General features: G+C 43.4%; 3 protein-coding genes and 1 pseudogene across 8 annotated transcripts; 1 reads left to right on the top strand and 3 right to left on the bottom strand.

The window, feature by feature from the left end:
• Positions 1-6,730: 6,730 nt before the first annotated feature.
• LOC118835578 lies at positions 6,731-7,997 on the top strand (annotated as a pseudogene).
• Positions 7,998-31,582: 23,585 nt separating this feature from the next.
• LOC118839940 (zinc finger protein OZF-like) lies at positions 31,583-60,067 on the bottom strand. 4 transcript variants are annotated; one of them, XM_036747449.1, is made up of 5 exons: positions 60,052-60,067; positions 45,156-45,311; positions 42,559-42,685; positions 41,369-41,464; positions 31,583-33,169 (listed from the first exon to the last, which is right to left on the bottom strand). In XM_036747449.1, exons 2-5 carry the CDS (start codon positions 45,186-45,188, stop codon positions 31,656-31,658), a joined length of 1,770 nt encoding a protein of 589 aa, XP_036603344.1. In that variant the 5' UTR covers positions 45,189-45,311; positions 60,052-60,067; the 3' UTR covers positions 31,583-31,655. The 4 variants fall into 4 exon arrangements, with proteins under 4 accessions (XP_036603344.1, XP_036603342.1, XP_036603345.1 ...); XM_036747447.1 differs by lacking the exon at positions 60,052-60,067 and adding an exon at positions 47,245-47,341; XM_036747450.1 differs by lacking the exons at positions 42,559-42,685; positions 60,052-60,067 and adding an exon at positions 47,245-47,341.
• A 2,707-nt stretch (positions 60,068-62,774) lies between these two features.
• Positions 62,775-93,850, bottom strand: LOC118839956 (zinc finger protein 260-like). Of its 3 annotated transcripts, none has more exons than XM_036747471.1 (5): positions 93,826-93,850; positions 77,433-77,588; positions 74,408-74,534; positions 73,217-73,312; positions 62,775-65,200 (listed from the first exon to the last, which is right to left on the bottom strand). In XM_036747471.1, the coding sequence occupies exons 2-5, from the start codon at positions 77,463-77,465 to the stop codon at positions 63,147-63,149; spliced, it is 2,310 nt and encodes a 769-aa protein (XP_036603366.1). In that variant the 5' UTR covers positions 77,466-77,588; positions 93,826-93,850; the 3' UTR covers positions 62,775-63,146. The 3 variants fall into 3 exon arrangements, with proteins under 3 accessions (XP_036603366.1, XP_036603364.1, XP_036603365.1); XM_036747469.1 differs by lacking the exon at positions 93,826-93,850 and adding an exon at positions 79,524-79,862; XM_036747470.1 differs by lacking the exon at positions 93,826-93,850 and adding an exon at positions 79,524-79,862 and having other exon boundaries at positions 77,433-77,668.
• Positions 93,851-97,274: 3,424 nt separating this feature from the next.
• LOC118839957 (zinc finger protein 2 homolog) lies at positions 97,275-112,969 on the bottom strand. The gene is made up of 3 exons (XM_036747472.1): positions 112,771-112,969; positions 111,581-111,676; positions 97,275-100,049 (listed from the first exon to the last, which is right to left on the bottom strand). The coding sequence occupies exons 1-3, from the start codon at positions 112,802-112,804 to the stop codon at positions 97,744-97,746; spliced, it is 2,436 nt and encodes an 811-aa protein (XP_036603367.1). The 5' UTR covers positions 112,805-112,969; the 3' UTR covers positions 97,275-97,743.
• Positions 112,970-144,179: the final 31,210 nt, after the last annotated feature.

Genomic DNA, 144,179 nt, shown 5'->3' on the forward strand with positions numbered 1-144,179 from the left:
AAGACTTATCCGAACTGATGCTGAGTGAAGGGAGCAGAACCTGGAGGCCATTGTTCATAGTGACAGCCACACTGTGTGAGGACCAACTTTGACAGACTTAGCTCTTCTCAGCAATGTGAGGATCTTAGACAACTCCAAAAGACTCATGAGAGAAACTCCTGTGCACATCCAGAGAAAGAACTTCGGAGTCTGAATGCAGATGGAAGCAGACTATTTGCTGTCTTTTTATTTTCTTTCTTGTGGTTCCTCCCATTGCTTCGGATTATTCTTTACAACATGACTAATGGGGAAATATGTTTAATCAGAATGTGTGTGTATAGCCTATAATCAGATTGCATGCCATATTTGGGAGGGGAAGTGAATGTTGAAAACTAAAAATAAATAAATAAATTTTACAAAACTTTATCCCCAGCAGATATTGTCCTGTATCTCTCTTCCCCATTTCCTTGATACTCCCTTCTCTTTAGGTTTTGGTGACACTCTCTCTCCTTGGGTTCTCCTCCTAGCATGTCCCAGACTAACCTCACTATGTTTCCCCCAACCCTCCATCTTCCTACTTTCCTAACACTATTGAGGTCACCCTCCCCATTGTCCAGGCTCATAAAGGGGATGTCATCCATTGCTCACCATCTCTCATGCTCTTACTATCACCCTCCCTGCATCTTCAATCTTTTGGAAAGTCCTGTTGATTCCACCTTGGTAATACAACTTACATACATCCTCCCTTCTCTCCCAACATTGCCACCTTCTAGGGTCAGGCCCCAATTAACCTCATACCTACAGTGTTGAAAAAGCCTGCTCTTTTGTCCCACTGTTTCCAATCTCTCCCTAGACTAGTCAATGCTCTACCCAGCTGTCAAATTCACCTTCCTAAAGCTCACATCTGACCACATCACTGCCTCCTCAATAAACTGCAGTGGCTCCCTAGCACCAGGATGACATATGAATTCCACTGTTGGGCTGTTAGAGGTCTTCTTCATCTGCTCCTCTCCTTGCCTTTCCAGTCTTGTTTCAGCTCACCCCTACTCCCCATACATATAATCCAGTAGCAAAAGGCCTCCTTTCTATGCCTTGAACAGGACAAACCATCTCCAGTCTCCATCGGTTCCCTGGCTGCCTCTCATGCCTGGAATGCTTTCCCTGCTTTCTCTGAAGCCCCAGCTCAAGCCTACCCTCCACAATAAGGCTTTTCCAACCTTCCTTAATATAAGTGCCTTCATGTGTTGGTAACCAAAAATGGGCTCCTATGATCCTCTTTGAAATTATAAACTCTGCCCTCCTAATACATTTGGCGACGAGGATGGGATCGCTAGGTGTAAGATCTCTATTTAGAAGGAGAAGAACTTTAGAGGAAGAGATGAATATCCCAGGGTGGGAGGATCCATTTTATTCCTCCCTAGCAAAAGAATTGGCTAAAAAAGCTGGACCCTGTGAAAACTGGGAACCAAGGCTACAGAGAGGAGATCCTAGGGACTTGGAAAAGTGTTTACAAGAGGTTGGGATTCAGTCAGGGGCATCACTATCTAGGCAAAGCTACCAGCTAGTATATGAAAGATTGAGATTAAGTGAAAGAGATGGGGGCACTCCTACCCCACGGCAAGAAGGGGAATCTCAGATAGCAGGAGAACAAACTGACTCAAATGAGAACTTTTCTATTAATGTGGCTAGGAGCAACAGGAGACCAAATAAGCCCAGAGTGCATTCCAACCCAGCCCAGACTGAGCCTGACTGCCTGCTTTGTCCTTGCCATGGTGGCAGGGGAAGCAAGGTGGGGGGGAAATGAGACAACGTTAGGGGCTGAGGCACAAAACACTACTAGGGTTCAGGACGTCCCTCACACAGAGAATGGGAGATGGTTAAATGATCAGACAAGGGCTCGACCCATACAAAGGAGGAAGACAGAAACCCGAGGTGAAGATTCAGTTACAAGGGAAATTCAGGAAGATTTCTCACCGCAAGAGGTCACAGATATTTTGAGTAGATTCAGCCGAAGAATAGGAGAACCATTAATATCTTGGATGGTAAGACTCAGTGATCAAGGGGCCAGTGGAATATCAGTAGATAGGACAGACTGTATGAGATTCATAGGTATCAGCCATGATTCTCTAGTTCAACAAGCTTTTAGGGAACATCAACAGCAAGGAGATGGTGATAGCAGGACTACTCTGTTGGTGTTAGCCGCTGTGGGATGCAATAAGAGATATGCTACTGATTCTATGTGGCCCACTGAGCACAGACCCTGGTATTCACTTAGAAATCGTATCATGAGACTAAAGGAGGAGGTAATGAAGACTGCTATCATGATAGGAACTGCAGACAAATATTACAATGATCCAATGGGACTGCCTCATAGGAATTTAATAATTAGGACAGCTCCCCCTGCTTATAAACAACTAATTTTGAATTTGTTACTTGGGGAAGTAGGGAGCCGCCTTACAACAGTGATAAATAAGATTTTACAGTTACATGACTTAGGTGACTGGGGAAGGGATAGATCTCCTCCAGAGAGAAGGGTGAATAACCAGCAAACTTGGCGCCAAAGGAGAGTAACAAGGAAAGAAATGTTTACTGCTCTATTAAGAGCAGGGGTAGGTTTTGAAATGATAGATGGCATTCCAACCAATGAATTGCACAGAATGTACCAAGATAAAGGACTCGATAACAGAAGAAATAAGGAAATAAGAACTGCTCCTGCAAACCCACAAACCACTCAGAGGGAAGGTGACATTGTGTGATTAACGGATGAAAACTTGTACATCTGGGGAAAGGCTGGGAGGACAATCCTAGTCTCTACCTAGGATGGGATCCTCTTAGTTTAGTTTTCCCATTGTGTTTCCTTGTACATCTGGGGAAAGGCTGAGAGGACAATCTTAGTCTCTATCTAGGGTGGGATCCTCTTGGCTTCCTCATTATGTTCCTTTTTAAAAGAAACATTTCCCACCTGAGTTTGGCTCTGATGTTGGATCTTTGCATAACTGAAATCTCAGCCAAACTTGAGATGATTTTATTTGAAGGATAATACCCCATACTTGCCTACTCTTTTTGTTCTTTGTTTTGGCTAACGTTGTTGCTAGTTCTGTTTCCTTTAGGCTTAAGCACCCTGCACTTTCTGGTGACTGCCTAAGCACATAGCATTGTTGGAATTCCTGCCAGCTTGTTAAAGAACTGACCTCTGGAATGGGACTTTTGGGGGCAGGGACACCTCTACATCCAATTTCAGCAAGAAGAAGCTATGGAAAATGAGACCTTCACCACTTACCCCAAGATTTTGAGCCCCAATCATTCGAAGGGGTGGGAATGATGAGTGTTCTATGTACTTATTTTGTGTTATCCTTGCTATGTTGTTTTATTGTTATGATATTATTGATCCTATGTAATGGATACAAGGATCTAGGGGTGGACATTTGAATTATTAATAATTATTTTGGGGATGATTGATTGAAGAGATTATCTTGCTGGGACCTAGGGGTGGATCACATTTGAATCGTAAACCAATATTTAGGAATGTCACCAAATGATATGTTTTGCTTTATTATGAATATGTTTTAGTTTCCTTTGTAATTGGATCACGATGGATGTTCTAGGATACATGGCTGATTAGATTATGTATCTTAGAACAATGGGTGGAGTGTGTTGGTAACCAAAAATGGGCTCCTTAGCACTTAGTCAACAAGTGCCCTTGACTAGTTTGGCTTTTTCCCCTGAACTGAATTCTGTTTGTATGTTGAATTGGAGTAAGCTTGTCAGCCCCTTCACCTTGCTTCCCTTGCTTAAGCTGATCGAAAGAACCTGTGCTTTCCCCAGCGTACCTTACACCCCCAAAGAAGCTGGATGGTTAAAAACAGCTTCCATTCGAGCCAGAGGCTGCTACAGCTACAGCCACAGCCACAGCCACAGCCGAAGCTGAAGCTGAAGCAGGAGCTGCCGGTAGCACAGCTGACCTACGGGAGGAAGCTGAACAAGGACTTGAGGCCAGTGGGTAATCTTTTTACCATAAAGGGGGAAGCATGATTTTGCTTTACACCATCATGCTTCTCTGTAGCCTCCTGGTTACTCTTGTGCGATGTACTTATTGGGCCTGGAAGCTTTTGATCAATATATCAAAATGAAGATGCTGGTTCATGGGTTGGTTACTGTGGAGCCTAAATATATGCTTTGATTCTTCTGCCTCCTACTTTGAGAATTACTTATACCCAGCAGTTCCGAACCTTTCAGACATATATATGATCCTCTTTGAAATTGTAGACTCTGCCCTCCTAATACACTTCACTACCTTGACCAGCTCCAAATTAACCTGTATATAGCATGTTTTACATGGCTCTGTCAATGTTGTCCTCTTCACTAGCCTGTGAGCTCCTTGAGAGCAGGGGATGTCCCTAGCCATTCTTTGAATCCCTATCACTTAACATGAGGCCTGGCACATAGTAGGCACTTAATAAATGCTTGTTGACTTGAAGAGTGTCTAGGAAACAGCCAGCATCAGACAGACTAGAGCTCCATGACCCAAAGTTCCAAACAATGGAACTTATGGGATGATTGTTTTATCACTGGAACAGTAGTGAAAGGCCATGGTGTCCAACCCCTTCATTTCACAGATGAGGAAACTGAGGTTCAGTGACTTTCCTAGGATCTTACAGTTAAAAGGTGTCTGAAAAAGAATGGCAAGCCAGGTCTTCCCACCCCCAAGTCTAGCACTTCCTTCACTATGACATGTATGACATCCTCCTGCTACCCCTTGTGATAACAGCCCTCACAGACCTGCTCTCCCCTCACTCACCTGGACAGGAGGTTCTAGGGTCTCTCCCCAGCATCCATGGTGCTTCCTTTTGTCCAAAATGGGAGATCAAACCTTCTCTGGGAGCTGGAAGTCCTGGGCATGGAATAATGAAAGGAGGAGGATGGAGAGACACTGGTAAGTTAGCTCTCTCTAGGGAAAGGGGATACGAAAGGAGGGTCACAGCAGGATTCCCAGGACACAGCAAGAACCCCTCCCATTATATTTAGTGTTGGGAGCCATGGTGGGGGAGAGTAAGGAGATCATGTGGAAGCTAATTTGGAAGCAGAAAATTCTGTTTTCTTCACTTCCTTCATAGAAGGACGGGCTGAACCCACCGATTCCATTATCTAGAAATTAAGAGGCAGCTGTCATTGCAGTGCAGAAAGACATTGTCCTGGATTCAGGAAGCTCTAAGTTCAAATCTGGTCTCAAACAGTTATTAGCTCAGTGCCCCAGGCCAGTCACTTAACCTCTGCTTGCCTCAGTTTCTTCAACCATAAAATGGGGATAATAATATCATCTTACTCACAGACTTGTTTTGAGGATCAAATTAAATAACATTTTTGGCACAATGCTGGCACATAGTAGGTATACATAAATGCTTATATTCCCTTCCCTTCTTTTCCCACCATTTGTCCTGGAATTCTGAGGAAATAGGAAGGAAACCCAAGGGCATGCTTTGTATACCGGGCATCTGAGAGTAATACCAGGAGCTGTGAGGTTCAAATTTATGCTTGTGAACAAGAAGAACCTTCCAAAGACCAGACCCAACCCAAAGGGAAAGAGGCTGCTGTAGGAGGTAGGGCATGCCTAAATGCAAGGAAAAGCTGCGTGAGCAGTTTTCAGAGATTTGACAGATCAAATTCATGTTCAGAGAGAGGTTAGACTGCGATTAATCCGAGATTCTTCAAAATTGGTTTGATCTTTGACCTCAGGCTCCATAAAACCAGTAAGGGACAGCTTCAGGGGCAACAAAATACACCCCCAGCTCCCATGTACATAATGCAAAGACCTTTTATAAGAAAAGAAGGCAACAAGAGGACTCTCTCAGACACAAGATATCTGCATTTTGGCCTTTCCAATCATTGTTAAATGTCCAAATCCTGAACACTAGAGAGACAACGAAGGCACTTCCTTTGATGGCCACTTCATAGCTCCAGGGGAAGTGTCCTTACCCAGGGACAGCAGGTTCTGGGCATTCTCCACCATGACCTCCTTGTACAGCTCTTTCTGAGAAGGGTCCAAGAGGCCCCACTCCTCTGGGGTGAAGTCCACAGCCACATCCTGGAATGTCACCAACTCCTAAACCATCAAAAGTCATAGGACTTAGAGCTGAAAGAGATGCCAAAATTCACCTAGTCCAACACTCATCAATTTACTTGAGGAAACTGAAGCGCAGAGAAGAGATCTGTCACATCCTTGATGAGTGTCAGAGCTAACACTTAGAACCCTAGTCATGAAAAGTCCGGTGGAATATGGAGAACATCTTTTCATATTTGCAGTTGGAATAAAGTTGAAAAATAGGCTACTAAAAACTGCTTCTCCCTATGGAATCAGAGAAGTCATGTGATCTATCAGAGATACATGAGGATCTCTGGAGAAGAAAGAGAGAAGGTGAAGTCAAAATTGTCCCTCATCAGAATAGGCATAAATGATAAATCATAAAGAAAATTCCATCAATTTCAAACTGCGGAACAAACTGAAAGCCATCTTATCCCACTCTTTCCCCTCCCCTCTCCCGCAAACCCTCCCTCCCCTGTCTGAGGTAGGGGACCTCGCTGGCCCAGCAACCCAGATCCTGTTCTGGACCCTGTTTTGGCCCCTTGGGCTGAGGATAAGTGTAGGCCTGGCCCTGGGGCAGTGGTAGAGGCAGCAGTGCTGAGGTTCTATTCTTGTTTTCAGTGGAGAGCAATTGCACAGATTCATGATGAAAACTAGCCCTTCCTGTCCATGATGCCCCCAGGTGAAGGGGCAAAGGGGGAGCCCAAAGGGACTCCTGCCCAACAGGAGTTTAGCCAAATGCAGCTCTCCAAGGAGGTGGTGGATCCTGGTCTTCAGAAATTTCCAACAGGTATAAGAATCACCAACCATCCCACCATGCCAAACACCCAAGAGGTGGCAGTTCCCACCAACACAGATATCCAGAGCATCATTGTAACCCTGACTGACAAAGGGAAAGAGAGTAGTAGCATGGGACCACCCAATTTATGCCTATCAGCAGCAGAAGGGCCCCTGCCCATCCTCCTGCATTCCAGTCCCCAAACCAAGGAGATGAAGTGGCCAAGAGGGCAGAAGTGATAGCAGAGAACATGGCACCAAAACCTGCAACTGGAGATGTGACCCTCCCACACCACTGGGAACCCATTCTAGTCCAGGATGGGAGCTGGAAGTGAGGCAGCAGGATGCCTTCTGGATGAGAGCCTGACCAATATTCAGTGTTCAGAAAGATGAGTTCTCATGGACTGCGTTTCTGCAGCATCAAGCAAGAGAAAGAAAAGGAGAATCGATGTCTGGAGCAAAGTCATATCAGGATGGAAGAACCTCTGGCTTCATTAACCTCCTGGCAGGATTCTGTATCAGAGAAGCCACCTTATTCCTACATGGCTATGATCCAGTCTGCCATCAACAGCAGTGAGCAGAAACTCATGACCTTGAAGGACAGCGATACATGGATTGAGGATCACATTCCCTATTTGAGTACATTGCCAAACCAGGCTGGGAGCCTTTGGAGCCAGGGTCTCCCCCATTGTCTGAGTGCTTGGAATCATGATACAAGCAGCCCACCCCTGACCTCCACATTAACCTGGGCTTCAAAGCTGAGCTCCCCTTGACTGTAAGGCAGAAGATGAAGCTGCTACTCCCAAGGGTCAGCTCATATCTAGTACCCATCCAGTTCCCAGTGAAATGGTCTGTGGTGCTACAACCTCCAGGGAAGGTGCCATTAACCCTGGCTGCCTCTCTCCTGAGCTCAGAACTTGTCCATCATAGCTAATGAGTACCCATTGCCCCCAAGGTGCTGCTAGCTGATGAGGGACTATCCCCCTTTTCCACTTCTGGATCACTGAAAGAAGAACAAGCCCTCACTGGGGAAGGGCTATCTCCTTTGTTTCAGGCTCTATCTGTCAAAGAAGATCTCCAGCCCATGGAAGAGATATCCCAGGTCACTGGAAGAGTGGCCCTCTCCCTTTCTGGTGGTCAAGGAGAAGATACCACACCCTGAGCAGGACCCTTCCCTTCTCTCTGCCTCCAGACCCAAGAAGACTCAGGTCTTCAACAGGCCTCAAGTCCCCACCATGGGTGTCTCTGACATGCTCAAGATTAAGTGGAGGGAAAGCAGGAAGATGACCTGACCCAGAAGTTAACAGCCCCTTATCCGACCTTGCTAATAAGAGCCAGATCCCTGGACCCTCCAGACGAAACACAGATCCCCTCTTCCTCCTAGAGGCATCAGAGCCCACCTCCCAGCTCAGCCACTCTCAAGATGAAGGAGCTCCCTTTAAAACACCACTCAATGATATGTGAAGCAAGCTATGCATTTCCTCCACGCCAGCAAAGCTCTTCTCCCTATGACCCCAGACCCATGGAGGCTCACACCCCCAACAAGGAGACAAGGCTCGATTTCAGCCCAGTGTGTGCTCCCCAGGGATCTTTCTCCCTGCTGCCAGATTCCATAGGGCAGCTGGATCTCAGCACTCCCCCACTGAAGAATGCTTCTGTCTTTGAGTCACCCCAGGAGCTTCTTAATCCAGAGTCACTCGACCTGGTCTCTGACCCTTTCAACAGCTCTCCTACCTCAGATCTTGAAGCCCCTGAGCCTGGCCCCCCTCAGATTCATATCTCCAGCTTTTCTACCAAATGTTCACTGACTGAAGGCCTGGTTCTAGACACAATGAACAACAGACTCAGCAAGATCCTGCTGGACATCAGTTTTCCTGACTTAGAGGAGGATCCCCTGGGCCCTGACAATATTAGTTGGTCTCAGTTTATCCCTGAGTTATGGTAGAGCCAGCATTCCCCACTAGTCCACTAGTTCAGGTTTGACAAATGGCTGGGTATCTAAGGGTTAGACCACTTCACACACACTGTACCAGGGCAGCAGGGCTGCCAGTAATTGGTGAACCTGTCTGCTTCTCTCAGCTCTGTTTCTCCCAATTAGGTCAAGGCAGCCAGTCACGTTCTAGCTGTCTCCTGATCCGGCTGACTACAAGCTGGACTCCTGAGGGCTGGTCACTGTCTATCCTGGGGCTTCCCCTAAGAAAATCTGGCCTCTTTACCTCCATGCCCAGCCTGGCCTCCTCACCAGGTGCTAATGGGTGGGACCAGCAGCACAAAGGCTCAAAACCAGAGGAGGCACTCCCAGCCTTATTTAGGCCTAGAAGCTTCTTCATCTGTCCTCTCCTCCCCTCTCAGTGGCCCTTCCAGGGATCAGTATGGTGGGGGTTGCCAATGGGTGGGGAGGGTGATGCAGGGGTTTTGTTCATTTCCATGGCTTGCTTTTGGTCTTCTCTTGGAGACAAGAGCTTTAGCTTCATGCCTCAAGGATTTTTCTGGGTCAGGAATGCAGTTCTCCATGTTTCTTAACCCACCATGCATTCAGAATAGAAGATCTGTGCTCCCTACACTAGACGCCTCCAATAACTTTCCTGCTGAGGATTGGGGGTTCTTAGTGGAACAAAGGAGAGCCCAACACTGATGCAGATTCTCATTTTCATGGGGTCAGTTCCCCAAATCTGAATCAGGGGAGATGTCAGGCTACTAGACTATTTCTTCTAGGATTCCAGATTGGGTGGGCAGCCCTCAGAAGGGAGAATTTGGCCAGAGGATGGGTGGGATGGGGGGTGATCATGAGGTCACCCTTACTTAAGCTGGATCCCCTCTATTTGCACTTCAGCTTTATAACCAACCCCACCCCTCCACAAGCCAAAGTTTCATCATTTATATCAGGCCAGAGCTTTGGGCACACCCAGTTATAACTACCTACTCAATAAAGGCCAGGGGGCAGATGTTGGGTTTTGTGAAGAAGAAAAAAATCCCATATAGAGTTGGTGAAATGCTAGAAGGCATTTGGATCATTGGGGCAGGGGGCAGGGAGGGAGGAGACAGGTGGTGGGATGGGAGTTTCCTGTGACCATTGAAAAGAGCATAAAGAAAAAGAAAAGATGGAGTCTTCTTCCTGGGTGGCTGAAATCGTCTTATCCAGATGAAAAAAAAAACTATTCTTTTTTTTAAAAATTTTTTTATTTTTAGTTTGCAACACACAGTTCTACATAATTTTGATTTCCAAATTTTCTCCCCACCCTTCCCCCTCCCCTCCCCAAGAGGGCATGGAATGTCATATAACTACCATGTATCCATGTATAACTTCGCATTGAATTAGTTTATACACTAGTCAAGTTGTGGAGAAGAATTATGACCAATGGAATGAATCATGAGAAAGAAGAGTTAGAACCAAAACCCCCCCAAAAAAAAACAAAAGAGAAGAAAAAAGGCAAGCATGAAGTGTGCCTCAATATGCATTCGAACTTCATAGTTCTTTCTCTGGACGTAGATAGCATTCTCCATCGTGAGTCCTTTGGAGTTGTGCCTGCACCTTGTGTTGCTGAGAAGAACGAAGTCTGTCAGGGTGGTCCTCACGGAATCCATATATCTCTGGTTGTGTATAATGTTCTTCTGGCTCTGCTCCGCTCACTCACCATTATGTCGTGTAGGTTTTTCCATGTTGTTACGAAGTCCGTATCATCCCCATTTCTTATGGCACAATAGTATTCCATTAACTTCATATACCACAGCTTGTTCAGCCATTCCCCAATTGATGGGCAACCCTTTGATTTCCAGTTCTTGGCTACCACAAAAAGAGCTGCTATAAATATCTTTGTACATATGGGACCCTTTTGCTCTTGTGTGATTTCTTTGGGATACAACCCTAGAAGTGGTATTGCTGGGTCAAAGGGTATGAACATTCCTGTGGCCCTTTGGGCGTAGTTCCAAATTACTCTCCATAATGGCTGGATCATCTCACAACTCCACCAGCAATGTAACAATGTTCCAATTTTCCCACATCCTCTCCAGCATTTATCATCCTCCTGCTTTGTTATTTTAGCCAATCTTACAGGAGAGATGTGGTATCTAAGAGTTGTTTTGATTTGCATTTCTCTAATCAGTAGTGATCCAGAGCATTTTTTCATATGCCTATAGATAGCCTTAATTTCTTCTTCTGAAAACTGCCTGTTCATATCCTTTGACCATTTCTCAATTGGGGAATGGCTTGTATTCCTATATATTTGGCTCAGTTCCCTGTATATTTTAGAAATGAGGCCTTTATCAGAGATACTAGTTGCAAAGATTTTCTCCCAATTTTCTGCTTCCCTCCTAATTTTTGTTGCATTGGCTTTTTTTGTACAAAAACATTTCAATTTAACATAATCAAAATTATCCATTTTGCATTTTGTAATGCTCTCTATCTCTTGTTGGGTCATGTATTCTTTACTTTTCCATAAATCTGATAAGTAAACTATTCCTTGCTTTCCCAAATTACTTATAGTATCAGCTTTTACTCCTAAATCATGAACCCATTTTGACTTTATTTTGGCATATGGTGTAAGATATTGGTCTATGCCCAGTTTCTGCCCTACCATTTTCCAATTTTCCCAACAGTTTTTGTGAAATAGTGAATTATTAGCCCAGAAGCTGGCCTCTTTGGGTTTATCAAAGAGTAGATTGCTAAACTTGTTGATTTCTCCTTCTTGTGTACCTATCCTATTCCATTGATCCACACCCCTGTTTCTTAACCAGTACCAGGCAGTTTTGATGACTGCTGCTCTGTAGTACAGTTTAATATCTGGTATGGCTAGGCCACCTTCTCTAGTATTTCTTTTCATTAATACCCTAGATATTCTAGACCTCTTGTTCTTCCAGATGAATTTTGTTATTATTTTGTCCAGCTCAGTAAAATAATTTTTTGGTAGTTCGATTGGTATGGCACTGAATAGATAGATTAATTTAGGTAAAATTGTCATTTTTATTATATTAGCTCAACCTAACCATGAGCAACTGATATTTTTCCATTTATTTAGATCTGACTTTATTCACGTGAAAAGTGTGTCATAGTCATGTTCATATAGGCCCTGGGTTTGTCTTGGCAAATAGACTCCCAAATATTTTATAGTGTCTACAGTAACTTTGAATGGAATTTCTCTTTCTATCTCTTGCTGTTGGGCTTTGTTAGTAATGTATAGGAATGCTGAGGATTTATGTGGGTTTATTTTATATCCTGCAACTTTGCTAAAGTTGTTTATTATTTCAAGTAGTTTTTTACTTGATTCTCTAGGGTTCTCTAAATATATCATCTACAAAAAGTGATAATTTAGTTTCTTCTTTTCCTATTCTAATTCCTTCAATTTCTTTTTCTTTTCTTATTGCTACAGCTATTCTTAAGACATATTAATCAAAATCTACTAAACTGAGCAGTATGAGACCTTTTACAGTCAAGGGACAAAGAGCCATCACTTGTTATGTGGAGGGCTTGAGGTGGTTCCAGGTATGGTGTGTAATGGTCAAAACACCTTGTGCCTTTGCTTTATGGCTGCTTTCACTTATTAATGGCATATATCCATTCACTGTGATAATTTAGTTATAAAGAAATCAATAACCAAGAAGGGGAAAGGAGATTTCCTTCATTTATTATAAATGTAATATTTTATTAACCAAGGTTTTGATTTGAGCTAATTCATGAGAAATACATTGCCAGTTTCCTTATGAGAAATGAAGGGTAGGGGCTGGGGCCAAGATGGCCACATGAAAACAGTGCCTTACCAGAGCTCTCTCACAAGCTCTGTCAGATTCCCCTAAAAAAGTGAATATGAGCAGATTTGAGAGAGTTAGAAGCCGCTAGCAGTCTGAGGAGGGCAAATTTCCAAGCCAGGAGAGTCCAAAAGTTCGACAGGATGGATCTGTAGGCTGGGAGAGCATGCAGTGTGCGGAGCTGCATCAGACAGCACCAAAGCTGAAGCAGCTGCAGAAACCAACCAGCGACCCAGACTGGTAGAAAGCTGGGTGCCCCAAACTGGCAGAGATCCCCAGGCCTCCCAACACAGGACAGGAGTCAGTAGAAGCGACGAGAGGCAGCAGCGCAACACCACCGGCCATAAGACATCAACTCCTGAGGCTTGCAGCCCAAAGGTATGAAACACGTATTCTTGAACTTCCAGGACACATAATGTCCAGGTAAAGAGCTCTAATCCCTCCCCCCATGACCCAGAGAATTCCTCAGGAAAAAACGCTGGAATAGAGGAGACAGAAGTGGGGCTTCAGTAGCTGAGCAGTGGGAGTTCCTGAGTCCCAGAAGAGCAGAGCCAGCAGGGGTCAACACCAGAAGCACAGAAGTACCTTTGCACAGCCAGGGGAAGTGGCAGACACCAGCAGAGAAAACAAACAGCAGGGAACATTGCTGAAAAGCAACAGTGCTGGAGAGCAGCCCCAGGGGAAGAGGAGACTTCAGGCAGCCAGACCACTCCCCCACACCTCAGGAAACTGAAGGCTATAATACACAAAGCCAGCAACTAGACTCAAAATCCCCAGATCAAGAAACCTGAGACAGAGAGCCCTGAGCCCCAAAAGCAGAAATTCACTCTATAGCCAGGAAAAAGCTAACCAACATGAAAAAGAACACAAAAAAAACCAAGGACCATTGATTCTTTTTACAGAGGCAGGCATGATCAAAATACGAATTCGGAAGAGGATAGCATTGACACTATACCCACATGTGATACCCCAAAAGGGAATGTGAACTGGTCTCGATCCCAAAAAGCATTCCTGGAAGAGCAAAAGGAAGATTGTAAAACCCAAACTAGGGAGGTAAAAGAAAAAATGGAAAAAAAAAAACCACTGACAAAATCAAGTCATTAAAAAATAAGATTGGTGAAATGACTACTGAGATTCAGAATCTAAATAGAGAAAATGACACCGTGAGAGGTAAAATCAACCAAATGGAAAAGGAGACTCAAAAACAAAAGGAAGACAGCAACTCATTAAAAATTAGAATTGCGCAAGTGGAAGCTAATCACTCTATGAGGCATCAAGAAGTAGTCAAGCAAAATGTAAAGAGTGAAAAAATAGAAGAAAATGTGAAATACCTGATTGGAAAAACAACTGACCTGGAAAACACATCCAGGAGAGACAATTTAAGAATTATTGGTCTACCGGAAATCCACAATGAAAAAAAGAGACTTGACAGTATCTTCAAAGAAATTATCAAAGATAACTGCCCAGAGGTCCTAGAACCAACGGGTAAAATAGTCATTGAAAGAATCCACCGATCACCCCCTGAAAGAGATCCCAAATTGAAAACACCAAGAAATATTATAACCAAATTTCAGAATTACAATGTCAAGGAGAAAATACTGCAAGCAGCCAAAAAGAAACAATACAAATATTGTGGAACTACAGTTAGGATCATGCAGGATCTCTCAGCTTCTACATTAAATGACAGGAGAAATTGGAATATGACTTTCCGAAGGGAAAAGGATCTGGGACTACAACCAAGGATCAACTACCCAAAAAAATGAGCATAATTTTTCAGGCAAGGAGATGGACATTCAATGAAATAAGGGAATTCCAGACCTTCCTGATGAAAAGGCCAGAACACAAAGGAAAATTTGATCTTCAATTATGAAACTCAAGAGAGACATAAAAAGATACACAGGGGGAAAAAACCCCACAAACCTTATTAATCAATAAGAGCAAATTATTTACATCTTTATATAGGATTATATCATCTTAAGTATGATATATATATATATATACACACACATATATATACACATATATATATGTATATGTCAGTCTTGAGAATAGTACAGTTATTATGACAATTGAAAGGGATACACAGAGACTGTGGATGTTTGTATAAAATAACTGATATAAGGCTAAAAAACACAATTAAGAAGGAGGGTTCTGGGAGAAGAGGTAAGGAGGTAGTAGAAATGGGTAAATTACATCAAATGAAGAGGCACAAAAACACATTATAGTAGAGGGAAAGAAGAGAGGGAGAAGAGAAGTATTTGAGCTTTACTCTCCTCGGATCTGGTTCAAGAAGGGAGTAACATACCCTGATAAGTATAGAAATCTAACTTGTCCTACAGGCAGTAGGAGGGGAAAGGGGGATAAAAAGGGAGGGGGTGGTCAGAAGGGTGGGAAGAAGTAGCAAGTGGAAAATGGTAAGATAAGGGAGGGGAATCAAGAGGGAGGGTAAACTGAGGAAGGCGGCAGTCAAAAGCAAAACTTTGTTGAGGAGTGGAAGGGGAAAGGGAGAAATAAAAGCATAAACGGGGGGGGAATAGGATGGAAAAAAAGGCATAGAAAGTAATCATAACTGTGAATGTGAATGGGATGAACTCTCTCATAAAACGGAAGCAGATAGCAAAATGGATTAAAAACCATAATCCTACAATATGCTGTTTACAAGAAACACATTTGAAATAGGGGGATACACACAGGGTAAAGGTAAAAGGCTGGAGTAAAATATATTCTGCGTCAGCTAAAGTAAAAAAAGCAGGTGTAGCAATCCTAATCTCAGACAAAACAAAAGTAAAGATAGATTTAATTAAAAGAGATAAGGAAGGATACTACATCCTGCTAAAAGGCACCATAAACAATGGAGCCATATCATTGTTTAACATATATGCACCAAGTGGTATGGCACGCAAATTCTTAGAGGACAGGTTAAGGGAGTTACAGGATGAAATAGACAGCAAAACTATAATAATGGGAAACCTCAACTTCCCCTCTCTGAACTTGACAAATCTAACCTCAAAATAAATAAGAAAGAAGTTAAGGAGGTGAACAGAATTTTAGAAAAGGCAGATATGATAGACCTCTGGAGAAAACTGAGTGGGGATAAAAAGGAATATACTTTCTTCTCAGTGGTACATGCCACATACTCAAAAATTGACCATGTACTAGGGCGTAAAAACCTCACAGTCTAGTGCAGAAAGGCAGAAGTAGTCAAAGCATACTTTTCAGATCATGATGCAATAAGAATTACTTGTAACAAAGAACCATGGAAAAATAAGCTAAAAATTAATTGGAAACTAAATAATCTAACTCTAAAGAATGAGTGGGCCAAAGAACAAATCAGAGATACAATTAATAACTCTATTCAAGAGAATAACAATAGTGAGACAACATAACAAAACTTATGGGATGCAGCAAAAGCAGTTCTTAGGGGAAGTTTTATATCTTTAAATGCCTACATGAATAAAATAGAGAAAAAGATCAATGAATGGGGCATGCAACTGAAAAAGCTACAAAAAGAACAAATTGAAAATCCCCAATTAAATACCAAATTAGAAATACTGAAAATCAAAAGAGAGATTAATAAGAAACCAAGAAAACTACTGAATTAATAAATAAAACAAAGAGCTGGATTTATGAAAAAACCAATAAAATTGATAAATCTTTGGTCAATTTGATTAAAATAAAGGAAAGAAGAAAATCAAATTACCAGTACCAAAAAAGAAAAGGGTGAATTCACCTCTAATGAAGAGGAAATCAAAATGATAATTAGGAATTATTTTGCCCAATTCTATGCCCATAAATTTGACAACCTTAGGGATATGGATTAGTATCTACAAAAATATAAATTGCCCAGGTTAACGGAAGAGGAAATAAAATTTCTAAATAACCCCATCTCAGAAAAAGAAACTGAGCAAGCCATCAATGAACTCCCTAGGAAAAAATCTCCAGGGCCAGATGGTTTTACATGTGAATTCTATCAAACATTTAAAGAACAATGAATTCCTATACTTTATAGACTATTTGGGAAAATAGATGAAGAAGGAGTCCTACCAAATTCTTTTTATGACACAAATATGGTACTAATACCCAAACCAGGTAGAGTCAAAACAGAGAAAGAAAATTATAGACCAATTTCCCTAATGAATATTGATGCAAAAATTTTAAATAAAATATTAGCAAAAAGATTGTAGCAACTTATCAGGAGAATAATACACTATGACCAGGTAGGATTTATTCCAGGAATGCAAGGCTGGTTCAATATTAGGAAAACTATCAGCATAATTGATCATATCAACAACAAAACTAGCAGAAACCATATGATCATCTCAATAGATGCAGAAAAAGCCTTTGACAAAATACAATACCCATTCCTATTAAAAACACTAGAAAGCATAGGAATAAATGGAGCCTTCCTTAAAATTATAAATAGCATCTACCTAAAACCATCAACAAGCATTATTTGTAATGGGGATAACCTAGATGCATTCCCAACAAGATCAGGGGTACAACAAAGATGTCCATTATCACTCCTACTATTCAATTTGGTACTAGAAATGTTAGCTGTAGCAATAAGAGAAGAAAAAGAAATTGAAGGAATTAGAATAGGCAAAGAAGAAACTAAATTATCACTTTTTGCAGATGATATAATGATTTACTTAGCAAATCCTAGAGAATCAAGTAAAAAACTACTTGAAATAATAAACAACTTTAGCAAAGTTGCAGGATATAAAATGAACCCACATAAATCCTTGGCATTCCTATACATTACTAACAAAGCCCAACAGCAAGAGACAGAAAGAGAAATTCCATTCAAAGTTACCGTAGGCACTATAAAATATTTGGGAGTCTATCTGCCAAGACAAACTCAGGGCCTATATGAATATAATTATGAGACACTTTTCACGCGAATAAAGTCAGATCTAAATAAATGGAAAAATATCAGTTCCTCATGGTTAGGTTGAGCTAATATAATAAAAAATGACAATTTTACCTAAGTTAATCTATCTATTCAGTGCCATACCAATCGAACTACCAAAAAATTATTTTACTGAGCTGAATAAATTAATATCAAAATTCATCTGGAAGAACAAGAGGCCTAGAATATCTAGGGTATTAATAAAAAAATGCTAGGGAAGGTGGCCTAGTCATACCAGATATTAAACTGTACTATAGAGCAGCAGTCATCAAAAGTACCTGGTACTGGCTAAGAAACATAGTTGTGGATCAGTGGAATAGGATAGGAACACAAGATGGAGAAGTCAATGACTATAGAAATCTACTCTTTGATAAACTCAAAGAGGCCAGCTTCTGTGCTAATAATTCACTATTTCACAAAAACTGCTGGGAAAAATTGGAAAATGGTATGGCAGAAACTGGGCATAGACCAATATCTTACACCATATATCAAAATAAAGTCAAAATGGGTTCATGATTTAGGAATAAAGGCTGATACTATAAGCAATTTGGGAGAGCAAGGAATATTTTACTTGTCAGATTTATGGGAAATGGAAGATTTCATGACCCAACAAGAGACAGAGAACATTACAAAATGCAAAATGGATAATTTTGATTATGTTAAATTGAAATGTTTTTTATAAAAAAAAAAAGCCAATGCAACAAAGATTAGGAGGGAAGCAGAAAATTGGGAGAAAATCTTTACAACCAATGTCTCTGATAAAGGCCTCATCTCTAAAATATACAGGGAACTGAGCCAAATATATAGGAACACAAGTCATTCCCCAATTGAGACATGGTCAAAGGATATGAACAGGCAGTTTTCAGAGGAAGAAATTAAAGTATTTATAGGCATATGAAAAAATGCTCAAAATCACAACTGATTAGACAAATGCAAATCAAAACAATTCTTAGGTATCACATCTCTCCTGTCAGATTGGCTAAAATGACAAAACAGGAAAATGATAAATGCTGGAAAGGATGTGGGAAAATTGGAACATTGTTACATTGCTGGTGGAGTTGTGAACAGATCCAGCCATTCTGGAGAGCAATTTGGAACTATGCCCAAAGGGCTATAAAAATGTTCATACCCTTTGACTCAGTAATACCACTTCTAGGGTTGTATCCCAAAGAGATCACACAAGTGGGAAAAGGACCCATACATACAAAAATATTTATAGTGCCTCTTTTTATAGTAGCAAAGAACTGGAAATCAAGGGGATGCCCTCTATTGGGGAATGAATGAACAAGTTGTGGTATATGAAGGTAATGGAATACTATTGTGCTATAAGAAATGTGGATGATATGGACTTCATAATAACATGGAAAAACCTACATGATATAATGCTGAGTGAGTAGGGCAGAACCAGGAGAACATTATACATTATATACAACCACTAATATATGGATTTGGTGATGACTAACCCTGATAGACTTTGCTCTTCTCAGCAATCCAAGATGCAAAGACAACTCCAAAGGACTCACAATGGAGAATGCTACCCAGAGAAAGAACTATGGAGTCTGAACGCTGATTGAGGCACACTTTATGCTCGCCTTTTTTGCCCTTTGTTTTTTGTTTCTCTTTTGTTTTTGTTTTTGGGTTTTTGTTTTTGTTTTTGTTTTAGGTTCTGTTTCTTCTTTCTCATGACTCATTCCATTGGTCATAATTCTTCTTTACAACTTGACTAGTGTGTAAATAAGGTCAATGCGAAGTTACATGTAGAAGATATGTTGGATTCCATGCCGTCTTGGGGAAGGGTGGGGGAGGGGTGGCAGAATATCTGGAACTCAAAATTATGTAGAACCAAGTGTTGTAAACTAAAAATAAAAAATCTCCAAAAAACCCAAAAACAAAAAAAGAAATGGAGGGTATTAATAGATCCCTAAAACTCTGGAATTTGGGAGAACAAGAGTCAAGAGAATGGACTGCAGCAGACTGATGAACAACACACAGGACAGCTTGGCCAGATCTGAAAATACGTTGATATATGGGATAGCTCATCCTTTTTTCCAACCTCTTCAATGTAGAACACGTGTTTGGCCAATGTGCTAGGAATCTCATACTCTTCCGTCTTGTTTTCTTCCACTTCCATTATGCAGTGACCTGACTCACCTTTAGAGAGTTTCTATTACTTTGGCTCATTCTATATCATGCAGATAAAATTCTTTTTACCTTTTCGTCATTTTGATATGTTCTTTAAAACAACAGATTTATGCTTTATTTGGAATCCATATTTCAGTTTTAACTTCCTCTACTTCCATTATTTATCAGCTGAACAATTATGGAATTTACAGGCCTTTTACTACTTTTTGAGATTCCCAAGAATTTACATACGTCTCCTTTTCACTAGAGTCTATTCAGTCCCTACACTTCAGTTCACAGCATTCACTCATGGTGTGGGTTCTCACTGGAGGATTGCAGGCTTCTGTTGATTGATAATTGGGTATCTAACTCACTCCCAGCACAAACTTCCAAGATTCTTTTCCTTCTATTCCCAACTCCTTCCTTCTCCATTCTCCCACACACATCCTTTAACACTGTGGGGTGGGACCATGAACTTTCACTTAAGGAGAGAGCCCAGCTGACTCATCTCATTTCTGACATGGCTGCACCACTTTGGGACTTAATCTGACTGGCTTCTTCACAGGGCCCCAGTGTCTAGGACCTTCTATCATCCCCTAGACTTTTCAGCTTCATTATGTATGCTGTCTTCCTCCACTAGATTATAAGCTCTTTGAGGGCAGGGACTGTTTTTCATTTGTGATATTTCATTTCCCTGGACTCAGCAATGGGCATGGCACATAGTAGGTGTTCAATAAATAGTGATTGACTATTGACCACCCAACCACTCCCATTTCAGACCTCCCTCCTTACTGCCCTTTCCCAACCAAAGTCATTCAAGCTGAGCTAGCTCTGCTCCCAGCCTCCTTTCAGACATCTCCAACATGATGTCCAGCAGACTAAACTCACCATGTCCACAAGAGAACTGCTTACCTTCCCTCTCACTGTCAAAGGCAACATCATGCTCCACCAACCTATGCCTCACTCTCAACCGCAGTTTTAGAACAAAAGAATAAAGGAGAAATAGAAAAAATCCACTGATCACCATCTGAAACAGATCTTAGGATGAAAACATAGAGGAATGTCATAGTCAAGTTCCAAAGACTGCAGGTTAAGGAGAAAACACTAGAAGCAGTAAGAAAAAAAAAATTTAAATACTATGGAGCTATAATCAGGATCACACAAGACCTAAACTATAGGTCTTAGAACATAATACTTCAAAGACCAAAACAATGGGGTTGTGATCAAAAATAACTTATTCAGCAAAGTTAAGTATAATCCTGACAAAAACAAATATATACTAAATGAAGTGAAACGCTTTCAGGTATTTCTAACAAAAAGGCCAGAATTCAATGGAAGATGAGACATACAAAATTCAGGACAAACTTACAGTAAATATAAAGGACTTAATAAGGTCAAACTATTTTATTCATATATATGAAAAAAATGTCAGTACTCTTAAGACTGTTATAAGTATTTGGGTAGTTTAAAGAAAGGCTTGGCCTGAGCTGAGTATGACTGCTTGATTCTAAAAAAATAAAACTGGGTAGGAATGCATAAAAAGGAGCAATCATGTCATACAAATGAGGCAAGAAAGGAAGAACTGTTATAGAAGAAGCAAGTGGGAATGAAAGCTGGTAGGGCTAGAACCTTACTCTTATTGAAACTGGGTTAAAAAGGGGACCATATACATATCTACAAGGGTGTAGAAGTCTTCTTAATTTATAAATAAATAAGAGGGCAAAAGGACAGTACACAAGGGAGGGACAGTGAAAGATAAGGGGAGAAGACAAAGAAAGGCCTCTTAGAGGAGTGGGTAGATTGAAGGAAGTCAAGGTAGTGGTGAAAAGTAAGTTAGATGCATGAGGTGGGAGAGGGCAAGTAGGGCAGGAAGGATAAATAGTGAGGGGAAATAGGATGGAGAGAAATATAAAACTAATCATTATAACATTGTGAATGGGATATATTCACGCATAAAAGGGAAAGCAGAATGGATTAAAATTCAGAATCTGACAATTTATTGTAAGTAAGGAACCATTAAAAATAAGAGATACATATAGTTAAAATAAAGGGGTAGGACACAATTTATGATGCTTCAGCTGAGGTTAAAAAAAAGCAGAGGTAGAAATCATAACCCCAGACAAAGTTAAAGCTAAATTGATTTAATTAAAAGAGATAAACAGGGTAACTATGCTATGTGTCGCCAATATTATTCAATATTGTTTCAGAAATGTTAGCCACACTAATAGGAGAAGAAAAAGAAATCGAAGGAATCAGAATGGGAAGTGAGGTCATAAACGATCTCTTTTTGCAAATGATATCATGCTGTATTTGAAAAATTCTAAAGATTCAACTAAAAAGTTAGATGAAACAATTAATAATTTTAGGAAAGCAGTAGGATATAAAATAAATCCATATAAATCATCAGCATTTTTATATATCACCAAAAAATCCTACAAGAAGAGATAGTAAGACATATTCCATTTAAAATAACTGTAGATACTATATATAAAATACCTGAGAGTCTGCCTGCTAAATCAGACCCAGGAACTTCATGAACATAATTATAAAATACATTTTTAAAAAAAACACTCTTTATACAAATAAAATCAGATTTAAATAATTGAAGAAATAGTAATTTTCAGAATAGATTAAACAGAGAATAACATACACACGTAAAAGGATATAAAAGTCTCCTAAAGTTATAAAGAAATGAGAGGATAAGGGGATGGGTTGAGGAAGGCACTTTCAGAAGGGTGTATGGATTAAGAATCAGGAGTGGAGGGAGAATTTAAGGAAGGGACTTTTAGAGGATTGGGTAAATTAAGGTCTGAGTAGGGGGAAAAGGATAAGGGAGGGACTCTTAGAGGAAGAGCTCAATTAAGGAATAGGGCAAGTTAATGGTTAGAAGTAAATCACACCTGTCTGGAGGAATAGGATGAACAGGGCAGGATGGATAACTGGTAAGGAAAAATAGCATAGAGGGAAATGAGATTAATGAAAAGGCCAAGAGACAGAGTTTCTGGGTACTTAATAATCAGTTTATTAATTAGGCTAGCTGATAATAAATTGATAGTCAGTGGTCTCTCTGGCATTCAGCTGAGCCTAATAGCACCCCTCTCTGACAATTAAGGGAAGTTAATTGTTTGAGATGACCCATCTGCATCCTGCAATCTTTGCTAAGGGAATCAAAACTAGCACACTTGCTGTCTCCTTGGAAGAGAATCTTCCCTAATGGCACAAGGACAGGCAAGGATAGACAACATATCTTTTGGGGATGCTACCAAGTTAATTTGTGAGGCTTGAACATAATAAGCAGATATTTTGAAAGTATTGAAGGGGCTACTGGTATGAGCATTAACAACCTTTCTTTCAATTATACTTTTAAACTAACTTAGAGGGAAAGCGAAATTCCTGAGCTCAACTCAAGGACAGAGCAAGGAGGCTTCAGGCAGATGCAGACTCAATTTTACAATCAATTATATTGTAGAATTGATACAGTAGAAACTGAAGTAATATTGACTTTCATCTTCCCAGTACTATCCAGACCCAACCCTGCTTAGCTTCTGGGATCAGTTGAAACTGAGTACCTTTAGGGTGACTATTTACTGGAAAGTGATCAATTTTGTCATCAGCAAATAGTACAACAAACCTGGTCAGAAAGAAGAAACTGGTAAGGAGTCTGGGAAAACAAATCACATGAGTGTCACATAGGGGGAGTGAAAGAAATGAAATTTTAAAAAGCATTTATTTTACTATTTCTTATACTCCGTGCCAAGCACTGTGTCAAGTTCTTGGGATACAAATAAAGAAAAGAAGCTCCTTGCTCTCCAGAAGGTCACATTGTATGGGACTAAACAACCTGTAAAAGTTTTGCTGCAAGTGGATGGAATGTTTAGCCATTCTGTGCGCTTGGGCTGAGGCATGGAAGACCAGTCTGGATGTTTGTACAACGAAGCCCATGCCTCCTTCCTTTTATAGCAAATCTCTCTAACTGTGACAGGTCAAACTATATTTTTGTTATTTAATGGATCGTGTTACTGCAATGCTCTAGCACCTCTGAATTTGGGATCCCAGGTAGGATAAGACCAGCCAGAGCCTCAGTGGCTCCAAAGCCAGAGCTCTCCCTCCAACTGGAGAGTTAGAGTCGGGACACATTTAAAAAACCAGCGGAACAAAACATAGAGGGGTAACATTACAAAGCCAAACATATTCAACAACTGAAGAACTCAGATAAATGCTACAGTAGCCAATGAGGAGTCATGGTTTCCACCCCCCTGATCGGGGGTAATGGGCTTCCCGCATACTCAGGTAGGCATTTCTGCACATAGACACCTGGGAAATTTATTTTGCTTGACTCTATATCTCTTACAAGGGTTTTGTGTTATTATTATTATTTTCATTTTCAGTTCAGAAAGAGAGAAAATAAATATGTTGTTAATTTAAAAAGAAAACTAAGTAAAAAAAACAAGCTCAAGCTAAACATGCTTTAAATCATAAATAATTAGAAAAATACAAAATAACAATTGTAAGGCTGTGCCTCACATGCATGGAAACTGGCAAAAATGAGAAGAAAAGAAAAGTATTAGAGGCTCCTTGTGAAAACAGGCCCATTGATTCACTGCTGGGGAAGCTGTGACACCCAAAGTCACTAAATTCTATATACAGTTTGACTCAGGGACAGTAATAATGGGCACATTCCCCTAAAGAAATCAAAGAAAGAGGAAAAGGACTCAGCTGTATGAAAACATCAACAACAGCTCCTTTTGTTATGGCCAAGTACTGGAAACTAAGGCATGAGGTCCTTCAATAGGGGAATGACTGAATTAATGTTGATAAATGAATGGAATGGAGCATTACTGTGCCAGAAACAACAGGCAATCACAGTGAAACATGGGAAGATATATGTGAACTGATGCAGAGTGAAGTGAGTAGAGCCAAGGGAGTAAGTGATAACAATACAGTGTAAAGACCAACAACCAGAAAGACATCACAACTCTGATTACTGTAATGGCCAACCATTCTCCCAGAGGACGTAGAAAGGTCTGTGCTGTCTGCCTTCCCCCAAAGAGGTGATGGATCCAAAGAAGTAGAATAAAAAGTGCATTTGGAGGCAGGAATGTGGGTTTTGTTTTTTTAATGTGTTTCCATGATGAAAATTTTATTTTTTTCAATTCATTTCTGAGGAGAATTACAGTGTGAGGAGGACTAGGAAGAGAATTGCCCCTCCTCCCCACAGGAAAAAAAAAAGATGAAATGGATGGATACACACACACACACACATTTTTACATACAACACGTATGTCCCCTCCTTGAACCTGGCCCGGCTGCTTCTTCTCGAGGGGTCTCCACCATCTGCACCTCCCTCTGACCAGGACAAGGTGAGTGGCTTCTGTCTCCCTGCCCCCCTCTTCAACCAGATCCCCCGAGTGACCCCTGATGAGGGTCTGTGGGCGTCAGGCTAGGGTACTGTTGTGTGCATACATACGCATATAAGCTTACATATATACACATGTGTATTATATATGTATTGTATGAAATATACATATACAAGCACACACATATACATATATACACACATATATGTATATATTCTGTGCGTGTGCATATACATATGTAGATATAAACACACACGGATTAGAAGAGAAGAGGAAGGCCAAAAGAATCACCTTTGGAATAGAGGGCAACTCTAAAAGTGCCACATTGTTGGGGGGTTTTAGTTCCCTAAAAATAAAAATCAAGCTATCCATAATACAAACTATTTCACGGGCAGTCCTTTCTGTTGCACTGTGTATATAAAGTGCTATTTTGTTTATGACTTTCCACATTTTAAAAAATGAAATCTCGATGGCTTTCTGTTTGTGATTTTTGCCAATTTTCAAGGCCTGGCCAGAAATGTCAAAATTCTTTTAATATCTCTTTCTCTATTGCCTCTTTGGAACGTGTTTTCACGTGTATTGGCAATGGCTCTCCATGCACATTGGTGTCAGTTCTCTCTAGGTCTTGGATATAAATGACTTTCATTGATCTCATCTGACAATCATTTGATAAATTCTCCACTCTATAATTTCTTTTCGTATTTGCTTTTCATTTATATTATTCAAACCTTTTAACTTGCACATAGTTAGAATTATCTATTAATAAAAAACCAACAACTTTGGATGAAGAATTCTCCCAGCCACAGTTGTGAAATATACCTAAATATGTTTTCTTCTGGCACTGAAATGATTGTGTAAAATCGGCAAACCTTGCCCCTGCACTTCCCACTTGCCTCCAAGTGAGAGGGAAAGGAAAATCAAAGCCCAGGTATAAACATGGATGACCAAGGACTACCTTTGTGAGTCCTTCATCGCTACTGGGAGGCGGGTCCTCTATTGGGTCATTCCTCCCATGGAGTCCACACCTGTCCCAGGGCTCCTCTGTTTCCCTAGTCCTTCAGAAGCGTTTCTCATTCCCTATCATCGCCACTGTAGAAGTTGTCCTGGTTCTGCTCACTTCCCTTTGCATCAGTTCAGAGGAATCTTCCCAGGACTCTCAGAACCACCCCCTGTCTCCTTCCACCAAACAGCACAATCGCGGTCCATCCTCGGTTCCACCATTTCCACACCACATGGCTCCTCTTCCTCTTCTCTTGGCTCTGAGGGTGGGGGAGGATAGGCCCCTGTTTTAACAACCCAACTAGCAGCTCCTGTGGGGGTGTAAGATCCCCCCACAGCCAGCACCCAGGAGGCTGCTGGCACGCCGGGAAAGCACAGGTTCTTTTTATCTGCTTAAACAAGGAAAGCACAGTGAAGGGATTGACCAGCTTACTTTAATCCAGCATTCAGTTAGCATACAGACAACATTCATTTAGTTCAGGAGAAAAACGCCAGCATTCAGTTAGCATTCAGTTAGTTCAGGGGAGCATACAGACAAGCATCAAGAGACAGGCCAAATACAGATTCATTCACTTACTTCAGCGGAAAAAGCCAGCACCCTGAGGTTCAGAACATTCATTTAGTTCGGGGGAAATGAACCAGCACCCCGAACTTCAAAACAAAATACAAACAAATTACAAATATCAACAGACAGGCCCAATACAATTCATAGTTACCAGCATCTGGGCTCAGCCCGAGAGCAAGGGCTGGACCAGAGTCACGCTGGCCACTGCTCCTGCACCAACCGGAAAAGGAAAGAGGAATATTCAAGCTGTCTTCTCCCCTCTTATAGAGTTTTTGACATCATCAAGCGCCGCCTGAATGACCAGGGCCGACTGGTTCTTGAGTTGGCCCCTTCCCCTAGGTTAGCACCCAATAGGTCATGGCTCTGGAGTCAACACCTCCCCTCAGCCAGCCCCATGACTCATCGCAGAGGAAGTTCTCTGTTTATAGGCATGGGTCTCTGGGCTTCCTGCCCCGGAAGAGGAGCAGCAAGCCCGGCACCCAGCCAGGCCCAATGAGATAAACTGAGCCACCCAAAGAAAACAAAGGCCATTCTGGCCACAGCCCCACGGAGCTAAGGCCAGCTTAAAGGTCATGGTCATAGGCCCCGGATGCCATGTTGTCCCCAAGGCCCTCAGACATGGATGTTTCTGCTTCTTGACCTTTCCTTTGGAGGAGGAGCCTGCCCCTAGGGGTCTGGAGCCGGGGCTGGGCTGAGGTGGGGGCTCTCTGGAATTGTTCCCCTGAATCATCTGGGAAACAGTTTCAGAAGGAGACATCCCCTCCCCCAACACCCCCATGGACAATCAGACCACTGTGGGGGGCATCCTGGGCACCCGGCTTCTCCCTCAGTCCCCAGGGCTGGACCAAGGCAGGCCTGTCTGCCCCCTGCCACAATGTGCAACCCCACATCATGCATCCCCTCCCCCCAACCTGGCACTACGTCAGCCACCTCAAAGCCAATGTTTCTGCAACCCCAAATTCTCTCCTCCAATCTCTCCAGCACCTGTGAGGGAGCCTTGATGTCCCCTCCTTGAATCTGGCCCGGCTGCATCTTCTCCAGGGGTCTCCACCGTCTGCACCTTCCTCTGACCAGGACAGTGTGAGGGGATTCTGTTCCCCTGCCCCCCTCTTCAACCAGATCCCCCCGACTGACCCCTGATGAAGGTCTGTGGGCATCAGGCTAGACTCTGGTCACCTCTGGAATTAGGAGCAGGCTGGGGGGTGGGAGAAGATGGAGAGGACGTTCCCTGGTCACTTACAGGAATCCTTAGTTCTCAAAACTGAGCCCACCTGCTTCCCCCAGGGGGTTTCCATCCTAGAGCCTTCCCCAGGGTGGTTGCTGTTTGCAAAGCAGCAAAGACCCGGAACTGCCTTCTCTGATTCTGAGGCCAGGACCCCTGGCTGCTCAATGCTCCTCTAAGGCAGCCAGCAGTTTGCAAAGGTGCATGAAGTGCCTACTGTGTGTATCGACAAAAATCCATGTAGTGCCTACTGGGTGCCTCCATAAAAGTGCATGAAGTTCCTACTGTGTGTTGGTACAGGGCTAGCTGGAGTGATGCCAAAAAGGCTAAAAGATTGCCTGAACCCAGGAGCTCCCATTCTAACAGGGATACCTCATAGAAATGGGGTTTGTGTGTGTATGCAAGTGTGTCTTGAGAGAGAGGGCTGGAGGTTATGGCAGGAGTGCATCAATAGCTGGCGTGACTGAGAAAGACCTGGAGGGGGACCTGAGTTGATTCCTACACGGAACTGAGAGGTGGCAGGGAGGGGGCAGAGCATTCTTGGGGCTCTCCCAGGTCACTAAAGGCTAATCACTGCAAATTCCTCATCCTTCTTTCTCTCTCTGCAGCCTATGACTGTCTATCCCCCTCCTCTCTCAGTTCTGCTCCCTGTCTGACCCATCCTTCTCCAGGTCCTGTGCCAGATCTTCATTCAGGTCACAGCCACTCACTCTGTGACCACGGATGCCTCACTCAGCTCTGCTCTGGATCCCCTTCTCCCTCTTCTTCAGTTGGGGATCTCCTCCCCTCCCACGGATCACTGATCACCTCTGTGCTGAGGATTCTCAGATCTCCTTATCCAGCTCTTCCCTCTCTGCTGACCTGCAGTCTCAATCTCTTGGGGGCCTCTTGGACATCACCAACTGGATGTCCTGCAGCCATCTTAAACTCAACATTTCCAAGATTGAATTCGTCATCCTTACCCCCTCCCCCAGCAACCCTCCCCTCTTCCAAATTTCCCTATTTCCACCCACACACCCCTGTCCCCCAGGCTCACAGTCCAGGTGTCCTGCTTGACTCCTCACTCACTTATCTTTGGCTGTTCCCCACACCCCCCCCAACATCCAAGCTGTTGTCCCAGCCTGTTGACACCACCTCAGCAGCTTCCCTCTAAAATCCCTTTCTCTCCTCTGACTCAGATCCCACTCTGGTACAGACCCTCATCACCTCACATCTGGACCATGGCTATAGCTGCTGAGAATGATTTCCTAAAACACAGATCTGACCAAGTCAACCCCTAATCAACAAACTACACTGGCCCCCTATTGTCTCCAGGAGCAAATACAAAATCTTCTGTTGGGCATCCAAAGCCCATTTTAGCCCCATCCACCTTTCCAGTCCTGTTACACTGCTTATACCACCCCATAATGTAGTTTTTGGTCCAGTGCTGCTAGGTTCCTGGTTGTTCCTCACACAACATCCTCCATTTCCCAACTCCAGGCATTCCCTTGGGCCATCCCCCCTGCCTGACTCTCCTCTTCATCCTCATACCTCCTGTTCTCCCTGGTCTCTTTCAAGTATCAGGTAAAATCCCACCTTCTCCAGGAAGCCTTTCCCTATTTCCCTTAATTCTAGGGCATTTCTTATGTGGGTTATCCTCAGATATACTAAGTGTTACATCAGAAATGAACAATAAAATCATTATATCCAAGAGAGAGAATGCCCTCAAAATTGGCAAAAATGATGGAAGAGGAAACTATTGATACTTGATTTTTTATTTTAAAATTCACAAACATGAAATAAAATGAGCCCATTCTATTAAATTTATTATAACATTTACTATTAAATATAATACATGCAATGTGCATGTCCCCACTGAGCACATTCATAGCTTTACTCCACTATGAATCATCTGATATAAAGAGATGATCTCTGAAGGTTTTCCCACATTGAATCAATATAGAACTTGTCCCAAGAATGAATCTTCTGATGTCTAATGAGCTCTCTACTCCATTTGAATCCCTTTCCTCATTCAGGACAGTGATGAGATTTCTACCTATTATTAATTCCTGATGGGAAATAAGAGATGACTGTTGTTGGAAGGCTTTACCACACTGGTTGCATTCATAAAGTTTCTCTCCAGTGTGAACTCTCTGGTGTACAACAAGATTATGGGTGTTTGTAAAATTCTTTAGACATGGATTACATTCATAAAGTTTCTCTTTAGTGTGGACTCTCTGATGTACAGCCAGTTTGTACTTGGTCCTGAAATTCTTTCCACATTGACTACATTCATAAGGTTTCTCTCTATTGTGGATTCTCTGATGTTTAGCAAGAATAGAGCTCTGTCTGAAATTTTCTTTTATACTTAAGATTTTTTATTTTTATTTTACAACACTCAGTTCCACCTAATTTTGAGTTCCAGATTCTCTCCCCCCTCCACCCCGAGATGGCATGGAATCTGATATATCTTTTACATATAACTTCGCATTTAACTTATTTACACAATAGTCAAGTTGTAAAGAAGAATTATGACCAACGGAGTGAATAATGAGGAATAAAAAACAGAACAAAACAAAAACAAAAGAGAAAAAAAAGGTGGGGGAGAATTGAGAGAATACAATGTGCCTCAGTCTGCATTCAGACTCCAAAGTTTTTTCTCTGGATGTAGATAGCTCTCTAAATCATGTGTCCTTCGGAGTTGTCTTTCAACCTTGTATTGCTGAGGAGAGCGAAGTCTGTCAGGGTTAGTCATCACCGAATCCATATATCTGTGGTTGTGTATGATTGTCTCCTGGTTCTGCTCCACTCGCTCAGCATTATATCGTGTAGGTTTTTCCAGGTTATTGTGAAGTCCATATCTTCCCCATTTCTTATAGTACAATAGTATTCCATTACCTTCATATACCACAACTTGTTCAGCCATTCCCCAATTGATGGGCATTCCCGGGATTTCCAATTCTTTGCTACTACAAAAAGAGCCGCTATAAATATTTTTGTACATATGGGTGCTTTTCCCACTTGTGTGTTCTCTTTGGGATACAATCCTAGAAGTGGTATTGCTGACAAAATACCACACCCATTCCTATTAAAAACACCAGAAAGCATAGGAATAAATGGAGCCTTCCTTAAAATTATAAATAGTATCTACCTAAAACCATCAACAAGCATTATTTGTAATGGGTACAAGCTAGATGCATTCCCAATAAGATCAGGGGTGAAACAAGGATGTCCATTATCACTCCTACTATTCAATTTGGTACTAGAAATGTTAGCTGTAGCAATAAGAGAAGAAAAAGAAATCGAAGGAATTAGAATAGGCAAAGAAGAAACTAAATTATCACTTTTTGCAAATGATATGATGATGTACTTAGAGAATCCTAGAGAATCAAGTAAAAAACTACTTGAAATAATAAATAACTTTAGCAAAGTTGCAGGATATAAAATAAACCCACATAAATCCTTGGCATTCCTATACATTACTAACAAAGCCCAACAGCAAGAGATAGAAAGAGAAATTCTATTCTAAGTTACTGTAGACACTATAAAATATTTGGGAATCCATCTGCGAAGACAAACTCAGGGCCTGTATGAACATAATTATGAAACACTTTTCACGCAAATAAAGTGAGATCTAAATAAATGGAAAAATATCAGTTGCTCATGGTTAGGTTGAGCTAATATAATAAAAATGACAATTTTACCTAAATTAATTTATTTATTCAGTGTCATGCCAATCAAACTATCAAAAAATTATTTTACAGAGCTGGATAAAATAATAACAAAATTCATCTGGCAGAACAAGAGGTCTAGAATGTCAAGGGAATTAATGAAAAGAAATACTAGGGAAGGTGATCTAGCCATACCAGATATTAAACTTCACTATAAAGCAGCAGTCATCAAAACTACTTGGTACTGGCTAAGAATTAGAGTCTGTCCGAAATTTTTTCACACTGATTACATTCATAAGATTTCTCTCCAATGTGGATTTTCTGATGTTTAGCAAGACAGGAGCTGAGTCTAAAGGCTTCTCCACACTGATTACATTCATAAGGTTTCCCTCCAGTGTGAACTCTCTGGTGCACAGTAAGATTCCAGGTTTTCGTAAAAGTCTTTCCACACTGATCACACTCATAAGATTTCTCTCCAGTGTGGATTCTCTGATGTTTAGCAAGATAGGAACTGAGTCTAAAGGCTTCTCCACACTGATTACATTCATAAGGTTTCCCTCCAGTGTGAACTCTCTGGTGCACAGCAAGATTCCAGGTTTTTGTAAAAGTCTTTCCACACTGATTACATTCATAAGGTTTCTCTCCAGTGTGAACTCTCTTATGTTTAGTAAGATGGCAGCTGAGTCTAAAAGCTTTTCCACACTGATTACATGCATAAGGTTTCTCTCCAGTGTGGATTCTCTGATGTGTAGCAAGACTGGAGCTCTGTCCAAAATTCTTTCCACACTGATTACATTCATAAGGTTTCTCTCCAGTGTGGACTCTCTTATGTTTAGCAAGATGGCAGCTGAGTCTAAAAGCTTTTCCACACTGATTGCATTCATAAGGTTTCTCTCCAGTGTGGATTCTCTGATGTGCTGGCAGACTGCATCTGTGTCTGAAAGCCTTTCCACATTTATCACATAGATAAGGCTTCTCTCCAGTGTGGATTTTCTGATGATCAGCAAGACTTGCCCTCTGTCTGAACCTCTTTCCACATTGCTTACATTCATAAGGTTTCTCTCCAGTGTGGACTCTCTTATGTTTAGTAAGATGGCGGCTGAGTCTAAAAGCTTTTCCACACTGATTACATTCATAAGGTTTTGCACCAATGTGTCTTCTCTGTTGTAAAATAAGGAATGAGTTTTCACTGAAAGTTTTATCACGTGTATGACACTCATGAGAATTCTCTCTAGTATGAATTCTCTGATGGGAAACAAGGGATGAGTGTCGGTTAAAGGCTTTACCACATTCAATACAACCATAATGTTGCTTTCCATTTTGAATTTTCTGGTGGTCAGTGAGCTTTGAATTATGACTCAAGGCCTTCTCACCCTCATTACAGATACCAAGCATTTCTCCTGTATGACTTTTCTGAGATCTAATTAGTTCTGAATTCAAGCTGAAGGTCTTCTCACATCCATAAGTTTGCACTTTAGGAAGCTTCTCATGAGACTCAACCACCTCTACTGGTTCAGTAAAGCTCTCCCTATATTTATGATCCTGTGAACAGCAGTTCCCTGAGGTCATTTTCTTACACTGAATTAGGGCTGAACATTGTCTGAAACTCTTTCCATCTTGATCAAATGCACAGTGACTCTTTTGTTTTTTCTCCATTGTGATATCAGAGCCCCAGACACCATTTTTCATGAATCTTTGCTGTCGTGATGCTTCTGAAGAAATGTTCAGGTTGGCCGTAGCCTTCCTCATGTCAAGCCTTGTCTCTCCATCTGAAGCAAACAAAGAAATATATATAGTGACACATACTCATATACACAAATACATCCTCTTCCCTCCATTGACACAAAGTAACTGATCTGTAATCTGTTTCCCTAGGGAAAAAGAAGTCCTCAGTCATTTGAAAGTGCCGTTAGTTCACATGCCCAGGATGATTTAATTGACAAAGAGCTTCACACACAATAATATTGGATACTCACAAGCCTGCCACACAGGCAGCACCAGCATGCTTATGACATTCCCAACTCAAGCCAAGAGTTCATGATGACAGAGTGGCCTGACCAACATCCCTGCAGCTGAGAACAAAACTCAAATCCTGTGACGGCGCATGCTCTGTTCACTGTTCTAGAAACTACTTTGTTATTGAATGTATACTTGTTTGCATTTATGACTGTGTGTACCAACCATGGTGTAAACAGCAGGGCCCAATGGAAGCAGAGCGGCTGGCATGTCTGTAATACCATTTTAGAGATATTGCTGCACAAATACAAGTTAATGAACAGTATGAGAAATGTTCTGGCAACACTTAATTTGTTGGAGTTCAGACATTTTTGAAATGCAAATTTGGTTGGATTTTCTAAAGCTTTAATTCTTGCCACATTCTGGAGTTAATTTCATTGTGCTTAATAAAAATGGTGATGACCCGTTTGCACTCAGCTGTTAGAAGAATGGTTCCTTTGGGAAGGCATCCCTAAGCTCCCTGATTGGAGGGAGTGGACCAGTATCTCACCCTGGAATAGAAGGCCACCATTACTAAGCACTAGACTAGGCAATGTTCCCCGATGCAGTCATTGCCACCCTAGTCTCCTGGCAAGTATTTTTCTTCTTAACGACTGTTATCCCTCTATGTGATTGCCCTTCAGTAGCTGTGTCAGCATAGTTTGGGGATTCCCAGAGGTTAAGATTCTGGTTCTCTACATTGATGGTAGGAGCCATACTTTTGGTGCAAAGATGCCTTTAAGTACAGAAGTCTTAGATCTTTGCCTGAGGCTCAGACAAGGTACACAGCTCCTAGGAGACAGTGGTAGGATTTGAATGCATGTCTTCTCCCAATCATGTCCAGTACTCTTCACACTCAGACAAGCAGCCTAAGTTTGGGGTGTGGAGCCCAGCCACGGGTACTGATGCTGCATATTCAGCAGTGGGAGCCTCCAGCTCTGCAGGACACTGTGGGGAGGAGCCAGGAAATCTCTGGGGATGGTTCCTGAGACTCCTGTCTTCTCTCCCTGGTGGCTGTTAACTGCGGGTCTCCATGGGAACACCACCAATCAGCAAAGATCCTCTACTTCTGGCGACCTCCCAGAAGTAAGAACCCCACATTCCCAAGAGGCATGTGACTCCACAACCGCCCAGCCTCTTTGCAGGACCCCCACTGCATTTCCAATCCTTTCTTCAGGTGCCACTTGTTGACTACAGTTTTTTATTAGGTGATGGCTCCTCCTGTTCTTCTTTACTGACCAGTTCTGAGGCATTATCACACTCATTCTCTATAAATTTCATATGCGAAACTAGCAATAGTTCTGTTGCTATGTAGCAATTTTCAATATTATATCCAACATGTTGCATTCTGATCCATAGATTTGCCATTACTAGAATCCATACCAAATATTCATAGTATTTCATTACCTATCATGTCCATAGGCACAGTTTAATTTCCGCGATGATCCCTTTCCCTTTTTCTATTCTCATGTCTAAGACCACCATGAATGCGAATTTTTCCTTTCATCTGTGGCATGCTAGATTCCATGCTGGCCTATCACTCTTTTAGGATAACCATTATCTATTTTTTAAAATTTATCTTTGCATGGTTCTGCTCCTCACTTTTTAAAAACCCCAAATCCTTGTAATAAATACAATTTTTAAAAAATCTAAACATTTGTTACCCAAAAGCAGTAACTCCTATAAAGGGCCCTGATTCTCTCATCCTTCTCTCAAGAAGTGGACAGCATGCTTTACTATTGGTCCTATTGAAGTCTTCGCTTTTTGGTGGCTGAAAACCCTGTGGGTCTTCATCATAATGGTCTATGGGGTTTGAGATAAATATTCTTTAATGGAACCTTGAAGAGGAAACAATTGCCCAGTTTTGTTATAAATATTCTAAGATAAAAATAGAAGACATTTTCCTCTTGGACAACAGGCATACATATGTTTAAGTATAATAGTTTTCTTTCTGCAGTGATTCCAAACTACAGTGATCAGGCATCCAGTGATTACACCAAACCCTGACCACTTCTAAGTGCAACATGTTCCTTCAGATTTTCAATCCAACAGCAAATTGTTTCCCAAGAGCCAGAAAGGTCTGAAATTCAAGTGCAAATTGATTCCCAGAGGATGGTCCCAGGCATGCACTTGTGGTCATCTGATTGCTGTCACTACACTACAGTAGCCATTTCCAGGTGACCTTGTAAGCAGATATCATCAGCAGGGTCACCACTAGATCAAGGTGTTACAAATACTTGCACAGATGGCAGGCTTTTTGGAAGCCATGACACCAACATGGACCATCACAACCGTTCTACAAAAACAGTCTTTATATTGGTCCTCACTACAGTCTTACGGCTATTTTCTGATTTGGATTTGTCCTGTACTTAAGTTAACACTCTTCCATCGAGCAGCTTTCCAAAGGAATTCGTTGGCACCATGGGTCAGTCATCTAGAAGAGTTTATGTGAGAGCAGAGCCAGTGTGCCAGTGGTAGAAAGAAGGCAGTTATATCTGAAGAGATTCTTTCCCTAGAAAAGTACCTTGTTTTCTTTTTTTACATATAAACATTGTTAGAAAAAAAACCAATCCATGCAATTGACCTTCAGGTACATTTAGCATTTAATACAATACTTATCATTGGCCAGTAGAAAAACAGCTTTCCTATAGCACCTCACAATCCATGGTGTTCATTTTGTTGACTGCATAGAGCCAAAAACCAGACATTCCCAACTCTCAGCAAGATAACTCATAAAATTCTCCTGCCATTTCCCACCTCATTCACGTCTGAAGGAACAATTTCACTGCATTCTGCTTATAAACCTAAATACAGCTGGTGGTACAATAGATAGAGGGTGGGGCCTGAAGGCAAGAAGACCCAAATTCCAGATCAGAAACTTACCAACAATGTGACCCTGGACAAGTCACAGTGTGGCCATTTGCCTCAGTTTCCTTATCTGTAAAATGGGGATGATAATACCACCTACTTCCTAGGATTCTCACAATGATCAAATCAAACAATACTTGTAAAGTCTGGGCACAGATGAGGCTCTACGTAATTGTTGGCTATTATTATTGTTTTCACTATCTTCTCCTCAGCTCTGCTCTCCTTTGTGAATTGCCAATGTCTCTGCTTGCATATATTTAAGTCCCTGCTGAATTTCATGTGTTTCCTCACCAAAATACCCTCTTTTCCCAGGATCAGCTAAGACTGAGGCTTGTGATCTGTTGCTTCTTCTCCAACCATCTCCATTTTCCATACTGGATTGTGAACTCCTAAGCAGGGATGCGGTTTTGCCTTTCTTTGTATCCCCACAGCTTGGCACAGTGCCTAGAACATAGCAGGAACTGAAGGAATTATAGGCCCAGGCCTATAAAAGGCCCTGACCTCCACCACAATCCCTGGAATCTAGTCTCTTCCCTTTGGTCACATGCAGGTTCTGGCCTAAGTCCTGCCTTCTTTCTCCTTCATTCACCTTTTAACCTACAAGGAGTTACTTTTGTCTATTTCCAACGTGGATGGGACCTGAGCAGACCAAATACTGGTGATCCCAAAGGTTGCTGGAGGATGTCCTGCTCTGGGACACCTGGGAATCTCTACCTCGATCTCCCTAGCAGTCACCTACATGGATCTGGCCAATGATTCTCCATTCCTGGAGATAAAGTTTCAACCATAAAGATCATGAAAGGAACTTAGGGGGATGATTCATGCCAGCCTCAACCTTGGATCACTTCTAGGTAAGACATTGGTCATTGGAACTACTCATGTGCTGCTGAATAAAAAGAGAGAAAACCATGAAACCAGGTTGCCTGGGTCCACTACAAATTTTGGTAACATCCTCTCAGCTGGGCCCTGACTGGGAAAAGGCAATGGAATCCTCTGACATCTCCCTGACTCCCATTCCCACTCACCATACCAGATCTTTTCATTCCTCTCAAACCATGGCTTGCTCCCACCAACCCTCTCAGCTGAGAACTTGGCTTCATATTTCACTGAAACAAATGGACACTGACCAAGAACTCTCCTTATCTCACATAAACCAGACGCCTTCTTTCCCTCCTTTATCCCTTTCTCTCACGAAGAGGGCCCCCTCCTGATTGGCAAGGCAAACATGCTCCAGTGATCCCATTCCATCCCATTGGCTCCTGCAGCATACTCCCTACTCTGCCATCTCCATTTTCTCACGAATTTTCAGTCTTTCCCTTTCTATTGGCTCCTTTCCTACTGACACAAATGAAACCATTTCTCCTCTGGCCTCAAAAAACCCTCACGTTATGCATCCATCAACACTAGATATCATCCTCATTCTCTTTTATTTCATGGTGTAACACCAAACAACACAGCACACTTGAGGGCTGCTGCTGTCAATATATACATATTAATTTAGAGCTGAACTATAAAATATAATGAACTCTCTATTTACTCAAAACAAAACCTTACTCAAGGAACTAAAGCATTCACAGTTGATAACAACATAACTTATCACCAGGGTGGCCATATGACCTTAAAGAGAAACAAAGTATATAACATAATATAGCATACCCCCCACCTTATCCTTATTTATACAATCAGGGGATTCCAGGCCAGGGTCTTCCCTAACAAAGGACATCCTCAGTGGCAGCAGAGAACACAGCACACTCCACCCCTAGGTGACAGTAGATCACAATCCCCTCAATTCAAAACAAAGTGTCCAAGTACAGTCCTCTTGGGGGTGTGTCCTTCTCCCCACACTGCTGTTGCAGGCTCCCACCTGCCACTGGCAGGTACACACATGCTTGAATAAGCCAAAGAGTTCAAGTCCCAACACACCTTCAGCCCCAGCTTAAAAGACCTGAGGGGTGGTTGAGCAGCAAAGCCAACAGGGTGCATCCGAAGGGGCCACAGCAGTTTCCCCATCCCACCATAGACAACTCCACCCCATGGTTGCCAACCCATCCCAGAGGGGTGTGGCAGAAAAGTAAGCTCAGTGCTCCTGTCCTGCTGCAAAGCCTGGAATCTGGACTCAGCCCTGAGTCCAGAGTTCCTGGGTTCCTCCTCATGCAGGTCCACGGCCAACCATGCCCAGCTCCTGCCTGGCTTCACAGGCAGGCAGCTCTCTGCTCCTGCTCCATGTCCCACCTTACAGGGGAAGGGACTGCTCGATTCCAAGCTCTCTCTGCTCCTCCCTGGGTCCAGGCACAGCAGGCTCCAGGGGCCCCTATCCCAGCTTCTGCCTCTGTCCCACACCATCCCAACTCTGGGGCAGTTAGCAATCCCCCAACCACAACTGGGGAAGAGCTGCTCCAGTCTGGGCTCTGGGCACAGCCAAATAATACAATAATTGGAAAACCACAGACAACTATCCCAGGATCAGTAAACCCCATACTTTCTTTAGTATTTGATTCTAGTCCAGCGTTCCAGTGCTCTCACAAGGGTTGGTATCAGAAGTCCCCTTGCTCCATCACAAGTCTCTCTCTATACATTATCATATTGAAAGACAGCACCAACATCTAGGTTCAATCCAAAGGGGAGCAGGGTTCTTGATATCAGCCAAACATGCCTCCATAAGTGAGCCACCCCACTAAACAAGCTTCCTTCCAAGTAAGCTTCCTCTCCAAAGGCAATATAAATCTCCCTTAATATACATATAATTTTACCTGATCAGCTCTATGTGACTCAGCATGGAATGTATCACAACTGTGAACTGGGCCAGTGTGCTGGTAAGCAAAATGGGCTCTTAGCACTCAGTTCAACCAAGTGCCCTTGAAGAGTCTGGCTTGTTTCCTTTCATTCATTCAGTGTATTTCATTGAGTCTTACTAGGTGCTAAGCCCCAGGCCCTAACCCCTATTAGGTGCTAAGCCTATGTGGGTGTGAAGCTCCCAGGGTCCTCAGGGGAGGTGCTCACTCCAGAGCCAATCATAACAGCTTAAGTTCTGGTCATTCAGATGACGTTTCTTTGATGAAGTCTGAAACGGTATAAGAAGCGAAGACAGAGCCATTTGTGCAGGGCTCTCAGTCTTGGTGGCTTGAGACGATGTGGAGACTCCGGGCCGCTGTAGCTAAGAGCCCTCCAGCTTGTAAACCCAAATGCTGGGACTTTGTTAAACTCTGGTAACTATGTATTTGGATTTGAATCAGACAAGGTCTGTCTGTTGATGTTCGTAATTTGGTTGTATTGGTTCTGAAGTTCAGGGTACTGGCTGTTTCCCCTGAACTAAGTGAGTGGTATTTGTATGCTGAATTAAAGTAAGCTTGTCAACCCCTTAAAGTTGCTTTCCTTAGTATAAAGCAGATTAAAAGAACCTGGGCTTTTGCAGTGTGCTGGCAGCGTTCCTGCTGTTGGACTTGTGTTGGTCTTTCACCCCCACAACAGCTGCTAGCCGGATTGTTAAAACAGCCAGAGTTCAAAGCAGCAAGACATCCCTGATGGAAATACCAGTGTACCTTCAGACCTGGGAACGTACCCATTCCAAGGAAAAAAAAGGAGCACATGTGGCTGTGCGGAGCTATTAATGTACAGGGAAGATCTTCTATTCCCTTAACCCTTCACATGGGTAAACACCTAGACATGGCCATCTACACGTGGGGTCTCCAACTCCTTTACTCTTACTTCCTAGAAAACTCTGCATTCTGGCTCTCAACTTCACTACTCAAGTGAAACACCGCCCTCCAAAGTGAACAGTGATCTCCTAATTGCTAAACCAAAGGCCTCTTTCCCATTCCTCATAATTCTTGACCTCTCAGCAACTTCTGGCATCATCACTCATCCCCTTTTCCCTGACACTCCCGTTCCTCTTGGTTTTGGTGACACTCTTCTCTTTGGGTTCGGGTCCCACCACATCGTCAACTAACCTCATTATCTTTCCACCAACCCCCCCATCTTCCTACTTTCTTAACACTATCCAGCTCACCCTATACATTGTCCAGACTCACAAAAGAGATGTCATCCACAGCTCACCATCTCTCATGCTCATACACTCACCCTCCTGCTATCTTCAATCTCTTGGAAAATCCTGTTGATTCCACCTTGGTAACATGTCTCACATACATCCCTCCTTCTCTCCCAACAGAGCCACCTTCTAGGATCAGACCCCAATTACCTAATACCTACAGTGTGGAAAAAGCCTGCTGTTTGGTCTCACTGTCTCGAGTCTCTCCCTAGACCAGTCTATGCTCTATCCAGATATCAAATTCGCCTTCTTAACCTCACATCCGACCACATCACTGTCTCTTGAAAGAACTGCAGTGGCTCCCTAGGACCAGGATGATATGTAAAATCCTCTATTGGGCTGTTAGGGGCCTTCTTAATCTCTCCTCCCCTCCCCTCCTTTTCCAGTCTTCTTTCATCTTACTCCAGTAGCAAAGGCCTCCTTTCTATGCCTCCTTGAACAGGACAAACCATCTCCAGTCGCCATGAGCTTTCCTTGCCTGTCTTTCATGCTTCGAATCTTCCCCCTCGCTTCTCTGAACCCTCATCCCAAACCCAGCCTCCACAATAATGCTTTTCCAACCCTCCTCAATCTAAGTGCCTTCCCTCCCTTGACCGGCTCCAAATTAACCTGCATACAGCATGTTTTACATGGCTCTGTCCATGGTGTCTTTCCCACTTGCCTGGGAGCTCCTTGAGAGCAGGGGATATCCCTTGCCTTTTTTTGAATCCTTGGAACTAAGTAGGAGGCCTGGCACAGAGTAGGCACTTAATAAATGCATGTTGATTTGAAAGTCTAGGAAAGAGCCTGTAGCAAACAGCCTAGGCCCTTTCTGGATAATGTCAAGACAGCTCCATGACCCAAAGTTCGAACAATGGATCCTATGGGATCATAGTTGTATCACAGATGGTGAAACTAAGGGTCAAAGGTTCAGTGACTTTCTCAGGATCTTACTGCTATAAAGTGTCTAAAAAAGCATGGCAAGCCAGGTCTTCCTGCCCCCAAGTCTAGCACTCCCTTCACTGTGACATGTAGCTACTCCTGATGACAGGCCTCAACAACCTGCTTTCCCCTCACTCACCTGGACAGGAGGTTCTGGGGTCTTCTTGCTCCACCATCCATGGTGCATCCCCTTGTCCAAAATGGGAGATGAATCCTTCTCTGGGAGCTGGAAGTCCTGGGCATGGGATAAGGAAGGGAGGAGAATGGAGAGACACTGGTACCTTTGCTCTCTAGGGAAAGGGGGCAGGAAGGGAGGGTCACAGGAGGTTCCCGGGACATCACAGGAACCTCTGCCATGATAGTGACTGGTGGGACCCATGGTGGGAGTGGGGAAGGAGACCAATTTGGAAGCAGGAAATTCAGTTTTCTCTACTTCCTTCATAGAAGGAGGGCTGAACCCACAGATTCCATTATCTAGAAATTAAGAGGCAGCTGGCAGTGCAGTGCAGAGAGGCTTTGTTCTGGATTCAAGAAGCTCTGAGTTCAAATTTGGTCTCCAACACTTATTAGCTCAGTGTCCCAGGCAGTCACTTAACCTCTGCTTGCCTCAGTTTCCTCAGCTCTGAAATGGGGATGATAATAGCATCTAAATCACAGGCTTCTTATGATGATCAAATTGAAATTATTTTTGGCACAATGCTGGCACATAGTAGGTATACATAAATGCTTATGTTTCCTTCCCTTCTCTTCCCATCACTTGTGCTCGATTTCTGAGGATTTAGGAAAGAAACCCAAGTACACCTTTGCAATACCAGGCATCTGATGGGAAGGCCAGGAGCTGTGAGGCCCAAATTTATGTCTGTCAACAAGAAGAAACTTCCAAAGACCAGACCCAACCCAAAGGGGAAGAGGTTGCTTTGGGAGGAAGGGGCTTCCCTTCACTGCCCCTCTCCAAGGAAAAGCTGCCTCAGTAGAGATTAGGCAGACCTAATCCATGTTCAGGGAGAGGTCAGCCTAGGTACAACCTCTCACTTCACTTCCAAGCCTGAGATTCTTCAACACTGGCTTGATCTTTGACCTCAGGCTGCCTAGAACCAGTAAGAACCAGTAACCTTCAAGGGCAAGAAGTAAACCCTCAGCTCCCTATTACACACTGCTAAGACCTTTTATGGGAAACCACGCAGCAGGAGGACCCTGTCTCTTGGACACAAGAGAGCTACATTTTGGCCTTTCAATCACTGAAAAATGCTCCAAACCCTGAACACTAGGGAGACCAGGAAGGCAGTTCCTTTGATGGTCAATTCATAGCTCCAGGGGAAGTGTCCTTACCCAGGGACAGCAGGTTCTGGGCATTCTCCACCATGACCTCCTTGTACAGCTCTTTCTGAGAAGGGTCCAACAGGCCCCACTCCTCTGGGGTGAAGTCCACAGCCACATCCTGGAATGTCACCAACTCCTAAACCATCAAAAGCCACAGGACTTAGAGCTGAGAGACACTTCAGAATTGATCTAGTCCAATTGCCTGAGTGCCTGAAGTAAGGTCTCATCCAGATGAAAGCAGAGAAACACCAATCACAATCTGGACTAAACTTAGCAGCATGAGACTGTTGCCAGCCAAGGGGAAAACAGCCATCAGTTGTTGTATGGAGGCTTGAGGTGGCTCTGGGTATGACGTGTCAGGGCCAAAGCATCTCCTGACTTTGCTGGATGGTTGATTTCATTTGTTAATGGCATATATTCATTCATTGTGGTACGCAGTGATCTGACTCACCTTCTATTACTTTTCCTCATTCTCTATCATGCAGATAAAATTCTCTTTACATTTTTTTTTATCATTATGCTATGTTCTTTAAAGCAACAGATTTATGCTTTATGTGGAATCTGTATTTCACTTTTAACTTCCTTTACTTCCATTATGTATCTGCTGAACAATTAGGGAATTTACAGACATTTCCCACTTTTGGAGATTCCTAAAAATTTCCTTTTCTCTAATCTCTTCAGTCCCTGCTCTTTCCTTCACATCATTTATTCAGAGTGTGGGCTCTCACTGGAGGATGGCAGGCTTTTGCTGATTGACAATTGGCTCCCTAACTGACTCCCAACAGAAACCTCCAAGCTTCTTTTCCTCCTCTTTCCAACTCCTTCCTTCTGCACCCTCCCACACTCATCCTTTACCACTGGGCCGGGTGGGGGGCGAGGGTGGGGGGGAGAAGCATGAACTCTCACTTAAGGAGAGAGCCCAACTGGCCCGTCTCATTTCTGATATGGGTGCACCACTTTGGATGCAATGAGACTGGCTTCCCCACAGGGTCCCAGTGTCTGGGACTTCTTTCATCCCTGAGACATTTCAGCTTCCTCTGGTATGTTGTCTTCCCTAACTAGATTCTAAACTCCTTGAGGGCAGGGACTGTCTTTCACTTCTTTTATTCTATTTCCCAGCCCTCAGTACTGGGCATAGCACACAGTAGGCATTTAATGAATGGTGAATGACTATGGTCCTCCCAGCTACTCCCATTTCAGCCCTCCCTCCTTACTGTCCTTTCCCAACCAAAGCCTTCCAAGCTGACCTAGCTCTGCTCGCACCTGCCTTTCACACCTGTGAAATGTACCTTGCAACATCTCTCAATGCACCCCCTTCTCCCTCTGTTACTGCAACCACCTGGGTACTGGCTATCATGGGATCACCTTTGGAATGCTGCTATGGCCTGCTGCTGGTCAGCTCATCTCAAGACTCTCCCCACTCCAATGCATCCCCCATTTGGTCAACAAAGGAATTTTCCTAAATCACAGGTCTGATCCTGTGACTCCTCTACCAATAATCTCCAATGGCTCCCTATCACCTCCAGGATCAAGTACAAAATCTCCTGCATTCAAAGCCCACCATGACCTAGACATCACCTGGTATTCCAGTCTTCTGAAAGCTTTAGTTCCTGCCACCTCCTCAGTGACCCAATGACACTGGCCTCCTTGCCACTCCAGAAGAAGACACTCCATTTATCAGGTCAGAGCATTTTCTCTGTCTGGCTGGAGTTAGGGAGAACTGAGTTCAGATGCTGCCTCAGACACATCGTCAGTATAGAGCCTTCCCTCTCAGGATGCCCCCCATCCACACTGCAGAGAGCTAGTTTGGACAAAGCTGCCGATATGTCTTCTCCCCAATTAGACTGGGAGCTCCATGAGGCCAGGGACTGGTTTTTCCTTCCTTTGTATCCACAGTAGTTTAGCACAGTGACCCTGGCCCTTCTAAATGCTTGTGCACTTCACCCAAGTACAGGTAAATGGGAAGGATTCAGACAGGCCTGGGAACATGTGTGTGACTGAGGCAAGAGGACATGAGCAGCACCAGGAGGACAATCTCTGCTCTGCTGACAGCACTGCCAAGGACCAGGGCTGGGGGAGCCTCCAGGGCTCTGCTCCAGGCCTGGCCAGGCAGGACTCAGGGTCAAGGGCTTTCCTGGATCTTCAGGGGCTATAAGGGAGAGATGGGTTAAAAGAAACAAAGAGGAAGGGGAGAAGGGGTGTGTGTGTGTGTGTGTGTGTGTGTGTGTGTGTGTGTGTGTATGTGAGGCCTACAAAAAGAGAGCAAAGATACTGTGTCAAAGCAGTAGAGACTAAAGAGTCAAGTGGACGTCCCTATGGTGACTCAGTTGTAATAAAGATGAGCTTAAAAGACAAACACAGGAAGGCAGCAATGTGGTGGTGGGGGGGGAAATCAATGTTCAAGATGCCAAAGGGCCAATGAATCAGATTAAAACACAGGAGAGAGCAGGGCAGGGTTGTTACTCCTGCATTCACCTTCATACCTACTTTGGTAAAGAAGCAATCCGTAGGTGAGGTATTACCAGCCTCACAGACAATCCTCTGGGTCTCTGGAAATGGCCTCTTTGGCTTGATGTTGGCCAAGTCTGAGGACAGAGTGCACTCACCTGGGCTGGGGGTCTGCAGCTCCCAGGCGCCATTCCCTCTGGCTCCAGGCTCCAAGCTTGGGTCAGGCCTTGGTCCTATGCAGGCTGAGCTGGGGAGGCTGAAGGATCCCAGGGGGGCAGAGGTCCTTCCTTCCTCTTCCTTGGTAAGCAGCTGGGCTACAGGGATTTACAGAAGGTGAGGTCCTGAGGTGTTACCATCACCTTGGTCCTGCCCTCTAGGCAGATACTCCCATCATCTGAGGGAGGGAGGAAGCAGGCAGGGTCAGGCTTGGAAATGAAGCTGGTCAGGACAGGAAGACTACTATCCTCTCCTCTCCCTCTTACTGATTCTCTTCTGCCCCCTCCTCCCACAGAGACCCAGGAGGCAGAAGTGGGGAGGAGACCAGCCAGAGCCTCAATGGCTCCTGAGCCAGAGTTCTCCCTCCAACTGGTCCTCTGTCCTCCCTGCCTCCCCTCTCTCCAACAAACACCCAACAGAATCTGAATTCTCTGCCATTACAACTGCCTGACAAGGAAAACCACTTTGTTAGAAATACACTTGACACTGAAATTCCGGTATCAATGGCAATTTATTATTATTGAGGAATTCAAAGGAATTAGTAAATGTTCCTGACCTAGAGCATACTCCGCCCTTCTTTAGAGTATAGGAATGAGACCAACTTTATTCTGTTAGACTGACATAGATTGAGGCACCATCAGCTCAGTACCTCCCCTCAGAGAGCAGATTGGTTCACTCCTTTCTAGGTCATAATAGTCCATATATGCCCCCAGCATGCAATTCTTTGGCATGTTCTCCCCTCCTCAACATATATCCCATGTTCAAGAATGGCAGAAAACCCCTCCAAGTGGGTGTGTGAGGTCATATTCAGTGAGCCAATTAAGCATGCCTGGTAGCCATTTGACCCAGTTCTCTCCTCAACCCTGACTGTTATCTGGCCAGTTTAGACCAGTTTTCCCTATATCCTGAAACTGTGGTTTCTGCAAAACCACAAATTCTATTCCCATTGGCAGAGGACTCTCATCCTGGTTAATTTTTACTCCTTCTTTATTCAAGCTGACACTTCATTAATTATTCTGTGGAACTCAATTAACTCTTCTGTGGAAACCTAACTTTCCCTAACTTTTACCCAGCTCTCACAACTTCGCTCATTCATCTGTATTCCCTAGGGCTCCTCACTTGGCTTTCTTTTACACACACACATCCCCTTCCACCCCTCCTCTTGATATAAGAGGAAGAGAAGGTTGAGGACAGGGAGGGCTCCAGGATGGAGCTTTCAGGAATGACCAGGACAAGTCAGAGGTGGGAGACACAATCCTGTGTGAGACAGAGTCACCTTGCAGGGGCCTGAGGGCGCAGAAAACATGGGGGTAGGGCAGGAGGCCCGGGTAAGGAAGGCTCTGGGACCCAGGACACTAACAAAGTTGGGGGAAGAAGAAGGGACATCTGAGTGACATTAGAGTTCCAGGATGGGGGCTGAGCCTCGAAAGAAGAATGACTGTGTCTTGGGTCTACAAAGGAGCTGGGGAGAGCTCCTGGGCCCCTCTTTGGGGCTTAGGCTTGGAGGTTACTTATCTGGGTGCCTGCAGGGAAACTGAACGCAGGGAACCAGTGCCTGGAATCTGAGAGGGAGCCAGCAGAAGAGCTACAGTTGCAGGAGAGGGAGGCCAGCCAGGGCTTTGGTGTCTGGGGAGGTCCTGTGGGTGAGGAGGCAGGACTCCTGGTCCTTACAGAGAGCCAGGCTGCTGGGGCGACAACGGAATCTCTGAACGGGAACTGGGGGCAGGGGGACAGGACACTGGGGTCCTGATAGGGAAACTGAAGGCAGTACTCCTGGGTCCCTATGTCGGAGATCTGAAGGTCAGGCTAAGTGTAACTCAGTGTTGAAGCTGGACATGGTGCCCCAGAATGTTTGGGATGGACTGGGGAGCCTGGACAGGAGGCAGAGGCTGGGAGCTTGCTAGGGAGCTGGCTTTGGGAGAGACGAGGGCTCCTAGCAGCCCTGGAGGTCCCTGCTCAAGGAGGCCACATGGGGAGGAAAGGGCGGCCAGCAGAAACATTCGGCTGCATAAGTTCCTGGCTCAGACCTACCTGGAGCTGCAGGCACAGAGGTGGCTTCCGGGTAGGAACACAGATCTCAGCTCTGAGGGAAGTAGACAGTGAAGTCACAGCTCCAAAGAAAGAAAGCAGCTAGATCTCAGCCCCACTGGCTCCTGCTTCCAGCCAGCCCATTCTGGGCGGGGCCTCCCAGTCCCAGAGCCCCTGCCCTTCCGGTCCTGGTGAGACCCCAGGATCTTCCTTTTCCTCAGACCACAACTGCCTCTCCTCCCCAAACCTGCACTCCATCTTGTGGAGTGCCTAGGCCACTGCATTAACTCCTCTCCAATCTAGACCCCTCCCAAGCCTCCACACTCCTCCTCAGGGCTCAAATTCCACCTGGGCCTCCACCCACACAGCTGGTCCTCTGGGAGATTCCCCCTCCCCAGCTCTGGGATACACACCCTCCTCCTTCGGAGCAGAATCTCCTGGCCTTCTTCCAGCTGTTCCCCGGCTACACTCATCTCTTTCCAAACTAGGACCCCCAGACCCTCCCTCCCTCCTGACTCTCCCAACCATTCCCCTCTCGCTCCAGGCAGGTGTCCCTGTCCTCCCTGCAGTCTGCACCCCAGACTTGCCCACCCCAATTTAACCATCTACTCCAGTCTGGAAACATCTGCACAGCCCTGGGCGGCTTTTCCCTGGATCTTGGTATTCTTCCCTAAGGGACATTCTCTCACTGAAAGACCTGTGGATCCTCAGGGAAAGCTGAGGCCAGGAAGTGAGGACCACTTGGTGCCAGGGTACTGGTACATACAGATGCTTATAAAGTAAATATAAGGGACTTAATAAGGTGAAACTGTTTAATTCATATATATGAAAAACATGTCAATATTCTTAACACTGTTATAAATATTTGAGTAGTTTAAAGAAAGGTTTGGCCTGAACTGAGTATGACCCCTTGATCCTAAAAAAATGAAACTGCGTAGGAATGCATAAAAAGGAGGAATTATGTCATACAAATGAGGCAAGAAAGGAAGAACTGTTATAGAAGAAGCAAGTGGGAACAAAGGCTGATAGGGCTAGAACCTTACTCTCATTGAAAGTAGGTTAAAAAGGGGACCATATACTTATCTACAAAGTCCTGGAAGTCTTCTTAATTTCTAAAAAAATAAGAGGGCAAAAGGACAGTGCACAAGGGAGGGACTATGAAAGATAAGGGGAGAAGACAAGGGAGAGTCTCCTAGAGGAGAATAGGCTGAGGAATAGGAGGTCAAGGTAGTGGTGAAAAGTAAGTTAGATGCATGAGGAGGGAGAGGGCAAATAGGGCAAGAAGTATAAATAGTGAGGGGAAATAGAATGGAGAGAAATATAAAACTAATCATTATAACTTTGATTGTGAATGGGATATATTCACTCATAAAATGGAAAACAGAATGGATTAAAATTCAGAATCTGACAATTTATTGTAAGTAAGGAACCATAAAAATAAGAGACACATATAGTGAAAATAAAGGGGTAGGACACAATTTATGATGCTTCAGCTGAGGTTAAAAAAAACGCAGAGGGGGGACGGAGGCAAGATGGCAGCTGGTAAGCAGGGACCAGTGTGAACTCCCTACCGAGTCCCTCCAAAAACCTATAAAAAATGGCTCTGAACCAATTCTAGAAAGGCAGAACCCACAGAACAGCAGAGGGAAGCAGGGCTCCAGCCCAGGACAGCCTGGATGGTCTCTGGGTGAGGTCTGTCCCACACGGAGCTGGAGGGGGGAGGTGGGAGCTGGGAATGGAGTGGAGCAGAGCCCAGCCTGAGCGGCGTGGATCAACCAGAACAGGAGCCGGGCGGAGCGGGCCCTGGTGCCCTGTGTCAGTGAGCTGCGGCAGTTGCTGGTCTTCTCAACCCACAAACACCAAAGACTGCGGAAAAGGTTAGTGGGAAAAGCTGCGGGAGTGGAAGGAGTTCGAGGTTCGGCTTCCAGCCCCGGGGGGAAGCAGAGGTGGGGCAGCTACAGTTGCTGCTGCTTCTGGCCCCAGGCCCACCTGGTGGGAGCAATTAAGTGGCGGATCAGAGCAGGAGTGCACGACCTGCTGAAGATCTAAGCCCTGCCCAGGCTGGGGGTTCTTGGGGAAGGAGTAGTGCTGGTGTGACAGAGCTGGCACCTCCCCCCCAAACGTGGAACATAGAACTCGTTAGTCTACAAGTAGTCATACCCCACTGAAAAACTCAAGGGTCAAGTTAGTTGGTTGGGAATATGGCCAGGCAGCGAAAACGCGCCCAGATTCAGTCTCAGACTTTGGATTCTTTCTTTGGTGACAAAGAAGACCAAAACATACAGCCTAAAGAAGACAACAAAGTCATAGAGCCTACAACAAAAGCCTCCAAGAAAAACATGAACTGGTCCCAGGCCATGGAAGAGCTCAAAAAGGATTTGGAAAACAAGTTAGAGAAGTAGAGGAAAAAATGGGAAGAGAAATGAGAAGGATGCGAGAAAACCATGAAAAACAAGTCAATGACTTGCTAAAGGAGACCCAAAAAAATACTGAAAAATACACTGAAGAAAACAACACCTTAAAAAACAGACTAACTCAAATGCTAAAAGAGCTCCGAAAAGCCAATGAGGAGAAGAATGCCTTGAAAGGCAGAATTAGCCAAATGGAAAAGGAGGTCCAAAAGACCACTGAAGAAAATACTACTTTAAAAATTAGATTGGAGCAAGTGGAAGCTAGTGACTTGATGAGAAATCAGGATATTATAAAACAGAACCAAAGGAATGAAAAAATGGAAGACAATGTGAAATATCTCATTGGAAAAACCACTGACCTGGAAAATAGATCCAGGAGAGATACTTTAAAAATTATTGGACTACCTGAAAGCCATGATCAAAAAAAGAGCCTAGATATCATCTTTCAAGAAATTATCAAGGAGAACTGCCCTGATATTCTAGAGCCACAGGGCAAAATAGAAATTGAAAGAATCCATTGATTGCCTCCTCAAATAGATCCCAAAAAGAAATCTCCTAGGAATATTGTCGCCAAATTCCAGAGCTCCCAGATCAAGGAGAAAATACTGCAAGCAGCCAGAAAGAAACAATTTGAGTATTGTGGAAACCCAATCAGAATAATCCAAGATCTGGCAGCTTCTACATTAAGAGATCGAAGGGCTTGGAATGCGATATTCCGGAGGTCAATGGAGCTAGGATTAAAACCTAGAATCACCTACCCAGCAAAACTGAGTATCATGCTCCAAGGCAAAATATGGATTTTCAATAAAATAGAGGACTTTCAAGCTTTCTCAGTGAAAAGACCAGAACTGAATAGAAAATCTGACTTTCAAACACAAGAATCAAGAGAAGCATGAAAAGGTAATCAAGAAACAGAAATTGCAAGGGACTTACTAAAGTTGAACTGTTTTGTTTACATTCCTACATGGAAAGATGACATGTATGATTCATGAGACCTCAGTATTAGGGTAGCTGAAGGGAATATGCATATATATATATACATATATATATGTTTATGTATATATATATAAGTGAATGTGTATGTATGTATATATCTATGTGTATATGTATGTATGTGTACGTATGTATATATATATATGTGTATGTATATATATATGTAAAAGACAGAGAGCAGACACAGGGTGAGTTGAAGATGAAGGGAAGATATCTAAAAGAAATAAAATGAAATTAAGGGATGAGAGAGCAACATACTGAGAGAAGGAGATAGGGAGAGATAGAATGGGGTGGATTATCTCTCATAAAGGTGGCTTGAGGAAGCAGTTCTGTGGGAGAAGGGGAGAGGGCAGGTGAGGGGGGAATGAGTGAACCTTGCTCTCATCAGATTTGGCCTGAGGAGGGAATACCATACATACTCAGTTGGGTATCTTACCACACAGGAAAGAAGAGGGAGGAACATAAAAAAAACATAAAAGGGGGGGATGATGGAGGGGAGGGCAGATGGGGGTGGAGGTAATCAAAACAAACACTTTGGAAAGGGGACAGGGTCAAGGGAGAAAATTCAATAAAGCGGGATGGGTTGGGAAGGAGCAAAATGTAGTTAGTCTTTCACAACATGAGTATTGTGGAAGGGTTATACATAATGATACACATGTGGCCTAGGTTGAATTGCTTGACTTCTTAGGGAGGGTGGGTGGGAAGGGAAGAGGGGAGAGAATTTGGAACTCAGGGTTTTAAAAACAGATGTTCAAAAACAAAAAACAAAAAAAAAAGTTTTTGCATGCAACTAAAAAATAAGATACATTCCTTGCTTTCCCAAATTACTTATAGTATCAGCTTTTACTCCTAAATCATGAACCCATTTTGACTTTATTTTGGCATATGGTGTAAGATATTGGTCTATGCCCAGTTTTTGCCCTACCATTTTCCAATTTTCCCAACAGGTTTTGTGAAATAGTGAATTATTAGCCCAGAAGCTGGCCTCTTTGGGTTTATCAAAGAGTAGGTTGCTAAACTTGTTGATTTCTCCTACCTGTGTACCTATCCTATGCCACTGATCCACATCCCTGTTTCTTAACCAGTACCAGGCAGTTTTGATGACTGCTGCTCTGTAGTACAGTTTAATATCTGGTGTGGCTAAGCCACCTTCTCTAGCATGTCTTTTCATTAATACCCTAGATACTCTAGACCTCTTGTTTTTCAAATGAATTTTGTTATTATTTTGTCCAGCTCAGTAAAATAATTTTTTGGTAGTTCGATTGGTATGGCACTGAATAGATAGATTAATTTAGGTAAAATTGTCATTTTTATTATATTAGTTTGGCCTAACCATGAGCAACTGATATTTTTCCATTTATTTAGATCTGATTTTATTCGTGTGAAAAGTGTTTCATAGTTATGTTCATATAGGCCCTGGGTTTGTCTTGGCAAATAGACTCCCAAATATTTTATAGTGCCATCAGTAACTTTGAACGGAATTTCTCTTTCTATCTCTTGCTGTTGGGCTTTGTCAGTAATGTATAGGAATGCTGAGGATTTATGTGGGTTTATTTTATATCCTGCAACTTTGCTAAAGTTGTTTATTATTTCAAGTAGTTTTTTACTTGATTCTCTAGGATTCTCTAGATAAATCATCATATCATCTGCAAAAAGTGATAATTTAGTTTCTTCTTTTCCTATTCTAATCCCTTCAATTTCCTTTTCTTCTCTTATTGCTACAGCTAATGTTTCTAGTACCAAATTGAATAATAGGGGTGATAATGGACATCCTTGTTTCACCCCTGATCTTATTGGGAATGCATCTAGCTTATCCCCATTACAAATAATGCTTGTTGATGGTTTTAGGTAGATGCTATTTATAATTTTGAGGAAGGTTCCACTTATTCCTATGCTTTCTAGTGTTTTTAATAGGAATGCATGCTGTACTTTGTCAAAGGCTTTTTCTGCGTCTATTGAGATGTGGGGAAATTGGAACATTGTTGCATTGCTGGTGGAGTTGTGAGCTGATCCAGCCATTTTGGAGAGCAGTTTGGAACTATGCCCAAAGGGCTATAGATATGTTCATACCCTTTGACCCAGCAATACCACTTCTAGGGTTGTATCCCAAAGAAATCACACAAGCGGGAAAAGGACCCATATGTACAAGGATATTTATAGCAGCTCTTTTTGTGGTAGCCAAGAATTGGAAATCAAAGGGATGCCCATCAATTGGAGAATGGCTGAACAAGCTGTGGTATATGAAGGTGATGGAATACTACTGTGCCATAAGAAATGGGGATGATGCAGACTTCGTAACAACCTGGAAAAACCTACACGACATAATGCTGAGTGAGCGGAGCAGAGCCAGGAGAACATTGTGCACAGCCACAGATATATGGATCCCGTGAGGCCCAACCCTGACATACTGCGCTCTTCTCAGCAACCTAAGGTGCAAGGACAACTCCAGGGGACTCAAGATGGAGAATGCTGTCTTCATCCAGAGAAAGAACTCTGAAGTTTGAATACAGATCGAGGTGCACTACATGCTCGCCTTTTTTGCTTCTCTCTTGTTTTTGTTTTTGGGTTGTTTTTTTGTTTTTTGTTTTGTTTTTTTTTTGGTTCTGTTTCTTCTTTCTCATGATTCATTCCTTTGGTCAAAATTCTCTCCACAACTTGACTAGTGCATAAATTAATTCAATGCAAAGTTATACGTGACAGTTATATGAGATTCCATGCCGTCTTGGGGAGGGAGGGGGGAGGGAGGGGAGAAAATCTGGAACTCAAAACTATGTAGAACCGTATGTGGTAAACTAAAAATAAATAAAGAAATTAATAAAAAAAAAAAAGATACACAGGCAATGGGGCGTAGAAATTTATCTTGCCCTACAAGAAAGGAAGGGAAAAGGGGATGAGAGGGGAGGGAGGTGATAGAGGGGAGGGCTGACTGGGAACCGGGCAACCAGAGTATATGCCATCTTGGAGTGGGGGGGAGGGTAGAAATGGGGAGAAAATTTGTAATTCGGACTGTTGTGAAAATCAATGCTGAAAACTAAATATGTTAAATAAATAAATTTAAAAAAAAAGCAGAGGTAGAAATCATAACCCCAGACAAAGTTAAAGCTAAATTGATTAAAATAAAAGAGATAAACAGGGTAACTATGCCATGTGTCACCAATATTATACAATATTGCTTCAGAAATGTTAGCCACACTAATAGCAGAAGAAAAAGAAACAAAAGGAATCAGAATGGGAAGTGAGGTCATAAACGATCTCTTTCTTCCAAATGATATCATGCTATGTTGGAAAAATTCTAAAGATTCAACTAAAAAGTTAGATGAAACAATTAATAATTTTAGAAAAGTAGTAGGATGTGAAATAAACCCAGCATTTTTATATATCACCAAAAAATCCTACAAGAAGAGCTAGTAAGACATATTCCATTTAAAATAACTGTAGACAGTATATATAAAACACCTGAGAGTCTGCCTGCTAAATCAGACCCAGGAACTTCATGAACATCATTATAAAACACCTTTTTTTAAAAAAAAACACTCTTTATACAAATAAAATCATATTTAAATAATTGAAGAAATAGTAATTTTCAGAATGGGTTAAACAGAGAATAACATACACACGTAAAAGGATATAAAAGTCTTCTAAAGTTATAAAGAAATGAGAGGACAAGGGGATAGGTCGAGGAAGGCACTTTCAGAAGGGTGTATGGATTAAGTATCAGGAGTGGAGGGAGAATTTAAGGTAGGGACTTTTAGAGGAGAGAGTAAATTAACATCTGGGTAGGGAGAAAAGGATAAGGGAGGGACTCTAGGAGGACGAGCTCAATTAAGGAATAGGGTAAGTTAATGGTTAGAAGTAAATCACACCTGTCTGGACGAATAGGATGAACAGGGCAGGATGGATAACTGGTAAGGAAAAATAGCATAGAGGGAAATGAGATTAATGAAAAGGCCAAGAGACAGAGTTTCTGGGTACTTAATAATCAGTTTATTAATTAGGCTAGCTGATAATAAATTGATAGTCAGTGGTCTCTCTGGCATTCAGCTGAGCCTAATAGCACCCCTCTCTGACAATTAAGGGAAGTTAATTGTTTGAGATGACCCATCTGCATCCTGCAATCTTTGCTAAGGGAATCAAAACTAGCACACTTGCTGTCTCCTTGGAAGAGAATCTTCCCTAATGGCACAAGGACAGGCAAGGATAGACAACATATCTTTTGGGGATGCTACCAGGTTAATTTGTGAGGCTTAAACATAATAAGCAGATATTTTGAAAGTATTGAAGGGGCTACTGGTATGAGCATTAACAACCTTTCTTTCAACTGCGAAGTTTGAATACAGACTGAGGCACACTACATGCTCGCCTTTTCTGCTTCTCTTTTGTTTTTGTTTTTGGGGTTTTTTTTTTGTTTTGTTTTTTGTTTTGTTTTTTTTTTTTGGCTCTGTTTCTTTTTTCTCATGATTCATTCCATTGGTCAAAATTCTTCTCCACGACTTGACTAGAGCATAAATTAATTCAATGCGAAGTTATACATGACAGTTATATGAGACTTCATGCCGTCTTGGGGAGGGAGGGGGGAGGGAGGGGAGAAAAACTGGAACTCAAAACTATGTAGAACCGTGTGTGGTAAACTAAAAATAAATAAAGAAAAAAAAAACAAAAAAAAACAAACAACCTTTCTTTCAATTATACTTTTAAACTAACTTAGACAGAAAGCGAAATTCCTGAGCTCAACTCAAGGACAGAGCAAGGAGGCTTCAGGTAGATGCAGACTCAATTTTGCAATCAATTATATTGTAGAATTGATACAGTAAGAACAGAAGTAACATTGACTTTCATCTTCCAAGCACTATCCAGACCCAACCCTGCTTAGCTTCTGGGATCAGTTGAAACTGAGTACCTTTAGGGTGACTATTCACTGGAAGGTGATCAATTTTGTCATCAGCAAATAGTACAACAAACCTGGTCAGAAAGAAGAAATTGGTAAGGAGTCTGGGAAAACAAATCACATGAGTGTCACATAGGGGGAGTGAAAGAAATGAAATTTTAAAAAGCATTTATTTTACTATTTCTTATACTCCGTGCCAAGCACTGTGTCAAGTTCTTGGGATACAAATAAAGAAAAGAAGCTCCTTGCTCTCCAGAAGGTCACATTGTATGGGACTAAACAACCTGTAAAAGTTTTGCTGCAAGTGGATAGAATGTTTAGCCATTCTGTGCGCTTGGGCTGAGGCATGGAAGACCAGTCTGGATGTTTGTACAACGAAGCCCATGCCTCCTTCCTTTTATAGCAAATCTCTCTAACTGTGACAGGTCAAACTATATTTTGTTATTTAATGGATCGTGTTACTGCAATGCTCTAGCACCTCTGAATTTGGGATCCCAGGTAGGATAAGACCAGCCAGAGCCTCAGTGGCTCCAGAGCCAGAGCTCTCCCTCCAACTGGAGAGTTAGAGTCCGGACACATTTAGAAAACCAGCGGAACAAAACATAGAGGGGTAACATTACAAACTCAAACATATCCAACAGATATGTTCAGATAAATGCTGCAGCAGCCAATGAGGAGATGTGGTCCCCACCCCCCTGATCGGGGGTAATGGGCTTCCTGCATACTCAGGTAGGCATTTCTGCACATAGACACCTGGGAAATTTATTTTGCATGACTCTATATCTCTTACAAGGGTTCTGTGTTATTCTTATTATTTTCATTTTCAGTTCAGAAAGAGAGAAAATAAATGTATTGTTAATTTAAAAAGAAAATTAAGTATAAAAAACAAGCTCAAGGAAAACATGCTTCAAATCATAAATAATTAGAAAAATACAAAATAACAACTGTAAGGCTGTGCGTCACATGCATGGAAACTGGCAAAAATGACAAGAAAAGTATTAGAGGCTCCTTGTGAAAACAGGCCCATTTATTCACTGCTGGGGAAGCTGTGACACCCAAAGTCACTAAATTCTGTATTCACTTTGACTCAGGGACGGTAATAATGGGCACATTCCCCTGAAGAAATCAAAGAAAGAGGAAAAGGACTCAGCTGTATGAAAACATCAACAACAGCTCCTTTGGTTATGGCCAAGTACTGGAAACTGAGGCACGAGGTCCTTCAATAGGGGAATGACTGAATTAATGTTGATAAATGAATGGAATGGAGCATTAACGTGCCAGAAACAACAGGCAATCACAGTGAAACATGGGAAGATGTATGTGAACTGATGCAGAGTGAAGTGAGTAGAGGCAAAGAAGTAAGTGATAACAATACAGTGTAAAGACCAACAACCAGAAAGACATCAGAACTCTAATTACTGTAATGGCCAACCATTCTCCCAGAGGACGTAGAAAGGTCTGTGCTGTCTGCCTTCCCCCAAAGAGGTGATGGATCCAAAGAAGAAGAATAAAAAGTGCATTAGGAGGCAGGAATGTGGGTTTTGTTTTTTTCTTGATAGTATTTCCATGATGAAAATTTTATTTTTTTCTATTCATTTCTGAAAATTACAGTGTGAGGAGGACTAGGAAGAGAATTGCCCCTCCTCCCCAAAGAAAAAAAGAAAAGATGAAATGAATGGATGCACACACACACACACACACACACACACACACAGGCATACGTACATACGTATTGTGTGTGCATACTGTTGACCCTGAAAATTTGGTTAAAGGAGACAAACAAGCTTGGTGATATGTAAATTCATATTATTTATTCCCCTTAAAGCTAGCAGATACACAACCATGGAGCCAGACAAAGTCTGTCTGCTTGAACAAAGAAATGAAAAGGCTTAAATAGATTTTTTTCTAGTCCCAACTCACCATGCCTTAATTACATCACTTTTATGACCCCCATGCATGTTTAACCATGATACAAGACAAGGATCTTCCTTAATGGAATAAGTTGTAAATACAGTAAGAGAGTTCACAAAGTGTCGATTGGGAATTACAACCCAGCATCTCTGTGTTTAATTTACCATTAACATTCGAAAACATAGTATACACCCATAAAATGTTAAGATAAGGGCAGCTAGGTGGGGCAGTGAGTGGAGCACTGGCCCTGAAGTTGGGAGGACCTCAGTTCAGGTCCAGCCTCAGACACTTGACACATGTGCTGGCTGTGCAACCTTGGGCTGGTTGCTTGACCCTAATTGCCCTGCCAAAAAAATCAAAACAAAACAAAAATATTAAAATAAGATAAAGTCACATAATTCAAGATAATTTATCAGGTTAAAGGGCTAATGGCCTTAGACAGAGGAAAGAATGTTCTTAAATCAGCCTGATCTCGCCTCGTTGACATAGGAAGAGGCATTCTGAGTTTGCAAAGAAGCTGTTAGGTCCAGACTCTTCCTCTGTTTGATTAGCTCAGACTCTGACCCTCATTGAAACTACAAAAATGATATAAGATGGTATTAAATGATTCTCAAAAAACACTCACCTATAAGCACACACATATACATACACACATATATACACATGTGTAATATATATATAGTGTGAAATGTGCATAAATACACATATATAAGCACACACACAAACACACATACATATAAACGCACACGGATTAGAAGAGGAGGGCCAAAGGAATCACCTTTGGATTAGAGGGCAACTCTAAAAGTGCCATATTGTTCGGGGTTTTTAGTACGCCAAAAAAATCATGTTACTGTGGAACATTTTATACCATTTATATCTTTTTTTGTAATTTCAATAAGACTCAGAGTCTGAACTGATTAGCCAGAAGAAAAGCCGGATCCTAACAGTCTCTGTTCTCTGAGTAAACTCAGAATACCTCTATCTTATGGCAACAAGCCCAGATGGGGCCAATTTAAGAGCGATCTTTTCTCCTCTGTCCATGGCCATTAAGGGTGAGAACCTTGACCCCAGAAACTATCTTGAATTATGTGACTTTTCCTTATCTTAATATTTTATTGGCATATACTATGTTATGGAATGTTAATGGCAAATTAAACACAGAGATCCAGGGTTGTAATACCAACTGACACTTTGTTAACGATCCTGACTTACTGTATTTACAAACTAATCCATTAAGGAAAATCCTTGTCTTGTATCCTGTTAAACATACACGGGGTGGGGGGGGGGGTGTCGTAAGAGACATGCTGAGTCTGTTAAAGAAAAACGTATATAAGCTTTCTCATCTCTGTGTTCGTTCATCAGATTTTGGTCTGACTCCATGCATGTCCAGTATGCTTAAGGGGAATAAACAATATGGATTTTTCTATTACCTAGCTTGTTTGCCTCCTTTAGCCAACTTTCAGGATTAACACCATCCATAATACAAATTGTTTCACGGGCAGTCCTTTCCGTTGCATTGTGTATATAAAATGCTTTTTTCTTTATGTCCTTCCACATTTTACAAAATGAAATCTTGGTTGTTATCTTTTTGTGATTTTTGCCAATGTTCAACGCCTGGCCAGAAATGTCAAAATTTCTTGAATATCCCTCTCTCTATTGCTTCTCTGGAACTTGTTTTCACATGTACTGGCAATGGCTCTCCATGCACATTGGTGTCAGTTCTCTCTAGATCTTGGATATAAATGACTTTCATCGATCTCATTTGACAATCATTTGATAGATTCTCCACTCTACAATTTCTTTTCCTATTTGATTTTCATTTATTTCACTCAAACCTTTTAACTGGTACATAGTTAGAATTATCTATTAATAAAAAACCAACAACGTTGCATGAAGACCTCTCCCAGCCACAGGTGTGAAATATACCTAAATGTGTTTTCTTCCTGCACTGAAATGAGGAGAGAGAGATATCTCACGTGGAGACTTCAGAGAGAGAGAATACAGAAATGATTATTTTTTATTTCGGGATAAGCAGGAGCATTGAGAGGATGGAAGAGACTTGGGATTTAACCTTGTAGGAAGGTGATTTCCTAAGTGTCAGGAATTCGGGGCCCGGGCACTAGGAGCCTCTCTCTGTCCCCCCCAAGGACTGCATAGGGCTTGTACATTTCCTGCTCCAGGAAGCTCCCTCCCCCCCCTCCCCGCCTCATTCCTCCTCTTTGATTTCCTGGTCCTTTGCCTAGCTTTTCCCCCTACATTGTAAGCCCGCCTCCCAGCCAATGGGGGGAAAGATAGTGGTGGGAGGGAATCACTGCTGCTTTGCTTTGAGAGCCCCCTCCCCCCACTAGTCCCTCCTAGGGGCCGTGATGCCCAATACTGTTGACATTTGTAACATAAAGATTAATTCATTGTCTATCCTTATGTGACAAGGATGCTTCTTGACCCTTCCTCGGGGGGAGGGGGATGCCCCCGGGGCTCCGGGGCCGGGGATGGGCTGAGGCGAGGGCTCCCCAGAATTGCTCCCCCAGGGGTCCTGAGTCCTCCAGGAAATGGTCACATTCGAAAGGAAAAGTCCCCTCCCCCAAACCCCCCCAAAATCAGGCCCCCTACCAGTTGGGTGGGGGGCGGCCTGGCTGGGGGTCCGTGACGAGTCCTGGAGGACGGAGGATGACTTGGGGCCTTCAAGGGCGCAGGAATGGGGGTGGGAAGCTCTAGGGCCTGAGGACACCCAGAAATGTGGGTCAGCGCTGGGCGCTTCCCACGCAAGAATCTTCAGGCAGCCAGGTACTCCTTTCAAAGCCTTCCCTGCTGGGCATGCGCAGCGCCGGACTACATTTCCCAGAAGGCCAAGCGACCGGCCATTTCCTCTTCCTCTCCTCCGGAGTGAGCGCATGCTCTCTCTTCCTGCCTCCCTGCCTACTTTATTCCCAGCCCCCCTCTTTTTTTTTAACCGCTTCCGAGCCCTCCCCTAACAGTCCCCTCATCCTGGATCCTCGGTCCCCCTCCCCCAATCCCTGAGACTGGGAGTCTTGAGGACTCCTGGAACTTGGCCCCACCCCCAACACCCCACCCTGCTCCCCCAAGACCCTCCCTAACCGGTCCTTCCTTGCTGGAACCAAAGGAACTCCCGCTCCTCCACCTGCAAATTCCCCCACACCCCCGCCACTCTCCCCCTTCCCAACCCAGAGGCAGGCCCTGCCTCTCCCGCCCCCACCCTCCCAGGACTGGACCGAGGCAGTCTTGCCCCTCCCCTGTGCCAACATGCGCCCCCACTTCGTGCCACCCCTCCCCCCCAGCCTGGCCCTGACTCAGCCCCTCAAAGCCTCTGGTTCTGCGACCCCCAGTTCTCTCCTCCATCCTCTGCAGCACCTGCGGGAAGCCTTCATGTCCCCTCCCTGAGCCCGGCCCTCCCTTCCCCTGGGGTCTCCACGGTCTCCTAATCCCTCTGACCCGGCCAGTGTCAGGAACTTCTGTCCCCCTGCCCCCCTTCCACCAGACCCTCCCCCCTTACTGACCCCTGATGAGGTCTGTGGGCGTCAGGCTGGACTCTGGTCCCCACCGGAGTTAGGAGCAGGCTGGGGGTGGGAGAAGAGCGGGAGGACATTCCCTGGTCACTTTCAGGACTCCTTAGTTCTCCAGACTGAGGAGCCCACCCGCTTCCTCCAGGTGGTTTCCATCCTGAAGCCTTCCCCCGGAGGGGGTTGTTCCCAAAGCAGGAAAGACCCCAACCTGCCTTCTGTGATTCGGAGCCTGGGAGTCCTGGCTGCTCACCTGCTCCTTCACTAGGCAGCCAGCAGTCTGCAAAGGTGCATGAAGTGCCTAGTGTGTGCTGCAAAATTGAATGAAGTGCCTACAGTGTGCATCTGCAACAACCTGGGAAGTGCCTATTGTATGCATCTGCAAAGATGCATGAAGTGCTTACTGTGTGCATCTGCAAAATTGCATGTAGTGCCTACTTTCTGCATTTGCAAAAGCGTTCCAAGTGCCTACTGTGTCCATGCACAAAAGCTTGTGAAGTGCCTACTGTTTGCATGCACAAAGTATGGGAAGTGCCTATTGTGTGTTGGTACATGGCTAAGCTGGAATGATGGCAAAAAGGCTAAAACATTGCCCAGGAGCTCCCCTTGTAACAGGAGACACCCCATAGAAAGGTGTGTGTTTGTGTGTGTCTAGAGAGGGAGAGCAGAAGGTTATGGGAGGGGGGTATTAATAGTTGGGGTGACTGGGAAAGATCTCATGGAGGGGTGTGGAAAATATTATACTATTTTATATCATTTTTAATTTCAACTAGACCCAGAGCCTGAATTAATGAGTAACTGGATGAAGATCCAGGACCTGGGCTTCTTTGTTCTCTCTAAACGTTTGCTCAGGAAACACCCTTACCTATGTCAACAAGACATTTTTACCGGTTAGCCATTAAAGGATGAGACCCTAACCTCAAGAGAGAATACTTCGATTAATATTAACTGACCTTTGTCAACATTCTTTCCATTAAGGAAAATCATCCTCTTGTATCATAGTTCAACATAAATGGGGGCCGTAAACGTGAGGTAATACAGGCTTCTGCAAAAATAACGTATATAAGTTTTCTCATTGCTTTCTTCAGACAGCCAGAGCCTATGCTCTGATTCCTACTGATTAGAGAAATGCAAATCAAAACAACTCTTAGATACCACATCTCTCCTGTCAGATTGGCTAAAATAACAAAACAGGAAAATGATCAATGCTGGAAAGGATGTGGGGAAATTGGAACATTGTTGCATTGCTGGTGGAGTTGTGAGCTGATCCAGCCATTTTGGAGAGCAGTTTGGAACTATGCCCAAAGGGCTATAGAAATGTTCATACCCTTTCACCCAGCAATACCACTTCTAGGGTTATATCCCAAAGAAATCACACAAGCGGGAAAAGGACCCATATGTACAAAAATATTTATAGCAGCTCTCTTTGTGGTAGCCAAGAATTGGAAATCAAAGGGATGCCCATCAATTGGGGAATGGCTGAACAAGCTGTGGCATATGAAGGTGATGGAATACTATTGTGCCATAAGAAATGGGGATGATGCAGACTTCGTAACAACCTGGAAAAACCTACACGACATAATGCTGAGTGAGCGGAGCAGAGCCAGGAGAACGTTGTGCACAGCCACAGATATATGGATTCCGTGAGGACCAACCCTGACATACTGCGCTTTTCTCAGCAACCTAAGGGGCAAGGACAACTCCAGGGGACTCACGATGGAGAATGCTATCTTCATCGAGACAAAGAACTGCGAAGTTTGAATACAGATTGAGGCACACTACATGCTCGCCTTTTTTGCTTCTCTTTTGTTTTTGTTTTTGGGTTTTTTTTTTTTTTGGTTCTGTTTCTTCTTTCTCATGATTCATTCCACTAGGAATAATCTTGAAGCAACTGACATAAAGAGACGATCTGTGAAGGTTTTCCCACATTGAGTCAATATAGAACTTATCCCAAGAGTGAATGTCTAATAAGCTCTATACTCCATTTGAATGCCTTTCCTCATCCAAGACAGTGATGAGATTTCTATTATGAATTCTCCAATGGGAAATAAGTGATTGCTGTTGACAGAAGGCTTGACCACATGGATCACATTCATAAGGTTTCTCCGCAGTGTGGATTCTCTGATGTAGAGCAAGCTTGTAGTTGCTGATGAAAGCCTTTCCACACTGATTGAATTCATAAAGTTTCTATCTACTGTGGATTTTCTGATGACATGCAAGATCTGAGGTCTGTCTGAAGCTCTTTCCACATTGATTACATTCATAAAGTTTCTCTCTAGTGTGGATTCTCTGATGTGCACCCAGACTTTGGCTGAGTCTAAAAGCCTTTCCACATTTGCCACATTCATAAGGTTTCTCCCCAGTGTGGATTCTCTGATGTGCACTCAGACTCTGGCTGAGTCTGAAAGCCTTTCCACATTTACCACATTCATAAGGTTTCTCCCCAGTGTGGATTCTCTGATGTGCAGCCAGAGAGGAACTCTGTGTGAAAGCCTTTCTACACTGCTTGCATTCATAGGGTTTTTCTCCAGTGTGGATTCTTAGATGTACAGTAAGTTTAGAGGTACTTCTAAAAGCCTTTGCACATTTATCACATTTATAAGGTTTCTCTCCAGTGTGGATTTTCTGATGATCAGCAAGACTTGACCACTGTCTGAACCTCTTTCCACAGTTATCACATTCATAAGGTTTCTCTCCAGTGTGGATTCTCTGATGACTAGAAAGGCTCCAGCTATGTGAAAAAGCCTTTCCACAATGATTACATAAATAAGGTTTCTCTCCAGTGTGGATTCTCTGATGTAGAGCAAGTTTGTAGTTGCTGCAGAAAGTCTTTCCACACTGATTACATTTATAAGGTTTCTCTCCAGTGTGGATTTTCTGATGATCAGCAAGACCTGAGCTCTGTCTAAATCTCTTTCCACATTGATTGCATTCATAAGGTTTCTCTCCAGTGTGGATTCTCTGATGTGCACCCAGACTACAGCTGAGTCTGAAAGCCTTTCCACATTGATTACATTCATAAGGTTTCTCTCCAGTGTGGCTTCTCTGATGTTCAGCCAGACTGCATCTCTTTGTGAAAGCCTTTCCACATTTATCACATTCATAAGGTTTCTCTCCAGTGTGGATTTTCTGATGCTCACCAACACCTGACTTCTGTGTGAAGGTTTTTCCACATTGATTGCATTCATAAGGTTTCTCACCAGTGTGGATTCTCTGATGTGCCCTAAGAAGATATCTATGTCTGAAAGCCTTCCCACATTGATTGCATTCATAAGGTTTCTCTCCAGTGTGGATTCTCTGATGTGCACTAAGAAGACATCTATGTCTGAAAGCCTTTTCACATTTATCACATGCATAAGGTTTCTCTCCAGTGTGGATTTTCTGATGTTCAGCCAGACCGCATCTCTTTCTGAAAGCCTTTCCACATTTATCACATTCATAAGGTTTCTCTCCAGTGTGGATTCGCTGATGTGCAGCAAGAAGACATCTATATCTGAAAGCCTTTCCACATTTATCACATACATACGATTTCTCTCCATTGTGGGTTTTCTGATACTTAGCAAGCCCAGACGTTTGTCTATAAGTTTCTCTGCAATGATTACATTCATAAAGTGTCTTTCCAGTGTGTCTTCTCTGTTGTAAATTAAGGGATGAGTTTTCCCTGAAAGTTTTACCACATGCATGACACTCATGAGAATTCTCTCTAGTATGAATTCTCTGATGGGAAATAAGGGATGAGTGTCGCTTAAAGGCTTTACCACATTCAATACAAGCATAATGTTGCTTTCCATTTTGAATTTTCTCGTGGTCAGTGAGCTTTGAATTATGACTCAAGGCCTTCTCACCTTCATTACCGATACCAAGCATTTCTCCAGTATGACTTTTCTGAGATCTAATTAGTTCTGAATTCAAGCTGAAGGACTTCTCACATCCATAAGTTTGCATTTTAGGAAGCTTCTCATGAGACTCAACCAACTCTACTGGTTCAGTAAAGCTCTCCCTATATTTATGATCCTGTGAACAGCAGTCCCCTGAGGTCATTTTCTTACAGGGAATTAGGGCTGAACATTGTCTGACACTCTTTCCATCTTGATCAAATGCACAGTGACTCTTTTGTTTTTTCTCCATCATGATATCAGAGCCCCAGACACCATTTTTCATGAATCTTTGCTGTCGTGATTCTTCTGAAGAAATGTTCAGCTTGGCAGTAGCCTTCCTCATTTCAAGCCTTGTCTCTCCATCTGAAGCAAACAAAGAAATATATATAGTGACACATACTCATATACACAAATACATCCTCTTCCCTCCATTGACACAAAGTAACTGATTTGTAATCTATTTCCCTAGGGAAAAAGAAGTCCTCAGTCATTTGAAAGTGCCGTTAGTTCAGATGCCCAGGATGATTTAATTGACAAAGAGCTTCACACACAATAATATTGGATACTCACAAGCCTGCCACACAGGCAGGACCAGCATGCTTATGACATTCCCAACTCAAGCCAAGAGCTCATGATGACAGAGTGGCCTGACCAACATCCCTGCAGCTGAGAACAAAACTCAAATCCTGTGATGGCGCATGCTCTGTTCACTGTTCTAGAAACTACTTTGTTATTGAATGTATACTTGTTTGCATTTATGACTGTGTGTACCAACCGTGGTGTAAACAGCAGGGCCCAATGGAAGCAGAGCGGCTGGCATGTCTGTAATACCATTTTAGAGGTATTGCTGCACAAATACAAGTTAATGAACAGTATGAGAAATGTTCTGGCAACACTTAATTTGTTGGAGTTCAGACATTTTTGAAATGCAAATTTGGTTGGATTTTCTAAAGCTTTAATTCTTGCCACATTCTGGAGTTAATTTCATTGTGCTTAATAAAAATGGTGATGACCCGTTTGCACTCAGCTGTTAGAAGAATGGTTTCTTTGGGAACGCATCCCTAAGCTCCCTGATTGGAGGGAGTGGACCAGTATCTCACCCTGGAATAGAAGGCCACCATTACTAAGCACTAGACTAGGCAATGTTCCCCGATGCAGTCATTGCCACCCTAGTCTCCTGGCAAGTATTTCTCTTCTTAACGAGTGTTATCCCTCTACGTGATTGCCCTTTAGTAGCTGTGTCAGCATAGTTTGGGGATTCCCAGCGGTTAAGATTCTGGTTCTCTACACTGATGGTAGGAGCCATACTTTTGGTGCAAAGATGCCTTTAAGTACAGAAGTCTTAGATCTTTGCCTGAGGCTCAGACAAGGTACACAGCTCCTGGGAGCCAGTGGTAAGATTTGAATGCATGTCTTCTCCCAATCATGTCCAATACTCTTCACACTCAGACAAGCAGCCTAAGTTTGGGGTGTACAGCCCAGCCATGGGTACAGATGCTGCATATTCAGCAGTGGGAGCCTCCAGCTCTGCAGGACACTGTGGGGAGGGGCCAGGAAATCTCTGGGGATGGTTCCTGAGACTCCTGTGTTCTCTCCCTGGTGGCTGTTACCTGCGGGTCTCCATGGGAACACCACCAATCAGCAATGATCCTCTACCTCTGGAGACCTCGCAGAAGGAAGAACCCCACATTCCCAAGAGGCATGTGACCCCACGCCTACCCAGCCTCTTTGCAGGACCCCCACTGCATTTCTTCAGGTGACACTTGTTGACTACAGTTTTTTGTTAGGTGATGGCTCCTCCTCTTTTTCTTTATTGACCAGTTCTGAGGCATTATCACACTCGTTCTCGATAAATTTCATATGTGAGACTGGCAATAGCTCTGTTGCTATGTAGCAATTTTAATATTATATCCAACATGTTGCATTCTGATCCATAGATTTCCCATTACTAGAATCCATACCAAATATTCATAGTATTTCATTACCTATCATGTCCATAGGCACACTTTAATTTCCCCAGTGATCCCTTTCCCTTTTCTGTTCTCATTTCTAAGACCACATCATGAAGGCCAATTTTTCCATTCATCTAAGGCATGCTAGATTCCATTCTGGCCTATCACTCTTTTAGGACAACCATTATCTATTTTTTAAAATTTATCTTTGAATGCTTCTGCTCCTCACTTTTTAAAAACCACAAATCCTTGAAATAAATACAATTTTTTAAAAATCTAAACATTTGTTATGCAAAAGCAGTAACTCCCACAAAGGGCCCCGATTCTCTCATCCTTCTCTCAGGAACGGGACAGCACGCTTCACTATTGGTCGTATTGAAGTCTTCGCTTTTTGGTGGCTGAAAACCCTTTCGGTCTTCATCATAATGGTCTATGTGGTTTGAGATAAATATTCTTTAATGGAACCTTGAAGAGGAAACAATTGCCCAGTTTTGCAATAAATATTCTAAGATAAAAATAGAAGACATTTTCCTCTTGGACAACAGGCATACATATGTTTAAGTATAATAGTTTTCTTTCTGCAGTGATTCCAAACTACAGTGATCAGGTATCCAGTGATTACACCAAACCCTGACCACTTCTAAGTGCAACATGTTCCTTCAGATTTTCAATCCAACAGCAAATTGTTTCCCAAGAGCCAGAAAGGTCTGAAAATCAAGTGCAAATTGATTCCCAGTGGATGGTCCCAGGTATGCACTTGTGGTCATTTGCTTGCTGTCACCACACTACAGTAGCCATTTCCAGGTGACCTTGTGAGCAGATATCATCAGCAGGGTCACCACTAGATCAAGGTGTTACAAATACTTGCACAGATGGCAGGCTTTTTGGAAGCCATGACACCAACATGGACCATCACAACCGTTCTACAAAAACAGTCCTTATATTGGTCCTCACTACAGTCTTATGGCTATTTTCTGATTTGGATTTATCCTGTACTTAAGTTAACACTCTTCCATCGAGCAGCTTTCCAAAGGAATTCGTTGGCACCACGGGTCAGTCACCCAGAAGAGTTTACGTGAGAGCAGAGCCTGTGTGCCAGTGGTAGAAAGAAGGCAGTTATATCTGAAGAGATTCTTTCCCTAGAAAAGTACCTTGTTTTCTTTTTTTACATATAAACATTGTTAGAAAAAAAACCAATCCATGCAATTGACCTTCAGGTACATTTAGCATTTAATACAATACTTATCATTGGCCAGTAGAAAAACAGCTTTCCTATAGCACCTCACAATCCATGTTGTTCATTTTGTTGACTGCATAGAGCCAAAAATCAAACATTCCCAACTCTCAGCAATATAACTCATAAAATTCTCCTGCCATTTCCCACCTCATTCACGTCTGAAGGAACAATTTCACTGCATTCTGCTTATAAACCAAAATGCAGCTGGTGGTACAATAGATAGAGGGTGGGGCCTGAAGGCAAGAAGACCCAAATTCCAGATCAGAAACTTACCAACAATGTGACCCTGGACAAGTCACAGTGTGGCCATTTGCCTCAGTTTCCTTATCTGTAAAATGGGGATGACAATACCACCTACTTCCTAGGATTCTCACAATGATCAAATCAAACAATATTTGTAAAGTCTGGGCACAGATGAGGCTCTACGTAATTGTTGGCTATTATTATTGTTTTCACTATCTTCTCCTCAGCTCTGCTCTCCTTTGTGAATTGCCAGTGTCTCTGCTTGCATATATTTAAGTCCCTGCTGAATTTCATGTGTTTCCTCACCAAAATACCCTCTTTTCGCAGGATCAGCTAAGACTGAGGCTTGTGATCTGTTGCTTCTTCTCCAACCATCTCCATTTTCCATACTGGATTGTGAACTCCTAAGCAGGGATGCGGTTTTGCCTTTCTTTGTATCCCCACAGCTTGGCACAGTGCCTAGAACATAGTAGCAACTTGAGGAATTATAGGCCCAGGCCTATAAAAGGCCTTGACCTCCACCACAATCCCTGGAATCTAGTCTCTCCCCTTTGGTCACATGCAGGTTCTGGCCTAAGTCCTGCCTTCTTTCTCCTTCATTCACCTTTTAACCTACAAGGAGTTACTTTTGTCCATTTCTAACGTGGATGGGACCTGAGCAGACCAAATACTGGTGATCCCAAAGGCTGCTGGAGGGTGTCCTGCTCTGGGACACCTGGGAATCTCTACCTCGATCTCCCTAGCAGTCACCTACATGGATCTGGCCAATGATTCTCCATTCCTGGAGATAAAGTTTCAACCATAAAGATCATGAAAGGAACTTAGGGGGATAATTCATGCCAGCCTCTCAACCTTGGATCACTTCTAGGTAAGACATTGGTCATTGGAACTACTCATGTGCTGCTGAATAAAAAGAGAGAAAACCATGAAACCAGGTTGCCTGGGTCCACTACAAATTTTGGTAACATCCTCTCAGCTGGGCCCTGACTGGGAAAAGGCAATGGAATCCTCTGACACCTCCCTGACTCCCATTCCCACTCACCATATCAGATCTTTTCATTCCTCTCAAACCATGGCTTGCTCCCACCAACCCTCTCAGCTGAGAACTTGGCTTCATATTTCACTGAAACAAATGGACACTGACCAAGAACTCTCCTTATCTCACATAAACCAGACGCCTTCTTTCCCTCCTTTATCCCTTTCTCTCACGAAGAGGGCCCCCTCCTGATTGGCAAGGCAAACATGCTCCAGTGATCCCATTCCATCCCATTGGCTCCTGCAGCATACTCCCTACTCTGCCATCTCCATTTCCTCACGAATTTTCAGTCTTTCCCTTTCTATTGGCTCCTTTCCTACTGCCACAAATGAAACCATTTGTCCTCTGGCCTCAAAAAACCCTCACGTTATGCATCCATCAACACTAGGTATCATCCTCATTCTCTTTTCTTTCATGGTGTAACACCAAACAACACAGCACACTTGAGGGCTGCTGCTGTCAATATATACATATTAATTTACAGCTGAACTACAAAATATAATGAACTCTCTATTTACTAAAAACAAAAACTTAACTCAAGGAACTAAAGCATTCACAGTTGATAACAGCATAACTTATCACCAGGGTGGCCATATGACCTTAAACAAAAACAAAGTATATAACATAATACAGCATACCCCCCACCTTGTCCTTATTTATACAATCAGGGGATTCCTGGCCATGGTCTTCCCTAACACAGCAGATCCTCAGTAGCAGCAGAGAACACAACACACTCCACCCCTAGGTGACAGTAGATCACAATCCTCTCAATTCAAAACAAAGTGTCCAAGTACAGTCCTCTTGGGGGTGTGTCCTTCTCCACACACTGCTGTTGCAGGCTCCCACCTGCCACTGGCAGGTACACACATGCTTGAATAAGCCAAAGAGTTCAAGTCCCAACACACCTTCAGCCCCAGCTCACAAGAACTGAGGCGTGGTTGAGCAGCAAAGCCAACAGGGTGAATCCCAGGGGGCCACAGCAGTTTCCCCATCCCACCATAGACAACTCCACCCCATGGTTCCCAACCCATCCCAGAGGGGTATGGCAGCAAAGTAAGCTCAGTGCTCTTGCCCTGCTGCAAAGCATGGAATCTGGACTCAGCCCTGACTCCAGAGTTCCTGGATTCCTCCTCATGCAGGTCCAGGGCCAACCATGCCCAGCTTCTGCCTGGCTTCACAGGAAGGCAGCTCTCTGCTCCTGCTCCATGTGCCCCTATCCCAGCTTCTGCCTCTTTCCCACACCATCCTAACTCTGGGGCAGTTAGCACTCCCCCAACCACAACTGGGGAAGAGCTGCTCCAGTCTGGGTTCTGGGCACAGCCAAATACTACAATAATTGGAAAACAACAGACAACTATCCCAGGATCAGTAAACCCTAAACTTTCTTTAGTATTTGATTCTAGTCCAGTGTTCCAGTGCTCTCACAAGGGTTGGTATCAGAAGTCCCCTTTCTCCATCAGAGGTCTCCTCCCTATATACGTTATCAGATTGAAAGACAGCACCAACATCTAGGTTCAATCCAAAGGGGAGCAGGGTTCTTGATATCAGCCAAACATGCCTCCATAAGTGAGCCACCCCACTAAGTAAGCTTCCTTCCAAGTAAGTTTCCTCTCCAAAGTCAATATAAATCTCCCTTAATATACATATAATTTTACCTGATCGGCTCTATGTGACTCAGCATGGAATGTGTCACAACTGTGAACTGGGTCAGTGTGTTGGTAAGCAAAATGGGCTCTTAGCACTCAGTTCAACCAAGTGCCCTTGAAAAGTTTGGCTTTTGCTTCCTTTCATTCATTCAGTGTATTTCATTGAGTCTTATTAGGTGCTAAGCCCCAGGCCCTAACCCCTATTAGGTGCAAAATCGATGTGGATGTGAAGCTCCCAGGGTCCTCAGGGGAGGTGCTCACTCCAGAGCCAATCATAGCAGCTTAAGTTCTGGTCATTCAGATGATGTTTCTTTGATGAAGTCTGAGATGGTATAAGAGAAGACAGAGCCATTTGTGCAGGGCTCTCACTCTTGGTGGCTTGAAATGATGTGGAGACTCCGGGCAGCTTTAGCTCAGAGCCCTACAGCATGTAAACCCATATGCTGGGACTTTGTTAAACTCTGGTAACTATGTATTTGGATTTGAATCAGACAAGTCTGTCTGTCGATGTTCGTAATTTGGTTGCATTTGTTCCGAAGTTCAGGGCACTGGCTGTTTCCCCTGAACTAAGTGAGTGATATTTGTTTGCTGAATTAAAGTAAGTTTGTCAACCCCTTAACGTTGCTTTCCTTAGTATAAAGCAGATTAAAAGAACCTGGGCTTTTCCAGCATGCTTGCAGTGTTCTTGTTGTTGGGCTTGTGTTGGTCTTTCACCCCCACAAGAGCTGCTAGCCTGATTGTTGAAACAGCCAGAGTTCAAAGCAGCAAAACATCCCTGATGTACCTTCAGACCTGGGGATGTACCCATTCCAAGGAAAAATGGGAGCACATGTGGCCGTGTGGAGCTGTTAATATACAGGGAAGATCTTCTATTCCCTTAACCCTTCACATGGCTAAACACCTAGACATGGCCATCTACACTTGGGGTCTCCAACTCCTTTACTCTTACTTCCTAGAAAACTCTGCATTCTGGCTCTCAACTTCAGTACTCAAGTGAAACACCTCCCTCCAAAGTGAACAGTGATCTCCTAATTGCTAAATCAAAGGCCTCTTTCCCATTCCTCATAATTCTTGACCTCTCAGCAACTTCTGGCATCATCACTCCCTTTCCCCTTTTCCCTGATACTCCCGTTCCTCTGGGTTGTGGTGACACTCTTCTCTTTGGGTTCTCGTCCTACCACATCATCAACTAACCTCATTATCTTTCCCCCAAACCCCCCATCTTCCTACTTTCTTAACACTATCCAGCTCACCCTATCCATTGTCCAGACTCATAAAAGAGATGTCATCCACAGCTCACCATCTCTCATGCTCATACCATCACCCTCCCTCCATCTTCAATCTCTTGGAAAGTCCTGTTGATTCTACCTTGGTACCATGTCTCACATACATCCCACCTTCTGTCCCAACACAGCCACCTTCTAGGTTCAGACCCCAATTACCTCATACCTACAGTGTGGAAAAAGCCTTCTGTTTGGTCGCACTGTCTCGAGTCTCTCCCTAGACCAGTCTATGCTCTATCCAGATATCAAATTCGCCTTCCTAAACCTCACATCTGACCATATCACTGCCTCTTGAAAGAACTGCAATGGCTCCCTAGGACCAGGATGACATGTAAAATCCTCTGTTGGGCTGTTAGGGGCCTTCTTAATCTCCCCTCCCCTCCCCTCCTTTTCCAGTCTTCTTTCATTTTAATCCAGTAGCAAAGGCCTCCTTTCTATGCCTCCTTGAACAGGACAAACCATCTCCAGTCTCCATGTTCCAACCCTCCTCAATCTAAGTGCCTTCCCTCCCTTGACCGGCTCCAAATTAACCTGCATACAGCATGTTTTACATGGCTCTGTCCATGGTGTCTTTCCCACTTGCCTGGGAGTTCCTTGAGAGCAGGGGATATCCCTTGCCTTTTTTTGAATCCTTGGAACTAAGTAGGAGGCCTGGCATAGAGTAGGCACTTAATAAATGCATGTTGATTTGAAAGCCTAGGAAAGAGCCTGTAGCAGACAGTCTAGACCTTTTCTGTATAATGTCAAGACAGCTCCATGACCCAAAGTTCGAACAATGGATCCTATGGGATCATAGTTGTATCACAGATGGTGAAACTAAGGGTCAAAGGTTCAGTGACTTTCTCAGGATCTTACTGCTATAAAGTGTCTAAAAAAGCATGGCAAGCCAGGTCTTCCTGCCCCCAAGTCTAGCACTCCCTTCACTGTGACATGTAGCTACTCCTGATGACAGGCCTCAACAACCTGCTTTCCTCTCACTCACCTGGACAGGAGGTTCTGGGGTCTTCTTGCTCCAGCATCCATGGTGCATCCCCTTGTCCAAAATGGGAGATGAATCCTTCTCTGGGAGCTGGAAGTCCTGGGCATGGGATAAGGAAGGGAGGAGGATGGAGAGACACTGGTACCTTAGCTCTCTAGGGAAAGGGGACAGGAAGGGAGGGTCACAGGAGGTTCCCAGGACGTCACAGGAACCTCTGCCATGATAGTGACTGGTGGGACCCATGGTGGGGGAGGGGAAGAGGCCAATTTGGAAGGAGGAAATTCGGTTTTCTCTACTTCCTTCATAGAAGGAGGGCTGAACCCACAGATTCCATTATCTAGAAGTTAAGAGGCAGCTGGCAGTGCAGTGCAGAGAGGCTTTGTCCTGGATTCAAGAAGCTCTGAGTTCAAATTTGGTCTCCAACACTTATTAGCAAAGTTCCCAAGGCCAGTCACTTAACCTCTGCTTGCCTCAGTTTCCTCAACTCTGAAATGGGGATGATAATAGCATCTAAATCACAGGCTTGTTATGATGATCAAATTGAAATCATTTTTGGCACAATGCTGGCACATAGTAGGTATACATAAATGCTTATGTTTCCTTCCCTTCTCTTCCCATCATTTGTGTTGGAATTCTGAGGATTTAGGAAAGAAACCCAAGGACACCTTTGCAATACCAGGCATCTGATGGTAAGGCCAGGAGCTGTGAGGCCCCAATTTATGTTTGTCAACAAGAAGAACCTTCCAAAGACCAGACCCAACCCAAAGGGGAAGAGGTTGCTTTGGGAGGAAGGGGCTTCCCTTCACTGCCCCTCTCCAAGGAAAAGCTGCCTCAGTAGAGATTAGGCAGACCTAATCCATGTGCAGGGAGAGGTCAGCCTAGGTAGAACCTCTCACTTCACTTCCAAGTCTGAGATTCTTCAACACTGGCTTGATCTTTGACCTCAGGCTGCCTAGAACCAGTAAGAACCAGTAACCTTCAAGGGCAAGAAAGGAAACCCTCAGCTCCCTATTACACACTGCTAAGACCTTTTACAGGAAACCAGGCAGCAGGAGGACCCTGTCTCTTGAACACAAGAGAGCTACATTTTGGCCTTTCAATCACTGAAAAATGCTCCAAACCCTGAACACTAGGGAGACCAGGAAGGCAGTTCCTTTGATGGTCAATTCATAGCTCCAGGGGAAGAGTCCTTACCCAGGGACAGCAGGTTCTGGGCATTCTCCACCATGACCTCCTTGTACAGCTCCTTCTGAGAAGGGTCCAAGAGGCCCCACTCCTCTGGGGTGAAGTCCACAGCCACATCCTGGAATGTCACCAACTCCTAAACCACCAAAAGCCACAGGACTTAGAGCTGAGAGACACTTCAGAATTGATCTAGTCCAACTGCCTGAGTGCCTGAAGTAGGGTCTCATCCAGATGAAAGCAGAGAAACACCAATCACATTCTGGACTAAACTTAGCAGCATGAGACTGTTGCCAGCCAAAGGGAAAACAGCCATCAGTTGTTGTATGGAGGCTTGAGGTGGCTCTGGGTATGACGTGTCAGGGCCAAAGCATCTCCTGCCTTTGCTGGATGGTTGCTTTCATTTGTTAATGGCATATATTCATTCATTGTGGTATTTAGTGATAAAGAAATCAGTGACCAGGAAGGAGAAAGGAGGTTTTCTTCACTTATTATGAAGGTGATATTTTATTAACCAAGGTTAATAAGAAATGAGAAAGACACTGCCAGTTTCCTTATGAAAAATGAAGTGTGTCAAAAGACCCCCAAAACTCTGGAATTTGGGAGAACAAGAGTCAAGAGAATGGATCAGGGCAGACTGATGAACATCACACAGGTCAGCTTGGCCAGATCTGAAAATACACTGACACATGAGATATCTCATCCTTTTTCCCAACGTCTTCAACGTGGAACACGTGTTGGGCCAGTGTGCTAGGAATCTCATACTCTTCCATCTTCTTTTCTTCCACTTCCATTACACAGTGATCTGACTCACCTTCTATTACTTTCCCTCATTCTCTACCATGCAGATAAAATTCTTTTTATTTTTTTTTATCATTATGCTATGTTCTTTAAAGCAACAGATTTATGCTTCATTTGGAATCTGTATTTCACTTTTAACTTCCTTTACTTCCATTATGTATCTGCTGAACAATTAGGGAATTTACAGACATTTCCCACTTTTGGAGATTCCTAAAAATTTCCTTTTCTCTAATCTCTTCAGTCCCTGATCTTCCCTTCACATCATTTATTCAGAGTGTGGGCTCTCACTGGAGGATGGCAGGCTTTTGCTGATTGACAATTGGCTCCCTAACTGACTCCCAACAGAAACCTCCAAGCTTCTTTTCCTCCTCTTTCTAACTCCTTCCTTCTGCACCCTCCCACACTCATCCTTTACCACTGGGCCGGGTGGGGAGCAGTGGGGAGAAGCATGAACTCTCACTTAAGGAGAGAGTCCAACTGGCCCGTCTCATTTCTGATATGGGTGCACCACTTTGGATGCAATGAGACTGGCTTCCCCACAGGGTCCCAGTGTCTGGGACTTCTTTCATCCCTGAGACTTTACAGCTTCCTCTGGTATGTGGTCTTCCCTCACTAGATTGGAAACTCCTTGAGGGCAGGGACTGTCTTTCACTTTTTTTATTCTATTTCCCAGCCCTCAGTACAGGGCATAGCACACAGTAGGCATTAAATGAATGGTGAGTGACTATTGACCTCCCAGCCACTCCCATTTCAGCCCCACACCCTTACTGTCCTTTCCCAACCAAAGCCATCCAAGCTGACCTAGCTCTGCTCCCACCTGCCTTTCAGACCTGTGAAATGTACCTTGCAACATCTCTCAAATGCACCCCTTCTCCCTCTGTTACTGCAACCACCTGGGTACTGGCTCTCATGGGATCACCTTTGGAATGCTGCTATGGCCTGCTGCTGGTCAGCTCGTCTCAAGACTCTCCCCACTCCAATGCATCCCCCATTTGGTCAACAAAGGAATTTTCCTAAATCACAGGTCTGATCCTGTGACTCCTCCACCAATAACCTCCAATGGCTCCCTATCACCTCCAGGATCAAGTACAAAATCTCCTGCATTCAAAGCCAACCATGGCCTAGACATCACCTGGTATTCCAGTCTTCTGAGAGCTTTAGTTCCTGCCACCTCCTCAGTGACCCAATTACACTGGCCTCCTTGCCACTCCAGAACAAGACACTCCATCTGTCAGTTCAGAGCATTTTCTCTGGCTGTCTGGAGTTAGGGAGAACTGAGTTCAGATGCTGCCTCAGACACTAGGCCAGTGTAGAGCCTTCCCTCTCAGGGTGCCCCCATCCACACTGCAGACATCTAGTTTGGACAAAGCTGCTGTCATGTCTTCTCCACCATTAGACTGGGAGCTCCCTGAGGCCAGGGACTGGTTTTTCCTTCCTCTGTACCCACAGTATGTTAGTGCAGTGTCCCTGCCCTTTCTAAATACTTGTGAACTTCACCCAAGAACATGTAAATGGGAAGCATTCAGAGGTACCAGGGAAGATATGTGTGACTGAAGCAGGAGGATGTGAGCAGCAACAGGAGGACAATCTCTGCTCTGCTGATAGCACTGCCAAGGACCGAGGCTGGGGGAGCCTCCAGGGCTCTGCTCCAGGCCTGGCCAGGCAGGACTCAGGGCCAAGGGCTTTCCTAGATCTTCAGGGGCTATAAGGGAGAGATGGGTTAAAAGAAACCAAGAGGAGGAGAAGAAGGGCTGTGTGTGTGTGTGTGTATGTGTGTGTGTGTGTGTCCATGTGTGTGGGTGTGTGTGTTTGTGTGTGTCCGTGTGTGTGTGTGTGTGTGTGTGTGTGTGTGTGTGTGTATGTATGTGTGTCTATGTGAGGCCTACCAAAAGAGAGCAAAGATACTGTGTGAAAGCAATAGAGACTAATGAGTGAAGTGGACGTTCCTGTGGTGACTCAGTTGTAATAAAGATGAACTTAAAAGACAAACACAAGAAGGCAGCAACTTGGGGGTGGAAGAAGGTTAGTGCTCAAGATCCCAAAGGGCCAATAAATCAGTTTAAAACTCAGGAGAGAGCAGGGCAGTCTTGTTACTCCTGCATTCACCTTCATACCTACTTTGGTAAAGAAGCAATCCGTAGGTGAGGTATTACCAGCCTCACAGACAATCCTCTGGGTCTCTGGAAATGGCCTCTTTGGCTGATGTTGGCCAAGTCTGAGGACAGAGTGCACTCACCTGGGCTGGGGATCTGCAGCTCCCAGGGGCCATTTCCTCTGGCTCCAGGCTCCAAGCTTGGGTCAGGCCTTGGTCCTATGCAGGCTGAGCTGGGGAGGCTGAAGGATCCCAGGGGGGCAGAGGTCCTTCCTTCCTCTTCCTTGGTAAGCAGCTGGGCTACAGGGATTTACAGAAGGTGAGGTCCTGAGGTGTTACCATCACCTTGGTCCTGCCCTCTAGGCAGATACTCCCATCATCTGAGGGAGGGAGGAAGCAGGCAGGGTCAGGCTTGGAAATGAAGCTGGTCAGAACAGGAAGACTACTCTCCTCTCCTCTCCCTCTTACTGATTCTCTTCTGTCCCCTCCTCCCACAGAGACCCAGGAGGCAGAAGTGGGGGGGAGACCAGCCAGAGCCTCAATGGCTCCTGAGCCAGAGTTCTCCCTCCAACTGGTCCTCTGTCCTTCCTGCCTCCCCTCTCCCCAACCAACACCCAACAGAATCTGAATTCTCTGTCATTACAACTGCCTGACAAGGAAAACCACTTTGTTAGAAATACACTTGACACTGAAATTCTGGTATCAATGGCAATTTATTATTATTGAGGAATTCAAAGGAATTAGTAAATGTTCCTGACCTAGAGCATACTCCGCCCTTCTTTAGAGTATAGGCATGAGACCAACTTTATTCTGTTAGACTGACATAGATTGAGGCACCATCAGCTCAGTACCTCCCCTCAGAGAGCAGATTGGTTCACTCCTTTCTAGGTCATAAGGGTCCATATACCCCCCCAGCATGAAATTCTTTGGCATGTTCTCCCCTTCTCAACATATGTCCCATGTTCAAGAATGGCAGAAAACCCCTCCAAGTGGGTGTGTGAGGTCATATTCAGTGAGCCAATTAAGCATGCCTGGTAGCCATTTGACCCAGTTCTCTCCTCAACCCTGACTGTTATCTGGCCAGTTTAGACCAGTTTTCCCTATATCCTGAAACTGTGGTTTCTGCAAAACCACAAATTCTATTCCCATTGGCAGAGGACTCTTATCCTGGTTAATTTTTACTCCTTCTTTATTCAAGCTAACACTTCATGAATTGTTCTATGCAACTCAATTAACTCTTCTGTGGAAACCTAACTTTCCCTAACTTTTACCCAGCTCTCACAACTTCGCTCATTCATCTGTATTCCCTAGGGCTCCTGGCTTGGTTTTCTTTTACACACACACACATCTTCTTCTACCCCTACTCTTGATATAAGAGGAAGAGGAGGTCAAGGACAGGGAGGGCTCCACGATGGAGCTTTCAGGAATGACTGGGACAAGCCAGAGGTGGGAGACACAATCCTGGGTGAGACTGAGTCACCTTGCAGAGGCCTGAGGGCGCAGAAAACATGGGGGTAGGGCAGGAGGCCCGGGTAAGGAAGGCTCTGGGACCCAGGACACTAACAAAGTTGGGGGAAGAAGAAGGGACATCTGAGTGACATTAGAGTTCCAGGATGGGGGCTGAGCCTGAAAAGAAGAATGACTGTGTCTTGGGTCTACGTAGAAGTTGGGGAGGGCTCCTGGCCCCCTCTTTGGGGCTTAGGCTTGGAGGTTACTTATCCGCGTCCCTGCAGAGAAACTGAACACAGGGAACCAATGCCTGGAATCTGAGAGGGAGCCAGCGGAAGAGCCACAGTTGCAGGAGAGGGAGGCCAGGCAGGAGCTTTGGTGCCGAGGAGGGTCCTGTAGGTGAGGAGGCAGGACTCCTGGTCCTTACAGAGAGCCAGCACTGCTGGGGGGACAATGGAATCTCTGAACGGGAACTGGGGACAGGGGGACAGGACACTGGGGTCCTGATAGGGAGGCTGAAGGAGGTCCTCCTGGGTCCCTATGTGGGAGATCTGAAGGTCGGGGCAAGTGTGACTCAGTGGTAAAGCTGGGGAAGGTGCCCAGGATGTTTGGGATGGACTGGGGAGCCTGGACAGGAGGCAGAGGCTGGGAGCTTGCTAGGGAGCTGACTTTGGGAGAGAGGAGGGCTCCTAGCAGCCCTGGAGGTCCCTGAGCAGGAGGCCACATGGGGAGGAAAGGGCGGCCAGCAGAAACATTCGGCTGCATAAGTTCCTGGCTCAGACCTACCTGGAGCTGCAGGCACAGAGGTGGCTTCTGGGTAGGAACTCAAATCTCAGCTCTGAGGGAAGCAAGCAGTGAAGGCACAGCTCCAAAGAAAGAAAGCAGCTAGATCTCAGTCCCACTGCCTCCTGCTTCCAGCCAGCCCATTCTGGGCGGGGACTCCCAGTCCCAGAGCCCCTGCCCTTCCGGTCCTGGTGAGACCCCAGGATCTTCCTTTTCCTCAGACCACAACTGCCTCTCCTCAAATCCTGCCCTTCATCTTGTGGAGTGCCTAGGCCACTGCATTAACTCCTCTCCAATCTAGACCCCTCCCAAGCCTCCACACTCCTCCCCAGGGCTCAAATTCCACCTGGGCCTCCACCCACACAGCTGGTCCTCTGGGAGATTCCCCCTCCCCAGCTCTGGGATTCAGACCCTCCTCCTTCGGAGCAGAATCTCCTGGCCTTCTTCCAGCTGTTCCCCTGCTACACTCATCTCTTTCCAAACTAGGACCCCCAGACCCTCCCTCCCTCCTGACTCTCCCAACCATTCCCCTCTCGCTCCAGGCTCGTGTCCCTGTCCTCCCTGCAAACTGCACCCCAGACTTGCCCACCCAAAATTAACCCTCTACTCCAGTCTGGAAACACCTGCACAGCCCTGGGCGGCTTTTCCCTGGATCTTGGTATTCTTCCCTAAGGGACATTCTCTCACTGAAAGACCTGTGGATTCTCAGGGAAAGCTGAGGTCAGGAAGTGATGCCCCCTCGGTGGCAGGGCAGGTGGTACATACAGGTTCTTATAAAGTCCCTTATAAGGGACTTGAAAAAGGTCAAACTGTTTAATTCATATATATGAAAAAAATGTCAGTACTCTTAAGACTGTTATAAATATTTGGGTAGTTTAAGAAAGGTTTGGCCTGAGCTGAGTATGACCCCTTGATTCTAAAAAAATAAAACTGGTTAGGAATGCATAAAAAGGAGGAATTATATCATACAAATGAGGCAAGAAAGGAAGAACTGTTATAGAAGAAGCAAGTGGGAATGAAGGCTGATAGGGCTAGAACCTTACTCTCATTGAAACTGGGTTAAAAAGGGGACCATATCCATATTGTGGAAAATATTATACTATTTTATATCATTTCTAATTTCACCAGACCCAGAGCCTGAATTAATGAGTAACTGGATGAAGATCCAGAACCTGGGCTTCTTTGTTCTCTCTAAAAGTTTGCTCAGGAAATACCCTTACCTCTGTCAACAAGGCCAGATTAGACTGACCTAAGGACATTACCCTAACCCCAAGAGAGATTACCTTGCTTAATATTCTACAGGTATATACTATGTTATGGAATGTAATGAGACACAGAGACGCTGGGCTGTATTTCAACTGACTTTTGTCAACATCTTTTACAACTCTATTCAATTAAGGAAAATCCTCTTCTTGTATCATGGTTAAACATACATGGGGGTCATAAACGTGAGGTAATACAGGCTTGCTAGCTCTGCTAAAATAATGTATATAAGTTTTCTCATTGCTTTGTTCAGACAGCCAGAGCCTATGCTCTGACTCCTTGTACATACAAGTAAGCTAGCTTTGCTATGCTTTAAGGGAAAATAATAAACAACATGGATTTTTCTATCACCTAGCTCTGTTGTTTCCTTCAACCAAATTTTCTGGTTTAACAGTTATGGTGCCGTGACTTTCGGATGGAAATGATGGAAACGGGACAATGCAGCCCAACCTTGCCAACGCTTTTGGGCGCCATAGGATTAATTTTTCCTGGAATTTTGGCCTTGACAAGGTGGGGGTAAGTTGTCTCTCTTCCCAGCTTCCAAAAAGAACTCCCACAAAATTGGTTGAAGTCTGGAAATTCCCTTTAAGCTAGCTCTGGGGGCAGGGATCAAATCTGTGGTAAAACACAGATCTGCGGTCAACGCACATAGATCCCCTGGAAACACTGATTGATCTAGAAAATTAGCTATGGATCAGTCAAAATCTAGAATTAGAAGTCCAACTGTTCCTCCATTTTCTTCCTTCCTTCCCTTGGAGGGTCTGGTCCTGGGGAGAAAAACTGCACTGAGGGAGGTAACTCTGTTCTGCTACCGTTGCCTTCTCTCTCTCTCTCTTCCCTCCCCGCCCCTTTCCCCCTTCCCTTAAGGGCTCTGTTTTTGCCTTCTGCCCTATTCCTGCTTCCTTCCCTTGAAGGCTCTGATTATGGGGAGGATAAATGCATTTTATCCTTACTCCTCGCCTTCCTTTACCTGCCTTAGTCCTCCTCCATCTTCCATTTCCCCTTCCTAAGGGATAGGATATGGAGAGTCAGAAAAATCAGGAATGCCAAGGCTTCCCCAAAGACCATAGGGGTGCTAATAGCTAACTCATGAAAGCTTCTAATTCTCTGTTGTTTGAACTCTGAGCTCAGTCTGTATTTGTTCTGTATTTGTTTTGTTAATTGTCTGTGTGAGAGCATGTGCTGTGAAATGTCTATACTTTGGTAAAATCTGAAACGCAGAGAATTCTAAGGCTGCAGTTAGGGAAACAGAGACTCTATTTCCTTTTTCAATGTCTGGTCTGGCCAATAGGACTTGAAAAAAAAAACAGAGCTGAAACATTTTAGCATATTCTTGGATTGATTATTCATTAAAAGTTTGGAAATTGGTTAGTTGGATGTTGGGACAGAACTCCTGAGACTGTAAAATCCCTCCATGAGTTCACTGTTGCTAAAACACCCTCCCAATGCTGATCACTTACGTGAAGTTTACTTGAGTTACAATCATTGGAATTTTTCACCATTGTCTTGTCTCTGACAGAGCCAGAGCTGCAGTAAAAGTTAGAGCAGCTAAAACAAACACCTCTCTTCCCAGATCAGATTAGGAGAAGATAATGCAGGAGAACTGTAGGGAAAACTCAAATCATCCTTCCCCACCTGGCAAAAGGAGGAGAAGGACAGAAATTCACAGACTGACAGTATTCTGACAGACCTGTGCCCATGGGTACCTTTGTAGCTCATCCTTTTTGGCAAAGTTTGGAATTGTCACCCAGGTCCTATGCATTCTGCCCACTCTGTCCTAGCAGCTGCAAAACCACTTTAGGCTCAGTAACTTCTGCAGTTGTGGGGGAAGGGCAAGGTAGATGAATTTGGACTTTCTGCCTCCCAGAATTGTCACCACTGGGATACTAGCTTCTGCTCTAGGTAACTTCACACTTCTTGTTCCAATTGCAAAACTGTATTTTAATCTCTGTTTGACCTGTTTCCTGATTTGTAAAGGGAAAAATAATAATGATGGTTGTTACGGGATCAAAATGATAATGATCGTAAAATGCGTAACATAAAGTCTGGTATATGATAGATACAACATTATTAACTCTCTGATTCAATGTAATTGTTAACTTTTGAAGTGGTTTTTAAAATACCAAAAGTAATTAGCTGAATAATTTCTATATGTGGTAATCTGGAAATGCAATAGATGTCATCTGAAAATTATTGTTTCTGTATTTCTAAACTTGCATTGTGTTCCCAAAATTCTCTTAGATTGTGAAATTTGAGAAGACCATTGTGTGGTAAGAAATGATATTATAGCAATTTTAAGCTGATTTTGATATATGTGAATTGGGTTTCCAAAGGGATGTGATAAAATTTGGAACTGTTATATGTGGTTATAACAAGTAAATAATTAATAATACTGATATTTAACCATGAGAACAGACTTTCTGTGTGAAAAAGTTTTCTATTATGAGAATATATCTGGCGATTTAAAGTTATAGTTTCAAATGATGAGATGAAAGATTCTCTGTGCATGGAGATTTAGACATGTGTTCACCTAAATTGATAAATGGGTTGTTTCAAGTTTTAAAATGCATAATTATGTTTAGGGCGCTGTTACATTTCTAAATTGTGTAATTTGACAAACAGATGTATCAGCAATATTGAAAAATGTGGTAATCTTTTACAATGCTAAGAGTATTGGGCCTTAGAAATTAAAATGTTACCACTAGTGAGTAAAATAATTCCTCTTATAATCTGGATGTTGTTAGATTAAGAATTGCAGTTAATTAAGAAATTGAGGTTATTAACTGAAACAAGAACTTTTGAAACCATCTAGTCATGAATTCTTATCAATCTTGTGTGGTTTTCTGTGTAGAGGAATTCTTATGGAAAAAGTTTTTAAAGTCCTGGTAAATGTTATTATTGTGATAAGGCTAATTAATTGGGTATGTAATTATAGAAACTAGGTGTCTTCCCATTATAACATTGTTTGACTAAGGAACTTTGTAATATCTAGGAATTCTGGGCAATATTTGAGAATGAGGACATTTGGCACCAACTTAGTTAATGAATTCCAGCATTTCAGGGTTAATTTGCTTTAAGGAAAAAGAAGGAGATATCTATCACTTTAAAACCTTCTAAATAATTATCTTCAGGAAAGTTTAGCGAGCATGCCTTTTAACATCAGGATAAAATAATTTTAAACTGTTTTTAATAAAGGGAAATAATTCTAGAAATTCTGTAATAACAAAGAATTGAGTTGTTATAATACCTTGAAAAATATAGGGGTATGATTTTCAAGCCTGTATCATCTAAAGATGTATTTATGTATGTTAATCTGGAGGTTTATGGACTAATTTGTGAATGAATCCAAATGTTTAAAGGTTATTTTGCTTTAAGAAGGGAAAATACTTTTGAAAAATGTTCTGTAAAATCTTTTTGTATAATTTTAGAAGGCCCGCTGAATTTCCACCTGTAAGCCAATTGGTTGCAGTTCAAATCTACTGTGAGTCCTCGGAGTTTCTGGGTGAGATCCTTATTAGAATTATTAGAATCTATAGAAGCCTTGGGAGGGAGGTTGAAGGCCATTCAATGTCTTATTCAAGGCTCTTTTTTGAGTAAGGAGGTTGGAAAGGACAGTCTGAATTCTTTACTCCTCCTCGCCCTTAATTTAGATAAGAAGAAAAGACTTTCACCTTAGCCCACCTGTCAGAAGGGAAGGAAAGGGGAGGGGCAGCAATAAGAGGACTGTAGGGGTCAAGAAGCCTCCAACCTGGCTTCTTAAAAAAAACTGATAACATTAGACTGAGACTTGAGATGGGTTTGGCCTGGTAGTTTAATTAGTGAAGTTTGCCATCTGATGGAAAAGAACTCACCCTCAAGGGGAGGTGAGATGGCAGATCTTTTTAATAAGTGTTCCCTTTTTTTTTTTTTAGAATGAGTTATCGTGAAAAACAAATCCCCTATTTTTGTGTGTCTTTGTGTATTTAAGAAGCTGGAATGGGATTCCAGTATACACAGTTATGACAATGAAAGTACTAACTTATGAGTTGTTTTGTCTTATGGCTGAAATGAAAACTGAGTCATGGGTTTGAAAGATTTGGAAAGGTAAATTAAGGTTGAGGGAAAATAGGAAAGGCAGATAAGAAAGTTTAGGGACAAATGGAAGTTAGCTAAGCCTCTCCTGTCCCAAAGGAATACTAGTTTCTACTGGCTTAAGTTGAGAGTGTGAGAAAGTATTTTAGAAGACAGAAAAGAGATGTAGCTTGATTTGATAATTATTAGCTCAATGAAATTTTGGACAGTCCTATCTGAAGGGTATTTATTTGCTATTTAAGATTTTATGGGACTACAATTTAATATTGTTTTAAGCTCTGATTACAGGTATAGGTCACATGAAGCCAGTAGTGGAATGGCAGGCATTACAGACTGAGAATTCTTAAAGGTGGATGTCTATGCCTGGGAGAAAGTCTTGAAGACGACCTTGGACACAACCTAGGTAGGATCTTCCTGACTCTATTTCCCAATTCTGCTATTTCCTTTCTGAAAAGGAAAATCCCCACCTGGTACTCCTAAGCCCTGCTTTCAGCATCTAATGGCTATATGATTGGCTAACAGATATGACTCGTGCCTGGAATCAAACAGAGCTAAGGAAGTTCTTTCCTTCCGTTAAGATATATGACATTGTCCCTCTTTTCTTTCATAGCAAATTATGTTATCAAGAAGTTTTGTAAGCACAATGCTAAATCTATTAGGTAATAGATGAATATTGGAATATCTCTGAGTTATTATAATAGGATACAGGAATGAATAGCTTACAATTTTAACCTATGTTCATGACCAAATAAAGATTAGAAGGATATAGAGATAACATCCTCCAAAAGGAGGAAATGATTAGACATAGTAATAAGGCAAAGATGTAATGTGATAAATGTCTAATTAAATAGGATAGCAAATTTTGAGAAAAAGCAATAGGATCAGATTGATTCCTCTAAGAATTATATACAGATGTGTATGATTGGCTCCAGAATTTATCAGTCATGGAAATTCAAGCTAATAAGTGTGTTTTGGTAATAAGATCTTAAATGTAAATTTTTGTACAAGACAATTGTATAAGATAGTGGTACAGGTGAAATTGTATCTCCTTTATTAAAGAATCTGTCTGATAATTTTAAAAGGAAGATGAATTCAATTTATGGTTGGACCTTTATATTTTAAAGGATTCTCATACCAGGTACAAAATTTAGGTAAGGTCAGAAACAGTAGATGATATATGAACTGAAATACTCTGAAGTTTAAAAACGGAGAGCCAAATTTAAGTGATTGTACTAAGTTATATTAAGTTAGAATTGTCTGAGAATTTCTAGATCTGAACCAGAGAAGCAGAACTCTCTTTTACTATCTAGGGACCAGATAACTACAATCAGGCATCTGAGATTCAAGAAAAAAAGTGCCACTTTAAATGGATATTGGAAATATGTAACTGGGATACTGAACCATTTATTGTATTTGTTTGAACTTAGCCCTGCATGGCTGGGACCTATGTTGCACTGTTTTTCTCTCAATTATCAAATTATATGTGTTCTGGGAGCTCCGGTCAGATCTGACTACTTCTACAGCTGCCAACTTGTGGATATGGACTCCTTGATCCTTCTATCATATCTGATGATATGCCCGTGCTCCTGAGTGGACATCTGAGCCCGTAGGACACCTTGCCCTCCAGTTTCAAAGGAGCCTGAAGGGGACAGCATCAGACGCAGGCAACCTTCCCAAGAGCCCGGACCAGAACCTGAACGAAGAACTGTTCTTTCCCTTTCTGAGTCCGTTGCGTTCCCAAGACTGTTTACTTGTACTTTTGGTGTCTTTAGCTTATTTTACTTAGGTGTTCCAGTTTCCCCATTATGCTCCCTACTGATCCCCCTTGCAACTTGCTCCCCCTGCTTGTTTACAAGTAGTTTACAATTACTGTCCATCTCTGGGGATGTCCAAACACAGAAAGAAAAAAAAAAACCTGAATCCACCTAGATAAGGATTTTTAGCCATACCTTAATTGGTCTTCAGGTGAAGCTTTCAGCTTACCTTTGACCAAAAGGAGGAAATGTGGAAAATATTATACTATTTTATATCATTTCTAATTTCAACCAGACCCAGAGCCTGAATTAATGAGTAACTGGATGAAGATCCAGGACCTGGGCTTCTTTGTTCTCTCTAAAAGTTTGCTCAGGAAATACCCTTACCTCTGTCAACAAGGCCAGATTAGGCTGACCTAAGGACATTACCCTAACCCCAAGAGAGATTACCTTGCTTAATATTCTACAGGTATATACTATGTTATGGAATGTAATGAGACACAGAGACGCTGGGCTGTAGTTTCAACTGACTTTTGTCAACATCCTTTACAACTCTATTCCATTAAGGAAAATCATCTTCTTGTATCATGGTTAAACATACATGGGGGTCATAAAAATTAGGTCATACAGGCTTGCTAGCTCTGCTAAAATAACGTATATAAGTTTTCTCATTGCTTTGTTCAGGCAGCCGGAGTTTATACTCTGACTCCCTGTACATACAAGTAAGCTAGCTTAGCTATGCTTTAAGGGAAAATAATAAACAACATGGATTTTTCTATCACCTAGCTCTGTTGTTTCCTTCAACCAAATTTTCAGGTTTAACAATATCTACAAAGGCCTAGAAGTCTTCTTAATTTCTAAATAAATAAGAGGGCAAAAGGACAGTGCACAAGGGAGGGACAGTGAAAGACAAGGGGAGAAGACAAGGGAGAGTCTCCTAGAGGAGTGTAGGCTGAGGAATAGGAGGTCAAGGTAGTGGTGAAAAGTAAGTTAGATGCATGAGGAGGGAGAGGGCAAATAGGGCAAGAAGTATAAATAGTGAGGGGAAATAGAATGGAGAGAAATATAAAACTAATCATTATAACTTTGATTGTGAATGGGATATATTCACTCATAAAATGGAAAACAGAATGGATTAAAATTCAGAATCTGACAATTTATTGTGACTAAGGAACCATTAAAAATAAGAGATACATATAGTGAAAATAAAGGGGTAGGCACAATTTATGATGCTTCGGCTGAGGTTAAAAAAAAAGCAGGGGTAGAAATCATAACCCCAGGCATAGTTAAAGCTAAATTGATTTAATTAAAAGAGATAAACAGGGTAACAATGCTATGTGTCACCAATATTATTCAATATTGTTTCAGAAATGTTAACCACACTAATAGGAGAAGAAAAAGAAATCGAAGGAATCAAAATGGGAAGTGAGGTCATAAACGATCTCTTTTTGCAAATGATATCATGCTGTATTTGAAAAATTCTAAAGATTTAACTAAAAAGTTAGATGAAACAATTAATAATTGTAGGAATGTGGTAGGATATAAAATAAATCCATATAAATCATCAGCATTTTTATATATCACCAAAAAATCCTACAAGAAGAGATAGTAAGAGATATTTCACTTAAAATAACTGTAGACAGTATAAATAAAACAGCTGAGAGTCTGCCTCCTAAATCAGACCCAGGAACTTCATGAATATCATTATAAAACACATTTTAAAAAGAAAAAACAAACACTCTTTGTACAAATAAAATCATATTTAAATAACTGAAGAAATAGTAATTTTCACAATGGGTTAAACAGAGAATAACATATACACATGAAAGGATATAAAAGTCTCCAAAGTTATGAAGAAATGAGGGGGCAAGGGGATAGGTTGAGGAAGGTACTTTCAGAAGGGTGTATGGATTAAGAATCAGGAGTGGAGGGAGAATTTAAGGAAGGGACTTTTAGAGGAGTGGGTAAATTAAGGTCTGGGTAGGGAGAAAAGGATAAGGGAGGGACTCTTAGAGGAAGAGCTCAATTAAGGAATAGGGCAAGTTAATGGTTAGAAGTAAATCACACCTGTCTGGAGGAATAGGATGAACAGGGCAGGATGGATAAATGGTAAGGAAAAAATAACATAGAGGGAAATGAGATTAATGAAAAGGCCAAGAGACAGAGTTTCTGGGTACTTAATAATCAGTTTATTAATTAGGCTAGCTGATAATAAATTGATGGTCAGTGGTCTCTCTGGCATTCAGCCGAGCCTAATTGCACCCCTCTCTGACAATTAAGGGAAGTTAATTGTTTGAGATGACCCATCTGCATCCTGCAATCTTTGCTAAGGGAATCAAAACTAGCACACTTGCTGTCTCCTTGGAAGAGAATCTTCCCTAATGGCACAAGGACAGGCAAGGATAGACAACATATCTTTTGGGGATGCTACCAAGTTAATTTGTGAGACTTAAAGATAATAAGCAGATATTTTGAAAGTATTGAAGGGGCTACTGGTATGAGCATTAACAACCTTTCTTTCAATTATACTTTTAAACTAACTTAGACGGAAAGCGAAATTCCTGAGCTCAACTCAAGGACAGAGCAAGGAGGCTTCAGGCAGATGCAGACTCAATTTTACAATCAATTATGTTGTAGAAGTGATACAATAAAAACTGAAGTAATATTGACTTTCATCTTCCCAGTACTATCCAGACCCAACCCTGCTTAGCTTTTGGGATCACTTGAAACTGAGTACCTTTAGGGTGACTATTCACTGGAAGGTGATCAATTTTGTCATCAGCAAATAGTACAACAAACCTGGTCAGAAAGAAGAAATTGGTAAGGAGTCTGGGAAAACAAATCACATGAGTGTCACATAGGGGGAGTGAAAGAAATGAAATTAAAAAAACATTTATTTTACTATTTCTCATACTCCGTGCCAAGCATTGTGTCAAGTTCTTGGGATACAAATAAAGAAAAGAAGCTCCTTGCTCTTCAGAAGCTCACATTCTATGGGACTAAACAACCTGAAAAAGTTTTGCTGCAAGTGGATGGAATGTTGAGCCATTCTGCGCCCTTGGGCTGAGGCCTGGAAGAACAGTCTGGATGTTTGTAGAACCAAGCCCATCCCTTCTTCCTTTTACAGCAAATCTCTCTAATAGTGACAGGTAAAACTGTATTTTTGTTATTTAATGGGTCTTGTTACTGTAATGCTCTAGCAGCTGTGAATTTGGGATACCAGGTGGGATAAGAGCAGCCAGAGCCTCAGCGGCTCGAGAGCCAGAGCTCTCCCTCCAACTGGAGGGTTAGTCAGGATGCCTTCAGAAAACCAGCAGGACAAAACAAAGAGTGGTAACATTACAAAGCCAAACATATTGAACAACTGAAGAACTCAGATAAATGCCACAGTAGCCAATGAGGAGTCGTGGTTTCCACCCCCCTGATCGGGGGTAATGGGCTTCCTGCATACTCAGGTAGGCATTTCTGCACATAGACACCTGGGAAATTTATTTTGCTTGACTCTATATCTCTTACAAGGGTTTTGTGTTATTATTATTATTTTCATTTTCAGTTCAGAAAGAGAGAAAATAAATATATTGTTAATTTAAAAAGAAAATTAAGTATAAAAAACAAGCTCAAGGAAAACATGCTTCAAATCATAAATAATTAGAAAAATACAAAATAACAACTGTAAGGCTGTGCCTCACATGCATGGAAACTGGCAAAAATGAGAAGAAAAGAAAAGTATTAGAGGCTCCTTGTGAAAACAGGCCCATTGATTCACTGCTGGGGAAGCTGTGACACCCAGAGTCACTAAATTCTGTATTCACTTTGACTCAGGGACAGTAATAATGGGCACATTCCCCAAAAGAAATCAAAGAAGGAGGAAAAGGACTCAGCTGTATGAAAACATCAACAACAGCTCCTTTGGTTATGGCCAAGTACTGGAAACTGAGGCACGAGGTCCTTCAATAGGGGAATGACTGAATTAATGTTGATAAATGAATGGAATGGAGCATTAACGTGCCAGAAACAACAGGCAATCACAGTGAAACATGGGAAGATGTATGTGAACTGATGCAGAGTGAAGTGAGTGGAGGCAAAGAAGTAAGTGATAACAATACAGTGTAAAGACCAACAACCAGAAAGACATCACAACTCTGATTACTGTAATGGCCAACCATTCTCCCAGAGGACGTAGAAAGGTCTGTGCTATCTGCCTTCCCCCAAAGAGGTGATGGATCCAAAGAAGTAGAATGTGGGTTTTGTTTTTTTTTTCTTGATAGTATTTCCATGATGAAAATTTTATTTTTTTCTATTCATTTCTGAGAATTACAGTGTGAGGAGGACTAGGAAGAGAATTGCCCCTCCTCCCCAAAGAAAAAAAGAAAAGATGAAATGGATGTGGATACACATACACACACACACACACACACACACATACGTATATATGTATTGTGTGTGCATACTGTTGACCCTGAAAATTTGGTTAAAGGAGACAAGCTAGGTGACATATAAATTCATATTATTTATTCCCCTTAAAGCTAGCAGATACACGATCATGGAGCCAGACACAGTCTGTCTGCTTGAACAAAGAAATGAAAAGGCTTAAATACATTTTTTTTAGTCCTGACTCACCATGCCTTAATTACATCACTTTTATGAACCCCATGTATGTTTAACCATGATACAAGACAAGGATCTTCCTTAATGGAATAAGATGTAAATACAGTAAGAGAGTTCACAAAGTGTCCATTGGGAATTACAACCCAGCATCTCTGTGTTTAATTTACCATTAACATTCGAAAACATAGTATACACCCATAAAATGTTAAGATAAGGGCAGCTAGGTGGGGCAGTGAGTGGAGCACTGGCCCTGAAGTTGGGAGGACCTCAGTTCAGGTCCAGCCTCAGACACCTGACACATGTGCTGGCTGTGCAACCTTGGGCTGCTTGCTTGACCCTAATTGCCCTGCCAAAAAATCAAAAACAAAAACAAAAATATCAAAATAAGACAAAGTCACATAATTCAAGATAATTTGTCAGGTTAAAGGTCTAATGGCCTTAGACAGAGGAAAGAATGTTCTTAAATCAGCCTGATCTCGCCTCGTTGACATAGGAAGAGGCATTCTGAGTTTGCAAAGAAGCTGTTAGGTCCAGACTCTTCCTCTGTTTGATTAGATCAGACTCTGACCTTCACTGAAACTACAAAAATGATATAAGATGGTATTAAATGATTCTCAAAAAACACTCATCTAGAAGCACACACATATACATACACACATATATACACATGTGTAATATATATATAGTGCGGAATGTGCATAAATACACATATATAAGCACACACACACACACATACATATAAACACACACGGATTAGAAGAGGAGGGCCAAAGCAATCACCTTTGGAATAGAGGGCAACTCTAAAAGTGCCATATTGTTCGGGGTTTTTAGTACCCGAAAAAAAGTCATGTTACTGTGGAACATTTTATACCATTTATATCTTTTTTTGTAATTTCAATAAGACTCAGAGTCTGAACTGATTAGCCAGAAGAAAAGCCTGATCCTAACAGTCTCTTTGTTCTCTGAGTAAACTCAGAATACCTCTATCTTATAGCAACAAGCCCAGATGGGTCCGATTTAAGAGCGATCTTTTCTCCTCTGTCCATGGCCATTAAGGGTGAGAACCTTGACCCCAGAACCTATCTTGAATTATGTGACTTTTCCTTATCTTAATATTTTATTGGCATATACTATGTTATGGAATGTTAATGGCAAATTAAACACAGAGATCCAGGGTTGTAATACCAACTGACACTTTGTTAACGATCCTGACTTACTGTATTTACAAACTATTCCATTAAGGAAAATCCTTGTCTTGTATCCTGTTAAACATACACGGGGTGGGGGGGGGGGTGTCGTAAGAGACATGCTGAGTCTGTTAAAGAAAAACGTATATAAGCTTTCTCATCTCTGTGTTCGTTCATCAGATTTTGGTCTGACTCCATGCATGTCCAGTACGCTTAAGGGGAATAAACAATATGGATTTTTCTATTACCTAGCTTGTTTGCCTCCTTTAGCCAACTTTCAGGATTAACACCATCCATAGTACAAATTGTTTCACGGGCAGTCCTTTCCGTTGCATTGTGTATATAAAATGCTTTTTTCTTTATGTCCTTCCACATTTTACAAAATGAAATCTTGGTTGTTATCTTTTTGTGATTTTTGCCAATGTTCAACGCCTGGCCAGAAATGTCAAAATTTCTTGAATATCCCTCTCTCTATTGCTTCTCTGGAACTTGTTTTCACATGTACTGGCAATGGCTCTCCATGCACATTGGTGTCAGTTCTCTCTAGATCTTGGATATAAATGACTTTCATCGATCTCATTTGACAATCATTTGATAGATTCTCCACTCTACAATTTCTTTTCCTATTTGATTTTCATTTATTTCACTCAAACCTTTTAACTGGTACATAGTTAGAATTATCTATTAATAAAAAACCAACAACGTTGCATGAAGACCTCTCCCAGCCACAGGTGTGAAATATACCTAAATGTGTTTTCTTCCTGCACTGAAATGAGGAGAGAGAGATATCTCACGTGGAGACTTCAGAGAGAGAGAATACAGAAATGAATATTTTTTATTTCGGGATAAGCAGGAGCATTGAGAGGATGGAAGAGACTTGGGATTTAACCTTGTAGGAAGGTGATTTCCTAAGTGTCAGGAATTCGGGGCCCGGGCACTAGGAGCCTCTCTCTGTCCCCCCCAAGGACTGCATAGGGGTTGTACATTTCCTGCTCCAGGAAGCTCCCTCCCCCCCCTCCCCGCCTCATTCCTCCTCTTTGATTTCCTGGTCCTTTGCCTAGCTTTTCCCCCTACATTGTAAGCCCGCCTCCCAGCCAATGGGGGGAAAGATAGTGGTGGGAGGGAATCACTGCTGCTTTGCTTTGAGAGCCCCCTCCCCCCACTAGTCCCTCCTAGGGGCCGTGATGCCCAATACTGCTGACATTTGTAACATAAAGATTAATTCATTGTCTATCCTTATGTGACAAGGGTGCTTCTTGACCCTTCCTCGGGGGGAGGGGGATGCCTCCGGGGCCGGGGATGGGCTGAGGCGAGGGCTCCCCAGAATTGCTCCCCCAGGGGTCCTGAGTCCTCCAGGAAATGGTCACATTCGGAAGGAAAAGTCCCCTCCCCCAGCCCCCCCCCCAAAATCAGGCCCCCTACCAGTTGGGTGGGGGGCGGCCGGGCTGGGGGTCCGTGACGAGTCCTGGAGGACGGAGGATGACTTGGGGCCTTCAAGGGCGCAGGAATGGGGGTGGGAAGTTCTACGGCCTGAGGACACCCAGAAATGTGGGTCAGCGCTGGGCACTGCCCACGCAAGAACCTTCCGGCAGCCAGGTACTCCTTTCAAAGCCTTCCCTCCTGGGCATGCGCAGCGCCGGACTACATTTCCCAGAAGGCCAAGCGACCGGCCATTTCCGCTTCCTCCCCACCAGAGTGGGCGCATGCTCTCTCTTCCTGCCTCCCTGCCTACTTTATTCCCACCCCCCCTCTTTTTTTTTAACCGCTCCCGAGGGCTCCCCTAACCGTCCCCTCATCCTGGATCCTCGGTCCCCCTCCCCCAATCCCTGAGACTGGGAGTCTTGAGGACTCCTGGAACTTGGCCCCACCCCCACCACCCCACCCTGCTCCCCCAAGACTCTCCCTAACCGGTCCCTCCTTGCTGGAACCAAAGGAACTCCCGCGCCTCCACCTGCAAATTCCCCCACACCCCCGCCACTCTCCCCCTTCCCAACCCAGAGGCAGGCCCTGCCTCTCCCGCCCCCTCCCTCCCAGGACTGGACCGAGGCAGTCTTGCCCCTCCCCTGTGCCAACATGCGCCCCCACTTCGTGCCTCCCCTCCCCCCCAGCCTGGCCCTGACTCAGCCCCTCAAAGCCTCTGGTTCTGCGACCCCCAGTTCTCTCCTCCATCCTCTGCAGCACCTGCGGGAAGCCTTCATGTCCCCTCCCTGAGCCCGGCCCTCCCTTCCCCTGGGGTCTCCACGGTCTCCTAATCCCTCTGACCCGGCCAGTGTCAGGAACTTCTGTCCCCCTGCCCCCCTTCCACCAGACCCTCCTCCCTTACTGACCCCTGATGAGGTCTGTGGGCGTCAGGCTGGACTCTGGTCCCCACCGGAGTTAGGAGCAGGCTGGGGGTGGGAGAAGAGCGGGAGGACATTCCCTGGTCACTTTCAGGACTCCTTAGTTCTCCAGACTGAGGAGCCCACCCGCTTCCTCCAGGTGGTTTCCATCCTGAAGCCTTCCCCCGGAGGGGGCTGTTCCCAAAGCAGGAAAGACCCCAACCTGCCTTCTGTGATTCGGAGCCTGGGACTCCTGGCTGCTCACCTGCTCCTTCACTAGGCAGCCAGCAGTCTGCAAAGGTGCATGAAGTGCCTACTGTGTGCCGCAAAATTGAATGAAGTGCCTACAGTGTACATCTGCAACAACCTGGGAAGTGCCTATTGTATGCATCTGCAAAGATGCATGAAGTGCTTACTGTGTGCATCTGCAAAATTGCATGTAGTGTCTACTTTCTGCATTTGCAAAAGCATGCCAAGTGCCTACTGTGTGCATGCACAAAAGCTTGTGAAGTGCCTACTGTGTGCATGCAGAAAGTATGGGAAGTGCCTATTGTGTGCTGGTACAGGGCTAAGCTGGAATGATGCCAAAAAGGCTGAAAGATTGCCTGGGCCCAGGAGCTCCCATTGTAACAGGAGACACCCCATAGAAACGTGTCTGTGTGTGTGTGTGTCTAGAGAGGGAGGGCTGAAGGTTACGGGAGGGGGGTATCAATAGCCGGGGTGACTGGGAAAGACCTCACGGAGGGGGCACCTGAGTTGATTCCTACAGAGGGCAGAGCATTTTTGGGCCTCTGCTCTCCCAGGTTACTAAGGGCTCATCACTGCCAATTTCTCATCCTTCCTTCCCTCTCTGAAGCCTATGACTGTCTATCCCCCTCCTCTCTCCCAGTTCTGCTCTCTCTCTGACCCATCCTTCTCCAGGTCCTCTGCCTGATCTCCATCCAGGTCACAACCACTCTGTGACTAGGGATGCCCCACGCGGCTCTGCTCTGTGTCCTCTTCTCCTTCTTCTTCAGTTGGGGATCTCCTCTCCCATGGATCACTGATCATCTTTGTGCTGAGGATTCTCAGATCTCCTTACGCAGCTCTTCACTCCATGCTGAAGTCCTGTCTCAATCTCTTGGGGGCCTCTTGGACATCAAGTTCCAAGACTAAACCCATCATCTTTACCCCCAACCCTCCCCTCTTCTGAACATGCCTTTACCACGCTGTAATAATTGGGACTTTTTCAGTGTTTCAGAATGCTAAATTAATTGTCTTTGAGCGTTATCAGTTGTAAAGTTCCCAGGACCAAACCCCTAATTACTATGTGCTAAGAGGATGATGGGAGTGAAGTCCCCAGGGACCTAAGGGGAGTTTCTAAGACCGGAGCCAATAGTATGTGCCTAAATTCTGGTTACCCAGATGATGTTTGATGACATCTAAGACTGTATGAAAAGAGAGAACAAAGCTGTTTTGCTTGGGGCTCTGAGCCAAAGGAGGAGTGGCGCATGCCTCTGTGCCAGCCTTTGTTAAGAGCTCCCTGGCTTGTCAACCCAGATGTTGATGGTCTCTTGGTAACTATGATTTGTGATCTGGTCTGTTTACATTGTGAATGTTTGTAATTTGTTTGTACTTGCTCTGAAGTTCAGGTGGCTGACTTTTCCTCCTCAACTAAGTGAGTTTATATTGTATATATTGGATTAAAGTAAGATTGTTAACCCCTTAATATTGCTTTCCTTAGTAAAACAAATGAAAAGAAAGTGTGCTGGCAGCGTTTTTGTTGTTGGGCTTGTGTTGGTCTTCCACTCCAGCAACAGCTGCTAGCCAAATGGTTGCTACACACCCCCACACCCTCTGTCCCCCAGGCTCGTAGGCTAGGTGTCCTGCTTGACTCCTCACTCACTTATTTTTCCCTCTTCCCCACACCCTGCCAACATCGAATCTGTCCTCCCAGCCTGCTGACTTCACCTCCACAGCATCTCTCTAGAACCCTTTCTCTCCTCTGACTCAGCCCCTACCCTGGTGCAGACCCTCATGACCTCACATCTAGACCATGGCAACGGTTACTGGGAATGATTTCCTAAAACACAGATCTCAGCATGTTAACTCCTACACAACAAAATGCACAGGCCCCCTATTGCCTCCAGGAGCAAATACAGAATCTTCTGTTTGGCCTCCAAAGCCGATTTTAGCACCATCTACTTTTCCAGTCTTTTTACACTGCTTGTGCCACCCCATAATGGAGTGTTTGATCCAGTGCTACTGGGCTCCTGCTTGTTCCTCACAGAATATCCTCCATCTCCCCACTCCAGGCATTCCCTCAGGCGATCCCCCCTGCCAGACTCTCCTCTTCATCCTCGCACCTCCTGTCCTCCCTGATTTTCTTCAAGTCTCAGCTAAAATCCCACCTTCTCCAGGAAGCCCTTCCCTGTCCTCCTTCATTCTAAGGCATTTCTTCTGTGGGTTATCCTCAGTTATAGCAAATGTCACATCAGAAATGAACAATAAAATCATTGCATTCAAGAGAGAAAGAATGCCTTCGAAACTGGCAAAAATGATGGAAGAGGAAACTAGTGATACTAGATTTTTTATTTTAAAATTCACAACCATGAAATAAAATGAGATCATTCTTTTAAGTTTATTATAGCATTTACTATTAAATATAATACATGCAATGTGCACATCCGCACTGAACACAGTCATAGCTTTTCTCCACTAGGAATCATCTTGAATCAACTGATATAAAGAGATGATCTGTGAAGGTTTTCCCACATTGAGTCAATATAGAACTTATCCCAAGAGTGAATCTTCTGATGTCTAATGAGCTCTACACTGCATTTGAATGCCTTTCCTCATCCAAGACAGTGATAAGATTTCTATTATGAATTCTCCAATGGGAAATAAGGGATTGCTGTTGATGGAAGACTTTACCACATTGATCACATTCATAGGGTTTCTTTCCAGTGTGGATTCTCTGATGTAGAGCAAGTTTGTAGTTGCTGATGAAAGTCTTTCCACACTGATTGAATTCATAAAGTTTCTATCTCCTGTGGATTTTCTGATGATAAGCAAGACCTGAGCTCTGTGTGAAGCTCTTTCCACATTGATTACATTCATAAGGTTTCTCTCTAGTGTGGATTCTCTGATGTGCAGTCAGAGTCGTGCTGAGTCTGAAAGCCTTTCCACATTTATCACATTCATAAGGTTTCTCCCCAGTGTGGATTCTCTGATGTACAGTCAGACGGGAACTCTGTGCGAAAACCTTTCTACACTGCTTGCATTCATAAGGTTTTTCTCCAGTGTGGATTCTTAGATGTATAGTAAGTTCAGAGGTACTTCTAAAAGCCTTGCCACATTTATCACATTCATAAGGTTTCTCTCCTGTGTGGATTCTCTGATGTGCAGCCAGATAGGAACTCCGCGTGAAAGTCTTTCTACACTGCTTGCATTCATAGGGTTTTTCTCCAGTGTGGATTCTTAGATGTACAGTGAGTTCAGAGGTACTTCTAAAAGCCTTTCCACATTTGTCACATTCATAAGGTTTCTCTCCAATGTGGATTTTCTGATGACCAGCAAGAGTTGAAAACTGTCTGAAGCTCTTTCCACATTTATTACATATATAAGGTTTCTCTCCAGTGTGGATTCTCTGATGTGTAGAAAGGCTCCAGCTAAGTGTGAAAGTCTTTCCACATTGATTACATTTATAAGGTTTCTCTCCAGTGTGGATTCTCTGATGTAGAGCAAGTTTGTAGTTGCTGCAGAAAGTCTTTCCACACTGATTACATTTATAAGGTTTTTCTCCAGTGTGGATTCTCTGATGTTCAGCAAGACCTGAGTTCTGTCTAAATCTCTTTCCACATTGATTACATTCGTAAGGTTTCTCTCCAGTGTGGATTCTCTGATGTGCACCCAGACTCTGGCTGAGTCTGAAAGTCTTTCCACATTGATTACATTCATAAGGTTTCTCTCCAGTGTGGATTCTCTGATGTTCAGCCAGATTGTATCTCTTCCTGAAAGCCTTTCCACATTTATCACATTCATAAGGTTTCTCTCCAGTGTGGATTTTCTGATGTTGACCAAGACCTGACTTGTGTATGAAGGTTTTTCCACATTGATTGCATTCATAAGGTTTCTCTCCAGTGTGGATTTTGTGATGTGCAGCCAGACTGCATCTCTTTCTGAAAGCCTTTCCACATTTATCACATTCATAAGGTTTCTCTCCACTGTGGATTTTCTGATGTGCAACCAGACTGCATCTCTTTCTGAAAGCCTTTCCACATTTATCACATTCATTAGGTTTCTCTCCAGTGTGGATTCTCTGATGTTCAGCCAGACTGAATCTCTTTCTGAAAGCCTTTCCACATACATCACATTCATAAGGTTTCTCTCCAGTATGGATTCTCTGATGTGCACCAAGAAGATATCTATGTCTGAAAGCCTTTCCACATTTGTCACATGCATAAGGTTTCTCTACAGTGTGGATTTTCTCATGTTGACCAAGACCTGACCTCTGTGTGAAGGTTTTTCCACATTGATTGCATTCATAAGGTTTCTCTCCAGTGTGGATTCTCTGATGTGCAGCAAGAAGACATCTATATCTGAAAGCCTTTCCACATTTATCACATGCATAAGGTTTCTTTCCAGTGGGGGTTTTCTGATACTTAGCAAGCCCAGACTTTTGTCTATAAGTTTCTCTGCAATGATTACATTCATAAAGTTTCTTTCTAGTGTGTCTTCTCTGTTGTAAATTAAGGGATGAGTTTTCCCTGAAAGTTTTACCACATGCATGACACTCATGAGAATTCTCTCTAGTATGAATTCTCTGATGGGAAATAAGGGATGAGTGTCGCTTAAAGGCTTTACCACATTCAATACAAGCATAATGTTGCTTTCCATTTTGAATTTTCTGGTGGTCAGTGAGCTTTGAATTATGACTCAAGGCCTTCTCACCTTCATTACCGATACCAAGCATTTCTCCAGTATGACTTTTCTGAGATCTAATTAGTTCTGAATTCAAGCTGAAGGTCTTCTCACATCCATAAGTTTGCACTTTAGGAAGCTTCTCATGAGACTCAACCAACTCTACTGGTTCAGTAAAGCTCTCCCTATATTTATAATCCTGTGAACAGCATTCCCCTGAGGTCATTTTCTTACAGGGAATTAGGGCTGAACATTGTCTAAAACTCTTTCCATCTTGATCAAAGGCACAGTGACTCTTTTGTTTTTTCTCCATTGTGATATCAGAGCCCCAGACACCATTTTTCATGAATCTTTGCTGTCGTGATTCTTCTGAAGAAATGTTCAACTTGGCAGTAGCCTTCCTCATTTCAAGCCTTGTCTCTCCATCTGAAGCAAACAAAGAAATATATATAGTAACACATACTCATATACACAAATACATCCTCTTCCCTCCATTGACACAAAGTAACTGATCTGTAATCTGTTTCCCTAGGGAAAAAGAAGTCCTCAGTCATTTGAAAGTGCTGTTAGTTCACATGCCCAGGATGATTTAATTGACAAAGAGCTTCACACACAATAATATTGGATACTCACAACAAGCCTGCCACACAGGCAGGACCAGCATGCTTATGACATTCCCAACTCAAGCCAAGAGCTCATGATGACAGAGTGGCCTGACCAACATCCCTGCAGCTGAGAACAAAACTCAAATCCTGTGATGGCGCATGCTCTGTTCAGTGTTCTAGAAACTACTTTGTTATTGAATGTATACTTGTTTGCATTTATGACTGTGTGTACCAACCATGGTGTAAACAGCAGGGCCCAATGGAAGCAGAGCGGCTGGCATGTCTGTAATACCATTTTAGAGGTATTGCTGCACAAATACGAGTTAATGAACAGTATGAGAAATGTTCTGGCAACAGTTAATTTGTTGGAGTTCAGACATTTTTGAAATGCAAATTTGGTTGGATTTTCTAAAGCTTTAATTCTTTTTTTTTTTCTTTTTTTTTTTTTTTTGTGGACTGGAATAGTGACTTTATTGATGTAAGGATCCCCCAGCAAGGAAAATTCTCTCTACCAGGGCAGATAAGAAAGTGTTCAGGAATCTTTCTTCTTTGAAAGTTGTCTGAGACACAGTGACTTGCCCTGGGTCACACAACTTAGTACATTTCAGAAGAAAGACTTGAACTGAGGTGCTTCTAGAGCATTTTTCAATTTAGAAGGACATTTCCATGGTAATAGCAAAAATCAGCTTTCAGAACACTTTCATCTTCCAACATCCTGAAGGCCATTGAAGGGGTTAAGGGCAAGTATTAGAAATGTGGGAAGCCTTTTTTGGAGATTGGAATGATGACAAAGCTTACAAAACACAAATCAAAATGATTTATCAGTGCCTTTTTTTTACGTCATTGTGACTTCCTAATACCTCCCTGCCTCCCCCCTCTCCTCCAAAACCTTTCCTTGTAACAAAGAAAAACAGTTAAGTAAAAGAAAACTGAGTAATCAATCCTGTGGATGAAGCATTTACCCCAACCCCCATGCCCCATAGTCTACCACCTCTCTGTTGGGAGGAAGGAAATATATTAACAGGAATTTGAAATCAATCTGAATTCAAACATCTTTCAGTGTTTTCCTTTCCAACATTGGGATTCAACATGTATGATATACTTTGTATTGTTTTCCCTCATTTTGCATTCATTTATATAAATCTTCCCAAGTTTCTCAGAAATCCCAGTATTTGGGATTGCCTACAGTGAAATAATAATTCAGTAATTCATGTATTAGCATTTGTCCATGCCTCAATGGATGAGCATCTCCTTTATTTCCACCTAAATCTCTATCCTGAAATCCATTCTCATATCTAATGGGCCTCTCTCAATTCATGTCCCAGCAGTATCTCAAACTCAACACATCCTAAAGAAAATTCCTCTTCCCCTTAAGCTTTCTGCTCTTCCAAACTGTTGTATTTCTCTTGAGGGTGCCATCATTCTTCCAGCCATCCAAATTCACAACCTTTGAGCCATCCTTGATCTTTGCCTCACCCTCATTGCCCATATCCAGCCAGTGGCCAAGTCTTCAAGCTGACCTTCACCATCTCTCATATTCTTTTTTTTTTTTAATTTAAATTTATTTATTTAACATATTTGGTTTTCAGCATTGATTTTCACAACGGTTTGAATTACAAATTTTCTCCCCATTTCTACCCTCTCCCCCACTCCAAGATGGCTTATATTCTGGTTGCCCTGTTCCCCAATCAGCCCTCCCCTCTATCACCCCCCTCCCCTCTCATCCCCTTTTCCCTTCCTTTCTTGTAGGGCAAGATAAACTTCTATGCCCCATTGCCTGTGTATCTTATTTTTTAGTTGCATACAAAAACTTTTTTTGTTTTTGAACATCTGATTTTAAAACTTTGAGTTCCAAATTCTCTCCCCTCTTCCCTTCCCACCCACCCTCCCTAAGAAGCCGAGCAATTCAACCTAGGCCACACATGTATCATTATGTATAACCCTTCCACAATACTCATGTTGTGAAAGGCTAACTACATTTTGCTCCTTCCCAACCCATCCCGCTTTATTGAATTTTCTCCCTTGACCCTGTCCCCTTTCCAAAGTGTTTGTTTTGATTACCTCCACCCCCATCTGCCCTCCCCTCCATCATCCCCCCCCTTTTATTTTTTTTTTATGTTCCTCCCTCTTCTTTCCTGTGTGGTAAGATACCCAAGTGAGTATGTATGGTATTCCCCCTCAGGCCAAATCTGATGAGAGCAAGGTTCACTCATTCCCCCCTCACTTGCCCTCTCCCCTCCTCCCATAGAACTGCTTCCTCTTGCCACCTTTATGCGAGATAATCCACCCCATTCTATCTCTCCCTATCTCCCTCTCTCAGTATGTTGCTCTCTCATCCCTTAATTTCATTTTATTTCTTTTAGATATCTTCCCTTCATCTTCAACTCACCCTGTGTCTGCTCTCTCTCTTTTACATATATATAAACACACACACATATATATACACATACATACACACATATACACATAGATATATACATACATACGCATTCACTTATATATATACATAAACATATATATATATAAATATATATATATGCATATTCCCTTCAATTACCCTAATACTGAGGTCTCATGAATCATACACATCATCTTTCCATGTAGGAATGTAAACAAAACAGTTCTAGATTCAGTCTCAGACTTTGGATTCTTTCTTTGGTGACAAAGAAGACCAAAACATACAGCCTAAAGAAGACAACAAAGTCATAGAGCCTACAACAAAAGCCTCCAAGAAAAACATGAACTGGCCCCAGGCCATAGAAGAACTCAAAAAGGATTTGGAAAAGCAAGTTAGAGAAGTAGAGGAAAAATTGGGAAGAGAAATGAGAAGGATGCGAGAAAACCATGAAAAACAAGTCAATGACTTGCTAAAGGAGACCCAAAAAAATACTGAAAAATACACTGAAGAAAACAACACCTTAAAAAACAGACTAACTCAAATGGCAAAAGAGCTCCAAAAAGCCAATGAGGAGAAGAATGCCTTGAAAGGCAGAATTAGCCAAATGGAAAAGGAGGTCCAAAAGACCACTGAAGAAAATACTACTTTAAAAATTAGATTGGAGCAAGTGGAAGCTAGTGACTTGATGAGGAATCAGGATATTATAAAATAGAACCAAAGGAATGAAAAAATGGAAGACAATGTGAAATATCTCCTTGAAAAAAACCACTGACCTAGAAAATAGATCCAGGAGAGATAATTTAAAAATTATTGGACTACCTGAAAGCCATGATCAAAAATAGAGCCTAGATACCATCTTTCAAGAAATTATCAAGGAGAACTGCCCTGATATTCTAGAGCCACAGGGCAAAATAGAAATTGAAAGAATCCATCGATCGCCTCCTCAAATAGATCCCAAAAAGAAATCTCCTAGGAATATTCTTGCCAAATTCCAGAGTTCCCAGATCAAGGAGAAAATACTGCAAGCAGCCAGAAAGAAACAATTTGAGTATTGTGGAAACCCAATCGGAATAACCCAAGATCTGGCAGCTTCTACATTAAGAGATCAAAGGGCTTGAAATACGATATTCCAGAGGTCAGTGGAACTAGGATTAAAACCAAGAAATCACCTACCCGGCAAAACTGAGTATCGTGCTCCAAGGCAAAATATGGATTTTTAATAAAATAGTGGACTTTCAAACTTTCTCAGTGAAAAGACCAGAACTGAATAGAAAATGTGACTTTCAAACACAAGAATCAAGAGAAGCATGAAAAGGTAATCAAGAAACGGAAATTGCAAGGGACTTACTAAAGCTTTAATTCTTGCCACATTCTGGAGTTAATTTCATTGTACTTAATAAAAATGGTGATGACCCATTTGCACTCAGCTGTTAGAAGAATGGTTCCTTTGGGACCGCATCACTAAGCTCCCTGATTGGAGGGGGTGGACCAGTATCTCACCCTGGAATAGAAGGCCACCATTACTAAGCACTAGACTAGGCAATGTTCCCCGATGCAATCAGTGCCACCCTAGTCTCCTGGCAAATATTTCTCTTCTTAACAACTGTTATCCCTCTATGTGATTGCCCTTCAGTAGCTGTGTCAGCATAGTTTGGGGATTCCCAGAGGTTAAGATTCTAGTTCTCTACATTGATGGTAGGAGCCATACTTTTGGTGCAAAGATGCCTTTAAGTACAGAAGTCTTAGATCTTTGCCTGAGGCTCAGACAAGGTACATAGCTCCTAGGAGCCAGTGGTAGGATTTGAATGCATGTCTTCTCCCAATCATGTCCAGTACTCTTCACACTCAGACAAGCAGCCTAAGTTTGGGGTGTGGAGCCCAGCCACGGGCACAGATGCTGCATAGTCAGCAGTGGGAGCCTCCAGCTCTGCAGGACACTGTGGGGAGGGGCCAGGAAATCTCTGGGGATGGTTCCTGAGACTTCTCTCTTCTCTCCCTGGTGGCTGTTAACTGCTGGTCTCCATGGGAACACCGCCAATCAGCAAAGAACCTCTACTTCTGGAGACCTCCCAGAAGTAAGAACCCCACATTCCCAAGTGGCATGTGACCCCACGACCGTACAGCCTCTTTGCAGGACCCCCACTGCATTTCCAATCCTTTCTTCAGGTGCCACTTGTTGACTACAGTTTTTTATTAGGTGATGGCTCCTCCTGTTCTTCTTTACTGACCAGTTCTGAGGCATTATCACACTCATTCTCTATAAATTTCATATGCGAAACTGGCAATAGTTCTGTTGCTATGTAGCAATTTTCAATATTATATCCAACATGTTGCATTCTGATCCATAGATTTGCCATTACTAGAATCCATACCAAATATTCATAGTATTTCATTACCTATCATGTCCATAGGCACAGTTTAATTTCCGCGGTGATCCCTTTCCCTTTTTCTATTCTTATGTCTAAGACCACCATGAATGCGAATATTTCCTTTCATCTGTGGCATGCTATATTCCATGCTGGCCTATCACTCTTTTAGGATAACCATTATCTATTTTTTAAAATTTATCTTTGCATGGTTCTGCTCCTCACTTTTTAAAAACCTCAAATCCTTGTAATAAATACAATTTTTTAAAAATCTAAACATTTGTTACCCAAAAGCAGTAACTCCTATAAAGGGCCCTGATTCTCTCATCCTTCTCTCAAGAAGTGGACAGCATGCTTTACTATTGGTCCTATCGAAGCCTTTGCTTTTGGGTGGCTGAAAACCCTTTGGGTCTTCATCATAATGGTCTATGGGGTTTGAGCTAAATATTCTTTAATGGAACCTTGAAGAGGAAACAACTGCCCAGTTTTGCAATAAATATTCTAAGATAAAAATAGAAGACATTTTCCTCTTGGACAACAAGCATACATATGTTTAAGTACAATAGTTTTCTTTCTTCAGTGATTCCAAACTATAGTGATCAGGCATCCAGTGATTACACCAAACCCTGACCACTTCTAAGTGCAACATGTTCCTTCAGATTCTCAATCCAACATCAAATTGTTTCCCAAGAGCCAGAAAGGTCTGAAAATCAAGTGCAAATTGATTCCCAGTGGATGGTTCCAGGCATGCGCTTGTGGTCATTTGATTGCTGTCACTACACTACAGTAGCCATTTCCAGGTGACCTTGTGAGCAGATATCATCAGCAGGGTCACCACTAGATCAAGGTGTTACAAATACTTGCACACATGGCAGGCTTTTTGGAAGCCATGACACCAACATGGACCATCACAACCGTTCTACAAAAACAGTCCTTATATTGGTCCTCACTACAGTCTTACGGCTATTTTCTGATTTGGATTTGTCCTGTACTTAAGTTAACACTCTTCCATCAAGCAGCTTTCCAAAGGAATTCGTTGGCACCACGGGTCAGTCACCCAGAAGAGTTTACGTGACAGCAGAGCCAGTGTGCCAGTGGTAGAAAGAAGGCAGTTATATCTGAAGAGATTCTTTCCTTAGAAAAGTACCTTGTTTTCTTTTTTTACGTATAAACATTGTTAGAAAAAAAACCAATCCATGCAATTGACCTTCAGGTACATTTAGCATTTAATACGATACTTATCATTGGCCAGTAGAAAAACAGCTTTCCTATAGCACCTCACAATCCATGGTGTTCATTTTGTTGACTGCATAGAGCCAAAAACCAGACATTCCCAACTCTCAGCAATATAACTCATAAAATTCTCCTGCCATTTCCCACCTCATTCACGTCTGAAGGAACAATTTCACTGCATTCTGCTTATAAACCAAAATACAGCTGGTGGTACAATAGATAGAGGGTGGAGCCTGAAGGCAAGAAGACCCAAATTCCAGATCAGAAACTTGCTAACAGTTTGACCCTGGACAAGTCACAGTGTGGCCATTTGCCTCAGTTTCCCTATCTGTAAAATGGGGATGACAATACCACCTACTTCCTAGGATTCTCACAATGATCAAATCAAACAATACTTGTAAAGTCTGGGCACAGATGAGGCTCTACGTAATTGTTGGCTATTATTATTGTTTTCACTATCTTCTCCTCAGCTCTGCTCTCCTTTGTGAATTGCCAGTGTCTCTGCTTGCATTTATTTAAGTCCCTGCTGAATTTCATGTGTTTCCTCACCAAAATACTCTCTTTTCGCAGGATCAGCTAAGACTGAGGCTTGTGATCTGTGGCTTCTTCTCAAACCATCTCCATTTTCCATACTAGATTGTGAACTCCTTAGCTGGGATGGGCTTTTGCCTTTCTTTGTATCCCCACAGCTTGGCACAGTGCCTAGAACATAGTAGCAACTTGAGGAATTATAGGCCCAGGCCTATAAAAAGCCCTGACCTCCACCACAATCCCTGGAATCTAGTCTCTCCCCTTTGGTCACATGCAGGTTCTGGCCTAAGTCCTGCCTTCTTTCTCCTTCATTCACCTTTTAACCTACAAGGAGTTACTTTTGTCCATTTCTAACGTGGATGGGACCTGAGCACACCAAATACTGGTGATCCCAAAGGCTGCTGGAGGGTGTCCTGCTCTGGGACACCTGGGAATCTCTACCTCGATCGCCCTAGCAGTCACCTACATGGATCTGGCCAATGATTCTCCATTCCTGGAGATAAAGTTTCAACCATAAAGATCATGAAAGGAACTTAGGGGGATGATTTATGCCAGCCTCAACCTTGGATCACTTCTAGGTAAGACACTGGTCATTGGAACTACTCATGTGCTGCTGAATAAAAAGAGAGAAAACCATGAAACCAGGTTGCCTGGGTCCACTACAAATTTTGGTAACATCCTCTCAGCTGGGCCCTGACTGGGAAAAGGCAATGGAATCCTCTGACACCTCCCTGACTCCCATTCCCACTCACCATATCAGATCTTTTCATTCCTCTCAAACCACTCCACATGGCTTGCTCCCACCAACCCTCTCAGCTGAGAACTTGCCTTCATATTTCACTGAAAAAACTGGACACTGACCAAGAACTCTCCTTATCTCACATAAACCAGACGCCTTCTTTTCCTCCTTTATCCCTTTCTCTCACGAAGAGGGCCCCCTCCTGATTGGCAAGGCAAACATGCTCCAGTGATCCCATTCCATCCCATTTGCTCCTGCAGCATACTCCCTACTCTGCCATCTCCATTTTCTCACGAATTTTCAGTCTTTCCCTTTCTATTGGCTCCTTTCCTACTGACACAAATGAAACCATTTCTCCTCTGGCCTCAAAAAACCCTCACGTTATGCATCCATCAACACTAGATATCATCCTCATTCCCTTTTCTTTCATGGTGTAACACCAATCAACACAGCACACTTGAGGGCTGCTGCTGTCAATATATACATATTAATTTAGAGCTGAACTATAAAATATAATGAACTCTCTATTTACTAAAAACAAAACCTTACTCAAGGAAGTAAAGCATTCCCAGTTGATAACAACATAACTTATCACCAGGGTGGCCATATGACCTTAAACAGAAACAAAGTATATAACATAATATAGCATACCCCCCACCTTATCCTTATTTATACAATCAGGGGATTCCAGGCCAGGGTCTTCCCTAACACAGGACATCCTCAGAGGCAGCAGAGAACACAACACACTCCACTCCTAGATGACAGTAGATCACAATCCCCCCAATTCAAAACAAAGTGTCCAAGTACAGTCCTCTTGGGGGTGTGTCCTTCTCCCCACACTGCTGTTGCAGGCTCCCACCTGACACTGGCAGGTACACACATGCTTGAATAAGCCAAAGAGTTCAAGTCCCAACACACCTTCAGACGTGAGGGGTGGTTGAGCAGCAGCAAAGCCAACAGGGTGAATCCCAGGGGGCCACAGAACTTTCCCCATTCCACCATAGAGAGCCCCATGGTTCCCAACCCATCCCAGAGGGGTGTGGCAGCAAAGTAAGCTCAGTGCTCCTGTCCTGCTGCAAAGCCTGGAATCTGGACTCAGCCCTGCGTCCAGAGTTCCTGGGTTCCTCCTCATGCAGGTCCACAACCAACTGTGCCCAACTCCTGCCTGGCTTCACAGGAAGGCAGCTCTCTTCTCCTGCTCCATGTCCCACCTTACAGGGAAGGGACTGCTCGATTCCAAGCTCTCTCTGCTCCTCCCTGGGTCCAGGCACAGCAGGCTCCAGGGGCCCCTATCCCAGCTTCTGCCTCTGTCCCACAACATCCCAACTCTGGGGCAGTCAGCTCTCCCCCAACCACAACCGGGGAAGGGCTGCTCCAGTCTGGGCTCTGGGCACAGCCAAATACTATAACAATTGGAAAACAACAGACAACTATCCCAAGATCAGTAAACCCCATACTTTCTTTAGTATTTGATTCTAGTCCAGTGTTCCAGTGCTCTCACAAGGGTTGGTATCAGAAGTCCCCTTTGTCCATCAGAGGTCTCCTCCCTATATACGTTATCAGATTGAAAGACAGCACCAATATCTAGGTTCAATCCAAAGGGGAGCAGGGTTCTTGATATCAGCCAAACATGCCTCCATAAGTGAGCCACCCCACTAAGCAAGCTTCCTTCCAAGTAAGCTTCCTCTTCAAAGGCAATATAAATCTCCCTTAATATACATATATTTTACCTGATCAGGCTCTATGTGACTCAGCATGGAATGTATCACAACTGTGAACTGGGCCAGTGTGCTGGTAAGCAAAATGGGCTCTTAGCACTCAGTTCAACCAAGTGCCCTTGAAGAGTCTGGCTTTGTTTCCTTTCATTCAGTTCAGTGTATTTCATTGAGTCTTACTAGGTGCTAAGCCCCAGGCCCTAACCCCTATTAGGTGCTAAACAGATGTGGGTGTGAAGCTCCTAGGGTCCTCAGGGGAGGTGCTCACTCCAGAGCCAATCATAGCAGCTTAAGTTCTGGTCATTCAGATGATGTTTCTTTGAGGAAGTCTGAAACGGTATAAGAAGCGAAGACAGAGCCATTTGTGCAGGGCTCTCAGTCTTGGTGGCTTGAGACGATGTGGAGACTCCGGGCAGCTTTAGCTCAGAGCCCTCCAGCATGCAAACTCAGATGCTGGGACTTTGTTAAACTCTGGTAACTATGTATTTGGATTTGAATCAGACAAGGTCTGTCTGTTGATGTTCGTAATTTGGTTGTATTGGTTCTGAAGTTCAGGGCACTGGCTGTTTCCCCTGAACTAAGTGAGTGATATTTGTATGCTGAATTAAAGTAAGCTTGTCAACCCCTTATCGTTGCTTTCCTTAGTATAAAGCAGATTAAAAGAACTTGGGCTTTTGCAGCATGCTGGCAACGTCCCTGTTGTTGGGTTTGTCTTGGTCTTTCACCCCCACAACAGCTGCTAGCTGGATTGTTAAAACAGCCAGAGTTTAAGCAGCAAGACATCTCTGATGGAAATACCAGTGTACCTTCAGACCTGGGAATGTACCCATTTCAAGGAAAAAAGGGAGCACATGTGGCCATGTAGAGCTGTTCATGTACAGGAAAGATCTTCTATTCCATTAACCATTCACATGGCTAAACACCTAGACATGGCCATCTACAAGTAGGGTCTCCAACTCCTTTACTCTTACTTCCTAGAAAACTCTGCATTCTGGTGCTCAACTTCACTACTCAAGTGAAACACCTCCCTCCAAAGTGAACAGTGATCTCCTAATTGCTAAACCAAAGGCCTCTTTCCCATTCCTCATCCTTCTTGATCTCTCAGCAACTTCTGGCATCATCACTCATCCCCTTTTCCCTGATACTCCCATTCCTTTGGGTTGTGGTGACACTCTTCTCTTTGGGTTCTCGTCCTACCACATCGTCAACTAAACTCATTATCTTTCCCCCACCCCCCCATCTTCCTACTTTGATAACACTATCTAGCTCACCCTATCCATTGTCCAGACTCATAAAAGAGATGTTATCCACAGCTCACCATCTCTCATGCTCATACCATCACCCTCCCTCCATCTTCAATCTCTTAGAAAGTCCTGTTGATTCCACCTTGGTGACATGTCTCACATGTATCCCACCTTCTGAACCAACACAGCCACCTTCTAGGTTCAGACCCCAATTACCTCATACCTACAGTGTGGAAAAAGCCTTCTGTTTGGTCTCACTGTCTCGAGTCTCTCCCTAGACCAGTCTATGCTCTATCCAGATATCAAATTCGCCTTCTTAACCTCACATCCGACCACATCACTGCCTCCTGAAAGAACTGCAGTGGCTCCCTAGGACCAGGATGATATGTAAAATCCTCTATTGGGCTGTTAGGGGCCTTCTTAATCTCCCCTCCCCTCCTCTCCTTTACCAGTCTTCTTTCATCTTACTCCAGTAGCAAAGGCCTCCTTTCTATGCCTCCTTGAACAGGACAAACCATCTCCAGTCTCCATGAGCTTTCCTTGCCTGCCTTTCATGCTTCGAATCTTCCCCCTCAATTCTCTGAACCCTAATCTCAAACACAGCCTCCACAATAAGGTTTTTCCAACCCTCCTCAATCTAAGTGCCTTCCCTCCTTTGACCGGCTCCAAATTAACCTGCATACAACATGTTTTACATGGCTCTGTCCCTGGTGTCTTTCCCACTTGCCTGGGAGCTCCTTGAGACCAGGGGATGTCCCTTGACTTTTTTTGAATCCTTCGAACTAAGTAGGAGGCCTGGCATAGAGTAGGCACTTAATAAATGCATGTTGATTTGAAAGCCTAGGAAAGAGCCTGTAGCAGACAGCCTAGGCCCTTTCTGGATAACGTCAAGACAGCTCCGTGACCCAAAGTTCGAACAATGGATCCTATGGAATCATAGTTTTATCACAGATGGTGAAACTAAGGGTCAAAGGTTCAATGACTTTCTCAGGATCTTACTGTTATAAAGTGTCTGAAAAAGCATGGCAAGCCAGGTCTTCCTGCCCCCAAGTCTAGCACTCCCTTCACTGTGACATGTAGCTACTCCTGATGACAGGCCTCACCAACCTGCTTTCCCCTCACTCACCTGGACAGGAGGTTCTGGCATCTTCTTGCTCCAGCATCCATGGCGCATCCCCTTGTCCAAAATGGGAGATGAATCCTTCTCTGGGAGCTGGAAGTCCTGGGCATGGGATAAGGAAGGGAGGAGGATAGAGAGACACTGATACCTTAGCTCTCTAGAGAAAGGGGGCAGGAAGGAGGGTCACAGGAGGTTCCCAGGACATCACAGGAACCTCTGCCATGATAGTGACTGGTGGGACCCATGGTGGGGGAGGGGAAGGAGGCCAATTTGGAAGCAGGAAATTCGATTTTCTCTACTTCCTTCATAGAAGGAGGGCTGAACCCACGGATTCCATTATCTAGAAGTTAAGAGGCAGCTGGCAGTGCAGTGCAGAGAGGCTTTGTCCTGGATTCAAGAACCTCTGAGTTCAAATTTGGTCTCCAACACCTATTAGCTCAGTGCCCCAGGCCAGTCACTTAACCTCTGCTTGCCTCAGTTTCCTCAACTCTGAAATGGGGATGATAATAGCATCTAAATCACAGGCTTCTTATGATGATCAAATTAAAATCATTTTTGGCACAATGCTGGCACATAGTAGGTATACATAAATGCTTATGTTTCCTTCCTTTCTCTTCCCATCATTTGTGTTGGAATTCTGAGGATTTAGGAAAGAAACCCAAGGACACCTTTGCAATACCAGGCATCTGATGGTAAGGCCAGGAGCTGTGAGGCCCAAATTTATGTTTGTCAACAAGAAGAAACTTCCAAAGACCAGACCCAACCCAAAGGGGAAGAGGTTGCTTTGGGAGGAAGGGGCTTCCCTTCACTGCCCCTCTCCAAGGAAAAGCTGCCTCAATAGAGATTAGGCAGACCTAATCCATGTGCAGGGAGAGGTCAGCCTAGGTACAACCTCTCACTTCACTTCCAAGTCTGAGATTCTTCAACACTGGCTTGATCTTTGACCTCAGGCCGCCTAGAACCAGTAAGAACCAGTAACCTTCAAGGGCAAGAAGTAAACCCTCAGCTCCCTATTACACACTGCTAAGACCTTTTACGGGAAACCACGCAGCAGGAGGACCCTGTCTCTTGGACACAAGAGAGCTACATTTTGGCCTTTCAATCACTGAAAAATGCTCCAAACCCTGAACACTAGGGAGACCAGGAAGGCAGTTCCTTTGATGGTCAATTCATAGCTCCAGGGGAAGTGTCCTTACCCAGGGACAGCAGGTTCTGGGCATTCTCCACCATGACCTCCTTGTACAGCTCTTTCTGAGAAGGGTCCAACAGGCCCCACTCCTCTGGGGTGAAGTCCACAGCCACATCGTGGAATGTCACCAGCTCCTAAACCATCAAATGTCACAGGACTTAGAGCTGAGAGACACTTCAGAATTGATCTAGTCCAACTGCCTGAATGCCTGTAGTAAGTTCTCATCCAGATGAAAGCAGAGAAACACCAATCACAATCTGGACTAAACATAGCAGCATGAGACTGTTGCCAGCCAAGGGGAAAACAGCCATCAGTTGTTGTATGGAGGCTTGAGGTGGCTGTGGGTATGACGTGTCAGGGCCAAAGCATCACCTGCCTTTGCTGGATGGTTGCTTTCATTTGTTAATGGCATATATTCATTCATTGTGGTATTTAGTGATAAAGAAATCAGTGACCAGGAAGGGGAAAGGAAGTTTTCTTCACTTATTATGAAGGTGATATTTTATTAACCAAGGTTAATAAGAAATGAGAAAGACACTGCCAGTTTCCTTATGAAAAATGAAGTGTGTCAAAAGACCCCCAAAACTCTGGAATTTGGGAGAACAAGAGTCAAAAGAATGGATCAGGGCAGACTGATGAACAGCACACTGGTCAGCTTGGCCAGGTCTGAAAATACACTGACACATGGGATATCTCATCCTTTTTCCCAACGTCTTCAACTGTAGAACACGTGTTGGGACCAGTGTGCTAGGAATCTCATACTCTTCCATCTCCTTTTCTTCCACTTCCATTACGCAGTGATCTGACTCACCTTCTATTACTTTCCCTCATTCTCTATCATGCAGATAAAATTCTTTTTACATTTTTTTTATCATTATGCTATGTTCTTTAAAGCAACAGATTTATGCTTTATTTGGAATCTGTATTTCACTTTTAACTTCCTTTACTTCCATTATGTATCTGCTGAACAATTAGGGAATTTACAGACATTTCCCACTTTTGGAGATTCCTAAAAATTTCCTTTTCTCTAATCTCTTCAGTCCCTGATTTTCCCTTCATATCATTTATTCAGAGTGTGGGCTCTCACTGGAGGATGGCAGGCTTTTGCTGATTGACAATTGGCTCCCTAACTGACTCCCAACAGAAACCTCCAAGCTTCTTTTCCTCCTCTTTCCAACTCCTTCCTTCTGCACCCTCCCACACTCATCCTTTACCACTGGGCCGGGTGGGGAGCGGGGGGGGGGGGGGGGAGAAGCATGAACTCTCACTTAAGGAGAGAGCCCAACTGGCCCATCTCATTTCTGATATGGGTGCACCACTTTGGATGCAATGAGACTGGCTTCCCCACAGGGTCCCAGTGTCTGGGACTTCTTTCATCCCTGAGACTTTACAGCTTCCTCTGGTATGTGGTCTTCCCTCACTAGATTGTAAACTCCTTGAGGGGCAGGGACTGTCTTTCACTTCTTTTATTCTATTTCCCAGCCCTCAGTACTGGGCATAGCACACATTAGGCATTTAATGAATGGTGAATGACTATTGACCTCCCAGCTACTCCCATTTCAGCCCTCCCTCCTTACTGAACTTTCCCAACCAAAGCCATCCAAGCTGACCTAGCTCTGCTCCCACCTGCCTTTCACACCTGTGAATTGTACCTTGCAACATCTCTCAGATGCACCCCCTTCTCTCCTCTGATACTGCAACCACCTGGGTACTGGCTCTACTGGGATCACCCTTGGACTGTTGCTATGGCCTGCTTCTGGTCAGCTGGCCTCACGACTCTCCCAACTCCAATGCATCCCCCATTTGGTCAACAAAGGAATTTTTCTAAATCACAGGTCTGATCCTGTGACTCCTTCTACCAATACCCTCAAATGGCTCCCTATCACCTCCAGGATCAAGTACAAATTCTCCTCCATTCTAAGCCCACCATGACCTAGACATCACCCAGTATTCCAGTCCTCTGAAAGCTTTACTTCCTGCCACCTCCTCAGTGACCCAATGACAGTGATCCTCCTTGCCACTCCAGAACAAGACACTCCATCTGTCAGTTCAGAGCATTTTCTCTGTCTGGCTGGAGTTAGGGAGAACTGAGTTCAGATGCTGCCTCAGGCACTAGGCCAGTGTGGAGCCTTCCCTCTCAGGATGCCCCCCATCCACACTACAGAGATCTAGTTTGGACCAAGCTGCTGACATGTCTTCTTCCTCATTAGACTGAGAGCTCCCTGAGGCCAGGGACTGGTTTTTCCTTCCTTCGTATCCACAGGAGGTTAGCACAGTGACCCTGGCCTTTCTAAATGCTTGTGCACTTCACCTAAGAACAGGTAAATGGGAAGGATTCAGAGAGGCCTGGGAACATGTGTGTGACTCAAGCAGGAGGACATGAGCAGCACCAGGGGACAATCTCTGCTCTGCTGACAGCACTGCCAAGGACTGGGGCTGGGGGAGCCTCCAGGGCTCTGCTCCAGGCCTGGCCAGGCAGGACTCAGGGTCAAGGGCTTTCCTAGATCTTCAGGGGCTATAAGGCAGAGGTGGGTTAAAAGAAACAAAGAGGAAGGGGAGAAGGGGTGTGTGTGTGTGTGTGTGTGTGTCCCCGTGTGTGTGTGTGTGTGTGTGTGTGTGTGTGTGTGTATGTGAGGCCTACAAAAAGAGAGCAAAGATACTGTGTCAAAGCAGTAGACACTAAAGAGTCAAGTGGATGTCCCTATGGTGACTCAGTTGTAATAAAGATGAGCTTAAAAGACAAACACAGGAAGGCAGCAATGTGGTGGTGGTGGGGGGTGGGGGGGAAATGAATGCTCAAGATGCCAAAGGGCCAATGAATCAGATTAAAACACAGGAGAGAGCAGGGCAGGGTTGTTACTCCTGCATTCACCTTCATACCTACTTTGGTAAAGAAGCAATCCGTAGGTGAGGTATTACCAGCCTCACAGACAATCCTCTGGGTCTCTGGAAATGGCCTCTTTGGCTGATGTTGGCCAAGTCTGAGGACAGAGTGCACTCACCTGGGCTGGAGGTCTGCAGCTCCCAGGCGCCATTCCCTCTGGCTCCAGGCTCCAAGCTTGGGTCAGGCCTTGGTCCTATGCAGGCTGAGCTGGGGAGGCTGAAGGATCCCAGGGGGGCAGAGGTCCTTCCTTCCTCTTCCTTGGTAAGCAGCTGGGCTACAGGGATTTACAGAAGGTGAGGTCCTGAGGTGTTACCATCACCTTGGTCCTGCCCTCTAGGCAGATACTCCCATCATCTGAGGGAGGGAGGAAGCAGGCAGGGTCAGGCTTGGAAATGAAGCTGGTCAGGATAGGAAGACTACTCTCCTCTCCCCTCCCACTTACTGATTCTCTTCTGCCCCCTCCTCCCACAGAGACCCAGGAGGCAGAAGTGGGGAGGAGACCAGCCAGAGTTCTCCCTCCAACTGGTCCTCTGTCCTCCATGCCTCCCCTCTCCCCAACAAACACCCAACAGAATCTGAATTCTCTGCCATTACAACTGCCTGACAAGGAAAACCACTTTGTTAGAAATACACTTGACACTGAAATTCCAGTATCAATGGCAATTTATTATTATTGAGGAATTCAAAGGAATTAGTAAATGTTCCTGACCTAGAGCATACTCCGCCCTTCTTTAGAGTATAGGCATGAGACCAACTTTATTCTGTTAGACTGACATAGATTGAAGCACCATCAGCTCAGTACCTCCCCTCAGAGAGCAGATTGGTCCACTCCTTTCTAGGTCATAAAGTTCTGTATAAGCGCCCAAGCATGCCATTCTTTGGCATGTTCTCCCCTCCTCAACATATGTCCCATGTTCAAAAATGGTGGAAAACTCCTTCATGTGGGTGTGTGAGGTCATATTCCGTGAGCCATTTAAGCATGCCTGGTAGCCATTTGACCCAGTTCTCTCCTCAACCCTGACTGTTATCTGGCCAGTTTAGACCAGTTTTCCCTATATCCTGAAACTGTGGTTTCTGCAAAACCACAAATTCTATTCCCATTGGCAGAGGACTCTCATCCTGGTTAATTTTTACTCCTTCTTTATTCAAGCTGACACTTCATTAATTGTTCTGTGGAAACCTAACTTTCCCTAACTTTTACCCAGCTCTCACAACTTCCCTCATTCATCTGTATTCCCTAGGTCTCCTGGCTTGGCTTTCTTTTACACACACACACAAACACACACCCTTCTACCACTCCTCTTGATATAAGAGGAAGAGAAGGTTGAGGACAGGGAGGGCTCCAGGATGGAGCTTTCAGGAATGACCAGGACAAGCCAGAGGTGGGAGACACAATCCTGTGTGAGACAGAGTCACCTGACAGGGGCCTGAGGGCTCAGAAAATATGGGGCTAGGGCAGGAGGCCCCAGGTAAGGAAGGCTCTGGGAGGCAGGACACTAACAAAGCTGGGGGGAGAAGAAAGGACATCTGAATGACAGAAGAGTTCCAGGAGGGGGGCCGAGCCTCGAAAGAATGACTGTGTCTTGGGTCTACTGTAGGAGCTGGGGAAGGCTCCTGGGCCCTCTTTGGGGCTTAGGCTTGGAGGTTACTTATCTGGGTCCCTGAAGGGAAACTGGACGCAGGGAACCAATGCCTGGAATCTGAGAGGGAGCCAGCAGAAGAGCCACAGTTGCAGGAGAGGGAGGCCAGGCAGGAGCTTTGGTGTCTGGGGAGGTCCTGTGGGTGAGGAGGCAGGACTCCTGGTCCTTACAGAGAGCCAGCACTGCTGGGGGGACAATGGAATCTCTGAATGGGAACTAGGGGCAGAGGGAGAGGACAATGGAGTCCTGATAGGGAAGCTCAAGGCAGTACTCCTGGGTCCCTATGTGGGAGATCTTAATGTCGGGCTAAGTGTGACTCAGTGGTAAAGCTGGGGATGGTGCCCATGATGTTTGGGATGGACTGGGGAGCCTGGACAGGAGGCAGAGGCTGGGAGCTTGCCAGGGAGCTGAGCTTCGGGAGAGAGGAGGGCTCCTAGCAGCCCTGGAGGTCCCTGAGCAGGAGGCCACATGGGGAGGAAAGGGCGGCCAGCAGAAGCATTGGGCTGCATAAGTTCCTGGCTCAGACCTACCTGGAGCTGCAGGCACAGAGGTGGCTTCTGGGTAGGAACTCAGATCTCAGCTCTGAGGGAAGCAGGCAGTGAAGGCACAGCTCCAAAGAAAGAAAGCAGCTCGATCTCAGCCCCACTGCCTCCTGCTTCCAGCCAGCCCATTCTGGGCGGGGACTCCCAGTCCCAGAGCCCCTGCCCTTCCGGTTCTGGTGAAACCCCAGGATCTTCCTTTTCCTCAGACCACAACTGCCTCTCCTCCTCAAATCCTGCCCTTCATCTTGTGGAGTGCCTAGGCCACTGCATTAACTCCTCTCCAATCTAGACCCCTCCCAAGCCTCCACACTCCTCCCCAGGGCTCAAATTCCACCTGGGCCTCCACCCACACAGCTGGTCCTCTGGGAGATTCCCCCTCCCCAGCTCTGGGATACACACCCTCCTCCTTGGGAGCAGAATCTCCTGGCCTTCTTCCAGCTGTTCCCCTGCTACAGTCATTTCTTTCCAAACTAGGACCCCCAGACCCTCCCTCCCTCCTGACTCTCCCAACCATTCCCCTCTCGCTCCAGGCTCGTGTCCCTGTCCTCCCTGCAGTCTGCACCCCAGACTTGCCCACCCCAATTTAACCCTCTACTCCAGTCTGGAAACATCCGCACAGCCCTGGGCGGCTTTTCCCTGGATCTTGGTATTCTTCCCTAAGGGACATTCTCTCACTGAAAGACCTGTGGATCCTCAGGGAAAGCTGAGGCCAGGAAGTGAGGACCACTTGGTGCCAGGACAGTGGTACATACAGGTTCTTATAAAGTCCCTTATAAGGGACTTAATAAGGTCAAACTGTTTAATTCATATACATGAAAAAAATGTCAGTACTCTTAAGACTGTTATAAATATTTGGGTAGTTTAACAAAAGGTTTGGCCTGAGCTGAGTATGACCCCTTGATTCTAAAAAAATGAAACTGCGTAGGAATGCATAAAAAGGAAGAATTATGTCATACAAATGAGGTAAGAAAGGAAGAACTGTTATAGAAGAAGCAAGTGGGAATGAAGGCTGATAGGGCTAGAACCTTACTCTCATTGAAAGTAGGTTAAAAAGGGGACCATATACTTATCTACAAAGTCCTGGAAGTCTTCTTAATTTCTAAAAAAATAAGAGGGCAAAAGGACAGTGCACAAGGGAGGGACAGTGAAAGACAAGGGGAGAAGACAAGGGAGAGTCTCCTAGAGGAGAATAGGCTGAGGAATAGGAGGTCAAGGTAGTGGTGAAAAGTAAGTTAGATGCATGAGGAGGGAGAGGGCAAATAGGGCAAGAAGTATAAATAGTGAGGGGAAATAGAATGGAGAGAAATATAAAACTAATCATTATAACTTTGATTGTGAATGGGATATATTCACTCATAAAATGGAAAACAGAATGGATTAAAATTCAGAATCTGAAGATTTATTGTACATACGGAACCATTAAAAATAAGAGATACATATAGTGAAAATAAAGGGGTAGGCACAATTTATGATGCTTCAGCTGAGGTTAAAAAAAAGGCAGAGGTAGAAATCATAACCCCAGATAAACTTAAAGCTAAATTGATTTAACTAAAGGAGATAAACAGGGTAACTATGCTATGTGTCACCAATATTATTCCATATTGTTTCAGAAATGTTAGCCACACTAATAGGAGAAGAAAAAGAAATCGAAGGAATCAGAATGGGAAGTGAGGTCATAAACGATCTCTTTTTGCAAATAATTCCAAAGATTAAACTACAAAGTTAGATGAAACAATTAATAATTTTAGGAAAGCAGTAGGATGTGAAATAAAACCAGCATTTTTATATATCACCAAAAAATCCTACAAGAAGAGCTAGTAAGACATATTCCATTTAAAATAACTGTAGACAGTATATATAAAACACCTGAGAGTCTGCCTGCTAAATCAGACCCAGGAACTTCATGAACATCATTATAAAACACCTTTTTTAAAAAAAAAACACTCTTTATACAAATAAAATCATATTTAAATAATTGAAGAAATAGTAATTTTCAGAATGGGTTAAACAGAGAATAACATACACACGTAAAAGGATATAAAAGACTTCTAAAGTTATAAAGAAATGAGAGGACAAGGGGATAGGTTGAGGAAGGCACTTTCAGAAGGGTGTATGGATTAAGAATCAGGAGTGGAGGGAGAATTTAAGGAAGGGACTTTTAGAGGAGTGGGTAAATTAAGGTCTGAGTAGGGGGAAAAGGATAAGGGAGGGACTCTTAGAGGAAGAGCTCAATTAAGGAATAGGGCAAGTTAATGGTTAGAAGTAAATCACACCTGTCTGGAGGAATAGGATGAACAGGGCAGGATGGATAAATGGTAAGGAAAAATAGCATAGAGGGAAATGAGATTAATGAAAAGGCCAAGAGACAGAGTTTCTGGGTACTTAATAATCAGTTTATTAATTAGGCTAGCTGATAATAAATTGATGGTCAGTGGTCTCTCTGGCATTCAGCTGAGCCTAATAGCACCCCTCTCTGACAATTAAGGGAAGTTAATTGTTTGAGATGACCCATCTGCATCCTGCAATCTTTGCTAAGGGAATCAAAACTAGCACACTTGCTGTCTCCTTGGAAGAGAATCTTCCCTAATGGCTCAAGGACAGGCAAGGATAGACAACATATCTTTTGGGGATGCTACCAAGTTAATTTGTGAGGCTTAAACATAATAAACAGAAGATAATAAGCAGATATTTTGAAAGTATTGAAGGGGCTACTGGTATGAGCATTAACAACCTTTCTTTCAATTATACTTTTAAACTAACTTAGACGGAAAGCTAAATTCCTGAGCTCAACTCAAGGATTGAGCAAGGAGGCTTCAGGCAAAGGCCAACTCAATTTTAAAATCAATTATACGGCCACCTAGGTGGCATATTGAGTACAGCACTGGTCCTGGAATCAGGAGGACCTGAGTTCAAATCTGGCCTGAGACACTTGACACATGGACCAGCTGTTTGACCTTGGGCAAGTCACTTAACCCCAATTGCCCTGCCAGAAAGAAAAAAAAAATCAATTATATTGTAGAATCAATACAGTAGAAATTGAGGTAATATTGACTTTCATCTTCCCCGTACTAACCAGATCGAACCCTGCTTAGCTTCTAGGATCAGTTGAAATTGAGTACCTTCAGGGTAGCTATTCACTGGAAGGTAATCAATTTTGTCATCAGCAAATAGTACAAGAAACCTGGTCAGAAAGAAGAAATTGGTAAGGATTATGGGAAAACAAATCATATGAATGGCACATATGGGGAGGGAAAGAAATGAAATAAAAAAGCGTTTATTTTAATATTTCTCATACTCTGTGCCAAGCACTGTGTCAAGTTCTTGGGATACAAATAAAGAAAAGAAGCTCCTTGCTCTCCAGAAGGTCACATTGTATGGGACTAAACAACCTGTAAAAGTTTTGCTGCAAGTGGATGGAATGTTGAGCCATTCTGTGTGCTTAGGCTGAGGCCTGGAAGACCAGTCTGGATGTTTGTACAACGAAGCCCATGCCTCCTTCCTTTTATAGCAAATCTCTCTAACTGTGACAGGTCAAACTATATTTTGTTATTTAATGGATCGTGTTACTGCAATGCTCTAGCACCTCTGAATTTGGGATCCCAGGTGGGATAAGACCAGCCAGTGGCTCCAGAGCCAGAGCTCTCCCTCCAACTGGAGAGTTAGAGTCCGGACACATTTAGAAAACCAGCGGAACAAACATAGAGGGGTAACATTACAAACTCAAACATATCCAACAACTGAAGAACTCAGATAAATGCTGCAGCAGCCAATGAGGAGATGTGGTCCCCACCCCCCTGCTCGGGGGTAATGGGCTTCCTGCATACTCAGGTAGGCATTTCTGCACATAGACACCTGGGAAATTTATTTTGCTTGACTCTATATCTCTTACAAGGGTTTTGTGTTATTATTATTATTTTCATTTTCAGTTCAGAAAGAGAGAAAATAAATATATTGTTAATTTAAAAAGAAAATTAAGTATAAAAAACAAGCTCAAGGAAAACATGCTTCAAATCATAAATAATTAGAAAAATACAAAATAACAACTGTAAGGCTGTGCCTCACATGCATGGAAACTGGCAAAAATGAGAAGAAAAGAAAAGTATTAGAGGCTCCTTGTGAAAACAGGCCCATTGATTCACTGCTGGGGAAGCTGTGACACCCAGAGTCACTAAATTCTGTATTCACTTTGACTCAGGGACAGTAATAATGGGCACATTCCCCTAAAGAAATCAAAGAAGGAGGAAAAGGACTCAGCTGTATGAAAACATCAACAACAGCTCCTTTGGTTATGGCCAAGTACTGGAAACTGAGGCACGAGGTCCTTCAATAGGGGAATGACTGAATTAATGTTGATAAATGAATGGAATGGAGCATTAACGTGCCAGAAACAACAGGCAATCACAGTGAAACATGGGAAGATGTATGTGAACTGATGCAGAGTGAAGTGAGTGGAGGCAAAGAAGTAAGTGATAACAATACAGTGTAAAGACCAACAACCAGAAAGACATCACAACTCTGATTACTGTAATGGCCAACCATTCTCCCAGAGGACGTAGAAAGGTCTGTGCTGTCTGCCTTCCCCCAAAGAGGTGATGGATCCAAAGAAGTAGAATGTGGGTTTTGTTTTTTTTTTCTTGATAGTATTTCCATGATGAAAATTTTATTTTTTTCTATTCATTTCTGAGAATTACAGTGTGAGGAGGACTAGGAAGAGAATTGCCCCTCCTCCCCAAAGAAAAAAAGAAAAGATGAAATGGATGTGGATACACATACACACACACACATACGTATATATGTATTGTGTGTGCATACTGTTGACCCTGAAAATTTGGTTAAAGGAGACAACAAGCTTGGTGATATATAAATTCATATTATTTATTCCCCTTAAAGCTAGCAGATACACGATCATGGAGCCAGACACAGTCTGTCTGCTTGAACAAAGAAATGAAAAGGCTTAAATACATTTTTTTCTAGTCCCGACTCACCATGCCTTAATTACATCACTTTTATGAACCCCATGTATGTTTAACCATGATACAAGACAAGGATCTTCCTTAATGGAATAAGCTGTAAATACAGTAAGAGAGTTCACAAAGTGTCGATTGGGAATTACAACCCAGCATCTCTGTGTTTAATTTACCATTAACGTTCGAAAACATAGTATACACCCATAAAATGTTAAGATAAGGGCAGCTAGGTGGGGCAGTGAGTGGAGCACTGGCCCTGAAGTTGGGAGGACCTCAGTTCAGGTCCAGCCTCAGACACTTGACACATGTGCTGGCTGTGCAACCTTGGGCTGCTTGCTTGACCCTAATTGCCCTGCCAAAAAAATCAAAAACAAAAACAAAAATATAAAATAAGATAAAGTCACATAATTCAAGATAATTTATCAGGTTAAAGGTCTAATGGCCTTAGACAGAGGAAAGAATGTTCTTAAATCAGCCTGATCTCGCCTCGTTGACATAGGAAGAGGCATTCTGAGTTTGCAAAGAAGTTGTTAGGTCCAGACTCTTCCTCTGTTTGATTAGGTCAGACTCTGACCCTCATTGAAACTCCAAAAATGATATAAGATGGTATTAAATGATTCTCAAAAAACACTCATCTAGAAGCACACACATATACATACACACATATATACACATGTGTAATATATATATAGTGCGAAATGTGCATAAATACACATATATAAGCACACACACACACACACACACACATACGTATAAACACACATGGATTAGAAGAGGAGGGCCAAAGGAATCACCTTTGGAATAGAGGGCAACTCTAAAAGTGCCATATTGTTCGGGGTTTTTAGTACCCGAAAAAAAGTCATGTTACTGTGGAACATTTTATACCATTTATATCTTTTTTTGTAATTTCAATAAGACTCAGAGTCTGAACTGATTAGCCAGAAGAAAAGCCTGATCCTAACAGTCTCTTTGTTCTCTGAGTAAACTCAGAATACCTCTATCTTATGGCAACAAGCCCAGATGGGGCCAATTTAAGACCGATCTTTTCTCCTCTGTCCATGGCCATTAAGGGTGAGAACCTTGACCCCAGAACCTATCTTGAATTATGTGACTTTTCCTTATCTTAATATTTTATTGGCATATACTATGTTATGGAATGTTAATGGCAAATTAAACACAGAGATCCAGGGTTGTAATACCAACTGACACTTTGTTAACGATCCTGACTTACTGTATTTACAAACTATTCCATTAAGGAAAATCCTTGTTTTGTATCCTGTTAAACATACACGGGGTGGGGGTGGGGTCGTAAGAGACATGCTGAGTCTGTTAAAGAAAAACGTATATAAGCTTTCTCATCTCTGTGTTCGTTCATCAGATTTTGGTCTGACTCCATGCATGTCCAGTACGCTTAAGGGGAATAAACAATATGGATTTTTCTATTACCTAGCTTGTTTGCCTCCTTTAGCCAACTTTCAGGATTAACACCATCCATAATACAAATTGTTTCACGGGCAGTCCTTTCCGTTGCATTGTGTATATAAAATGCTTTTTTCTTTATGTCCTTCCACATTTTACAAAATGAAATCTTGGTTGTTATCTTTTTGTGATTTTTGCCAATGTTCAACGCCTGGCCAGAAATGTCAAAATTTCTTGAATATCCCTCTCTCTATTGCTTCTCTGGAACTTGTTTTCACATGTACTGGCAATGGCTCTCCATGCACATTGGTGTCAGTTCTCTCTAGATCTTGGATATAAATGACTTTCATCGATCTCATTTGACAATCATTTGATAGATTCTCCACTCTACAATTTCTTTTCCTATTTGATTTTCATTTATTTCACTCAAACCTTTTAACTGGTACATAGTTAGAATTATCTATTAATAAAAAACCAACAACGTTGCATGAAGACCTCTCCCAGCCACAGGTGTGAAATATACCTAAATGTGTTTTCTTCCTGCACTGAAATGAGGAGAGAGAGATATCTCACGTGGAGACTTCAGAGAGAGAGAATACAGAAATGATTATTTTTTATTTCGGGATAAGCAGGAGCATTGAGAGGATGGAAGAGACTTGGGATTTAACCTTGTAGGAAGGTGATTTCCTAAGTGTCAGGAATTCGGGGCCCGGGCACTAGGAGCCTCTCTCTGTCCCCCCCAAGGACTGCATAGGGCTTGTACATTTCCTGCTCCAGGAAGCTCCCTCCCCCCCCTCCCCGCCTCATTCCTCCTCTTTGATTTCCTGGTCCTTTGCCTAGCTTTTCCCCCTACATTGTAAGCCCGCCTCCCAGCCAATGGGGGGAAAGATAGTGGTGGGAGGGAATCACTGCTGCTTTGCTTTGAGAGCCCCCTCCCTCCACTAGTCCCTCCTAGGGGCCGTGATGCCCAATACTGTTGACATTTGTAACATAAAGATTAATTCATTGTCTATCCTTATGTGACAAGGATGCTTCTTGACCCTTCCTCGGGGGGAGGGGGATGCCTCCGGGGCCGGGGATGGGCTGAGGCGAGGGCTCCCCAGAATTGCTCCCCCAGGGGTCCTGAGTCCTCCAGGAAATGGTCACATTCGAAAGGAAAAGTCCCCTCCCCCAACCCCCCCCCCAAATCAGGCCCCCTACCAGGTGGGTGGGGGGCGGCCGGGCTTGGGATCCGTGACGAGTCCTGGAGGACGGAAGATGACTTGGGGCCTTCAAGGGCGCAGGAATGGGGGTGGGAAGCTCTAGGGCCTGAGGACACCCAGAAATGTGGGTCAGCGCTGGGCACTTCCCACGCAAGAACCTTCAGGCAGGCAGGTACTCCTTTCAAAGCCTTCCCTCCTGGGCATGCGCAGCGACGGACTACATTTCCCAGAAGGCCAAGCGACCGGCCATTTCCGCTTCCTCTCCGCCGGAGTGGGCGCATGCTCTCTCTTCCTGTCTCCCTGCCTACTTTATTCCCAGCCCCCCTCTTTTTTTTTAACCGCTTCCGAGCCCTCCCCTAACAGTCCCCTCATCCTGGAACCTCGGTCCCCCTCCCCCAATCCCTGAGACTGGGAGTCTTGAGGCCCCCTGGAACTTGGCCCCACCCCCAACACCCCACCCTGCTCCCCCAAGACCCTCCCTAACCGGTCCTTCCTTGCTGGAACGAAAGGAACTCCCGCGCCTCCACCTGCAAATTCCCCCACACACCCCCCCCGGCCCCTCTCCCCGTCTCCACCCTTTCCAAGCCCTGCCTCTCCCGCCCCCTCCCTCCCAGGACTGGACCGAGGCAGTCTTGCCCCTCCCCTGTGCCAACATGCGCCCCCACTTCGTGCCTCCCCTCCCCCCCAGCCTGGCCCTGACTCAGCCCCTCAAAGCCTCTGGTTCTGCGACCCCCAGTTCTCTCCTCCATCCTCTGCAGCACCTGCGGGAAGCCTTCATGTCCCCTCCCTGAGCCCGGCCCTCCCTTCCCCTGGGGTCTCCACGGTCTCCTAATCCCTCTGACCCGGCCAGTGTCAGGAACTTCTGTCCCCCTGCCCCCCTTCCACCAGACCCTCCCCCCTTACTGACCCCTGATGAGGTCTGTGGGCGTCAGGCTGGACTCTGGTCCCCACCGGAGTTAGGAGCAGGCTGGGGGTGGGAGAAGAGCGGGAGGACATTCCCTGGTCACTTTCAGGACTCCTGAGTTCTCCAGACTGAGGAGCCCACCCGCTTCCTCCAGGTGGTTTCCATCCTAAAGCCTTCCCCCGGAGGGGGCTGTTCCCAAAGCAGGAAAGACCCAACCTGCCTTCTGTGATTCGGAGCCTGGGACTCCTGGCTGCTCACCTGCTCCTTCACTAGGCAGCCAGTAGTCTGCAAAGGTGCATGAAGTGCCTAGTGTGTGCTGCAAAAGTGAATGAAGTGCCTACAGTGTGCATCTGCAACAACCTGGGAAGTGCCTATTGTATGCATCTGCAAAGATGCATGAAGTGCTTACTGTGTGCATCTGCAAAATTGCATGTAGTGCCTACTTTCTGCATTTGCAAAAGCGTACCAAGTGCCTACTGTGTGCATGCACAAAAGCTTGTGAAGTGCCTACTGTGTGCATGCACAAAGTATGGGAAGTGCCTATTGTGTGCTGGTACAGGGCTAAGCTGGAATGATGCCAAAAAGGCTGAAAGATTGCCTGGGCCCAGGAGCTCCCATTGTAACAGGAGACACCCCATAGAAAGGTGTGTGTGTGTGTGTGTGTGTGTGTGTCTAGATAGGGAGGGCTGAAGGTTATGGGAGGGGGGTATCAATATCTGGGGTGACTGGGAAAGACCTCATGGAGGGGGCACCCGAGTGGATTCCTACAGAGGGCAGAGCATTCTTGGGGCTCTGCTCTCCCAGGTTACTAAGGGCTCATCACTGCCAATTTCTCATCCTTCTTTTCCTCTCTGCAGCCTATGACTGTCTGTCCCCCTCCTCTCTCCCAGTTCTGCTCTCTCTCTCTGACCCATCCTTCTCCAGGTCCTCTGCCTGATCTTCATCCAGGTCACAACCATTCTGTAACTAGGGATGCTCCATGTGGCTCTGCTCTGGGTCCTCTTCTCCCTCTTGTTCAGTTGGGGATCTCCTCCCATCCCATGGAGCACTGATCATCTCTGTGCTGAGGATTCTCAGATCTCCTTATCCAGCTCTTCACTCCCTGCTGACCTCTTGTCTCAATCTCTTGGGGGCCTCTTGGACATCAACTGGTTGTCCTGTAGCCATCTTAAACTCAACATTTCCAAGACTAAACTCATCATCTTTACCCCCGACCCTCCCCTCTTCTGAACTTCCCTATTAACACACTGTAGTACTAAGTTGGGACCTTTTTTACTGTTTTAGAATGCTAAATTAATTAAGTGTCTTTGATGGAGCCTTACTAGGTGTAATGTCCCTGGACCAAACCCCTAATTACTATGTGCTAAGAGGATTATGGGAGTGAAGCCCCCAGGGACCTAAGGGGAGTTGCTAAGACCGGAGCCAATTGTATGTGCCTAAATTCTGGTTACTCAGACCATGTTTGATGACTTCTAAGACTGTATGAAAAGAGAGAACAGCTATTTTGCTTGGGGCTCTGAGCCAAAGGAGAAGTGGTGCGCTGTCTCTGTGCCAGCCTTTGTTAAGAGCTCCCTGGCTTGTCAACCCAGTTGTTGATGATTTCTTGGTAGCTATGAATTATGATCTGGTCTGTTTACATTGTGAATGTTTGTAATTTGTTTGTACTTGCTCTGAAGTTCAGGTGGCTGACTTTTCCTCCTCAACTAAGTGAGTTTATATGTATATATTGGATTAAAGTAAGATTGTTAACCCCTTAATATTGCTTTCCTTGGTAAAGCAGATCAAAAGAAACTGTGCTGGCAGCGTTTTTTGTTGTTGGGCTTGTGTTGGTCTTCACCCCAACAACAGCTGCTAGCCAAATGGTTGCTACACACCCCATACCCTCTGTACCCCAGGCTCATAGGCTAGTTGTCCTGCTTGACTCCTCCCTCACTTATTTTTGCCTCTTCCCCACACCCTGCCAACATCCAAGCTGTTCTCCCAGCCTGCTGACTTCACCTCCGCAGCACCTCTCCAGAACCCTTTCTCTCCTCTGACTCAGCCCCCACCCTGGTGCAGACCCTCATGACCTCACATCTAGACCATGGCAACGGTTACCGGGAATGATTTCCTAAACACAGATCTCAGCATATCAACTCCTACTCAACAAAATGCACAGGCCCCCTAGTTGCCTCCAGGAGCAAATACAGAATCTTCTGTTTGGCCTCCAAAGCCCATTTTAGCACCATCTACTTTTCCAGTCTTTTTACACTGCTTGTGCCACCCCATAATGGAGTGTTTGATCCAGCGCTACTGGGCTCCTGCTTGTTCCTCACACAACATCCTCCATCTCCCCACTCCAGGCATTCCCTCGGGCCATCCCCCTCCCAGACTCTCCTCTTCATCCTCATACCTCCTGTCCTCCCTGATTTCAAGTCTCAGCTAAAATCCTACCTTCTCCAGGAAGCCCTTCCCTGTCCCCCTTAATTCTAGGGCATTTCTTCTGTGGGTTATCCTCAGTTATAGCAAATGTCACATCAGAAATTAAAAATAAAATCATTGTATTCAACAGAGAGAGAATGTCCTCGAAATTGGCAAAAATGATGGAAGAGGAAACTATTGATACTAGATTTTTCATTTTAAAATTCATAACCATGAAATAAAATGAGCTCATTCTTTTAAGTTTATTATAGCATTTACTATTAAATATAATACATGCAATGTGCATGTCCCCACTGAGCACATTCATAGTTTTTCTCCAGTAAGAATCATCTGATATAAAGAGATGATCTGTGAAGGTTTTCCCACATTGAATCAATATAGAACTTGTCCCAAGAATGAATCTTCTTATGTCTAATGAGCTCTGTACTCCATTTGAATGCCTTTCCTCATTCAGGACAGTGATAAGATTTCTAACTATTTTTAAATTTTATTTATTTATTTTTTGTTTACCGCCCATGGTTCTACATAATTTTGAGTTCCAGATTTTCTCCCCTCCCTCCCCTCTCCCTCCCCAAGACGGCATGGGATCTCATATAACTATCACATATAACTTCGCATTGAATTAATTTATACACTAGTTAAGTTGTGGAGAAGAATTATGACCAATGGAATGAATCATGAGAAATAAGAAACAGAACCAGAAAAAAAAAAACAACCCAAAAACAAAAACAAAAGAGAAGCAAAAAAGGCTAGCATGTAGTGCGCCTCAATCTGTATTCAAACTTCACAGTTCTTTCTCTGGATGAAGATAGCATTCTCCATCGTGAGTCCCCTGGAGTTGTCCTTGCACCTTAGGTTGCTGAGAAGAGCGAAGTATGTCAGGGTTGGTCCTCACAGAATCCATATATCTGTGGCTGTGCACAACGTTCTCCTGGCTCTGCTCTGCTCACTCAGCATTATGTCGTGTAGGTTTTTCCAGGTCGTTACGAAGTCTGCATCATCCCCATTTCTTATGGCACAATAGTATTCCATCACCTTCATATACCACAGCTTGTTCAGCCATTCCCCAATTGATGGGCATCCCTTTGATTTCCAATTCTTGGCTACCACAAAAAGAGCCGCTATAAATATCCTTGTACATATGGGTCCTTTTTCCGCTTGTGTGATTTCTTTGGGATACAACCCTAGAAGTGGTATTGCTGAGTCAAAGGGTATGAACATTTTTATAGCCCTTTGGGCATAGTTCCAAATTGCTCTCCAAAATGGCTGGATCAGCTCACAACTCCACCAGCAATGTAACAATGTTCCAATTTTCCCACATCCTTTCCAGCATTTATCATTTTCCTGTTTTGTTATTTTAGCCAATCTTACAGGAGAGATGTGGTATCTAAGAGTTGTTTTGATTTGCATTTCTCTAATCAGTAGTGATTTAGAGCATTTTTTCTTATGCCTATAGATAGCTTTAATTTCTTCCTCTGAAAACTGCCTGTTCATATCCTTTGACCATTTCTCAATTGGGGAATGGTTTGTATTCCTACATATTTGGCTCAGTTCCCTATATATTGTAGAAATGAGGCTTTTATCAGAGATACTAGTTGCAAAGGTTTTCTCCCAATTTTCTGCTTCCCTCCTAATTTTTGTTGCATTGGCTTTTTTTGTACAAAAACATTTCAATTTGACATAATCAAAATTATCCATTTTGCATTTTGTAATGCTCTGTATCACTTGTTGGCTCATGGATTCTCATGGATTCTTGGATTCTTTACTTTTCCATAAATCTGATAAGTAAACTATTCCTTGCTTTCCCAAATTACTTATAGTATCAGCTTTTACTCCTAAATCATGAACCCATTTTGACTTTATTTTGGTATATGGTGTAAGATATTGGTCTATGCCCAGTTTTTGCCCTACCATTTTCCAACTTTCCCAACAGTTTTTGTGAAATAGTGAATTCTTAGCCCAGAAGCTGGCCTCTTTGGGTTTATCAAAGAGTAGATTGCTAAACTCGTTGATTTCTCCTACTTGTGTACCTATCCTATTCCACTGATCCACACCCCTGTTTCTTAACCAGTACCAGGCAGTTTTGATGACTGCTGCTCTGTAGTACAGTTTAATATCTGGTATGGCTAAGCCACCTTCTCCAGCATGTCTTTTCATTAACACCCCGACCTCTTGTTTTTCCAGATGAATTTTGTTATTATTTTGTCCAGCTCAGTAAAATAATTTTTTGGTAGTTCAATTGGTATGGCACTGAATAGATAGATTAATTTAGGTAAAATTGTCATTTTTATTATATTAGCTTGGCCTAACCATGAGCAACTGATATTTTTCCATTTATTTAGATCTGATTTTATTCGCGTGCAAAGTGTTTCATAGTTATGTTCATATAGGCCCTGGGTTTGTCTTGGCAAATAGACTCCCAAATATTTTATAGTGCCTTCAGTAGCTTTGAATGGAATTTCTCTTTCTATCTCTTGCTGTTGGGCTTTGTCAGTAATGTATAGGAATGCTGAGGATTTATGTGGGTTTATTTTATATCCTGCAACTTTGCTGAAGTTGTTTATTATTTCAAGTAGTTTTTTACTTGATTCTCTAGGGTTCTCTAAATATATCATCTGCAAAAAGTGATAATTTAGTTTCTGCTTTTCCTATTCTAATTCCTTCAATTTCTTTTTCTTCTCTTTGAAATCCTTATGGGAAATAAGGGATGACTCTTGTTGGAAGACTTTACCACATTGATTACATTCATAAGGTTTCTCTCCAGTGTGGATTCTCTGATGTTTAGTAAGGTTCCAGCTCTGTGTAAAAGTCTTTCCACATGGATTACATTTATAAGGTTCTTCTCCAGTGTGGATTTTCTGATGATTAGCAAATGTTGAGCTGTGTCTGAAACTCTTTCCACATTGATTACATCCATAAGGTTTCTCTCCAGTGTGGATACTCTGATGTAGAGCAAGTTTGTATTTGTGGCTGAAAGTCTTTCCACACTGATTGCATTTATAAGGTTTCTCTCCAGTGTGGATTCTCTGATGTTCAGCCAGACTCTGGCTGAGTCTGAAAGCCTTTCCACATTTATCACACTGATAAGGTTTCTCTCCAGTGTGGATTCTCTGCTGGTCAGCAAGACCTGACCTCTGTGTGAAGCTCTTTCCACATTGATTACATTCATAAGGGTTCTCTCCAGTGTGGATTCTCTCATGTGCAGTGAGAAGGCATCTGTGTCTGAAAGCCTTTCCACATTTATCACATGCATAGAGGTTTCACTCCAGCAGGGGTTTTCTGATATTCAGCAAGTCCAGACTTTTGTATGCAAGTTTCTCTGCAATGATTACATTCATAAAGTTTCTTTCCAGTACATCTTCTCTGATGTAAATTAAGGCATGAATTTTCATTGAAAGTTTTACCACATTCATGACACTCAGGAAAATTATCTCTAGTATGAATTCTCTGATGGGAAACAAGGGATGAGTGTTACTTAAAGGCTTTACCACATTCACTACATCCATAATGTTGCTTTCCATTTTGAATTTTCTCGTGGTCAGTGAGCTTTGAATTATGACTCAAGGCCTTCTCACCTTCATTACAGATATCAAGCATTTCTCCAGTATGACTTTTCTGAAATCTAATTAGTTCTGAATTCAAACTGAAGGTCTTCTTACATCCATAAATTTGTACTTTAGGAAGCTTCTCATGAGACTCAACCACTTCTACTGGTTCAGTAAAGAGCTTGCTGTATTTATGATCCTGTGAACAGCAGTTCCCTGAGGTCATTTTCTCACAGTGAATTAGGGCTGAACATTGTCTGACACTCTTTCCATCTTTTTTTTTTGTATGAAATTTTTTTTACTATGACAAAGGCATCATACAACTTTTATGATCTTGGTCTTTCCTTCTTGCCTTTGTACAAGGCCAGAAGAGAAATATTTGCAATTTTTACAACCTTGAATCAGACTCCAGGAATATCACCAATAGCATGACCTTTTCAACGAAATCCAGCAACCAAAACTTCATTTTCCTCGATAAAGTTCAAGCAGCCATTACTGGGAACAAAGGCAGTGATTTTTTTTCCTGTTCTTATTCAGCTGGACTCTCACACACTTCTTGATGGCAGAAATGGGCTGCTTGGTGTTTTAACAATCCAGCTAGCAGCTTCTGTGGGTGCGTAAGATCCGCCCACAGCCAGCACCCAGGAGGCTGCCGGCACGCCGGGAAAGCACAGGTTCTTTTTATCTGCTTAAACAAGGAAAGCACAGTGAAGAGGTTGACCAGCTTTTTTCAATCCAGCATTCAGTTAGTGCAGGGGAGCATACAGACAAGCATCAACAGACAGACAAAATACAGACTACATTCAGTTAGTTCAGGGGAAAAACATCCAGCACCCTAAACTTTAGGACATTCATTTAGTTCGGGGGAAAACCAACCAGGATCCTGAACTTCAGAACAAAATACAAACAAATTACAAATATCAACAGACAGACCCAATACAATTCATAGTTACCAACGTCTAGGTTCAGCCCAAGAGCTCAGGCTGGCCCAGAGTCATGCTTGCCACCACTGCCGTGCCAACCAGAAAAGGAAAAGGATCTTCAAGCTGTCTTCTCCCCTCTTAATAGAGTTTTTGACATCATCAAGCTCCGCCTGAATGACCAGGGCCGATTGGTTCTTGAGTTGGCCCCTTCCCCTAGGTTAACACCCAATAGGGTGTGGCTCTGGAGTCAACACCTCCCCTCAGCCAGTCCCATGCATCATCACAGAGGAAGTTTTCTGCTCCCAGGCATGGGTCTCTGGGCTTCCTGCCCCGGAAGAGGTCACACAGGAAGTTCTCTGCTCCCAGGTGTGATACTTGTATAGCCAGCTATTGCTAGAAAGACCCTGCCCCCAGCCCCTAACTGCAAACCCCAGTCTGCATAAGAAAAAAACTGACTGAGTTCCTGCCGTTTGGCGAGTGTCCTGGGCCCCTAAGACTTTTCCAAGGAATGTAAGCTAATTACCAGGAAAAGCCTAACGATCTTCCTTTGTCTAACTGAGTGGGCTGAGAGATGACTCTATCTTGTTTCAACAAACCTAGCTGGAGCATCCCTCGGTCTGCCTATGGCCTTGAAGGATGAAAGCCTCAGCCCCAGATATTCTTTTGAATTATGTGACTGTTCCTAGCTCTTATCTCATGAGTCATGTTGTGGGATGTATGGCAAATTGGACACAGAGATCCTGGGTTGTAATTCAGTTGACACTTAGCTGTCTGATATGTTGTATCTACAATCTATTAAGGAGTTTCCTTTTATCATGGTCATAAAAGGTATAGGCGTGCCAAGTCTGCAAAATGACATTTCAAGAGATAATTAACCACTGAATCCTGTATTCTCTATATAAACTACCGTTTCGCTTCAAAACAGGGCCATTGATTTGGGAAGACCCCAATGGCTGCCGGCTAAATAAATTCTCCACTTAAAACTTATACTCTGTGGCGTGTCTCACTCGCTTCTGGTATAACACAGGCATGGGTCTCTGGGCTTCCTGCCCTGGAAGAGAAGCAGCAGACACAGCACTCAGCAAGGCTCAATGAGATGAACTGAGTCACTCAAAGAAAACAAAGGCCACTCTGGCCACACTTGGCTTCCACACCAACTTTTTCCAAGACAAACCCTTTGGCATGAGATGCTCCTCCAAATGGGTTAGCTTTCAAGGCAGTACCCAAATGAGCTTTCTTGTATTGTTTGAAATGCCACTTTTGGTCTCTACTGTGTCTTCAGAGTTTTCAAGCAGTACGAAGACTATAGCACTTACCCATGCTGCCGCCATCCAGGCTGAGGAAAAAGAGAGAAGCTACAGTTTCCATCTTGATCAAATGCACAGTGACTCTTTTGTTTTTTCTCCATCTTGATATCAGAGCCCCAGACACCATTTTTCATGAATCTTTGCTGTCGTGATTCTTCTGAAGAAATGTTCAACTTGGCAGTAGCCTTCCTCATGTCAAGCCTTGTCTCTCCATCTGAAGCAAACAAAGAAATATAAATAGTGACACATACTCATATACACAAATACATCCTCTTCCCTCCATTGACACAAAGTAACTGATCTGTAATCTGTTTCTCTAGGGAAAAAGAAGTCCTCAGTCATTTGAAAGTGCCCGTTAGTTCACATGCCCATGATGATTTAATTGACAAAGAGCTTCACACACAATAATATTGGATACTCACAACAAGCCTGCCACACAGGCAGGACCAGCATGCTTATGACATTCCCAACTCAAGCCAAGAGCTCATGATGACAGAGTGGCCTGACCAACATCCCTGCAACTGAGAACAAAACTCAAATCCTGTGATGGCGCATGCTCTGTTCACTGTTCTAGAAACTACTTTGTTATTGAATGTATACTTGTTTGCATTTATGACTGTGTGTACCAACCATGGTGTAAACAGCAGGGCCCAGTGGAAGCAGAGCGGCTGGCATGTCTTTAATACCATTTTAGAGGTATTGCTGCACAAATACGAGTTAATGAACAGTATGAGAAATGTTCTGGCAACAGTTAATTTGTTGGAGTTCAGACATTTTTTTAAATGCAAATTTGGTTGGATTTTCTAAAGCTTTAATTCTTGCCACATTCTGGAGTTAATTTCATTGTGCTTAATAAAAATGGTGATGACCCATTTGCACTCAGCTGTTAGAAGAATGGTTCCTTTGGGAATGCATCCCTAAGCTCCCTGATTAGAGGGAGTGGACCAGTATCTCACCCTGGAATAGAAGGCCACCATTACTAAGCACTAGAGTAGGCAATGTTCCCCGATGCAATCAGTGCCACCCTAGTCTCCTGGCAAGTATTTTTCTTCTTAATGACTGTTATCCCTCCATGTAATTGCCCTTCAGTAGCTGTGTCAGCATAGTTTGGGGATTCCCAGAGGTTAAGATTCTAGTTCTCTACACTGATGGTAGGAGCCATACTTTTGGTGCAAAGATGCCTTTAAGTACAGAAATCTTAGATCTTTGCCTGAGGCTCAGACAAGGTACACAGCTCCTAGGAGCCAGTGGTAGGATTTGAATGCATGTCTTCTCCCAATCATGTCCAGTACTCTTCACACTCAGACAAGTAGCCTAAGTTTGGGGTGTACAGCCTAGCCATGGGTACAGATGCTGCATATTCAGCAGTGGGAGCCTCCAGCTCCGCAGGACACTGTGGGGAGGGGCCAGGAAATCTCTGGGGATGGTTCCTGAGACTCCTCTCTTCTCTCCCTGGTGCCTATTAGCTGCTGGTCTCCATGGGAACACCACCAATCAGCAAAGATCCTCTACTTCTGGAGACCTCCCAGAAGTAAGAACCCCACATTCCCAAGAGGCATGTGACCCCATGCCTGCCCAGCCTCTTTGCAGGACCCCCACTGCATTTCCAATCCTTTCTTCAGGTGCCACTTGTTGACTACAGTTTTTTATTAGGTGATGGCTCCTCCTGTTCTTCTTTACTGACCAGTTCTGAGGCATTATCACACTCATTCTCTATAAATTTCATATGGGAAACTGGGTAATAATTCTGTTGTTATGTAGCAATTTTCAATATTATATCCAACATGTTGCATTCTGATCCATAGATTTGCCATTTCTAGGATATATACTAAATATTCATATTATTTCATTACCTATCATGTCCATAGGCACAGTTTAATTTCCCTGGTGATGCCTTTTCCTTTTTCTGTTCTCATGTCTAAAACCATATCATGAAGGCCAATTTTTTCATTCTTCTGACGCATGCCATATTCCATTCTGGCCCATCACTCTTTTAGCATAACCATTAACTATTTTTAAAAATTTATCTTTGAATACTTCTGCTCCTCAATTTAAAAAAAAAGCCTCATATCTTTATAATAAATACAATTTTTAAAAAATCTAAACCTTTGCTATCCAAAAGCAGTAAGTCCTATACCAGGCCTTGGGTCTGTCATCCTACTTTCAGGAGTGGACAGCATGCTTCACTATTCGTCCTATTGTAGCCTTACCTTTTGGTGACTGATAAACCCTTTGGGGCATCATTGTAATGGGCTAAGGGGTTTGAGTTAAAAATTCTTTAATAAAACCTTCAAGAGAAAACAATTGGCCAATTTTATTATAGATACCATAAAATAAAATAAATGTAAAAACATCAACATTTTCCTCTGGTACAACAAGCACATACATGTTTAAGTATAATAGTTTTCTTTCTGCAGTGATTCCTAACTACAGTGATGAGGCATCCAGTGACTGCACCAAACCCTGACCACTTCTAAGTGCAACATGTTCCTTCAGATTTTCAATCCAACATCAAATTGTTTCCCAAGAGCTTGAAAATTCTGAAATTCAAGTGCAAATTGACTCCCAGTGGATGGTCCCAGGCACGCACTTGTGGTCATTTGATTGCTGTCACTACACCACAGTAATCATTCACAGGTTACCTTGTAAGCACAGCTCATCAGCAGGGTTATCACCAGATCCAGGTGTTACAAATGATTGCACAGACGGCAGACTTTTTGGAAGCCATGAATGCCTTTCAAGTGATCTTGAAATCAACATGGATCATCACAACCGTTCTACAAAAACAGTCCTTATATTGGTCCTCACCACAGTCTTAACGGCTATTTTCTGATTTGGATTTGTCCTGTACTTAAGTTAACACTCTTCCATCGAGCAGCTTTCCAAAGGAATTCGTTGGCACCATGGGTCAGTCACCCAGAAGCGTTTATGTGAGACCAGAGCCCGTGTGCCAGTGGTAGAAAGAATGTAGATATATTTGAAGAGATTCTTTCCTTTGAAAAGTTCTTTGTTTTTTTACATATAAACATTGTTTTGAAAAAAAACCAATCCATGCAATTGACCCTCAGGTACATTTAGCATTTAATACAATACTTATCATTGGCCAGTAGAAAAACAGCTTTCCTATAGCACCTCACAATCCATGGTGTTCATTTTGTGGACTGCATAGAGCCAAAACCCAGACATTCCCGACTCTCAGCAAGATAACTCATAAAATTCTCCTGCCATTTCCCACCTCATTCACGTCTGAAGGAACAATTTCACTGCATTCTGCTTATAAACCAAAATACAGCTGGTGGTACAATAGATAGAGGGTGGGGCCTGAAGGCAAGAAGACCCAAATTCCAGATCACAAACTTGCTAACAGTTTGACCCTGGACAAGTCACAGTGTGGCCATTTGCCTCAGTTTCCCTATCTGTAAAATGGGGATGATAATACCACCTACTTCCTAGGATTCTCACAATGATCAAATCAAACAATACTTGTAAAGTCTGGGCACAGATGAGGCTCTACGTAATTGTTGGCTATTATTATTGTTTTCACTATCTTCTCCTCAGCTCTGCTCTCCTTTGTGAATTGCCAGTGTCTCTGCTTGCATTTATTTAAGTCCCTGCTGAATTTCATGTGTTTCCTCACCAAAATACTCTCTTTTCGCAGGATCAGCTAAGACTGAGGCTTGTGATCTGTGGCTTCTTCTCAAACCATCTCCATTTTCCATACTAGATTGTGAACTCCTTAGCTGGGATGGGCTTTTGCCTTTCTTTGTATCCCCACAGCTTGGCACAGTGCCTAGAACATAGTAGCAACTTGAGGAATTATAGGCCCAGGCCTATAAAAAGCCCTGACCTCCACCACAATCCCTGGAATCTAGTCTCTCCCCTTTGGTCACATGCAGGTTCTGGCCTAAGTCCTGCCTTCTTTCTCCTTCATTCACCTTTTAACCTACAAGGAGTTACTTTTGTCCATTTCTAACGTGGATGGGACCTGAGCAGACCAAATACTGGTGATCCCAAAGGCTGCTGGAGGGTGTCCTGCTCTGGGACACCTGGGAATCTCTACCTCGATCTCCCTAGCAGTCACCTACATGGATCTGGCCAATGATTCTCCATTCCTGGAGATAAAGTTTCAACCATAAAGATCATGAAAGGAACTTAGGGGGATGATTTATGCAAGCCTTAACCTTGGAGTACTTCTAGGTAAGACACTGGTCATTGGAACTACTCATGTGCTGCTGAATAAAAAGAGAGAAAACCATGAAACCAGGTTGCCTGGGTCCACTACAAATTTTGGTAACATCCTCTCAGCTGGGCCCTGACTGGGACAAGGCAATCCTCTGACATTGCCCTGACTCCCATTCCCACTCAACATGCCAGATCTTTTCATTCCTCCCAAACCCTCCCACATGGCTTGCTCCCACCAACCCTCTCAGCTGAGAACATGGCTTCATATTTCACTCAAACAATTGAAAATTGACCAAGAAATGTCCTTATCTCACATAAACCAGATGCCTTCTTTTCCTCCTTTATCCCTTTCTCTCATGAAGAGGGCCCCCTCCTGATTGACAAGGCAAATATGCTCCAGTGATCCCATTCTATCCCATTTGCTCCTCCAGCATATTCCCTACTCTACCATCTCCATTTTCTCATGAATTTTCAGTCTTTCCCTTTCTATTGGCTCCTTTCCTACTGACACAAATGAAACCATTTGTCCTCTGGCCTCAAAAAACCCTCATTTTATGCATCCATCTACAGTAGATATCATCCTCATTCTCTTTTCTTTCATGGTGTAACACCAAACAACACAGCACACTTGAGGGCTGCTGCTGTCAATATATACATATTAATTTAGAGCTGAACTACAAAATATAATGAACTCTCTATTTACTAAAAACAAAACCTTACTCAAGAAACTAAAGCATTCCCAGTTGATAATAACATAACTTATCACCAGGGTGGCCATATGACCTTAAACAGAAACAAAGTATATAACATAATACAGCATACCCCCCACCTTATCCGTATTTATACAATCAGGGGATTCCAGGCCAGGGTCTTCCCTAACACAGGACATCCTCAGAGGCAGCTGAGAACACAACACACTCCACCCCTAGGTGACAGTAGATCACAATCCCCTCAATTCAAAACAAAGTGTCCAAGTACAGTCCTCTTGGGGGTGTGTCCTTCTCCCCACACTGTGGTTGCAGTGCTGTCAGGTACATACATGCTGGAATAAATCAAAGAGTTCAAGTCCCAAGAGTCCTCCAGCCCCAGCTTACAAGACCTGAGGGGTGGTTTGGCAACAAAGCACAGCACTTCGCCCATCCCACCATAGACAACTCCATCCCCTGGTTCCCAACCCATCCCAGGGGGTTGTGGCAGAAAAGTAAGCTCACTGCTCCTGCCCTGCTGCAAAGCCTCCACCTCACCTCAGGGCTTCGTACTGAGTTCTGGGGTTCCTCTTCCTGCAGGTCCAGGGGCCTACCATGCCCAACTCCTGCCTGGCTTCACGGGCAGGCAGCTCTCTGTTCTTGCTCCATGTCACAGGGGAAGGGACTACTGGATTCCAAGCTCTCTCTGCTCCTCCCTGGGTCCAGGCACAGCAGGCTCCAGGTGAACCTGCCTCCAGCTTCTGTCTCTGTCCTGCACCACCCCAACTCTGGCACAGCTTGTCCTCCTCCAACCGCAACCAGAGAGGGGCTGCTCTGATCTGGGTTCTGGGCACAGCAAAATAATGCAATAATGGGAAAACAGCAGACAACTATCCCCGACTCAGTAAACCCCATACTTTCCTTTAGTATTTTATTCTAGTCCAGTGTTCAGTGTTCTCACAAGGGTTGGTACCAGAGGTCTCCTCTCTCCATCAGAGGTCTCCTCTCTCTATGCATTACCAGATAGAGAGAGCACCAATATCTGGGTTTAAGCCACAAGGTTGGCAGGGGTCTTGACAACAGCCAAACATCCTTTCACACGTGAGGCGCCTGAATTTAGAACTCAAAATAATACCAAATTTTTGTATGTATATATATACATATATACATATATGTATATATACAAACACACACATATATGTATATGTATATATGTGTGTATATGTATGAATATATGTATATATGGCATAAATTTGTGTGTGTATGTATTTATTTATGTATACATACACATATTGTCCTGAGAGATTTTTCCTCAAATGGTCAGTTTTACTAATCACCTGAGGGCAAGGTACAGTTAAGATTTTTTTTTCATTTTCTTTCAGTGCCACTTCGTGAGAAAAACATGAGTCTTAAGTCCTGACTAAGTACATTCGTGGTCTTGCCTTGCTCTTTCCAGTCTACAGCTAGCCTAGAGCAGAAATCAATCAGTAGATGTGGACAAGATAACCACATTCTATAGTGACACACATGCCGTGAATACATGACTGCTCACTCAAACCCAGACAACCACAGGCCAGTGAAAGTCTCCAGGGTACAGGTAAGGATTTCTTAAGGTATTACATATTGACACCTAAAGCCAAAATCTGGGGTGTGTTGGAACTAAGGTGGCTCAAAGGTATAAGTTCAATAGAGGTACCCAAACATCCAATCTGTTAGCTTTGGCTGCCACAGGTTTTTATACAGAATACCCTGCTGATTCTATGCAGCCTACTGAAGATAAACCCAGGTATTCAATTAGGGACTGGATGAGAAAGCTAAAGGAGGAAGTAATGAAGACTGCTATTGTGTTAGGGAATGCTGAACTTTATTATGAAACTCCCTTGGGAGTTCTCTTAGGAATTTGATAGTTAAAACAGCACCCCCTATTTATAAACATGTAATTCTGATTTGCTGATTGCAGAAGCAGGGAACCTTCTTTCAGAGATGCTGGTTAAGATTTTACAATTTAGTGACTTAGGAGACTGGTGAAAAAATAAATTTCCTCAGGACAGAAGAGTAAATAGCCAGCAGATTCAGTGTGAAAGTGGAGTGACAAGAAGAGAAATGTTTACTGCTCTGTTGAAAGCAGGGGTAGATTTTAGAAGAATAGATGGTATTCCAACTGATGAAATATACAAAATGTACGGAGATAAGGGGCTTAATAGCAAACAGCATAGAGAAGTAAGAACAGCTCCTAAAAATCCTATAGATCTTGAACCCTTGTATCCAAGTGAGTCACACCTTCAAGGAGACTAGGGAATAGGCCAAGCCCCAGCCTAGATTAAAGAAACACACAGACAAGATTACAGACCTCATATTAATCTGACTATATATTGAAAGAATGGATTAAATACTATAACTAGGGCATTGATACACACTGGGGCAGAGGCCAGCTTGATTTATGGAAACCCTGACAAATTTAAGCATGGAACTCCTATTACCATCACAGGACTAGGAGGGGCTGAAATATCAGCCAGACAAGTGAAACTGATGATGAAAATTGAACAATTGCCTAAGAAAGAATATGGTCATCATATCCATTCCCCAAATACATTATTGGAACAGATATATTGAAAGGTATGACTCTGAATTTGCCTTAGGGGAGACATCAATTTGCAGTAAGGTTAGATAACAATTAATACAGATTTGGTGGGAAAAATAAAGATGGACCCAATCACTTTACCTGAATCTTCTAAAGTAATTACTTTGAAGCAGTATTGTGTGCCAGGTGGGTAGGATGAGATTGCCAATACTATAAAGGAATATGTTGAAGCAGGAGGTTAGTCCCTACAACCACTCAATGGAATAATCCAGTATGGCCAGTAGGAAAGTCAGATGGAACATGGAGAATGACAGTGGATTATAGACCATTGAATAAAGTGACTCCTCCCTTGTATGCTGCTGTTCCAGATACTGTTACCTTAGTAGAAAGGATCCAGAAATATGATAGGATATGATACACAGTTATTGATTTGGCCAATGCTTTCTTTATGGTCCCAACACACCCCAAACCATGGCACCCGTTTGCTTTCATGTGGCAGGGCTGACAATATACTTTTACCTGATTGCCACAAGGATATCTGCATAGCCAAGTTTCAGATGGTAGCTTTCTAAAGAACTGACCTCTTGAATAGGACTCTTAATCTTTTGGGGCACGGACAATTCTATGTCCAATTTCAGTAGGAAGAAACTTTGGAGGACAAGACCTATGCTCCTTACCCCAAGATTTTGAGCCCTATTCATTTGAGGGGGGAATGATGAAATTGTTTCACATACTTTTCTTGTTATCCTTCTTATATTGTTGGGTAAATTTCTGTTGACGCCAGTTATCCCAGAATTCCCACTGCCCTATGTAATGGATAATTGGTGCTGAATTTAGTCGCAACTTAGATTTGAAGATCTTCCCTACCCATTAATAGGCCATATGACCTCCCCACAGACAGCAGTCATGGTTGCTAATTGTCACTGTTGTGATAGAGCTGAACAGGCTTACTTAGCAGTACTGTGAGTTTGTTTTGGGGAAGACATCGGCAGGGGCTCCTGCTTCCAGCCAGCCCCCTCTGGACAGGTCCTTCCTGTCCCAGAGCCCCACCCTGCCCTGTGCTGATGAGAACCCAGGATCTTCCTTTTCCTCCAATGGCTCCCAGACCCAGGTCCTCAGACTCTGCCTACCTCAAACATAGAACAACTCCATCTTTCAATTTCAATTTCAATAATGTGTTTAAGCTTTGCCCTCCTGAGAGCCACCTTACCTCTGTATGTAGTAGAAAGCTTTTGTAATCAGAGTCCATGTCTTTCCAGAGGTTTGAAACAAATGACTGTTGAAGGCACAGCTTCGAATGAAATGATTTTCATAGTACTGTGAAGCACAACATCTAACTCTGGTGATACTATTTGGGCTACAAGTGCCTCCCCATGGATGATGCAGTGTTCATTGCCAGCAGCTTTAACTTTTGCAACAAATCCAACATTCTCACCCATCAGTGCTCCAGCACTGTCTCTACAGACTCCCATACAATTTTTCCACTGTGAACCTTCATTTGTGAAAAATTCATCACTCTAAGATATATATATCTTCCTGTCTTATATGCCCTTCCAAGGGGTGACGAAACAATAATTCCTCATATATGCTTCCTTCATGAACATATCTTACATAAAGTAGCAACTCTGCCATGTTAGAAATATCAGTTGTTTCTTCCAACTGAATTTGAGACTTTAGGCTGCCATTAAGCCGGGTAATAAGCTGCTACAATTGGTCATTACTAATTTCATAAATTCTCTGGAAACAGTACCATTCAATAAAGAAATTTTACAAATTTCATCCCCATACTTTATGCCAAGAACTAATTCTGACATTTTAATAGCAGCAGGTAACATGAGATTTCTCCTGTCACAAAGGGCTTTTTACTTTTTCCAAGTAAATAAGAAGTTTCATAAGATGCAAGTACATACTTTTTGTTGTAACAACTTTCTCAAAACATTATTTTTCTTTATTTGGAGATTTTAAAAGGCATTCAAAATATTTCTGGCTTATTGCAGTGCACTGCATATTTGGTATTAAGATGTTGTTTTAGTTTGGCTGGTTTCATGCTCTCTGTGGCCAAAACTTCATTACAAATTAAGCAAAGAGGTTGTGCCACACTATCATCATTAGTACAAGTAAATCTATCCTGCAAAATTGATTCGAGGTATGTTCTTTTTTTTTTGTCAAGTTGGGTGTACTACAACCTGCTAGCCAAAGAGTCTGCTGCATTA

This window comes from Trichosurus vulpecula, chromosome 2, assembly GCF_011100635.1.
Source record: "Trichosurus vulpecula isolate mTriVul1 chromosome 2, mTriVul1.pri, whole genome shotgun sequence".
In the NCBI taxonomy this organism is placed as follows: Eukaryota; Metazoa; Chordata; class Mammalia; order Diprotodontia; family Phalangeridae; genus Trichosurus; species Trichosurus vulpecula.

Excerpts from the sequence above, each read along its gene's own strand:
- LOC118839956 (XM_036747471.1), bottom strand. The coding sequence starts at position 77,465 with ATGGCCCCTGGGAGCTGCAGATCCCCAGCCCAG. Across the intron at positions 73,313-74,407 it reads CCAGAACCTGCTGTCCCTGG|GACTTCCAGCTCCCAGAGAA; the intron begins GTAAGGACTCTT and ends TCCCATGCCCAG. Across the intron at positions 65,201-73,216 it reads CCCCAGAACCTCCTGTCCAG|ATGGAGAGACAAGGCTTGAA; the intron begins GTGAGTGAGAGG and ends TGTTTGCTTCAG.
- LOC118839940 (XM_036747449.1), bottom strand. The coding sequence starts at position 45,188 with ATGGCGCCTGGGAGCTGCAGACCCCCAGCCCAG. Across the intron at positions 42,686-45,155 it reads GCTGCAGACCCCCAGCCCAG|GAGTTGGTGACATTCCAGGA; the intron begins GTGAGTGCACTC and ends TTGATGGTTTAG. Across the intron at positions 41,465-42,558 it reads CCAGAACCTGCTGTCCCTGG|GACTTCCAGCTCCCAGAGAA; the intron begins GTAAGGACACTT and ends TCCCATGCCCAG.
- LOC118839957 (XM_036747472.1), bottom strand. The coding sequence starts at position 112,804 with ATGGTGGAGAATGCCCAGAACCTGCTGTCCCTGG. Across the intron at positions 111,677-112,770 it reads CCAGAACCTGCTGTCCCTGG|GACTTCCAGCTCCCAGAGAA; the intron begins GTAAGGACACTT and ends TCCCATGCCCAG. Across the intron at positions 100,050-111,580 it reads TGCCAGAACCTCCTGTCCAG|ATGGAGAGACAAGGCTTGAA; the intron begins GTGAGTGAGGGG and ends TGTTTGCTTCAG.